Source organism: Nelusetta ayraudi, unplaced genomic scaffold (genome assembly GCF_046127955.1).
Source record: "Nelusetta ayraudi isolate G7.1 ecotype Tasmania unplaced genomic scaffold, CSIRO-AGI_Nayr_v1 ptg000135l, whole genome shotgun sequence".
Taxonomy (NCBI): Eukaryota; Metazoa; Chordata; class Actinopteri; order Tetraodontiformes; family Monacanthidae; genus Nelusetta; species Nelusetta ayraudi.
The window spans coordinates 9177150-9319710 of NW_027466185.1; the positions used below are offsets into that span (position 1 = coordinate 9177150).

Below are 142561 nucleotides of genomic sequence, written 5' to 3' on the forward strand. Positions count from 1 at the left end.
CCCATCCTGTAATAGGAATATCGTCATGTAAAAGCTGAATTCTCTTTAAGTGTATTTTCTGCAGACCTCAATGCCACATCCTTCCCGGGAAGCTGCTTTTTCCTTCACCCTCTTGCCTGAAATAACAATGGAACTTATATATTAGTCATTGTACCAAAGACTCTCTCAAAAAAAAGAAAAAAATGATTTATTTTTTTCTTCTCCTCAACCATGAAACATGACTTTGTAGTTGCTGTTAAGAAAAGTTCAACAAAGTCAGAATTTTGATCAAAATTCAACAGTAGTGAAGTGCAGTAAGGCCCTGTTTGCACTTGGTCATTTCATGCTTTTTTCGTATTCCGATCGGCAAAAATCACACCAAGTAACCAAGTGGAAACAGTCCAAATCCGTATTGTCATCTGATTACTCAAACCACCTCAGTGAGGTGGTTTCGACGCTTCGCTTCGCATCGCATAGCATTCGTCACGGATGTGTGTACAGAATGCGACTTCAGTCCACATTAAGGACCGCCTACTCCACTCACCTCTCCCGTGTACGTACTTGGTCAGCGCCCCACCTCCCGGCGTCGTCATTATAAAGTTACAAACAAGAAGCCAAAACAAATCATTTTTGTTCGACTCTTTTATTAGCATGCTAATAAATTTCATTCCGGATTAGCGTATTTTGTCAGTGGAGCAGCGGTCGCAGTTTCCCACATATGAGATTAAATGTGCGACGTTGCATCCGAAAATTTGCCAGCCACTGTTGATCCGAAAATAAAGTCATCACCACTCTGTCCCACCAGTCGTTGCTCCTCGTTCGGATCCATACGAGCTGCAGTAGAATTAAAACCAGTGACTTGATATAGTCCGCAAACTGGAAGTTGATTCTTATTCGTTTTCAGGTGAAACTAGCCGTGGTTTTGCGCTTTACTGCCCCTAGTGGTTAAAAATGCACTAATGCGATCACAAGTGGCACGCTCGAGACGCATGTTAATGCGATGTGCGAACAGATGCTTCAAGATGTGTACTTGTGATACGATCCCCCAAAACAGTTGCAAGTGACCAAGTGCAAACACACTTTTATGTAACTCTTCAGTACTTGTAAGGTGTTGAGGCAAATTCTTTCCCTCATCGTAAGTGATTTAATTTATTGATTGCAAAAAGACAGATACTTTATTGATCTTCAGTGTAAATTAGCGTTAAAAGGTGTTACTATTAGTAACCCGACATAATAGCCAGGACATTACTGAAGTCAGTTGAATTTGCATCTCGTAAAGAGCCCATGGAATGCTTTTATGGAGGGGAGGTCAAATGTGGACGTGCATTGGATGAACACATCTTTCTGTCACATCACATTCTATCACATATTTTTTTGACTGGGTGAGAGATCAGCTGCTAGTCACCAGCTAGTCACTGCACACTTCTGCGTTTAGCAAAACTTGTTTAACCACAGCTTGGCCAGGGTGAAGCATAACAAGCATAACAAACAACATCCTATTACCACCCTTGTGCCTCCCACCACCACCTCACGCACAGAGGAAGCCGTCTCGTTACGGAATCCTTGGAAAATCAAGAGTGATAAAAATGCCATTCACTGCCTGTTGGCAGAAGTTGTGAGATCCATCTGCCCCGCAAGGTTTCGCTGTCAGTTCCTGTATAACTGTCTTCTCGATGGGCATAAAGCCTGCTGGATGGCAGCACTTTGGTGTCTCTCTCTCTTCATCGTGATGGGTCTTTTTTGCTTTGTGACTCGCCCCTCATATGCACACCTCACAGAACAGTGGGAAGAGGAATGTTTCACATAAGAATAAACAAAAACAAAGAAAAAAGAGCCCAGGGCCAAAAATTAAAGTTTCAGTTTCTATAATAAAAAATGTTGCCAATTGAACAGCATTGACATTAATATTGAACATGAAAATCCATCTAAATATCAGCATGAAACAACATGCGCAACGATTTGTGATAAAACTTTTGTCTCAATATATATCAGGACTGAACGTGCTGCTGTTAAAGAATCCACTCGAGACTGGGATCTCTAAAGGAACTTTTAAACAGAATGACATTCTTTGTCTTTACGGCTAAACACGTGCTTTTATGGCCTAAATCGAAGACAGAATTGTCCACTCTCAAATTAGCTCTCTTGTTATCCCCCTTATGCAACCGCTGGTGGGGCTGAATCAGGACTGATTACAGTGAGTCAGAGAGTCTCATCAGAGCGTCCCTTTAATTCTGTCTTATTGTATATGCAATAGTGAAGACAAGGTCTAAAAAAAATGTTAGTTGTGCTTTTCCTGCATATACAGGCCAAAAACATGAGAATGGAGTTTGTGGATCTTCTAAACTCAAACAATCACACGCAGCCACCAGTTAAACCAAATAAATCGACCCTATTATTTCTTTAGGTACTGAACCCGGTTGTATCTGTAGTGACTCTTTCTTTTTTTATGGTACTTGTACAGTTTCATGTTTCATCAACAGTTTGTCCCCTTTAACAGACTCCAAAACTCACCAAATTTTGCAAGCTTAAACCCTTGAATGCTGCTTTAATTTTGCTTTGTTCTGTATCCACCGCACTGACCACTTTATAAACTTTAACTGCTTTTTAAGACAAATATGTAATCTGCCAGTTACGTGGCAGCAGCTCAACGCATACAGTTCAAATTGAGCATCGGAATGGGGGATGAATTTCAGTTTTTGACAAACTGTTGATCCACTGGCATTGTCGCAACATCACAACCATCTCTAGGGTTTACAGAGAACAGTCCCAAGGAGAGGAAACACATTTTTCTTCTTTCCTTCAACGTTCCAGCAGTTTGTCCGACTGCTGACTGCCAGCCTCAAGATTTCACCCCGCGCATTACACCTCCTGAGTCAACGCACCATCGCAGTGAGCCAGAATCCACATCTTCCTCATCCTGTGAATCCCCTTGAAAAAGTGTAAACTGATCATGCATGCATCCCTTCACCCTTTGACCCTGCATTTGGCTGTCTGCCACGGAATCACGCCATTCCAACCGATAAAATCCATCAGGCGGATTTGATTTCCCTCCCGCAACAGGGGGATCCCTGGGCTTTTCGCTCATAACGTGCACGGCAGCAACACGTTTGCATCGTCAATTAGCCGCAAACCCACCGACACATCCATCACCGGATCCGTCTATCCATACACCCATCAATCCCCTGTTTGCTGATACCCACTCATCCACCTCCGTTTCCTCCCCCCTGCACTCCCTACGCTCCCCCCCGCCCCCGCCCACTCTCCCTCCGGTGGGTGCCGGTGGGAGGGCCTCGCCCTTGATCTCCTCTTGGAACAAACAGCCTGGTAAACATCATGAAACATTTAAGGGAGGCAGTGCAGCCTCCTTCCCTCTAATTTGCGCTGGCAAGCCGGAGATGCACAAAAAAAAGAAAACAGCTGCCGATGCTCTCCGTTGAGGAGGGATTTCCCGCGTGTAGCCTATACGCTTTATGCATGTGGGGATTCAGACGTGTCGCGTTTAGTATCGTTACACACTTGAAGGGTTATGTAAAAAGTAGAACATAGCATGAGTGTTGTGATTCGAAATGTTCAGATCAAAACCTCGTAGTCCTTTAGGGAGATAGGAATGAGGAGAAAGGGGGAAAGGGGGGATTTTGTTATTCAAAAGGTTTGGTTCGTTTGATTAAGTACTGGGCGAAAGCAAACTGAATGTAGCAACCCCAAAGTCTATTCTGTATGAAAACAACATGTTAGCACCTCAAATGAGAAGACAGCCACTGTGCGAGCTAGCTGAGCTGACACCTTTGGCCACTTGTTGCCAGTGAGGTGTTAATGAGTTCTGGCTTCGTGATGGTTTTTTTTCAATGTAAAACCCTGAGCTTTGAACGTTGTGTTTTCTGCAGCGTGATGTTTCCATTCTGTGCTAAAATATTCGCACAGGCCTTTAGTTATGGCGGTTTCACGTTAAAAACAACAACAACAGCAACAACGGCAAAAATCCTGCATAGAGTTGGTAGCCGTCGGTAGATTAATGTATTTGGCAAGTGCACGTGGGAGGCGGGATCGAGAACAAACGAGTGGATTAGAATCACAACTCGTTCAGCAGGGGGTCTGAGTCGGTGCCACGCACCGAACACAAGAACGCTCGTTGCCGATCCCCTCTAAGTCTGGCACGGGAGGCATCCTTGCACACGCCTCGGAATGACTTGTAAAAATCTGGATTGGCTCGGTACTCGAACAAATGGAGCAAAGCCGCCTCGAGATTTCCGACTGAGAAAATCTCACGTTCGCCGCCTCCCTTAAGCCCAGAGGCATCCGTGTCATGTCAGAGTGTGATGTCCCAATAAAGTGATGTCTCGCCTTTCCAAACTTGTTATAATCGGTGGAGGGAAGAGGGGTTTGGGGGGAAGGGGAGGAAAAAAAAAGTCAGATTTGGTTTGTCTCTCTTTGCCGTGATTATCAGCCTGTACAGGTTTCCCTGCCTCCTCACCTCCCTGTCCTGCCTTTATTTCGCTGTTGAAATATCCATCGAATAACCCAAGTCGCTGAATAATGAATTAGGGCGTACAGCCTCTTAACATCCCTTTAATAAAATGTAGCAAGCGGAACGGCTTATTCAGTAGTGTCGCGCATAATTAGCCCCACTGCCTGGACCACCTTCATGCCCAAGTCTTTGGAGGCCTGACCTGCATTCTGTTTATCCCCCAACTTCCTGCCTTGGCCGTCTACTCTTCATCTCCGCTCACACGCCCCTCAAATCGCACCCTCCCCATTCCTTTTCCTTCACATATCCCCCTTCTGTTCAGCCAGTCTTCGTCTGAATCGCTGCAATGAGATCATAAACCGAGAAAATCCTTTCAAGTTAGCGACTCAGAGAAACAACAATCGGGCACGAGAGGGTGAGCGCTCGTGGTCGTAGTGGGCCCTTTCGACAGCGCTAATCGCTGAACCACCATGTTGCGTCTTCCGTGAGTATTAACTGGCTCATCCTTGAAGCCTCCTCGTTCTCGTAAAAACATTCAGAGGTTTGACAGGCCGTTGGGGCGAAAAGGAGCGAGTAATGAAACTTCTATTGTCTTGAACTGCTGCAGCTACTTAGGTCGGGATCGATGCGACGAGGCCCCGTTAGGAGGGAATCGATCAGCCTGGGCCTGATGTGGAACGGTCTCCTGCCATGTCTTCCTCTTTCTCATTCTATCCTTCTCTGCTTTGCCCACCGTCATTGATTCCGACCCGGCGACGGGCGGGGAAGCACGTGCTCACCTCAAGGGGTCAGGAAGTCGAAGAGAATCCCGTGCTCATCCCCCAATTCTAGGGTGGGTGGGCGATAGCGGGGTCCTTGCATCTGCCGTGGAAGCATCACATGCAGTCGAGCCCGCGGACGTCAACTCAACCCGCCAACCTTGCTGGCGGCAGGAGCTGCGAGGCCGATCCCGACTTGTCCTCCGTCAGGGTCTGCCTAATCTAAACTAATTGCAAGGACCGCCGATGCATACGAAAGAGGAGCCGCGCCGTGTGAGAGCGGCTGCACACTGACAGTTGCTAATGAAATGGACCATCTCCTGCTGCTGCTGCTTCTGGCTTCCACCACAGTTAAGAAAAAAAAAAAAAAAACTGAATAAAATTCAAGCCCGCCCCCCTACCTCCCTTCCCCCCCAACATCCCCAACAAGGGATGCTCAGCATGTTTAGCTCCCAAAAATATGTGATGTTTGCGCACTGCACCACTGCACCTGCAGTGAAGTCTCCAACCTTTCTTTTCCATTTGCTTGCACGTTTGTTTTTGTTTTTGTTTTTAACTGCACGCAAGATCTGGAAGTCTTTTTTTGCTTCTCTCTCATGATTTAATATGTCGAAATGCATTTGCGTTTGACGCAGCAACACATTTCATCTTTCTCGTTGCTTTGTGCATTGCAGTTCAGACGGAAAGCTAAACACACTGTGAGCTTCGCGCAAAGGAACAAAAAGAATAAAATCTCTTTCTTCTTGTGAGCGGATGGGAGGTGCGTTCCATTTCACTGCTGTTGTCTCGCACACGCCGTGCACCGAGTGACCCTCCGCTTTTGATCGCCTTGTACTGACACAGATGTGTTTACATTGAGCGTCGCTCCATCTTATCAAAGAACTAAAGGGTAACTTCTGCATGTGAATGAGAGGCGGAGGGATGTAGCGGCAGCATTTGTCAGAGCGGCAAGTGGTGCAGGAGGAGCAGCTCTCGAGGACAGCAGGGTAAGTGACAAATAAAAAATAAAAAAAAGAAGAACAAGAAGCTGCTTTGAATGGAATGAAACAATACTTTTTGAGATCCATGGCTTTTTTTAAGAGGAATTGTGTCATATTGTTTATTATTGGGGTAAAATTTCAGATGTTGATGTTGAGTCTAGAGATCCAGAGGGGCCGGGGTTTCCACTGTTTGTTTTTCCTACAAAATCAAAGGTCTTGAATTCGCAACAAAGTGACTCATTTCACTTCTGCCTTTCCTTACAGAGCTACTAAACGCCCGGGGCTTCCAGTCTGTTTTGCTCCAACTCACGTCAGTAACTCAATGCTGAACAGGGCTTTCAGCTTTCAGCCGGACCGCCACTGAGCGCAGAGAGGTGCTTTAAATTACCTTGAAAGTTGACCCTTAAGTGGAACCCTCTGGGGCCAAATTGCTGCGGACAAGCTGTGACAGTTTCTGCAAACTTATTTCTGACTTTCAAGGTCTAGGAATACAATACAATAAAATCTCCAATCATAAACTTCTTCTTTCTGTTCCCGCGGGACCTGATCTCCAGTTGTGCCCTTTCATCCAAAGCGGCGATAATTCCCAAGACCACGCTTTACGCTCATTGACGTGCTTTAGGCTGTTTTTTTTGTTTTTGTTTTTGTTATTTTCAAGTAGGTACCAGGATTCTGAAAGGTCGCATATACAATATAGAATGATATATAAAGTATTCATAAACTTTTTAGCCACAGGGGGCCTCACATTTGGGGAGGTTAACTGAATTCCTCAAGTCTTGCTGCAAAACATTTGACTAATTTGCCAAAAAACAAAATAAAATAAAATGAAGGATTTCAAAAAAGCCTGAGGCACAGATTGCCTCATGGCTTTCCTTCCCTGCAGTTACTCTACCTGCCAACCACTGCTGCTGTGGCTCTATTTTTTTTTCACTCTTACTTCTTTTCAGTCACCAATTTGAAGTCAAATTGCTTTTCAATTTGGCACCTGTTTACTCCCAAGGCGAAGGGAAAGTGGAGAGAATATCACACGTTCACCGGTGCAATACACTTTTAAATGCCGCCTGCTTTGCTCCGACGCGCACAAACGTCCCAACAAAAACAATGATGAAAGCATCGCCTTAACAAGATTTTCACAACAGCGGGCACCCAAACTTGATGCAAGTTAACCTATTGTGTTTCTTTCTTTTCCTTCAGAAATGTTTTTGTTTCTTTTTTGTTCCTGTTCTGAAAAGAGCCCAGCTCCACCACCTACTGTTTGTGTTCCCTTCACTTTCCAACTACAATCGTGTGCAACCTTGTTGCAAGATACATCATTAGGGTGGACAAAAGGGGGGTGAGCCTGTCTACATCTGACGTTTCAGGCTGGCAACTCCCCCAACGCCCCCAAAAAAATAAAAATTAAAAACAAACCTGCTCTAATGGTGTCTCAACATGTTGGTGGTTTTGTTGCGTCGTGAAGCCAATTAGCCGTGGATGTGTCGGAAGGTTTTTGAGATAACGAGCCTGTGAGGGACAGCGCGTGGCCGCCGTCTCAGCCCAGTGTTAATGAGCAAACCTCTCATTGAACCTGCTACCGCTGGCCATCAGAAGTAACCTCAAACTCCCAGCGGTCGTCGTTTACCTGGAGGACAGTTCGATTAGCCTAAAAAGCCACAGACCCAGGGCTAATTAACATTTGCGCTGCCTGTTTTTTTTGTTCTGTTTTGGTTGTTTTTTAATATATTGACCAGGGTTTTAGCCACTCAGGGAGATTTACAGAGGATAAATTAGCCTCTGCCTTGCCTGCCCGCCTGCCTCCGTTATTGGCATTCAAGATAAGTTTGAGGTCTATCCTTATGCATTAAATGTATGACAACATATGGCTCACCACTGAGATATACACAAGCCTGATACTACGTGTATTGATTTGAATTTGAGCGCACTGTGTGTGTGTGTGTGTGTGTGTGCGACCATCATGATGCATTCTTATATCGATTGGTTGAGGCTCTTGCTGCGTCATGCGATCCATATGGGTTTTATTGCGTGCCATCATTAGCTACGAGACCACTGCAGGACGCGCATCCCGCTTCATTTCCTGTTGTCCTGCTTTGCCCAGAAAAACTGCCTGACGCAGTCCTCGTTCTGTCGCTGCATTGCGCCGATGTCGTGCACAGCGCACACGATCTCGACTGGCATGTGCCGGTAGGAGCTATCGAAGCCGTTGCACCAAAGGATTGGTGACGCTAAATGCTCTGAAGGGTATTCCAGGAAGTGTCTCTGTAATCTCTTAAAGTGCAGTTTTACATTTGGGAAGTGGAGCGTTCGCCTTCCCTTGCACCCTCCTTCCGTCTCTCCCTCCCTCCCTCCCTCCCTACCCCAAAAGCCTCCTGGTAATTGCAAGGTGAGTGTCAACAGTCAGCCTTGGCTGAACCTGAATGCTCCTTTGGCTTCATGGAGCTCTTGAACTGTTGACATCACTTCCCGGCAACTCAGAGGAAGTGAAGTACAGGGGGGTTGTTTTTACCCCTCCACTTTTTTTCTTCTTCTTCACCAAACTGCTCATGCCGCCGTGGCGATAAATCGATAAACTTCAAGCGCGGGTGCATTGTGGTGTCTCCGAAAGGGCCGTTAACTTTGCCCCCTGACGGTGAATCATTTTTTTGGACGTACAGACTGAAATCAGCCCGGAAGCAGTGCTCAAAAAGTGCTGAAGGTTAGGGAAAACACCAGAATGTTTGATTAGACCAGAAATATTGCAGTTCTTCACATGAGCAGTAGTTTATGAACTGCTTTTCACGCAGGAGTGATCAGGTAAGTAACTATTTAATTTTGGCTTCATTAAACTGTGATTTGTTTTTTTAGCCTCTGCCCATATAACTGTAGAGATCAAATGGCACGTAAATCCTAACTGGCTTGCTCTAATTTCTGCAGAACATATAACTTTATGTTTGCTTAATTTATTGTATTGGTTTTGGGTAGCTTCTTCATGAAAAAACAACACGTTTCAATTTCCTAAAGACCTTAATGTCCAAAGGCTTTACCAAAGCTGTACGTTTTATTGTGAGACATGGCCTGGAGCTGATTAGATCTGTTTCTTCTTGATATTAAACTGGTGAAATGAAAGAGGTTATGAACTAAAAACAAGACATGTAGTTCCCCTCGCCAGCAGTGAGAACTTGCCAAGTTGAGAATGTGAAGAATAGAAACAGCAGGAATGGCTTTCAACTGAAATGACAGTTTTCAGTTTTCCTTCCAGCACAACTACTGCTGGCTACCCGTCATGCTGCCGTGTAATGTGAAAACCAGAAATATGTCATCAGCGTAAAACTGCCGTTCACATGAGTTACATGTTTGCAGTGTTGCATTCATTTCGTCAATAGTGTTTGTGCTCTAATTAACATAATTTCTCACATGTCAAAAACTCTGCTCGAGCAGGCGTGAAAACATTATTTCGAATTATGGCGTCTCCATCATCGTTTTTCAGTGTAATACAAAAAAAGAGAAAATTCTAGCTATTGGGAACATCATGTGAGATAATCTGGGAGGCAAGTGAGTGTGGCCGTGCAGGACGCAACAGATCCTTCACCAAAACCAATGTGTGTATATATTCATAACATCTTTTTTGTATTTCTTTTGTTTTGTTTTTTGGCTTTGGTGGTAATTATGGACCTGTGGAATCTAAATGAGATTAGCCCACTCACTCTCAGTGTTTGTGTGCTCCAAATTGCAAACTGTTGACACAGTGCTGTAGGTTCCCAGGTAGAGACTTTGCGGTGCCGTTTGGGTTAACAGTTGATCAACTGCATTACACACATCCAGCGCACTGAGAAAAAAGCGTGGAGGCAAGCGGAGCACTGCTTTTTCAGATCGAGGCAACAACGTGAAAAAGTGAACAAAGATCTCCGTGTTGCACTTTATGTGGAAAATACATTTGTCATGCAGTGGAACGTAATGCACGTCTCGCCTCAAAAGCCGGCAGGGTGGCGGGGGTAGGGGAGAAAATCCACGTCCTCCCACAAACCCCTGGAAGCAGCAGGCCTCCATAAACTTCTGTGAGAACGTGGCCTGGTGATCATGTGACCATTCAGCAGCCCAATCCTTTCCAGACTGCAGTGGAAAACTACTGCGGCAGCCAGCGAGTCTCCTCAGCGGCCCGACAGCGACTTCTTCTTGGCCTGTGGTCCAACCCTGCACACGTCTCTTTGTGTTTTCTCCTGAGTCTGTGTCAGCATATTCCACAGACCCATCCTTGCCATCCCCCCGAAAACCTCCTTCCCCTGGAAAGACTGAGCGTGAAGGAGTGCGGGCAAAAAATCAAAAGTGAGCTCTTGTCTGGATTTATGTCAGTCGGCCAACCGTGTACTTCAGGCCAGAACCAGTCAGCCATCCTTCAGCACTCCCTCCCCCCTGCCCCCACCTCCTTTCTCCAGGCCCTATCTCCCTTCATTCCCATCTATTCTCTTTAGAGCAAGGTATTTTTCGTCGACCCCTCCCCCCCTTTGACGCCACGACAGGCGAATTAGACCTCGGTGATGTACTACGGCACGCTCGCCGCCTGTGCCGAAGTTGTAACTTTAAGCTCGTTTTGCTGCAGCGGCGGCGTTGAACTCGATGCCCAGCCGTTTGACTTTATGCCACGGCTTATTGCTGCAATAATGCGGACCAGCAAGCTGAGAAGCCGTACGCACACACACACACACACACACACACACACACACACACACACACACACACATTCTGTTGTGTTCGCACTGAGCTGAAGCCTCTGCTACATTATCAGTGGGCCAGGGCCAGTGTCGGGTATTAAGCCAATTTATTGGTACACACCAGTGTACCGAGGCTTTTAATGACTATCAAAATAGGAGTCCCTTACGCTAATTCAGTCCTGTGTGCCGGACTGCGTTTCGTGCCACTGCCCCTGCTGCTCGCAAGCCTCCTTGGCTATCTCTCTCCTCGCTGATTGACTGATTTATATCGGCATTCAGGCTTGAAATAGAATTCGCGCCACAGAGATGCAGACTCACCCAAGTGCGGCAACTGCTACCCCACCTCACTGCTTCTTTTTTCGCACTGTGTGTACTTTTTTCATGTGTCGCATTTTGGCCCCCCCACCCAAACCCCCCTCCCCCTGCATGTGTGAAGGTTCACCGGTTTCCAGCTCAAAGGTGAATGCAAAAAACAAAACACGAAAGAGAGAGAGAGAGAGACGAATTACGTCGCTTACTCTCTCATTCGCTCGACTTCGACTCTCAGGCACCCATCCTCTTCACTCCCCTCCTTCAGCGCTGTGTTTCTCCCCCATCCCTCATCCTCTTAGGGGAGCGCGGGAGCATGCAGTGGAAAAAACTGAGCCAATAAAGACACTGCCAGAATCCATCCTGTCCGTGCTCCTCAAGCAGCCACTGAGGGGGAGAAAGGGAGCAGCAGCGTCGTTAGGAGAGTGGAATAAAGAAGTGGGGGTGTGTTTGGAGGTGGGGAGAGAAGTCCATTTCTTGAACCCCTGACTACGAAGCATGGTGGCGGATGATAAGATGCAAGCGTGGGCCTCGGCGCAGATGGATGGGTATGATTTGGAGAGGAGACACGGGGGGTAGACGGAGTGCAGAAGGAAAGAGAGTGTGAGGAAGGTATGGAAATCTGTGGACAAGTGAGTTGATCTCTCTTTCTTTACGCACTTGATTTGCCAAAGGCAGCGCCCTGACCCAAGTGCCTTCAGGAAGCATACACACCAACTGTGATGTGGCGTTCAAGGCCAGTGTAGGTATGAGATAGATCTGGGAGAGAGTCAGTCATTCCAGGGCTGATTATGTCATACGGTGGGTCTTCATCATGCTTATTGAGGGAGGCATTTGCATTAAACATTTTTATGGAGAGATGGTTCTGCTGGTTTTGTTTACCTCTTCTTCTCCAACACGTAGCACCATCCAAAGATGTCACTACACTTTTTGTTCCCTCCTTGATTTGCATCAAATTACTTCATGTGAACACACTCAACAGTTTCTTTAAAAACACTCAAAATTTCAAAGAAACACACTTATGGTGCATAAAAACTTGACCATAAATGAAACCAATTGCTCGTCCCTCTCACTCAGGGACTCAGTGACATAATGTTGCTGAGACTTACTGCCGCATTGTTGCTTGGTCTGCAGCAACCGAATAAAATATGAACCCGCCTCAATTTCTGGGTCTTAGAGGAGTCGACAGGTCTTTTTGCAGTTGGACCACATAGGGCCTGACGGAGAATAAATGGGAAATGCTGCGTTTACACCCTGAATTTGGTGTGATTTCTGCTGAGAAGGGCTTCAGAACAGGTGAGATCATTTTAGTCCCGTGGTGTTAGCAGGAGCCTCCGCATGGCGAACAGAAATCTGGAAGCTTAAATGAAGCTAAATTGGCTATCTGCTTTTTTCATTTTTATTAATTGGGGCAACACAAGTGAAACTAGTGCACCATGAGTAAATCGAGAAACAGGTGCACCTTCCAAAAAAAAAAAAAAGACACACAAAATATAGAAAAAAAACTTCCTGGCTGGCTTGTTGTAAATCACAGAATCTTTTCACATCACATCGCATAGCTGGTTGACGGGCTCATCGATCCTCCTTTCGCAGAGATTTGCCCCCTGCTGGGTGCAGGCGCTGAGCCAGAAAAACCCTCCCACCCACCCACCACAATGTCAGCGCCCGTGATAGCGACACTATCACGCAGTCAGCAGGCGTTCGGCTCAGCAGGCCCGTGAAAACGTACAACAGTCAAACTGGGACACGTTCAGAAGCCACGAGTTCCCCGTCAGTGTGTTTAACAACAGCTTGGCCTGATTTGAGAACGAGTCCAAATCTGTCTTGTACCCCCACCAAGTATCTGTTTCTTATTTCTATGAGGATATCCCAGTCAGCCATCTTTTAAGGTGGCCTTTTATTTTGTTATTGGCCATTGTTTCGGATTGGTTAGTTATTATTTATTTATTTATTTAATTCTCAGCTAGCATTTGTGATCATGCCTTGCCGGGGTGTCAACTCCGTTTAGTCCCAGCAGCCGAGCGCATGAATGGCTCATATGCATGTGAACTGGAGCATTTACATCAGTCCGTATTGAAAATGCTGCCAGTTGCTTGCCACGGGGTGGCCTGATTTTCGTTGTGCGTATAGAAGAGCTGAGAAGAATTGGAAGAGACGACAAATCTTTTACCCGTGTGCAGCGCTCAGGAGGCCTCTGAAACACTGTCTTTTCATGTATAATAGAGAGACCTTCAAAATAATTGGATTTTCCTTGTCAATCCTTTTTTTTCTTTTTCTTTTCCCTTCTTCACCCACACATACACACATACATGCACTCATCAGCCCCCTGAGGGAAAAGTCAAGTCATTATTATGCAATCTTTCCGCTGACCGGAGAGCCTTGAACCGTGCACTACAGAGCAGGGAAACTTTAGTGGAGTTTCATCTCCGCCTCTTAATCAATGCCGTTTATTGATGATTGCAGAGTGGATCATGGAAAACAGCTTCCGCAAAGGCTGTGAGTGAACTCGCAAAGGCATGATGGGGAAAATCAATGAAATTGTAGCTTTTAAGAACTTCACTTACACAGGACATGAAAGTGCCCTTCTTGTGGTCTATGGTGTATTGAAAGTGCTCTGCTGGGGGACAATAGATATTCTCTTCACTATATTCCATTTATTTTTTTCAATTGGATTTGTATTTTTTTTTTTACAAATATCCTTGCAAGGCAGCGGGATCTGAGACTTCAATCTTACATTCTCCCAGATCCATCTTAGAAAGGTCATATTTGAAATAATTTTTGCCAGTTAAAAATAGGAAATGACCAGAAAATATGAAGGCACAAGATTCACATGTCTTTAATGCAGGAGGCCAGTCTAAGCTTGTCCGCGATAGCAGCTGCAGGGGAAAACAGCACATCACTGAATGCAGTTGCTCTGTTTTTCCCATCAACACACATTCACCCATCCAGATGTGGTAACAGACGGTGGCCAAAAGACTTTTACTGAGGTTGTCAGTGCATCTGGGGTCACGTCCGGGTGAACTTGTAGGCCAAGCAGGGCTGCAACACAAGACAGCTGTAAAAGTAGTTGATGGCAGTGTGTGAGCTCTTTGGGGGTCCAGGAGGGTTTGCAAGCTGTTGTCAAGCCTTCTTTTTTCTGTATTTCAGCTGCTTTCACCTTTTCTAAGGTTTACGCTAATGAGAATCAGAGGTCAACAACATGTTGTAGAAAAGTCAGGCCGAGGACAGAAATTAATATCCTGGAGAGGGAAGCGTTTGCCCGACCACAGAAGTGTGGCGGAGGCGTATAAATCAAACTCGGAAGCGTTATTTATTCTCCTCTTGAAGTATTTACTTACTGACAATAAAGGTTGAATTTATGCTGCTATTAAGACAAGTGTTCCTGAATGGTATTGGGAAGCGACTGAGGACCACTTTATGGATTGGGTGCAATAAAAACCCTGTGATAGAACAATACGGATGCTGTGGCCTCAGTCGTCAATCACAGGTAAGTATGACGAGCAAGTTCATTAACCTTAATGGACTGAATTCCTCTCAATAAGACTGCGGCATCAATGCCATTGTTCACATTCCCTGTCCAGCCATATGCTTCTCTAACTAGAGCAGAATTATTTCCTCCCTCCTCCAGGACATGATGCGATGGGGGTAGTAAGAGTTTGGAGGTATGGTTGGTGGGAAATATAAGTTTGTCGTGCTCCTACATCTTGATAACCTAACCTAACTAAGTGCAACAATTTGGGTTTGTTGGTTTGTACAAGACCCAGACCTGAGTAACAAAAAAAACACTGGGGAATACCATAGAATGAGCCACCACTGCGTGATGCAAATAGTTACTAATGGTGAACTAACTCTTTAGAAGCTGGTATGTTGGAATTTTTTCCCAACAGAAAGAACAAATGACCGGCCGTGGACAGCCCAACTGGCTTTGACAAGAGTTTAGCAACACATCTGAGTTGCACTCAAGGAGTAAGCCATCTTTTTCCACATCTTCTTCCAGCTATACAAACAAGACATGTCACTTCATAATCTTATACTACATTTCACACTGTCCGTATGGAACTGAATTTGCGTTTTAAATTGGTTATATTTCAACAAGTGTAAATTTCATTAATGTTTGCCATAATCAAGCCACCCTACATTGAGATTCATCATTTTTATCACAAAGCCAAAGCATAATTGCCCGTTTGTTTTTATTTTTGTCTTTGTCAAAAGAGATTGACCAAGTGAGTATGCAGGCACACCCAGACAGATTTTAATTTGGGCCCAGGACATTTTTGCTACTTTCCTTGGCAGTGATGTCAGTTTCCACTCCAAATGTCATGACGCCGCTATTCTTGCACACTATTACAAATCTACCCCAAATCTAATGAGATGAAGATATATACTATTACTTATTTAATAGGGACTTTTGGGTGATGTAGAAAGTCACAAGCCTCTAGAAACTCAGCTTTAAGGTACACTGTAACACACAATTACACCTAGCTAAACTAGCTAATCCAATTTAATGCAGTAGACCGATTGTTTGCCTGATCACTTCCCAGGTTTTGCCTCCCTCTTCTCTTAAATCAATACAAATGAAGCCTTTTCGAAACCTATGGTGTGCGAGAAGTTGGTAACAGAAGGTGGGGGGAAGAATATTTTTGATTTGGCTTCCGGGACGACCGGGATGTCATTACACGTCTCACCGGGGGATCTCCTGCGGGAACAGAGGGGGGGAGGAGGAAGACATACAGGAAGCCGGAGAAGAAGAGGCAGACTATAGTGGGTGGGGGGAGTTCAAGAGCGGTGCTGGAACAGTTGGAGGCGCAGAGGGGAGGAGAAAAGTTGGACACGGGCTGTCTGTAGCACCAACTTTTTCCTCCTTTCCTCTTTTCCGGGGAAAGAGCCGCATCAAGAGCAGGAGGAAAACGGGACAACGGGGACAGACAACCCAACACCCACTGTGGATTACATTCGCATTGGAACTGTTTCCGGGACGCGTCAGTGTACGGATTAATGTGGTCGTGAATTTGTGGAAGCTTTCTCCAGGAGAAGGTACGCTTCTTTTTTGTTGTTGTTGTTGATTTTTTTTTTTTTAAACGAATTTTAACGTGAACGGCGCTTGACACGCGCGCAGAGCGTTTGATTTTCTTAGCGTCGAGTCAGAAAGTTTAATGTCTTCAAGTTTGTGCGATGAAACTTTCCCCCTCTCTTTTGCGGTCAAACTTTTGGAGTGTGTTTGCATAACAGACTCAGACTGCTGCATAATGTCCGCACGCCACTGGGGAGGGGGCTGGGGCTGGTGGGTATTTTATAGGTAAAGTTGCAGCGTACAGTCAAATAAATATGACCGACTGTGTTTAAGTTAAGTGCGTGACCTTGATGGCGCAAGGCCCCATGGGATAATCACAGTGATGCTCCAGGAAGGTTCAATTATATCAGTTGATAGAATGCCTTTAATATACAGGCATCATAAACTGTGAAACACCCGGTGAAGCACTTTAAAGTTCCATTCTTGAAGTAATCCTGGAACATTGTATTTTTTATTTTTTGTTCATGACTTATTTTTTATTATTTATTATTATCTATATATTTTTGCGGTCTCCTTCAACTTGAGACTGACTGTGTAGCTCCTTGCAAGTAGAGTGATGCTTCCCTCCATGCTCAGACTTGCATTCGGTCCTATGTGGCATGGGATGGAAAGGAAAAACAAAACAAAAACTTGCTTTTGCAAATGCAAATCTTTCCAGCAAATAAATGTGTCGGCTCATTGGGTTGAAGTCGGTGTGCACTCCAGAAACTCAAATTTTCTCTTCGCTGCCGTAACATGGAAACAGAGGGAAAGTGCTGAAGAGAGAGGAAGCATTAACAGACATCTGCTTTTCTCTTAAGTTCATAAGTCAGGCGTTTCGTGCTTGCTGGCTGCTGCACCCTGCTAAAAAAGCCGCTAGGGGTTGTTGCAAGCCTTTGTGTTTTATCCTTGCCCACCCCCCCAACTCAACTGTGGTGAAGCTCTGTGATGCATCTGCTTTGTCTATCAGTGCTAAAGCGTGGCATTCCAGTCCTGCACGTTGAAAACGTTTTACAAGTTAAGAAACAAGCTTCTAAATCTTCTGCAAACTCGGGACTAAATGCTAAAAAGTATCTACAAAGTGTTACCGACTTGAATCATTGCAGGATAAACACGCACTGTTTAGCTGCAGGGTCTTTTTTTTTTTTTTTTTTCAATCTACAGCTTTTGATTCCCATCCCGTGGTGTAAACCCTGCAGCTTAAATGCACCGTCCGTTTGACTCTTTGCTTTTTCCGGTCAGCAGAGACGTGAACGTTAAATCAGAAATGTAAAGTAAAAGCCAAAGGAAGGCCCCTGGTCAGCCGGCCGCCTAAGGCTGACTCAGCCGTGCAGATACTGGGCTCGTGGCCAACCAGGTCACATTGTCAGGGAAGGGATCAATTAAAGTCATAGTTTTTTTTTCCACGTGGAATAGAAGTCGCTCATGCTGAGGAGCTCTGGGATAGCTGACAAAGTGAGAGTGTGCAAGGCATTCGGGACTTTCAGCGCAATCTGCAACTGCGTCGGCCTGTTGCTTTGAGACAGATGTCCAAATAAAGGCCCTGAACACAAGCCAGGATAAAAAAAACTAGTAAGAACATGCCCCACTTTTTTGTCACAATAATGGATTGCATTTTTTGAATATTAGGAGTGTCTTATAGTAGCCTCGGGACATCTTAAGTTTGTTTCTGTCTTAACCCTCGACTCACTGCAGGAACAAGTCTGCGCTGTGTTCTTTGGAAAGGAATGGATGAGTTAAGCTCTAGCACGATCTTTCTTGGCTCATGGAAAAAAAAAACTTATTTCAGATCACGTTATTTATTGTATCATTTTTTTTTAAAGGCTGCTTTGCTTGGTTGATTTCACCCTTTGTTCCGTGCTTGTGCCTGGTATATCCTGAGAATTTTGCAGAGTGAGGCAGAAATTGCCTCATTAGTGTCGGCAGCGACAGACCAAAATTCGGAAAGGTTAGGTGCTTAGTGTGCGACACTGCTTAGTGTATGACAACAGCATCAGTAGCTGGGCAAATAAACAGATTATAGTCGTTCTCTTCCTAAAACCCAAATTGGAAAAGTTGTATGCTGATGACTTGGTCACTGTCCTGCTAGCAGTAGTTGGAACATTAATGTTTGTGGATGTCAGGGTTACCTGACAGTGTCTACAATCAGTTTCAGTGGCACATTTTTTTTTGTTGCTTGCTTTTATCTACAATCCACTACACCACGGACGCAATACGTCCTTGGAGGGGCGTTCCATTTTGAAGGTGTAACCCTCAACCATCACATTGGCCCATTTGACTCGGTGACAAGGATCAAGGGCTTGCAGGGGTTTTATTTCCTTTGTCTCAATTAATATATCAAGACTTGTTTATATTTTTGTCCAGTATTTTAGGCCTACATAACATTAGGACAAACCCACACATTCTTTACTAAGTTAGAATTTTCTCCTCCACCTTGCACAGTTTTTCTTTTTTTTTTTTTTTGTATCACAGATGGGTGGGGAGTCTGTTTTCACAGTCCAGCACAAAACTCACACTCATGTTGAGCTGGAACGACGCTGGTGATTAAAAGCAGATTCTCTCTGTGCTGCGACGTCCGCCGGCCCCCTCACCGCAGTATGCTGAGACAGCTGGAAACACAGTGATACTGCAAGCATCACACTAGCAACTCTTTTTTTTTTTAATTTAAATTTTTTTTTCAGCTTTGTCCCATCTAAAGAGATGCAAATCTGCCCAAACACGAGGCCTCTGGCGTGCCGTTACTCAACCAACCATGTCTGGCCAGCTAATAAGCACCAGTCTCGCCAAGCAACGGCAAGGACGTGCGTCATGTGACCCCGTCTGAGTCCTGGGGGTGAGGGCCGCAGCCTCTGTACGTGTACAGTGACAGTGATAGATTCCGTGACAAGAAAATTACCGCCCACTAAACGCATCCATTCTGACGTCCGACGGTGTTGGCGCCACCTTTTGCCCATTTACATTCGGCGTCAAAATGCAACTGGGACAGACAGTGGCGGTGGAAATATTGATATTGTTGTGGACCTTCCACAACAATAATTCCAAATGAGTGCATGAGAGAACTCGCACACAAAAATGTGCATGTCTGCGACGGTTGCTGTCGGTGGTTGCCAGTGTTGTTGCTGGACGATGTCCAGAAACCAAATTGTTTTCTGTCTTGTTTGAAATTTTGGACCCCGGTGACACCGACGCCTCGGATGTCGCTCACTGGGCTCGCAGACTGACCCCCGCGCTGCCTGGCGACAGAAGGCATCCATGACAACACGTGGGAGAAAAGGCCCATTAAAATATCCTGGATGGTGGCCATGCAGTAATTGCAACAGGCTGTGGCTCTCTCCCTGACTCCAATGCATTGTATGTCGCGAGCTGTGTGTAACCATGCTGCCGTTTTGGAGTCGGCAGCGTCATGTTTTTTCTTTGCACTGTTCTTTAAAACTGGTATGTGGGGCTCACAAACTTGTCGGCAAAATGGTGCAATCGATCACGCAGAAATCGAACGGCAACAACCGCCGCGGCATCTGAATGGTCTTCCGGCAGCTGGTCGGAGTCGAGCCCAGCTGGGTGGTGGTATTCTCCCCTCCCTCTGTCGCCCCCCCCCCGGGGGAACTGCGGGGGTCATTCCTCCCGGTCGATGGGACAGGTGTGTGTGTGCCCAGACTCAGCCTGCTTGCCTTCAGGGCCCTGCTGTACCTGTAAACACCGCCGAGTCATGGGGTCCTCGCTACATGCTGAGGGCAAGTCCAGGTCAGCTGGGTGTGTCTTTGCGCGAGTCGGTGTGAGGTCGTGTGTGTGTGTGTGTGTGCGCGTGTGTTCAGGCGTTTCAGTAGTAGGGGGGGGGACTGTGTATAACTGTCATTTTGACATGGAGTGGGTTTATTTATTTTGTTGCTGTTGTTTTTTAAGCGTGCGTGGGTGTGCAAGTACATGCTTGTGTTGTTGGGCCGTGCGTGGAAGCATCTGGTGCAGCGGATCGTCTCCAGATGTGTTTATGTGTTTTTTGGAAGCGCCGTCTTTCTAACTAACGGCACGTACATCATTTGCATGGTGCGTTTTGTGCTCTACGTGTTTTTGCTTGCAGAGGTGTGTGTGTGTGTGTGTGTGTGTGCACTTTATGTCAAGGCAAAACAAAAATAAAAGTTTCCTCGACGTCAGTGTGTGTAAAGCGGATTCTTATTTGTGTGTGCGTGCGCGTGCATGCAGCATCTGCCCAGTCAAAGGACAACCAGATGGACAGGATAATGACTATGATCAGACTTTATAGAGTTACACTCCTTAATGAGGCACACATTCTGCTTCATTCATATGCCAGTAACAAAGCCAGCGTCATGGCACATAATTAACACATCAACTGTGACTGGGCTCATAAATATACATCAACTCTTATTTAGGAGTCACGCATAATGTGCAGCTGTGTGTGTGTGTGTGTGTGTGTGTGTGTGTGTGTGTGTGTGTGTGTGTGTGTGTGTGTGTGTGTGTGTGTGTTTGCCATGCGCTGACATAAATGCTGGACAGCTTTGACTTTTTTTTGACTTTGTCCTTTTTCCGTGTTTGTCCGTTTCTGTTTGTTCGCCAGTTGGTGGTCGAGGTGAGGCGAGGAGGAGCAGGAGGCGGGGCTTTTCTCATTTTTCAGCGGAACCATGTGGCTCCTCCGCTCTTCCCTCGCTCTGCTGGCCCTCAGCGCAGGATTGTGCGTCGCGCTGACATCGGAGCAAGGTGAGTTTCCTCTCCCCGGCATTGACCTTTTCCTCCATGTCGAAAATGAGAAAACACTTGTTTGCTGTGATCGATGGAACTTTGGCTCAACAAACAAGTCACAAGTTTAATGTGTCATATTTAAAAGATGTTGAGTGTAAATGTGTTTCACCAGCTGCTGCTTTTTGACCTCGGATGAAACGGGACATCCTGTATGTTGCAGATTTACCCGGCGTCATGTGGATGCTCGTTCCGATTAGCGCAGGTGTCGCAATTTTTTTTTTTTTTTTATCTATTTGAGGTTATAATTCTGAAACTCGGAGCAGTTCTATTTATTTAAGCTGAACTAGTGTGGCCTTCTGAACAGTGTTTCCATGTGAGTGCAGGCAGGATGCAGCAAACACTGTCTTGTCTCTTAGGCCGCTGTTTCCTGTCAAACTTGGACTGCTGCGTCTTCCAGACACTTGACCTGTTAGCTAATCTGTTTGTGGCACATTATCCCTTAAAGTCTGCATGAGTAAGAGGAGGGATTGCGTAAATCTAGATTTTTGAGAACATGGCTGCTAACAAACCCTCAAAGCTGTCAATAAAAAAATTAGCCCGTATTCTAACTGCCAGCCAAAATCCGTTTTTCAGCCCAGATGGCTCTTTTGTATTCTGAACAGTCACAAATCACATTAAAATCAGATTTTTGCAAACGGATTGAAACCACCTTCGGGAGGTATTTTCAAATGGTATTTGGACAGATGCGTCTCAGTGTGAACAGCTCCAAACACAGCGATGGGTTTTGACTGTCTGGCGTCACTCTGCATGACGCAAGAGCCAATGCGCCAGACCAGAGAGCGCCGTTCCAGGTGCGGAGCTGTAACCTAATGGAGCAGACAGAACAAGTAGAAAACAGCAGTCCCTGGACAGAGGAGGAAACTCATTGGCGCCTCAGTCTGTGGGGAGAGAGCTCCATTCAAGCCGAGCTCCAGGACATGCATCACAACAAGTGCCGCTGTTGCAATTATATGACATCACACGCTACACGATACTATGGACGACGCCTCCACTTGGATGTCGTTGCTACAGCAACCTGTCAGATGGGTCAATGATGTGGCCCAGTCTGAACACACAGCCAGCCATCCCATTTGGACACTTGCTAAAAACAGTGTGGGCAGTCAGCCCTAAAAATCTGATTTGAGAAGGAACCTGATGTGAATCCGATTCGCCCGCAGTCTGAACGCAGCCTGATATAAATAAAGTTTTAAAGGAGCCCAGATGGTAAATAATTTGCTAAAGTCCCTTTCACAGCATTTCTACGTCTTCATTGATGTACTCGAAACCATCTGAGATCGATGGAATGATTGCTAGCGTCCGCACTTTTGTGTGTGTGTGTGTGTGTGTGTGTGTGTGTGTGTGTGTGTGTGTGTGTGTGTGTGTGTGTGTGGTTTTCTGGTGTGAATATGCATGTCCTTTTCGGCTACGTGCATTTGATACGAGTAGCTGGTGGTTACTCTATGGTTGTGGTTGTGGCGGGAGGGCGTGTGCGTGCACGTGTGTGTTTACCACGTGTGGTTAAGTTTCACTTCACGAAGGCATCAATTATTCTGGAGTTCTGCTTTGTTCTTTTTATGCCGCTTTTCTCAGTGAGTTTACGATGTTGTAAGTGCGTGTATTTGGTTGACGCTCAAGCTTGCGAAGGAAATCTACACTCAATGGACACTTTATTATGGACAATGTTGCTGCTTTGTTGTTGACATGAATAGCCCGTCAGCCAATCACATGACAGGAACTCAGTACATTCCTGCATGTGCGAGAAGCGAGCACCAGAGTACTGTCCCCCCCCCAAAAAAGAAAAAAAAAAACTCAGTTTACAGGTAATTTCTTTGGTGGATGTCAGAGGTCAGACTTTGCAGACCAGCCGGAAACCACAGCAAGGCAACGGGAACTCAAAAAAGTGTGACACGAGAGAGCAAGAAAAACTCTTTATTTGTTGCCTCGTCACCGACTCGGATGCCGCTGATGGCGCTGTCGGCACCGTCCCAAGGGAGTGGCGGCCGCGTGGTCCGACTCCGGGGGGCCGAAACAATCTCTGGCGACAATCTCTGGAGGAAGCTTTGAAGGCCAGTTGGGGAGGTGGTGGTGGCGGGTTCCCCGAGGGACCCCCGGGATAGCGCCTTCCAGATGAGACTGAGTCAGCTCGCTGCTCCCCCGAGTCCCGAGTCCTCCCTCGGCTGCAGGAAAGAGCTTCTTCTAGTGCAGCTCTAACATTTTTTTCCTTTTTTCTCAGCGACTCGCACACTATCACTGCTCCTCTGACTCATCCAAATCCACCACCTCCCGCGCTTATTGGCAATTTTCCGACATTCCGGCTGGAACGCAGGTGAAACGTGGCGTCTCGGAGTCAGACTGGATGATTTGCACCGCGACTCGTCTCCGCGCCTGAATTATATTGTTGAAATTCTTTCCTTCGGGAAAAGTGATGCTCATATCTTCTCGCGGGCGCTGTGGGACCCTTAATGCCTGTCCAGTGATTTAGATTTTTTTATTTATTTTTTGATCTCATTGATTTGTTTTGACTCAGTTTGCATCTGCCAGTCGCGTGTGTGTGTGTGTGTGTGTGTGTGTGTATTCACGCCAGTCAATTGTGGCAAGTAATAAGGCAAATCTGTTGGGGAAGCAAGACGAGAGATGAGACTTGCAGGGCGGCAGCAAGTAAACAGGAGCACGTCTCAATGCCGGGGGCGAGTGCAACACAGCGGCATCAGGTTTGGGAATTAAATAGAATAAGATGCTTATTTTGGCTGTAAATGCCTGAAAGGAAGCAGAAGAGTGAAGCTGCTGCTTAACCAAGCAAGCGGCCCTGAGAAGATTTGGAGAAGATCAGAAGAGGGAGAGCTGGCCAGAGGAGTGGCTGAGTTACCTTAAGAGCCGCTCGCTTGTCTTTTCCAGCACCTAGATTTGGACCATGAAGGGGAGCGTCTTAGCGAGCCCGCTGAAACCTGTTTTATTTGCGTCCCCTGGAATTTCCATTTATTTTTCGCACCAATTTTACCAGCGGGTGAGTGTGTGCGGCTTCGCGGCGTCTGTCTTTTGCTCGTGGTCTTTGCACGCATCCACGAATCTTTCTCTGACGCCCGTGTGTTACCGGACAGAAATTGTTCGGAAGCCGGCTCGGCTCTGTAACCTCAGGTGAGTAATCTTTTTTCACAGTTTCTTTGCCAGATTTTTTGCTGGCTCCTCACTTGTTGGCATCAACAACGCCCAGGTTGTTTGGGACTGGAGTGGCCCACAGGTTGTCCCGCGCATCATGAAAAAGACCTTGTGGGAATGTTCTGCCGAGATAAACATTCCTCTTTGTGCAGGAAAACTGAATTTCAGCCAAAAAAAAGTTATTAGAATGTGTTTTTATCAGCCAACTCTGCAGTTCCGTCCATGGCTCTGTGATTGTGGAAATGATCCTCGTTACAGACGTGGTCGGTGTGTGGTAACAAGTTGAGCTAATGAAAAGTGGGTGAGGCCAAGTCACCTCATAAAGACGTGAGCTTGGTGAATTCAACTCTGAGACTTTAGAGACGGGAAGGAGGAACTGGACCAATGTGACCTGTACAGTTCATACGGAGGAAGCACCCAGAGGAAGAACTGCTAAGCTACACATTTGGGAATGCTAACAGTCAACCACAGTTGAAAAGTTGAAATTCTCGTCCATCTTAACTTATTGGCTGTAATAAATATAGATCCTTGTTCTCTATTCCATGCCATTGGCTCCTTGTGCGTGGCTACCGCTCCTTGAGCAAGATGCTTTGCCCAAAGCGCCGACACACCAGCCAATCAGGAGACAGATAATAGCAGAAATGTCATATAACTGTAAGAGGGTGTAAAACAGCAAAGGTGGCGCAGACCAAGTCGTGTGTGGACATGACCGCCTTGGTTTCTAGTCATAATTGTCTGGTCTCATGCGAGAGGAGAGTGTGCGCATATAATCGGAACAGTTGTGTGCTGAAAACTGCTAATGCTTGCACGTCCCAGGAATGGAACGTTCCTGTGAGAAAACTATTAATGTGTTCAACACCTCTCGCCCTGCCGGTGTGTTAGCCAGTGTGTTAGCCTGTGCGTTGAACGTGTGCCGAGGGCCTGCAGGGGTAAATGAACGAGCTTAGCTGTCTGAGGTCGATCTGTAGTTTTATCCATGGAGGGCAACCAGTAATGTGTGGGTTTATTTTCTTTCTAGCGCCCCCTGTGTGTGTATGTGTGTGCGTGCATGGTGTTTTCCAGCCTCACGTTGTCTTGTCTTTACTTCCCTGGTATGTGAATTGCCTCTTCCGTTTTGCTTTTCAAACTACAGCGCCATCTTGTGCCCAACATAGTGTGCACAATGAGGACATGCAGGTCTGTGGAGGTGCTCATGCAATGCGACATCTAGTGGGAAATCACTCTTATGTAGAATTCCTGTATGTGTCTGTAGCATATAGCACAACTATTAACTGACCTTACGTCATGTTTATAGAATAGGCAATTTAAAAAACGTATGATGCAAATCATTGGTAGGGAGTTTGCACTATTTGTACTGTACGATTTGTATCTGCTGCCTCCGCAGTAGCAGGGATGTGCGGTCAATGCTGAAAAACATGAGTGAAAGTTGAAACAGTGAAATGTTAATAGGCATCTCGTTGGGCTCTGGGGGACCTATTTGCTATTCACTTACATTTATTTCCATGAAAGTGTAAGAAGTGTGTCTCTTACCTTTCCCGTTTGTGAGTCATGGTTTTTAAAGGGTGTAAGACCCCTCACCCCCTGAGTCTAACTTTCTACTCATCATGATTCTCATTATCTTGGTAATGCACATCCAGTAATTAGCCTGCGTGCTTACACCACATACTCCGATAGCATGCACGCACAGCCGACCTCTTCTCCCCGCTGAAGTTTCTTTGCTTGGCGCTGCAGGGGCAGGCGCTCGGTTTACTGAGGGGTTTTTAGATAGGTAAAAACAAAGGTCTATTTGCCAATTCCAGTTTGTAAATTCCTAATTCACCTTCACCGAGATTGTGGCGGTGAGCGTCTCGCCCCGGATCATGCTCAGTCTCGCTTCTCTAAAGGCCTGAAATTGGCGTAATGTTTCTTTTTTGGCAAGGTGCACATCAGCGGGGAGGCAGAGCAGCATCATTACCTGCTTTGGCAAGACACAAACATAACCCATCAAAGGGAAGGTGAACTCAGCCAAGACCGTCCAATCTCTTAAAGGCTACACGGCGCCGCTAGCAGGGGGTCCTGCTAGAGTGGCACTAGCGCCATGCGCTAATTGGCTTGTCAGCAAGCAAAAGCTTCCCTTTTAATCGCAGCATGAAAGTAAGTGGGGTTCAAGTTCTGCCACATGCCCTCTTGCAAAATTGCGCCCCTCCCTCGAAAGCATGGTGCCCATTTTTGGCTGTGTAGTGGCAGCTTTGTGGGGACGGACATGAGTCGAATCAAAATAACATGTTTAACCCGAGCAAGAGCTGAACAAGTGGCTTAATCTTTGTTAAAACGTAGGATTTCCCTCTATGTCCACCTTTTGTTGTTGTTTTTCTTTTTAAACTTTCTGCCAATAAACCAAGGTAGGCTTTTTTTAGTCAAATAAATAAAAGTGGTACCTTAACAGAGCTGTAAAAATGTCCGGAGCTCCTGCTGCAAGGTTCTTTTGGGAACTAGTCATGCTTCCTTCATTCTATGAACTGTTCATTGGAGCTGAATGATTCTTTTTTTGAGTGTGTTGTTCCTGGTCTATTAACTCCCTGTGCTTTTCCTGAGCAACCAGTGATTGAGTCTCTCTCTCGCTCTGTCCGTATAATTATAGATTCAATCTGGCAAATGCGTCTGCCCGTGTTGACTGGACCACCTGTGTCGATTACACAGTCGGATAGTCGTTGCAGATCCTCACACCGCCGCCTCGCTTCCTTCCACCCAAAAATCCGTTTTGCCTCCCGCTGCCAAAAATCAGCGAAATCGATGGAAGTTAAAAGTCATTTCGTGCAAACTGGAGTCTTTGCCACGCCAAGCCTGATACTTCCTGTAATTGCCAAAGATGCGAGACAATATAAAACCGCCTTCAATTTGGCTGCACAAAAGCCAGAATATTGCTTTTTTCCCACTTTAACTTGGTCGTTCAGCTTCATCTCAGGTTAGAAATCCCAGATTGAGCTGATCTTAATGCAGAGGTCAGAACAGAGAGAAATTGTTGCCTCGAGAGATGGAGCGTTAAGTTGCTCTTCATCCAACGACACTCTGCACTTTATTTCACTTGGTGCTCCTCCCTCCCACTCTTCCCTTCTCTCTGCAATCACCTGGCTCTGTTCTTCCGCCTCGTCCTCTGTCCTCTGTTTGTTGCACTTTTCTTTATCCCTCCTCCCCGCTCACTGGCCTAAGGGAAAACAAAAAAAAAACTGTTGTCAAGCTAAAAAATATATATAAACGGTGAGAAGATGGATCGCACCGCATCTTGATTTCAAAAAAATTGAAAATGACTGAAAATGGGGAAGATAAGGCCACAGTGTGTTTGTGTGCGTGTGAATACGTACGTCGACCTGCAAAGGCAGCGGACTTTTGGCGAGGCTGCAGATACGCTTTGTGCCGAGGAGGCTGATAAGGAAGGATCAGTGAAGCTGTAACATTTTGCGGGCCGTGAGCTTGTTTTGCGATATCTTCTTTACCCTTCATCACTTTCTTTCTCAGGAGTCACGTTCGCTTGAAGTTTCTCGACTACTCGCAAACTGCTGCTTGACATCTCTTTCCGAGGCAGCTTGATACCTTGATTTGTACTCGCAAGACAGCAATAACAAGTAAACACTGCGGGGCGGCGCAGCGGTCTAAAATTACCGTGTTTTTCTTCTTCTTCTTCTTCTTCTTCTTCTTCTAATTTTCAAAGCAGTCTTGGCGCCTCAGCCTGACCTGCGGGGTGTCGATGATGGATCTGATAATGGCCGATGAAGCGCTAAATGGAATTTAATTCTTTCGCGAGCCGACTGCCGTGAAATTAAATTCCCAACTTTTGAGTGAGAAAACGGTTGGATATTACTGTTTGAGTGATTATTGAAGGTTCTTTCCCCTCGTTTGATGTCACTTCCAGCTTGGGGCGATGCACGAGTCGGCCGCCCCTGCAGTTGCGCTCACTATTTCATCGTGGAGACGTCCTCGGCCTTTATCTCAATGAATTGTTGCAGAGTTTAAAAAAAAAGAAGAAAAAAATATGCATTTTGGTTAACGTGCAATGGGGAAGGGGAGGAATTATTTATACTGCATAGAAATGCAACGTTTTTCGAGACATCCGTTGTATATATTTTGCTGCAGAATTTCTGAATGACTCTTGCGAGCGTCCAGTAGATAAAATCCACTCGACCTTAGGTTCATTAGATGATGCTAAATGCTTTTAGAGCTAATTTACTATTTCTTTTTCACAGGCTAATTTTCATTTATGTAGCGTTTCAAAAAGAAATAGTAAATTAATTATCTATTGAAAGACTAAATTAACCTGTTCACGCTGCTTTTAGAGCTGTAATGAAAATAAAACATTGTCGCAGTGCAAGGATCTGTTAAGACCCGATTATCGAGATTAGTGGCATTTTTGGAACTTGCATCCACTGTCATTGGTTAATTGAGTGACAGATATTGATGATCCATATATTTATATGGATAGTGAATGATGAGTGTTGAAATGTATTTGTATTGACATCATCAATGATATCAGACTCAACCAGCTTTCAGTAAAAAATATAGTCCATGCATTTTCTAGTGTACATGTACAGTCTTACGTATTATTAAAAATCCTATCTGTGCTCTCAACACTGAACCATTCAGATTTTGTGAAGTAAGAGACAGATTTTACCTGCTGTTCCAAAAGAATTCTGTATTTGACTATAATATTGACGTCCAGAAACTAGCAATTACTCTCAAGAGGTTCTTGATAACAGCGACACAGATAAAGTGTTTATTAGCTTGCCCTGGATTCTGCTTTGTCTTGAGCCAAAGTTTCAAGCAACAACAACAACATTGGACTTTTCACACACAAAAAAAAAAAGAAGAACTGTTCCTTGTAGAACATCCGCCTCAGGGCTGCCGTCCCCGGCCCCAAAGAGATCAATTAACTGTGGATCATAGTGATTCGCCTGGCCCTCGTCTCTACCTGTGCCAGTCTATTCCGTCTACCCCCACACCCCGTCCGCACGTCTCACATCTCCCCACTGTACCGACAGGCAACACTTTTCTCTGTAACCTCCCTTGACAGGGCGAGAACGTATCCATCAAACGGAGGCTACCGTGACAGACAGGCCGGCCGCTAGACGAGCTGTCAGACTGGGCCGTGCCCCCCTCTGCTCAGCTTGTCCTCATTTCATTCCATTTTCCGCGCTGTTCATCCTTTTTTTCTGACTTTCTTTCACCTCGGCCGCCCTCCTCCCCCTCCTCCCCCACCTGCACCCACACCCCTCCCCGAATCCTTCCTTATCGATCGTTGCGGCTCCGCTCTCAAAAACCCTGCCAGTCCGAGGTTGTATGTTCTCCCTTGAGCAATCCTCTGTCTCTGCTTTGCCCTGCAGCGCTGCGAGGGTACATGGACATGGTTTCACTTGACCTGTGTACTTAAACGCATTACAAGAAACTGATTTTTTTTATTATTTTTTTTTAAACTTAATTTAACTTTAGTTGAGTTTCTCTAAGTAGCATCATCCAGACTATCTTTGTTTAAGAGTGGGATTGCTTCTTCAATTCACACCCTGGTCGCGCTCTGAGACTGGGTTGGCCATGTTCAACGGTTCATCACCGTTGACCAAAGAGGGGGACAGAAATAAAAAGCAGCAGCAGGTTAAGAAAAGGGACGGAGGCACTAATGCATGCTTGGATAGAAAAAGGACAGTGCTACCATTTTGCCGGTGGCTGAAAGCTCTGTCGCATGGTAAAAGGTCGAGAAGATGAAGATGGTCCACCACTCACCACCTGAAAGGAGGCACAGTGCCTCCTATCATAGCCAAGATGGACATCATTCAGTCAGTAATGGTTTTCCGTTCCCTGAAGAAAGTTTAACTGAATGACCTCGTTGAGTGATAATCTGCAACCTGAGGTCACACTAGTTTTTATATCCCTAAAATAGTAGCTGAAGCAATTTTATGAAGTCAATGATGGAGAGGAAAGCACCTATGTTGTTGACACAGCGCCCCCTGGCTGGCCTGGCACTGCAGCTAATTCTGATCTCTTTGGCTCCACTAAAATGCCACAAACACTACTGAGCTAGCTAATTAGCTGCAGCTGGGCAGGAGGCCATTGTTTTGGTGTGAGGTGTAAAGCTAACATGGTATAATGTTATCCTCAGGCCAGTTGGGGGCGCTGTGTCAATCGCAGGTCCTCCATTCAGCTCGCTGCCAGTCCATGAATGCTTAAAAATGATTCTGAAAGTGTAATTCTGAGGTGGAGAGTGTGCGTGTAATCTTTCCGCCCCCTCGAGACTCCGGTGTGTTCACAGTTGAGGGTTTTCATTTCACTTGACCTTCACCCCCCCCCATTGACTTCCTCTATTTATTCTCTGTATCTCTTCAGATGAACAGTGCCCGTCTTTACAAGTGGACGAGTGGAGGTTTCCTCAAGTGGCCAAACACAACATCACAGGTAAAAAAAAGAGCGACCAAACACACAAAACCCATTAAGTTGGACACATTAATAAAACAACAACCCCGCGAGTTCTGTTTATTCACGCGCCGACGTTGTGCTGCCCGCTGACAGGTTTCAATCTGGTGAGCCGTTTCTCCCTGCTCAAGAGCGCCGATGTCAAAAGGATCCGCACCCCGCGGGGACCTTCCATCCTCCGCCTGGGCAAGACGGCCCTCCTACGCCCCAGCGAGTGAGTACAGGTTGCAGCGCTGCTCAGTAAGTAAGCAGCAGCATCCAGGACGCTGTCTAACCTGCAGGATTTGGCAGGAAACCCATCTCGACAGGATCCTTGCGCTATTTCTTTTAATTTGACCTCGTGTGAACAGTAAGCCGCGCATCCACACTGCTCTGTCCTGTTGCCGGGCAAAAAAAAAAAAAGACACTTGAAGTCTTGAAATACATTTGCTTCTTTCGCACATTCATATTGCAGCTTTATGCGTTTCATTATTCTCTGTTTCCTTTTTCACTGTTGCCATTACACGGTGGTGCGGTGTGGATTGTGTCTGGACTTGCATGGCCTGTGCTTACTATGCTTCCACACCTTTCCAGTCCCACCTACACCCTCTCTCCAACCCGCTCTGTTTTCTTCAGACGTTCAAGCACTATTTTGGAACTCGGCAACTGGGTCAGACTGGAGTGTTTTTCATCACTTTTGTCCAGCAGCTTGAGCTCAACTCTCCTGAAGGGCCGATAAATCTGTCTGGCAAACGGCCCATTTTTTTTTATTTATTTATTTATTTTTTTTGTTGACATTTTGTTGTAAAAGTGTGCCGCGCACTCTTTGCCACAGCATGGAGAGCAACGGGGTTGAGAGGAACTCTGAGCAAATCTGAAACAACCTGTCATTGAAATTGGCATCTTTGGAAATAAAGAAGAAGAAGAAGAAGAAAAAAAAAAACAAGAATCTAAGTAGCTTTTGTTTTGGCCTCCAACCAAACCGAGAGTGGATGGGGAAACACACAACAGTCTGTCTGTTGTCGCCGCCGCCGGTTTGGGAATTTTTTTCATTTGAATTTTTCAATGGCGCCGAGCGCTCGGCTGTCGCTTCCCCCCCCCCCGTCAGCTGGGAGAATGCTACCTGGGCGACTTCTTTTTTAACTCCAACGCTGAATAAATCAATGTTTGTGCGTCGGCTTTGCCCGTCGGCTGACTTTCATTTAGCTCGCTCTCCGTGTGTCGCAGCTCGTTGTCGCTCACACGCGGCCCCTGCGCAATGAACAAACGCAACCGGAGGGGACACTTTTGTCACGATTCATCCCCCCTTAGATTTTTTCGTGCTCCCGCTCAACAAGAAAAAGCAGAAGCTAAGTCTGCGTCATTTGGACATAAAGCACCATCTCTTTTTATTTGGAGCCTTTTTGCCTTACGCGGTTGAGAATTTGCTGTTTATTTCCTCGCGAGAGTGGAGGCTGGAAAAAAACAACAACACGTTGACGATTATGGGATGTAGCGGGAAGAAACTACAGGGTTAAAGGTTTAAATCCAGGCAATAAGCGAATGCATCAGAACAAACCCTCAGGCTTCCTCTCGCTCCGGCAAACGGCGCCGTGTGCGTGATTGCGCGCTCGGCGTTTAAACGTGCACTCTGTGACTGTTTGCAGTACGTGTTTGCGGTGCGCGGGTCTCCCGGTTACAGGGCAGCAAAGTGCAGCTTCTAAATTGGCATAAAAAAAAAAAGAAAAAATGGCACCGGTCCAGCACGAGGCTGGCTGTCAATCAAGATGTTTGTCTTTTTTTCTTTTTTTTGTCGAACTCTTTGCGCCAGCGAGGCTGACTGAAGTGCGAGACGGGCGCGCGGTAATTGGAAAGTGGCTGTTTTTGCTTTGTATCAGACACTAATCCATCCCGCTAATCCGGGCCGCGCGCCACTGAGTGACAGCCGGATGAAGCCGCCGTCCTAGCGCCTTCCTCACTCGTTTAGCCGATAGTGAAATAAGCACCACTTTATTCCTGTTCCGGCTAGCGTTTGTTCAGAGCGCTGTGATAGTATAGCACCAGTACCAGCTCACGCTCACACGCATAAATATATATATGTACACAAGGCGGAAATGAGACTAAGTTATTGAATTTTACACTTCAATGATTTACACTTTGTTCGCTAATTAGGGATTTTGTTTCTCGTCTTCAGAGGCGCACGACTGCAGGGTTCATTTCCAAAGATGTGGGGGGGGGTTAATGAGGGCTTTGCCGCAGATATGTCAGAGGTGGGAAAAGAGTAGTGGGGGTTTTATTTTTAGAGATCAAAACCAGAAGACAGATGAAAGATAGCAGTCAAAAAAAAAGAGGAGCGGGTTGTGGAAAGGAGACGGGGGGGTGGGGGAGAAGCTTCTGGTCTGACTAATGCTGACATATTTTCATGCTGCTCGCCTGTCGTTCGCTCTGTGAAGAGGTTGTTCCGCTGCTCGCCGCGGCTTGTCCATGAAAGCTGACACACATTTGCTCTCCCTCCAGGGTGAGTCAGACTATAGCCTTGATTTGTGGCTGCTTATGTAAAAACTGGAGCTATTTTCCATGAGCCTAAACTGTTGCTAATCAACACATGTTCATTGTAAGGCTGCATTTACACCAAAGGGATCAAGTGTAGGTCCTTGTTAGCGCCGCTGCTGTGCAACAGTAGATTTCATTGAAAATTATGAAGGTAATGGGTGCGCTCTGGATGGCTAACCGGCAAAACTAAGTTAGTTAGCTTAGCTAGTTGTTTACAGTGTTTTTTTTACGCCATGCCTGCAAAATAGTACCTCATTTGTTAACGCGAATCATTTTTAATGAATCTAGCAGTTAGCTTTAAGCATGGGTCTGTCTTCTCGCCCCTGGCCTTGATTTACTGAGGAGTAAATAAGGTTATTTAAAAGGCACTTCAATTGTCCAAGATTAGGTAACTGTTAGCTAAGTCTACATTTGCTGTGACAATGTTAGTGAACAAGAAAAAAAAAATTATAATTATAACTATTTTAACTATTATTTTAATCATCTATCTGTAGCTGGATTTGCTGTTAAGCATCGTAGTTGCTCATTGAAGTTAAATGGGAAATGTTTTTAGTGCAGAAACGCACCTTATAGGCTAACGTAACCTTGTAACCTGGTTAGCATTGTTTCATTTTATACCTGCTCAGTGATTGTTCAGAAATTAGCAGTTAGCTTCCATGTCTTTAAACAGATGTAGACCAGTTGTTTTTTTACTTTACGTCTAAGTACTACGGGTTAACAAATCCTTCCTGAAGAGCCGAGGAAGAACGGACATCTGTATTGCACAATATTCATGTGTATTTCCCAGACTTTTGTGCAAAACCAAACCCCCGACACCATCCCAAAAAAAACAACCCAACTTGCACCAACTTTTTCAGCTGTTCAGAATTTCAATAATTCACGCGCGGATCTGGCATTCCGGGGTCGTAACCCTTCCTTCCACTGAAAGCAATTGATTCCAGAAAAGTTGCCAGTGGATGTAAGGCAGCCCTCCAGGTATAAATACTGCTCTGAAGACGAAGTCTCGCTTTTTCCACAGTTAGTTTTCCTCTTCTCCTGGAACTTTGTTTTTTTTTTACTTTTTTTTTTATGTAGAGTTTATAGTTTGCTTTACCAATGGAGTTTAAGGGGGGAAAACACCAGTAAGATACTTCGCCTGAGTTGGGGAAAGCTAGATCTGGATCTGTCTGGCCCTGTTGATTTATGTTTGCATGAACGGAGGCGTGTGGCTGCATGAACTTATGCGGCTCCTTTTCCTGAGGCTCTGCGACTAATAGGTCAAGGTGAGGATCGTGTAAAAAGTCAACATGTTGTTGGTGTTCGTATCTCTCGGTTTTATGTTTGTGCACCACATCACTTATTTAAAACTGTAAAAGAGCTCCGTCCATCAGACTGCCGTCTGTCCCTTTTTCATCTCGTCTCCTCCCTCATCCCGTACACTCTTTTCATCTTTTTTTTTTTTTTTTTTTTGCATTGTGCAAGTTGTTGCCAACATTTGATGTCATATGGACACTCTTAGGCACCTGCTTTCTGACCCTGCCTGCCTTATTTCTTTTCTCCCTCAGCTTTTCTTCCCCCCAATTCTCTTTGTTTTGACGTCCTGCGCTCGGCTGTTTTCCCCTGGATCTTCCCTCAGTCATAAATCACTGTCCCCCAACTTCTAGGAGCGGCAAACTAGTTGCTAGCGTCCGCACTTTTGTGTGTGTGTGTGTGTGTGTGTGTGTGTGTGTGTGTGTGTGTGTGTGTGTGTGTGTGTGTGTGTGTGTGTGTGTGTGTGTGTGTGTGTGTGTGTGTGTGTGTGTGTGAGAAAAACACCAAGGAAGAAAAAGAGCAACAGAGAATATTTAAGAGTGCTCCCCATCTCGGTGAGCCTGCATTTCACCGTGCTTCTTTGTGAATCCCTTCACCTCTCAGTGCATCCATACACTCTCTGTCCGTGCGTGTGTGTGTGTGTGTGTGTGTGTGTGTGTGTGTTTGCTTAGACACTCAACAGCAGGCTTGGCTGCACACGTGTCCATTCTCAAATCAAAGTGTTGAAAAGGGTGACGAGATGCATTTCATCCCAAACCTACTAAAAGTTATTCACTCTCATGTCCCAAGTGATGATTTCAGCAAGACACGACGTTGGGTGTGTTGCTCCAGCGAAGGTCAATTAGGTGCAATGTTTGAAATTGCATTTTAATCATCAAATCTGAATAATTCAGCGCAGTTCAGTAACTCCCACCAGAGCTTTGCCCCGTCTCCCTCCGCTGCTGACTCCCTGTAGCGCGGCAGGCAGCAGCTCGAGCTCGTTCATCTTCGCGTTGCGTCCCTGCATGCGTGAGCACCGCGGCTCCGAGTGGGAAAACTCTCCCGGTTCTTCCAAAAGTTGTACATCTTGCTCAGGGGAGCGACGTGAAACCTCACCGCTGTGATTCTCTGTCTCCCGCCCTCCTCCAGCGAGGTGTTTCCTCACGGCCTGCCGGCAGAGTTCACCCTGACCTTCACGCTGGCGCTGAAGAAGGCCGCCCTGAGGGACGCCTTCTACCTGCTGCAGATATCCGACCGCCACGGATACCCACAGGTGCATCGCATTCCACTCTCCTGACCATACCTTCTTTGCGCTTTTTTTCACTTTCTTTTTTCTTCTCTTCTTTGTCTTCCTGTCTCTCTGTTGCCCTTCTTTCTAGACGCTATTCCTTGCTATTTGCGCTCCTTCCGCCAGCCAGGTTATTTATCATTATTATTATTATTATTATTATTGTTATTATTATTATTGTTATTGTTATTATCGTTATTGCTATAATGACAAGCAGAAATGGCTCTGGTGTCTTTATGATGACGGACAGATTTATTCTCAGCGGTAGAGCTCGGGCCCTGAGAGTGTGAATCACACAGGTCGGTTCAGGAACCACCTGTTGAGCGTTCTTCATTATATAAATGTTATCCTGGCCAAGAGCGGACTGGGGCAGGGACAGGGAGTGAAAGGGAAGTTGGAAGGGGAACCTAAGTGAGGAGAGAGGGACAGAGAGCAACTGGCAACAAGATACAAGACTGTGGCATAAACCAAAATATAGATTTAAACAGCATCACGTGAGTAAGAAAAGTAATAATTAAGAAAAAGAGAGAAAATAGATAAATACATAAATAAATAAAAGATAACCAAAAATAACTAAATGAAGAATTGTGTACCGTCTGTGTGCGCACGCAGGCTTTAGGTTTAAATGCTCGGCTTGTATGATGGATGGAGCCCAGGTCTCCTCGTTAGGGCTGATTGATCGGCCGCAGCTTAATTAATACGTCTCCCTCTTTCCTCCGCCTGCGCTTCATGTGTTCTACAGCCTTGTTAGCGTTGCACGTCGCGCTTCTGCCTCGACGCGGACGGCTTCATTTCTCTCTCACTCGTTGCCCGGTGTGTTTTAATTAAGCGCGCGAGTGTTAACAAAAAGGTGCGGTTATTTTGTTCTCTGGCTCATCGAAAGAAAAGAGTGTCACCTCAGTTTTAAAGACGCCGTATTGGGGAAGAGGACAGAGAGAAAGAATATGGTGATAAAACATTGTGATTGTATCCCAATGTTTATGAAATTGTTCAATAAAAAGAAATTCAAAAAGCTGCCTTATAACCCTCTCGTCTTTGTTTCTCCAAAAAAACAAAACAAACAAACCCAAAAAACAACAGCTGTCTGTGGACTTCAGCGGGGCCGAGGGAACCCTGTCACTCCGCGCCAGGGCGGCGGCTGCCGCCGAGGAGGTGAGCTGCGTATTTGGCGGCGAGGCGGTGGAGGCGCTGCTGGACCTGCGCTGGCACAAGGTGGCGCTCAGCGTGCGGGCCGAGACCGCCTCCCTCCACGTGGACTGCAGCCCGGTGGAGACCAGACCGCTGGAGCCGCGGGCAGCCGTCACCGCCGACGGACACACCCTGCTAGCCGTGCGGGCCTCGGACGCCGGGCCCGTCCAGGTAAGGACCACCTGACCCCCGTGAGGCTGTGGGAGTTTTGTTTGCACTGAAACAATTGCAGTGTAACTTTTACCGTCGGTACCCTGGTTTGAACCTGATTCACACTACATCCCTGTTAATTTTAAATATCTTGAACTCCCTGGAGCCAACAACTCAACTCTGGAAAAAAAAAATAACTCCTCGGAGCATCTTTTGTATGTGTGTGAAAAAAAATAGTAGTCAGTAACAAAAATAAAAGAACAGATGAAAACACTTAAATCAGTCAAGAACAAATATAAAGAATTATTAAAAATGACCATAACATTTTTGAATAGAGGTAGAAAGAAGCATTTGCTTATTTAATCCCACCCCTTGTCCATGTGGTCACCAGACCTCTTTGTTGTTGAAAAGAAAATACTCAGGAAAAATGTCTATTTTCACGATTTCCAACCAAAGACTTTATCCCATGAAAGGTTATTTTTAAGCTCCTCATTCAGGCCTGAGTTAAAAAAATAATAATAAAGAAATCAATCAATTGATTTATTAAATCAAGAAATAAATAATTCAAGCGGTCCACTTTGGATGACCGGGCGCGCAGTGAGCCGAGGCTATTAGCGCTGAACGGATCCAGTAATCCGCTCACTTAGTTTGATGATCAATTAAAACGGCCGACTCAGGAAAGCAGCTCCAGGGTTTCAGACAAAGACACAGAGGGAGCGCTTACACAAACAGCTGAACCCCCGCACCCTCCAGCTGCTTTCCAAATATTTCTGTATGAATGGTGAACTAATTGGCTCTTCACCTTGTTTACTGCCCGGTTCTGGAGAGGGAGCCGAGCAAAGTGCACCGTATTAAATAAATCCTTCCGCCCTGTTGTGTGTCACAGATGGACATCCAGCAGGTGATGCTGTACTGCGACCCCGCCCTCGCCGCCCAGGAGGCCTGCTGCGACATTCCTGGGGCTCGGGTGAGAAAGGCCACACACCTCTGCAGTAATGATGATGAACTGCGGCCAATGAATCACGGAAGTCAGAGCTGACGTGTTGGAGAAACGGGATCCGCTTTTGTCATGACGCACCTCTGTCGCGGCTGCAAAGTGAAGGAAGTTAGTGAGATTTACATCCAAACTGCATTTGGTTATTTGATTGCAGAAAGCAATAACTCCAGTCCCGTTGCTCGACAGCTCGTCCATCACGTGCTCAAATCTCATTTTCTTTAATGATTCCTCGCTGAGTTTTATTCTAATTACCCCTGGATCAAGCAAATTAGACATCACCTTTTAATTGAGCAGCTTTGGAGAAAGATGTGTACTGGTATTCTTTTGTCAGTAAAACCAGTCGTATAATGTTTCAGCAGCGTTTGCTATAGTAAAATGATTGTATTCTTTGTTGTTTTCCTGCTTTCAGAAGGTAATTTATGATGTGCGGGCTTGTCAAGACATAAAAAGTATTTCTTTTTTTAATATAGCTTTGAAATGCGTCCTAGGTCTAGTCAATCAAACAGCCTGTTGTATTTTCACCAGTGTGTATTTAACAACAGCTGTATACAGGAAGACATTCTTCCTCGTGGCATCTGCGCTGATTTGTTTAAGATTTTTCCTCAATTATTAACAAAATCTCGTCTTACCAGCGGCAGTAGGTCGTCTCTGAAATGCACCTTTAGAAATAACTTTTTTTTATGTATGTTTTTCTTATCGACTTGTGTGAAGGCTATAGATAAAAGCCCTGTCACAACCCAGCTAAACACAGCCGTAAAGTGTGTTGCTGTGAGGTAGAAAGAGATCAAGTGATTGTAGCGGTTCTAGGAAGAGCTGTAAATAGCGATATATTTTTATTTTATTTTATTTATTTTATTTTTTATTTTTTGATTGTGGGGCAGAACGGGATTATCTTTAAGCCAAAGGTGTTTCTCCTCTGCCAGGTCTCGTCAGAACCCACCTTGATCTCACAACAGCTTTCTGTGTACGTGTTCGTTTTTGAGCAGGATATTTATGGAGGTTGATGTTTCCTCAGACAAGGAGTGAACGGTCAGAATTCCAGACATGTTTCCAAAGATAACCATTTTTTCCTTTTTTTTTTTTTTTGCTTCGGGCTCTTTGAGCGGATGATTCTTCAAAGCTGTATGCGCTCGCCTGCACTCTGCCACTTGCCACGCACACCTACGAAAGAGCCACGTTATTAAAATGCACATAAATACTGCACATCCCGACCTGAATTTTAAGTTAGGCTGCAACATGTATGTATGTATGTATGTTTTGCATGGTGCTGATATATATTTTAATGTAAATGAAATACAAAAAAAAAATCTACTCCTAGTTTACAGTTTAGGGATAAATAAAGACCCTCAATACCATGTATATACACCCCATTTTACCATCATTGCTCAACACTTTGCGCCTCATCTTTAAAGATGAGGTGCTCGGCTTTGGAGTGCAATGATGATTACCATTTCAATGAGAATTGCATGTGGTTACATAGTAAACTACAGCTGTGCACTTTAGCTAAACGTGCGTGATAGCAGTGTCATGGCTCGGGGAGTAAAGATCTCAGGCCACGTTCTGCTCTTTCCTGTTGCGAAAAAAACTCTTTTATTGTAAATACATTAAAATAACAACAACTGAATTTACTTTTGCGGTCAGGAACACTTTACTTGCACCGACTTATTTGTGCAGCAAAGTGTTATCACGGGTGGATGGATTTGCATACCCTGTTTTAGAACACAAGACAGGACAAGAAGATTGGATAAAAATAAAAATAAAAAATTCTTTTCTTTCTTTCTTTCCTTTTTTTTGTTTTTTAAAGAAAGATATTTCAACAACCTCTCCTACACCCTCACGTGTTCTTTCTCCCCCTCTGCCATATGTTCCCAGTGCCCGCCGGACGCCTCCAAGAGCCGCCGTGCCGCCGAAAACGACCTGTTGGAAAACACCTTTAACCAGGTAAATCAAAGCCTGTTGCATCAAAGCAAAGATTCAGAAGTCAGTGATGGAGCGACAGATGCATGCAGAGTTCTCAGATAGCTCCGTGGTGATGATGGCGGCAGTGGTGGTCCTAAAACTGACCTATTTCCCCCTCAGTCTGGAGGCTACGTGCGTCCCAACAGCGAGCCGAGGAGCACGCACAAGACGCCACGTGTTTATAGTCCATGTTGCATGGCTGCAGCCCGGGGGGGGGGGTTCTCGCAGACCAGCGGCGGTTGTCACTTTCACTTTTGCAACGCGAAAAGGAAACCGGTGCCGCTCGGGTCGGCGTTCCTGGCCGTAACGCTGCCGTTTGTTTGCACTGCGCTCATCCATTGAATCTGCTGCAACATCAGAAGAATGTTTAAGCCAGATTTTCTTTTTTATAGATTTTCTTTTCTTTTCTTTTTTTTGATCTTGAAATGAAAACGCAGAGGCAGGGCGTCCGGCTGGCCGCGTGCCTGTCAGTCACCGAGACGAGCAGTAACTGCGGGGGAAGCTTTCCCGGGTTCACCCGTAACGTTCCCGCTGCCGAATCGCGGCCATGAATTATTGAAGCGCTCGATGCAGCCTCTGTTTGCACCGGCCCTCGTGCGCTGTTTTTAACTAGCTAAATGGAGACGCACCTCAACACAAATGCAGCCGGAGCCTCAGACCGTGTGCACTTGCACATGCATGGCAATTTACGCCCTTGCATAATTTCACACGCAGCTGCTGATGTAGGTAGAAGTCGCCATCTGTTTTTGTTCCCCCTTAACGTGCTCACTTTAGTTCATCGGACTAGATCTTATTGCGCAAATGCATCGACGCTTGTGTTTATTAACGTCTCCCTGTTTTGAAATCCACCCCGGCGATCCGTTAACTTCTTAGCCCTGACTGCTAAGCAGCCGCTGGCTAAGCAGACACTGATCCGTGGGATTTAAAACCAGATTCTAAATCGTTTTTCTTTGTTCTTCTTTTTTTGTCGCAGTCCTTCCCGCTCCCCACCGCAAAGCAGGAAGCACTGCGATCGTTAAACTTGTGGGTGGCGGCCGCAAAATCCATGACAAGCAGTAGTTTGTTTTTGTCCTTCCCCCGCTAACTTTTTCCCGCCTTTCCCGCCCGCCTCGTCGTCATCCGCATTGATACATGAAGCCGATTCGGCTCAACCTAAAGCCAATTTTGCTTTTTGTTTTCACGCCGGCTTTGTTTCATCTTTCATTTTAATAGGCTCTGCATTCAATTATCTATTCATTAGAGCCTGGTGTTTGTCTTGTGCAGTTGGGGCTGTTAGCTTCGGGGGCTTTGGCCGACTTAACGACGCAGTAATCAATCCGGTGAATGGCCTCCTGCCACCTCATTCCTCCCCTTGACTGTTGGAACGTATCACTTTGTGTCTTTGTGTCTCTGCCACGCATGCAGATGCGCGCACATGCAGAAGCTTGTAGCAACACGCTACATACATACATACATACGTAGGTGAAAGAACATTACAAAGAGGACACATCAGAAGGAAGTGTCAGAGGTGTTGAGTCTGCTGTTAGTGGCTCTCAAGCTCTGCACATGAACAGTGCAGAGCGAGATTCCAATGTGCAGAGCAGATGTTACGGAGACCACCACCACATTTTCAAATGTGTCCACAAAATAAGAAAATAAATACAAAAGATAGACTGTGCTGGAATGAAAGGATTGTATACAATGTTATGATGTGGGCCAAGGAAAATTTTGGGTTCATTGCTAAACCAAATTTTTTTGTATATTCAGTGCTTCTTTTGTTCCATGGACTCGGATGGAAGCTCGGCAAAGTGTTCCTCGTTCCATTGTGCAGCGAAAACTACAAAATATAGTATTAAGGATTTGAATAAAGTGAGTTTACCAGACATCCAAGAACAGAGTGGATGTCTGGCTTTTCATCTTTTTCTTGTGAAGCTTCTCATGCAGCAACTTTAACAAAAGCAGGAGAGATGTGTGACGGTGCTGTTACATCGAACGCTTTCAAAGCCTCCACTGAGAATTAGAAAAAAGGAAGGTTTTTTTTTTATTTTATTTATTTATTTATTTTTTACCAGCACACCGATATTCCAGTTTCTTATTTTGAAAAAGCGGTAATGCCGGCCCATGGAAAGGAATATTCTGCTCTTTCGCCTGTGCACACACAGCTGTGTCCACATGCAGGCGACTGTAACCTGAAGCAGTCGGTACAGACACGTCTCTCTGCTCTCCCCTGAGGAACTGACGTCCAGTTGCTCTGTCGTGGACCCTCGTTGGAACTCCCTCCTGACTTCTGGATCAAAAAGTTTTGTTTTAATATATTGTTTTTGGAGCTTTGCAAGCCAACGGATCATGAAAGGGCTCAGCCACGAGGGAACGAAGAGGGAACTTTGCAACGTCCCCTCAAGTATTTTGAATGCCGGACTGTGTGCAACGGTGGAACCACTGTTATTCCAAATTTCACGTATATAAATAAACGCTCCCGGGACACGTCGGATATCGCCACCTCCCAAGTGGAAGAACCCCCCCCCCAACCCCCCGTTTCTGGAAATCCAAGCAGGATACGTTAACTTGATGCGTTTCGAATTAGGAATCTCGTCATTCAGCCTCACCGCCGTTTATCCTGCACTCAAGGGGGCGCTGCAGATTATCCCCGGCTACCTCGAGGTGAAACAACCGTCTCACGTTCAAAGCCGCTTCAATCCCCTTTCTTCCCAGTTCCGACGCTCGCTTTGAACTTCAGCGAGTCGTCTGCACAACGTCTACGTGCCTTAAAAGCATCAAGCGGCTGCCACGTGATTGGCCGACGAGCTGCTTGTGCGAACAACAACAAATCTTTTGCTGGGTGTAGATGTTGCAGTTTGCTCATTGTCCATGTCTTTGGGCTGTGCGAGCAGAGATGTAAACTGTGGACGGGGAGTCCCCCGGAGTCGAACGTGCAACCTTCTTCCTATGCGCTCACGGGCCTCCTGGGGGGGGCAGCGTTTCTTTAATTCTTTTTTATTACGTCCACTTAAAATTGGAAGATATCCTCGGAATTACGTGCAATACTCTCAGAGCTCACAAGGGAGCTCCAGCCAGATAATTAAATGTGAATGTGTTTCGTTACCTCTGACCAAAGCTCATGAAAATCGCCAGAGGGCTTCTCCAAAGAACCATTGCTGCTCGCAATAAAAGAAAAAAAGAAAAAAGAACTCAGCCGCAAGTCAAATCAGTTCAGTTGAACTTGTGAGTTACCTCGACTCTGCCTCTAATCTTCTATTAAACAGACCTGAATTAAAGTTTTATTGTTCCGCTCGAAAAAGAGATTCAAACCAAGAGAAAAAACAAATCAGACCAAACATTTCAAGGCCAGAGGTGAATGAGTTGAAGCTCGCAGCTAAACTTTCATTTCGATATGAGAAGACGCTTAAATCTTAAAGGTTAAACATCCAACATTCCCCCTTTTGACTTTAACGCGACCTCCCTCCTCTCCACAAACAAGCGCTCTCCCGTTTGCCAATATTTTTTCTCTCCAGCCCAGTCCTGCCTTCACGTGTCCTGTTGAGTCTTCGATCCGACTCGCAATGCGGCGCGCGGCGAGGTGCAATACTTTATCGCTCTCTGCTCTCAGTCTCTTTTATCTCCTTCTTCTCCCGCTCAGAATAAAAAGGGAAGGCCGTGTTTATGACCCCGCTCGCGAACGATCCCTGGATTGCCCTCTCATTGTTTATCTGACGCAACTGGCTGTAATTTGAGCCGCACGTTGCGGGATGAGGAACATGAAAACAGCTTGCAGAGGCTAAAAGGTTTCACGCCGCGTCTGTTACTGGACTCACCGCGCTCGTTCATGTTTGTGTTTTTATTGTTTCATTGATTTTTAACCAATTTTTCTGGGTGAGGAGATGGTCTCCAAGATTGAGGTTCTGATATTAATTATACTATATGGAAATTAAATGAACTAATTTGAAACAATTTCCTGTTGTTTGCATTAAAGTTGTTAGCGTGGGTTTAGTCTTTTTCGTTTTTAAATCAGCTCTTGGACAAAACGTTTCCTGGACATCGCAAACATTCAGCTCACGTAACTTGTGACCAGTTTCCAGGTTAGCATGGTTAGCATGAAGACGATAAGGACACCAGCTGCGTTTCCATTACAGTTTTTCGCAAAATAAAAGCGACGTTTCTAAAATTTCGACAAAGTGCCATTGCAATTTGCAGGTGTTTCTATTGATTGGTGTGAATCAATCTAAAATCTCATCTAGCAAGAATTACGAGAATTCTCGAGGGACCTAATTCTCGTAAAATCTTGTCTGGTGAGATTTACCATTACGTTTGCTTTTGATGTTTATGTTTGTTTACTATCAAGATTGGTTGTTATATATTTTTCTTTTTGATTATTAAAAAAAGTCTCCTAATGCGCCATTTTCACTTGAAGTGAAGTGGTCACGTGACCCCGTACGTCATATCCAGTGACGTGTAAATGCCAAAAAAGTGTTTCCATGACACTTGCGATATACTTCCATATCATTTTGTCTAAAAAAAAAACACCTCATGAGAGCGTAAAAACCTTTTAGCCATATTTGAGAGGTTTTTCAGAGTTTAGGCGTTTCCATTACAAGTTCTTTTTTGCGATATTTAGGTTTTACGCAATTCGAGGGGCCATGGAAATGAAGCTACTGATGTTTGTATTTACTGAAACCCTCTCTCAATCATCTGGTGTTGTTTTTTTCGTCTGCTTCTTCTGCTTAATCGTTTCTTTCGTGTCTTTTCACCCATTGTAAGTGTGCCGTGAGCGTTGGATATTTGACTTCGCTTATTTTCGAAATTTTGTTTTCCATCCTTTGTAGACATTGAGGAAACATACCGACTGTGCTTCTCAGCATTTTTCTCTCCTCTTTTTTTTTTTTTTTTTTTTTTTTGCTTTTAAGGCCTATTGTGACCAGGAAGCGTTTAAAAACCAAACTCCCACAGCCCAAAAGCCGCGGCGGTTACGTTGATGTGTGTGTCTGCTGTTAGTGCCATGACTGTGTGTGTGTGTAAAAAGAATCTAGTCTGTTTCCTTTATTTCTGCACTCCTTCGCTTCCTCTCTCAGTGAGTGAGGTGAGATTTACAGCTCATTATGCGCCCCGCGCTCTGCGGGGAGTTGGCGGCGCCTATTAATTTTGTCACTCACCTGCAGCGGGCGCCTTCCTCTCACAAGTGGAACTCCAGGTGCTTCGTTATGTTATGTCGTTCCTGCGTGCGCGTGTGCGCTAATGCAGACAGTCGCCTGGCTCTGACTTCATCCTGTGTAGGTTGTCACTACCTGGGCCGCAGCTCGCGGCTGCAGCCTGCCACAGGGACCACGCAGAGAATCAGCATCAGCATGAGTGTTAAGAATAGACTCGCTGCCCCCGAAGGGTAAAGGAAAAAGAGGAAAGCAGGCTAACAAATGATGCTTTGAGTAAATGTGATTGTGACTGCTGATGCCGCCGATTTTAATTCCGAGACAATGCAAAGTAAACATAAATAAATACTGACACTGATACTAACTGGTACTTTTTTTTGTTAATTAACAGAAGATTAATCTGTTAAGAGAAGAGGATTTGCGGAAAGAAATGCATTTCAAACTACAGCTACACAGTGACACTAAATCAGATTGTCTTTTATGTGTTCTGTTTTTTTTCCGTTGTCTTTGGCAATCGAACGTTGGAAAATATCGTCCCTGAAGTGCAAATTCAAACTGAAGGCTTGTCGGCGGTGACACCTTTGACCTTTCAGCAGCTTGAAAAGTAGACGCAGCCCACATCTGAGAACTAGCTTATTGAAGTGAAGTGAGAACATGCTACGAACTCTCGTGTTGCTCCAAGCTTGGTATAGCTTTAATTAGTGGGATTTTTTAGTTGGATCATTTATGAACGCGAACTCCAAACGTGACTGTGTCTGCTTGGACACCCTGCAGGGTAACATCGACAGGTTTGCTTCTTCGTGTCGCAGCAACAACTCGGCTGCACTTTGAGCGTTTTTTGGCTCCCATCTATTAAAACTGGGATATTTAGGGAAGGAATATGTCACTAAGATAACCAACTAGTGTGTCACTATTATTTCTCGCAACTTTCTTCAGTGACTTCAGACACCTTTGGTACTAGGCTTTACAGCGATCATATCGGCTATATCGGATCGGCCGATATTTGGCATTTTTGAAATGTTCATGATCGGGAGTCATGTCATAAATCACCGATCCGATCAATGACGTCATGGTCGTGGTGAAACATTTTTCATCCGTCTCATTTACTCCAATGTAGTTTCACAGCATCGACATGTTTATTTGTTTGTATCCGAGAGCTAATGAGTCATGATTCAAAAAACTTCATTTTTGTTTTGAGTACTGTCGCTATGGGACGGACAATAAAGTTTCTTTGAATCTTCACGGGCGACACAAACAAACATGTCGGAGGTGTGGAAGTTTTTCAAAGTGAGAGAAACAGACATAGCACAAGCCATCTGCAATACATGCAACGCTACAGAACCTCGCGGGGGAACGTTGGCAAAAAATTTCAACACGACAAATTTAATCAGGCACTTGGAAAAGATACACACGGAGGAGCATGTCGAGTTCAAGAAACACAGCGCGGAGAAAGAAAAGAAAAGCAAACTCCGAAACGAATGCTAAAGCAAACATCTCAGTCAGATTGGAGCATGGCCAGATTGACCAGGAAACAGCACATAAGTATATAAGTACATAAACAAGTAATTTAAATATTGCTCCTCACGTGATTGGATTGGTGACCGGTGATCGGCACAAAAATCGTGATCGTGTAAAGCCTATTTGGTACTATGCAAGCTCCCTTGGATTGTTTTTTTCCCCAGGAAATGGCAAATTTAGCCCTCTGTTTAGAGCCTGTCCCAAAAATGCTGTTTTTTTTTTTTAGCTTCCTGCTGAAGCTAATGCTGTGGAAGGAGATAGAAGCAAAGCACCACAAACACTCAGTTGAATGCGTTGCTCCTATTTTCAGATCAGTAAGGGAACATTAGTTCCCTTTGTGACATCAGCAAGGGCAGATTTTCTGGGCTTTTCTTATTTAAAGGGAGTCCATTGGCAGGCTGGAGACATATGCATTTGATAGGAAGCAACAGCCAAGAGAATTCAGCAAAACATGGGACCTTTTAATGTGACAGTGTGTATTTGCTTCTCTAACGTGGAATGAAATCAGCAGGGCTTACTTATCATTATAAATCATGGAGAAGGTGCACATCTGCGGTAACTTTAGCGTCCTACTAAACGGGTAGAGCCCGATTGGTATTTATGATGGGTATGTGGTGACCAGAACATTCAGATAGCAAACATCTGGACTGAGGTGTGGAGAGACTTGAAAGAGACATCCCAGGATGGCTCATACCCCAGCTGAGGAAAACTGGAGTTTGTTTTTTCCAAAGAAAGACATTGAAGTAGAGGCCTGGAAGCAGACACAGGGAGTGCAGACAGAAGAGGATTAGAGCCTGTGGAGCTGCCAACGTGCTGCGAGCTGACACCACATCTCAGACCTCCAGCCAGATAATCCATCAGAATTCATCACAACTGGACTGCTGGCAATTTGCGCAAATAAATCCACTTTAGAACGGGGCCCTGCTCGTGGCACTTTCATAAGACGAACCATCCTGGAGCAAAGCGCAGAGAGAACAAAGCCCCCCAAAACGTCCGTGAGGCGGGAGGCACGGAAACACTGAGACCTTCCCCCAGTCAGACGACGGTGGTGGTGGTGGTGGCGGCGGCAGAGGGGAGAGAAAAGGCAGAGTCGCACATTGTCCCCCGGCTGCTACCTGCCTCCTTTGTTCCGCCTAGGCCAACTTGAACAGTTGCTCATCAACCGGCTACGCTTCCCGATGTTTCCAGAGCACCGGGTGTCTGATCCCGCTTTAATGACTCCATTACACTAAACAATGCCACAGTTATTTAGAACGATTAGGCTTATTTGGTATCTGTGTGTGTGTGTCTGTGTGTGTGTGTGTGTGTTCACCCCCTCCTGTGGGGAGCAGCTGGTCTGCTGTGCTGTGGGAATCAGACATTCCTATTGATCTCCGTCTCCCACGGGAGTGTGTGTGTGTGTGTGTGTGTGTGTGTGTGTGTGTGTGTGTGTCGCTCCCCCCCCCCCCCCAAACCTCAACATCCCCCCTTTCTACTCTGCATCCGTTTTCAACTGCGTCGCTGTTGCAGTATACCTGTGGTATTTTGTGCAACAGTGCCACCACATGGCGGCGACCTGAACTGCACCTCAGTTACTCCACTCCCAGTTTCCCTTTTCTTCTTTTTTTCCTCCTTTTTTTCATGCGCACAACTCCGTGATTGAATTTAAAACTGCTGAAATTACTTCCTCCGTCTGTGCCTCTGCGGTGCGCAGGTTGTTTACTGCTGTTCGGGGAACCCGGCGTGCTGATCTCCTGATCTACGCCTCTCCCCCCTCCACCCCTCCCACCCCCAGCACTTCTAACCCATCACGGCGGCGGCTGAAAGTGTGACGGTGACTTTGTCTGTTGCAGGTCGTCTCCGGGCGGAAAGGAGAAAAAGGCGATCCGGTGAGTTGCAGCTTGCAGACTTGCAAGCCAGAGTGTGTTTTGTTGCATGTGAGTGTGTGTGTGGCTGTATATGTATGAATGTGCTCAACAACACAAGTACAGTCGCGCTTCCCGGTGAACAATCGGGATGATTGCGCTTGATGCATCTCTGATGGTGAATATGAACAAACTGCACAACCCAGTTTTTTGTCTGTGTCCTTCTTTTACCCACAATCCTTCACTCCTCTCTCTCCATCCCAGGGCGCTGGCTGCTCCGGTGCCAACTCGGGTCAGGTACATATCTCTACTCTGCCTTGAAACTCAGAGCTGAATTTTGGCTCCATCATAACTGGTGTTTTTCTTCCTTCAGTGCGCTGAGGGACCCAAGGGCCAGAAGGGAGAGCGGGGTGAGCCGGTAAGGTTGCCAGGTTTGGCGGCATCGCAGCCCTCGCTGAGCCTTCTGCTGTCAGAATCTCATTTTCTCAAACGCACGTCATCACGAGAGCCCTTTGTCTGTTATGCAAAGGTTTGGAAGAGTCTGGAATGAGGTGCAGGTTAATGTGGGTCACCTTTATGCATAGAAGCGCAAGTCCCGCTCATTATGCGTCATTATGCAAATTCATTTTTGTCATTTTTGGCAATAATTTCGGAGCGCGTGGTCTCCCACGCAGACGGCTAACGAGTCAGCAGGTGTAGTCGGAGTCGCAAAAGAAAGTTTTTTTTCTTTCGACAAAGTTTCTTGTGTAAGAAACTCTCGGAAGGAGTCGATGTCGTGATCAGTTCACCGTCTGAATCCCTTCTTCGTCCTCAGGGCTCGCCCATCAACTGGGGAGAAGCGGCTGTGTACAAGGTAAAGAGTTGATGATGGTCACATGACTGGACAATAAAGATGTGCCCCCCCCCCCCACCCTTCTGACTGTTTCTCTTGTGTTGTCTGAACAGGGAGATCAAGGTCAGAAAGGAGAGACGGGTCCGCAGGGTTTCACCGGCTCTCCGGGGAAGGACGTAGGTGTTGATGTTTTCTCTCTTTAGTTTGTTCGCAGGTTGGTGTTAAGATCAAACACTTAACAACACTTTACTGTTTGCAGATATGTATGAAGTGTTTGTTAATGCAACCATATCGGGGGATTAGATGCCACATGAATTTTTTTTGGAGGACCTTCTTCATGCACTCAAAAAAAAAAAAAAAATGCATCTGCTCTTCAAGCACTTTGCACTGAAGTGTCGCTGAGCCTTTTCCAGCTACGCTCTGGCTTTTCATCAGGCTGCTCCCGGTGAGCCGGCGTCTCCTCAGACATTTTATCATCCACATCTTTGGCGCGAGCGGGACACGGCCTGACAGCCCGTGTTTGCTTCGCCTCTGAGAGCAGACTTGAATACTTCAGAGCGCCATCAATAAGGGGGACGGTTATTCATTTAACCGAAAAATAAGAAGTCCGCACACGTGGCTCTCCAAAAACTTTTTTTCTTTATTATTGCGTCTTAAAGGCCAAAGTCGCCGAAAATGTCCCGCGCTCGCCAACGCTCACGTCCGTATTTTATTTTTATTTTCCAGGCTTGGATATTAACTAAACTCGCAGGGTGTTACTCTTTAAGCTCAGGCTTCAATTGATATCTTTTCTGCCTGCCTCTCCCGTGGCGTTAAGTCGGCTGCTAATGCCTGTTAGATTAGGCCGCAGCAACAAAGCCTCGCACAATCAATGCCGCCTCATTGACTGTTGCGTTCGTCTCTGCCGCGCGAGGCAGGGGGTCCATTCAGGAAGACTTAAAACCTCCATAATCTCCCCTGTTTAGAGCCGCGATCCCGCAAGTCTTCTTTTTTTTTTTTTCTGTTTTCAAACCAATCACCACGCTCACACCCACCGGCAGATATTCTCATCCAGTTTTTTAAACATTTTTTTTTCCTCACGTCGGCAGGTGATTTTTTTTTAACTGCCTGCTGAGCTAAAGTGCCCGTCATGGATGGATGGGCGGAGGACGGCTTTGCTTGAGAATCCCGTCTTATCTGACATTTCGAGAGCTAAATGGACCCCGCTGATGTAACTTAAGAGAGAAGCGGGCGGGGAAACACCGAGCACGAATCACCGGGTACGACTTAGCTTGGTGCCAATCTCCGCCCCGCTGGTCCAATTCGCCTAACGTCAGAAATTAAATAAATAAGTAAAGACGAACGAGTGCCGCTAATGGATGTTTTCTTAAGAGCTCGATTACACTGGGCTGATAGCGATGATGTCACTGACCGGCCAACTCTTCCCCCTCAATGATGCTGTTTTCCAGGGTCGAGCTGGCTCCGTCTGTGTGGTCGGCCCCAAGGGACAGAAGGTTTGTAGTTCTACCACTGACCTGTCTGTTGCATGTATTGATTCATTCATTGTGGCTTTAATTAAACCTATTTTTGTGTGTTTGTTTTTTAATTTGTTATTTAGGGTGTTTCCGGTATGGTGGGTCCTGAGGGCATGGCTGGAGAGCCTGGCAGGCCTGGACCTCCTGGCTTTCCAGGGTACGGGAAGCCGGGCCTACCGGTAGGTCTCTTCAGCCATGTTTGGACAAACTTTTTCACACTGTCCAGTCTCACCAAATAATCCGAAGAAAAACTCCTATTGATGTGTGTTAATCTGTTGTCAGGGACCTCCTGGCGAGGCAGGTGGTGCTAAAGGAGAAAAGGTAGGTTCATTATTCTATTTTGCCCAGTTTTATTATTTGACTTTATTATTCAGCACGTTCACAACTTTTTGACGAGCAGAAGAACAAAGCAATCAAAAGACAGTAGGGACTGGCGAGATGCCACTTGTTTCCTCGACCCGTTCCAAGTATTTAAAACTTATTGAGCAACTGCCGCAGGGCGATTAAGCAGCAACTTCAATGTCAGCTGCACTTTTTTTTTTTTTTGGCTTCCCAAGATCATAAACGCGAGATAATTGAGGTAAACGATTGCCGCAACGGCTCTGCTACGTGTCGGCGCCGCGCTCCGCTGACCGTCCACGCCCAGCGGCTGCTTTCAGGAGTGCGACAGCGCGAGGCTGCGAGGCTGACAGGGGTCCCGCAGTAATTAAAGGGATTCACGCTTCATCGAGCGAAATGCCGTGATATAGTTTACGTAAACAGATCCACAAAGCCGAAGGGAGGCGACTGTCCCTTCTGAAGGAGTTGGAGGAGGGCTGACCTGTTTTGGAAGTCTTTCAATCCTATCATGGAGGGTGGGGTGGTGCACTTTTGTCTTTCTGTCCACCCATGCATACATACATACATGCATGCATGCATACAGTGTCGATGTACTTCACACCTCCAGCCAATTTAGAGGAGTGAGCCTAATGTATACTCTACCAATCAAAGGTTTGGACACATACTTCTGATTTTCTATTGACATTGTAGATTGTCACTACATCATATCTATGAATGAACACATCTGGAATATGTATCAAAAGCAAAAAGTATTAAAGATAAAGAAGAAACAGGTGTGTCCAACCTTTTGACTGGTAGTGTAGCTGTTCAGACTATAATCTTAATATATCCATGAAAAAAAAATCCTAAATGGCTTTACCATATTATCCTAGTAAATCTGTGAACCTGGATTTTGTTGTGATCCAGGAATAAAAGCTCTTAAACTACCAAACTGTGAAGTCAATCACATCAATCAGCTGCTAAATCAAACAATTGGTGCGTTTTATCCAATAAGCCTTTTGCCTAATCCAGTGGCCTTTGTTGACAGGGAAATTCTGGACCCACGGGACAGGATGGATATCCAGGAGATCCAGTAAGAGACTCGACGCTCACTGATATACGTCTGCTACCATCAGCATGGTTTTTAACTTTTTTTTTTTCCTTCTTTCTTTCTTTTTTCACCGTGAATGTCTTGTTTCAACAGGGGCCGAGAGGAGCCCAGGGCACCAAAGGAGAAAAGGTGCCCATAAAAATAATCCCTTTGAGCCGCGTGTCTTGTGTGCTACCCCGTCCACCGTGACACTACGGAGAGGAGGGAGCGGGAGGTGGAGGCTAACCTGTGTTTTAATCCTTAGGGCGACTCGTGCGGAGTGTGTCCCTTGCTGAACCCGGACGCGGGGGACGCGGCGGCCCCGCGGGGGGAGCCGGGCATCAAAGGGGAGCCCGGACTACCGGGGACGGGCGAGCGAGGGCTGCCGGTGAGTGCCGCGCGCATTCCAAGGTGACGTCGGGGCCGTAATGCATCCTGTCAGCGTCGGGGGTTTTGCATTTTTCTTCTTTTACAGTCCCGCTGCATTTTTTATGAAGTCACGGGCGGCTGTGCCGAGCCGAGGGACTCAACCTTCAGCCTGTTTGATTTTGATCTCATCGGTCGGAGCAAGGTGTTCCGCCGATCCCTTTTTTTTCCCAGCTAAAAGAGAACCTGGCGTGCGTTTATCCTCCGTGGAAAAGGTCACTCTGTTAATCTGATTGGAGTCAGAACTCGACGCCGCGTGCAAAGTCTTTCCCTTTCTGCACCGTCTGCATCCTGCCACCTGCAGCCGCGGCAGCGGCTTAAACGGAGCGTGATTTGTTGGAGGGATGGGGGGAGGTGGGGGAGTACGAAGAAAATGAATTTGGAGCCTTATGAGAGTCTCTGCGCAACGATTTCCAATAATGTCAGCATCCATCCGTCATACTCGGTCGGGGAGATAAAAGGTAGATGAGTTGGGCATGACGTCACTCTTGCCAAGCGATGCACTCACCTCCGGCTCAATCCCTCTTTCTCTCTCTCTGTCTCTCCTCTCCTCTGTCCTTGTGTCTGCCAGGGTCCTCGAGGCACAGATGGCAAGGCAGGACTGAAGGTATTGAGCTCCCTCCGACTCAGTCAGAAGCCGCTGCTTCATTCATATTCCGCGGAGGCCTGACCTATACGCGCCCATCTGCATTCCCGCGCGTCCAACTATGCTAGCATCAGCAATGCAGCGAGGCTCCCTCCCAAAGTAGCTGCAGCAACAAACAAGTTGGCTGATGGGGGGGCGGGAGGGAGAGGCTGAAGAAAACTTCACGGAGCACGACAACACCAAAGGCTACCTGCTGACACAGCATTTACACCTCTGATCACACACCTGACGGTTCATCGATCACATGACACCTCATGTCAGAATTAACTTGAGTCATTTGGGCAAACCTGCTGGATGGAAACATTTTGGGCAAAATCGGCTTAATACAGCATGCTAGCTTTGCTTAGAATTTGAGTGATTTGCAATGCACTGTTTCTTGTTACTGTTCATTAACAGGCTTTATTGAAACACAGTGACACTATATTGCTTATTCTGCCATCTAGTGCAAACAACTCAACAATTTTTATTGTCCCAAGCATTGAAACACTAATCATTCACATTTGGTTTGTCTTTGTCATATTTTTTTATGTTGAAACTCTCACGAATCACTTGACATTAAGTCAGACACCAAATAACACGATGGAGATTCTCCACAGGTTTTTCTAAAGTTGAATGAATGATCATCATTGCAATGTTCATTTTTCCAGTTCTGGCCTATTAATAACTTCATCAGTTGCTTGTTAACTTTGAGTAGATTTTCATCACAGTTTGGTCGAACACCTTAATGTATTTTGCCAACCTGCTTCGCACAGATCGCCTGAGTGAAGTGCTTCGCCGCTGACACTGGAGATGGCGAGCGAGGTCATTTTGTGCGGGCTTAAATCTGTCTTTGATGTTTTCCAAATTATTATTCTGCAGGGAGAACGAGGATTCGATGGCACCAAAGGAGAAAAGGTCAGCCGTGTGTTTTAATTGCGCTTGAGGTCGAATCGCTTCATGCTGGAAGCAGTTTTGTCACGCTGGAAAACCGTTTCTTAATGCAACTCTGGACGGTCCGCACCGTGTTGCAGGGAGAGCAGTGTTCTGCCTGCCCTTCTCTCCCAGCCAACCTCATCCCCGGCATCCAGGCCCAAACCCCGCAGCAGAAGGGTGAGAAAGGAGAGCCTGGGATTGGACAGAGAGGAGAACAGGTAAGATTAGATAAAGCAATATGCAGCGCCGTACATTGTGTGGAAATTCTAAGCACTTTTTTTCTGCTCAGGGGGAGCCAGGGACGGCAGGATTTCCCGGGGTTGGTGGGCTAAAAGTGAGTTGCATGAAAAAGAAACGGGAACAAGTGTAGGCGGCCTCTGTGGCCGACCAGAGGACTTACTCAGTGGGATGCACAGTGGAGCCTGTAATACACTTTTGAGGAATGTAATCACAGCAGCGCGCTAATTTTAAAGCAGCCCCAAACTGTGCCGTAGGATTTTCACTCCGCAGGAGTCTCATCATTTGAAAGCGGGGCCTGAGGGACGCTACATGCTTTGAAAAGTCAATTAGCAAAAGGAGCTGCCCATCCATTTTGGTCATTTCTGACATTTTGATACCGAGGTCATTTCTGACATTTTGATACCGAGGTGATCTATTTTTATTTGTATGTATTTTTTAATTTCTCCACAGGGTGACACAGGAGACAGAGGGGCTGATGGGAAGCCGGTAAATTCAGATGAAGATCTTTGGTGCACAATAGCTAACCTCCCAATCTGGTATCTGGACGTATGGAACCTAATGTGTCTGTAATACAGGGGAAGCCTGGCGGAAGAGGACCCAGTGGTAAGGATGGACAGAAAGGTACCATGGTGAGTTAGAAAAAAACAAAAAAAAATCCTTCTTTCATGCCAAAATCAATTATCAACAACGTGACCTTAGGGGACCTGAACAAGCGATTCAGAGCCCTTAAAATTGGTTTTTTTAGTGAAAAACTCATTGTTTTTTGGGGGGTTGTTGTTTTTCCAGGCAGCCTGCAGTATAATGAGTGAAAGTAACATCTGTTTTCTCACTGGCTTCCACCCCAGCAGCCAATAAGAAATAGATTAAGAGCTTACTGCCCGCCTCGTCTCAGTTGTGTTATTCTGTTCTGCAACAGAGATGAGGAACACTCACCGAGTTTAGTTCCCGTTGGGTAATAGTTGTTGTAGAACAACTCTGACAACCCCACAAACTTGCCAATCTTATAATTTCATCAATCAGTTTCACTCAAAACTGAAAGAGATGAGGGGGAAAAGAAGACGCAGAAAAATGCATTGACTGCATGACTGTTAATCACACCAGTTGGCGCAAACCTACAGGTGTTCAAAGGGATTCCAGAAGGACCCCTTCTTTATCTGATAAATACTACATCTGTAAACTGAAGATGTCTCCCTGTTGTTCCTGGCCTTCCAACTGAAGAACCGGGCCAACGTTACAGAAGTGTGTTTACATGCTGTACATACCGCCTTACCCGAATTCCGTGCGCAGACATCCCTGTATTTTACCAGAGCACTGTCATATCTTTTATGCCTTTCCACCTAATGACAGGGTGAGCAGGGGATACCTGGTCTTGGAATTCCTGGTCTCAAGGGTGAAAAGGTGAGCCGTCTTTACGTTCTAGCTTGTTGTGGCTACCGTCCCCATTTCACCCAGCAAATCAGCGGCACCCCCGTCCATTCCTCCCCTTCTGCAGGGCGAATGCGGCCTGTGCCAGCCAGCCGAGGTCGGAAGCAGACCTGCGGGCTACAAAATTCCAGATGGATCAGTAAAAGGCAAGACTGGCGAACCGGGTCCTCCGGGTCCACCTGGACCTCCAGGACTCGGAGCTGACGGGAGACAGGTAGGACTGTTGTTGTGCTGTGAAGAAATCACATACACCCCTGCATGTTTATCGTCCAAAAAAAGTGTGTGGATTTTGAAATGAAGTGGTTGAAAATGTACTCCCACACCTTTGAAAGCTCAAAGACATATTGCATTGTTTAATGAAACAACATGACCAGTCTTACTGATCTGCTCCATTTCTATTTAAATCTAGAAAATTGAGTGAGAAAGCAGGTCCCCAGTTTTTATGTTCCCACAGATTTAGGAAACAGCCTCAAAAACAAACTTGGGATAGAATTATTGAAATGAGCCTTCTAAGTTTCCCCATGGCAATACTTGAACACAAGACAATTCAATTAAAATTCATGTGTATATCTTTATTAGTTGTACTACATAATTACATTTTCCTCTTAGTATAATGTAGAGACCTATATTGTGACATGTCCAGTCCAGTGTGACAAACAGTATGAGTCACGGTAGTCCAAACAATGCTAAGGCTTCCTTAAAAATGATAAAATTAGTGTTCTAAAACTAAAACTGTGTCTTGCCACCCTGCTGTACTTTGTACCAGGTAATTAAACCTTCTTGAATCTGAAACCCTACAAGAAGGAAAACTGAGAAAGCCATCATGAACGGTGGCCGTCACGAGTACAGTGGTAAAGCACGTTGGTTCTCATCTGCACCTTCTTGGCTTCCACCCGCTTTTGTGGATCTTTTAGCAAGCAACTTTTCCATATCGTCCTCTTGACCCTCTTTACCACCAGAATCTATGTGCACCATAGATTCCATATGGACCACACTACTCGGCTCACCCCTGAACGCAGCTCCAGTGTGTGGAAAGGCTGCAGCCTCAGTCTGAATGTTTCCCAGGACTGAATCACAGTCGGGACGAAAGCGCTGGCTGCTCCTACGCTCCTCCTCCTCCTCTTCCTCTTCGTCATCTTCCCTTGCTCTCTTCCTGGAGCCGCCGTCACGGTGCTGGTCCTGCTCTTCCTCAGCAGAGCGTTGCTTGTCGCCGCTTTCACTCCCACCGATCCCTGGATCGAACTCATCTTGGTCCGAATCTCCCGTGTCGTAATCCTCTGTGTCAGAGTACTCGGTGTCGTAATAATCATACAGCAGAAAATCCTCCGGCTCCTCCCAAGGTGCCAAAGGGACTGCCGGCTGCGCGGGTGGGAGCGACTCCTCGTTTGCAGCAATCTGTTGTAAGGGGGACATTGGCCTCTCCGGCTGGTTTGGCTCCTCACGCCGTTGATTATCCCAGAAGGTGAGCACCAGCCCTCCGGGCACAAAGTCACCTTCATGCTGCTCGTAGTACACCGAGAGGTACATGGGCCTGTTGAAAACGATGCGATCACCATCAATCACAATAGAGTGGCAGTGGTCACCATCAGCCATGTTTTTTTTTCTTTTTTTTTAAGATATATATTTTTTTAATTTCTCTCCTTCTCGTTACTCTGCAAGCAATGAGATGTGGCTCATGCTTGAGTTTCTTTGAGGGAGTTGCTTTTGTGTGCGGGGCAGGTTATGCATTTGGACGGTAATAGACAGCTGTTCCCACAGTGTCTTTAAAGATCAAAGACGCGAGACATCAGAGCCACTGCTGGAGGGGCGGCCTACGAGGGGGGGCCCCTGCTCGGGCGATGACCCTCTTCCGCTGCCCCGTTTAGGAGGGAGTGGAGGAGAGAAGAGGAGGTGAGCGGCGAGAAGTGGATGTGGACGACAGGTAAACGGAAGATGGATGTTACGCGTCGAAAAAAATCACTGGGTTTCGTTTAATCTCATGGAGGGAAACGAGCCTTGGCATGGCTCCTGCAATCAAAAGGAAAGAAAGAAATCGAGAGAAGACAAGAAGGGTGGTCAAATAAAAGTGAGGTTTGGACGAATTTCAAGGAAATGATTTGACGAGGAGGGAAATTGCTGACTGCCGAAGGCCAGCTGTCATTACTTTAGCTTGTGGAGGAAGATGACTTGGGTGTTTTTATTTGGTTTGAATGGTTGGGTTGTTCACCCACTGATGACCCTCGTGGCTGTCATCTCCTGGACTGACCTTCAAACGCATAGAAAAATATCCAAGACACACTGCGTCCACAAAAGCTCCTTTTTATTCATTTTTCAGTTTCCTCTTGGTGAAGATGAAGACTATAATTCACGAGTGCTGATGATTTTTTTTTTTTTTTTTTTTGCAATTCCAGGTCGTCTTATTCTCTCAGCCTGTTGTCTATTTGAAAAAATAAACGGATCCATCAACCTGTAAAATAACACAATTTTGTCTTAAGCCATCAGCGAAAAAAAACAAAAAACTTTATTTGTCATAAAAAATTAAATACTGTAAAATGACAAGGAAATTCTGCTTCTTTCCATCAAAAACCACATTGTAACAGTATTCCACGTCTCATTTGTTGCTTCTGTGAACCTGTGTGGAGTCTTCATTTGACACATTTTTAACCCTGATTTCGGTGAAGAACATTTTGTGGGCGATGAACCAAGAAAACAAGCAAACAAAAAATAACTTCTCAACAACATCATGTGGTGGACATGGCCTGTTTCAAAAGTAGCCCAACCAATTGCTAATGTTAATGTTTACATGAACCACTCATGTGGTTGAAAGATCGTATGGTTGACACCCCCCCCCCCCCCCCCCCCCCCCCCAAATGGGCCTTGGGATGTCAGCTTGGTTACATCAGTCGAACGGTCATTCACATGTTCAAAATAATTAGTATTACATCAGTGGATCGATGTATCCATTTTGGAAATGTAGTACAAACATAGTCCGGCTTGTGCATGAAGCGTTTTGCGCTTCTGTTTTCACATTTCTTCTTTTCCTCTTGGGTTCTTCTTATTATAGCAAAGTCTCAGTGTCTTCTTAGGCTTCGTAGGAGGTTTTATCACCCTTTGGTCCCCTATCTTCAACTAGTTTCACCCAGATTTTCCAGGATGCAATCATGATCGTTGCCATTGTACCTGCAGCCCCCCTCCTCCTCTTCGTCTTCCTCTTCCTTCTCCTCACAGTCTTCCCCAGTCCTCCTCTTGAGTGCTTGGGAGAGCAGGTTTTTTCTGAATGTCCTGTTCAGCACCAGAATTTCTTTTGACCTCATGCTCCCTGCACTCTGCCCATTTTTCTCCATCTTTAAAACTGTGTTCCACTAAATACGCACTAGCTCTAGGCTGGCTTTGAACGTCCTCCAGATTACCGTCATCGTCATGGCCGAAGGCCCCGTTGCTCCTTTCCCCCAACTGCCCATCTTTCTTACAATCCCTTTTTTGGGATATTCCAGGGATTGACTCGTCTCCTACCTCAGCAGAGTTCTGCTTGATCTCTCTTTCATCGCCAGCCTTCTCGTCTTCATCATTGTTGACCTCCAGATCAGAGTCATCAGATAGGTCGGACTCCTCGAAGTCAGAGCTCTTGTCATCAGAGTCGTCCGTGTCATCATAATCATACAACAGAAAATCCGGTGGCTCCTCCATGCTCTCAACCGAGAGCACCGGCCACACAGGTAGGAATGGCTCTTCATTCACATCAATTGGCTCCATCAGCCTTTCCTCTTGTTCTAGCCCTTCATTATGATTATCATCCTGAAAGAAAGGTACGAACGCATCTCCACGCTGCTCAAAATGTGTCGCGGGCACCATCCGGCGGTTATCGATGCCGGGATCCTGGTAAAACATGATAGAGCGGCAATGGTCACCGTCAGCCATTTTCAAAAAATGTTTTTTCTTTCTCTTGTTTCCAGTCCGCAAGCAAAATCTTCCATGTCTAATATTAGTTTTGCTTTTTTGTGTGCAGGACTAGCTGTGAATTTTGGGGTTATTACACAGGCAGTGGTGACAGTGCCTTTAAAGATCAAAGGAGTGAGAAATTAAAGGCACATCAGGAGTGGCCTCGTGAATGGGTTGCATCTCGCCGCCCAGTTAAACAGCTCATTTGGGAGTTGTGATCTTCTGACTGACCATTTGATGTATGACAGTCCTCTCATATATATATGTGTGTGTGTGTGTGTGTGTGTGTGTGTGTGTACGTACATACTAGTGGTTCTAGTGTGAACATAACGAACTGTTCTGTCAAAATGCCCATACCATACCTACCCTGCTCCCAAGCTCACTGTCTTTCCTTTCCCCGAACAGTCTACAAACGACTCGACACAGTAGTAGTTGTAATCCATTTATATCATTTTTCATTCAGCCTTTCCTTATTCCATACATTGTTGTTTTTTTTTAATATCAGAGGCAATTGTGTTTTTAGTTGCGACTTGTTTTGAAGCTGTCAGACCACACGCATAGAAGAAACATTTTGTAAAATGACTGTTCAGTGCCATTTTTTATCTTTTTAATTATAGTGTCGGTGTATAAAACAAAACCGGAACATCACCGTCAGAATAAATAACTGAAAAACTCAGGCAGTAAGAAAAATACAACCTCATCTAATTTAATTTTTGCTGCCCTCATGTGACACTTGAGCCACTTCATGTTACGGTGTTTTCTTTTCTCATCCATTATTTTCAAAACTTTCAAGATAAAAGCCACACAAGTCTTTTTTTCCTTTTCTTCAAACACAGAGGCCGGCATATTCCAGTGTGGAGGTAGCACTTCTTCTGAACTTTTTCCCCTCTTCAGAAATGTCTGTTTCGTAATATCATCGCTCACAACCTCTGGCTGTGTCTCAGAAGAGTTTTCCAGGACACAATGTCACAATGTCATCATAAAATGATCTGTTACTTTTTTAATCTTTATACTTCTTTTTAGTCCGTGTTTCAAATCCCCTGAGGTGTAATTCTTCCTACTCTCCCATAACAAAAATGTTATTGCCGCTCTTTTGATTGCTGCACTTTGTTTTTATCAGAGCTGGTGATCGGGTCAGATTCCACAATGTCAGAGTCTTCTACATCTGAATCGTCGATATCCGACTCCTCTGTGTCATAATCGTATAGCAAGAACTCTCCAGGCTCTTTTGAAGACTTGACGGGGGTTTCACTTCCTCTTGGCGTTCCTGACTGGTGAAGTTCTTCATTGCTGAAAATGTGTTCCAAGGGGGGCAGCAGCCCTTTAGGTAGATTCCCATGGTGGTCATCACCACCTTTTGCAAGCTTGATTTTCGAGCTTTGGGTAGGTGCATCACCACGTTGTGCAGCAGCTATGGAGGGAAACATTCTGGTGTCAAAAACCATATCATCACCATTAAATGTTAGAGTGCGGCAGTAGTCCCCATCACCCATAGTTCCTCTTTGTTCCTGTGTTCTTGCGGCTTGTGTGCAGTGAAAGCTGTAATTCCACTGGGAAATGTTTGGTGTCCTCATTGATGTTGCTTAGCAGCCCCATTCAAAGCGCCACATTATTATATTCTTAAGATTAAAGACACAATACATGAAAGGTATGGAATGTGTGTTGTTTCCAGAGGTCTACGCTGCCTTTCAGTGACTGAATGGAGAGAAATAAATTGGAAGAAGTTACCTTTGCCTTTTATGTTTCAGCAGTCTGATTAAGTCAGTTAAGAAAAAAAAATTGAATAAAATAAATCAATGAATTACATAGATTAATGCATTTGTATATTCGTTCCATAAAATTGTTCTGAATAAAGATCCACACCCACAGAACAAGTGTGGCCTCAGGTCATTAGGCCTTCTGCTCCATGTTCTGGTTGTATTGGTTGATAATAAAATGAGGACCAACCCAAAAATTAGTGTCTTGAAGATTTCTTCCGAGGACAAAGGATGACAAGAAAAGCTTGAGGTCTTTTAAAAAGAACAACATGGCCCTCAAGATGATGATGGAATGTAGCACGATGAATGGACCACGTTCATTTTGTTACTCACTTCAAACTGATTAGAATATTGGTGTTTAGTTTATAATGTTTAACATTCACGTGAGCCAATGCCTGACAAAGGAGGGCTTCTGTTACACATGAGCAGGTGCCTATAAAACATTTAATGTGTCTACCTGCATGGTAAACTCAATTTCTGTCTGACAATGCAGGGACCACCGGGACTCAATGGAGCGCCTGGAGAAAAGGTAGGTTTCATGTTCTAAAACTCAGTTCCGTATGCTCTGTACATCTCACAAGTCGACGTCCCCCACAGTGCCACAAAAACCTTGATGTCAGATTAAAAAAAAAAAAAAAAAAATAGACGTCTCTTGAGCATTTTGATTTAAAAAAAATATATATATTTTTTGCGCTTCTCCTTGTAAATCTTTTTTTTTTTTTTTGAGATTCTTTCTTTATTTGGAAAGGACAGAGAAATTGCACATTACAACAAGATAAAAGATTATACGGATTAAAGTCTTTCCATTTTTTGTTTAAGTCCTGGTATTTTATGAGATGAATAGTTCACAAGAACGGTGAACAACAACAAGAACCGGAGGGTCAACCCACAGCTGCTGCCGCAAAAAGTAGAAAAATAATAATAGTAATTAACCACACAAACAAAAACAAAAAAACAGTAAGATCACAAGAAATCTGCTCTCATTGGGGTAATAAACAAAATCCATTTATTCCAGATTTGGTAGAACTTGTCTTGCTGAATTCTCAATTGAAAGGTCAATTTTTCCATCCTAAAAACCTCCAGGATGGTTCCAAACCAGTCATCTAGAGTAGGTAGTGTCTGGGTTAGCCATCTCCTAGTAATGGTCTTTTTACTTGCCATCAAGAACAATTGCAATGACTTAATCTCTTGCCTGTATTTCAAAAAAGTAACATGACCTAGGTACAAGGCCTCAAAATTGAGAGGTATTTGGGTGAATTTTGATTATTTTTAAAATAATCAAAATAATTCAATGTCTCACATCAGTCCCAAACAGTCTCAACCCAAAGGAAATACACCACCAGAAGACCTTGATGTCATTTAGAGTCTGAGCTGACTGTAATTCGAGCCTTGTGTGCAACCAACCTCTTTCCAAACGGCACCATGAAAAAAAAGCTTTGAGTTCAGAAGGTGTTTTTGAACAAACGCAGCTCAGCAAGGGAGAAATAAATCCCCCATCAGCATAGGCAATATGTCCTCTTGCAAGCAAATTACACTGATTCTTCTTTTCCTTCAAGCTCAAATTAAGCCTAGGAAAGGTAAGAGGATATCCTGATGCCATTATCAGCCCTCGAGAGAAACCAGAAGCATATTAAAACATGAAAAGTTTTCCCTTGTCCTAGTTTTTTTTTTTTATATAACTAAAGAAAGCTGCTAAATTAGTAAGGACCTAATGTCTAAAAACATCAGGTCTTCTATCCACCCTAATCTATTTATGACAGAAATTTGTAAATTTACTCGCAAGGCTTGTTTTTGCTTTTCAGGGTGAGCAAGGAGAACAAGGAGAGAGGGGGACGGATGGAGCAACTGGAACTCCTGGTCTGTCTGGAGAGCCCGGTCGTGACGGCTTAAGGGGTTTAAAGGGAGAGAAAGTAAGTAGAGCCAAGACTTTGTTGATCCAGCTGATCTCATATTGGCATTATTGCATTTTCAAGTTAAGTTCATATTGTGTTTGTGTTAACTCTAAGAAACCATTTTCTTTTTATTGATTTCAACCGTCTCCATTTCCTGGTACACAATGCATTGCTCCAACAGATGATGTTTTATTAGTAGAAATCGTTATCGTCTTTTTGTCCCAAGGGTGACGGCTGCACGAGCTGTCAGCCCCTGGCTGCTGCGGTGGCCGACGGTGTCGCCGTGCCAGGACCCAAAGGCGAAAGAGGAGATCCGGGGCCTGCGGGCGAGGGGAAACCAGGAAAGAATGTGAGAGAGAGAGAGAAAACTGCACGTTTGCTCCTGTGTTTATTTGTGTTTCTGTACTACAGTTTAAAGGAACATCCAATCTTGTGTTGCAGGGAAAGCCAGGATTACCAGGTGTGCTGGGACCTGTTGGTCCCAAAGGAAGCAAGGTGGGGTTTTTATTTGTTTCGCGTCTCTGAACACCGCAGCGCTTTTTGTCGACTAATTTTAAACTCACTCTGGCGGATTCTCCTCTGCAGGGAGAAGCTGGAGCAGCGGGAATTGGCCTCCCAGGGCCACAAGTGAGTCTCATGTTCTCTGTAAAAAATTCACAAATGAAAACATGGATCATTAATACAATTTAATGTCCACATTGGACGCGGCCCGCTCAAACAAACAGGACATAGTGGGAGCTCTGGCAGCGCACCATCACCATTCCCTCATGATAACGAGAGCCTAAAATCATCCCCAGGCCCTTTGAATATTCCCTGTGCAGTCTCTGCTCTGAACAACATCTTTCCCAGATCTCTGTTCACTCTTGCTGCAGTCGGGCCACCAAAATATTCCTCTTTTTCACCCCCCTTTATTTATATCACAGGGCGAAGAGGGACCGAGGGGCCTAGCGGGACCCGTCGTAAGTTCCCCTGATTGACATTTAAAGTCCCGCCTCTCAAGCGCAGCACAGTAGATGAAGTTTCGATCTAATCTGTAAATGGTTGTTCAGGGGCCTCCTGGAGTGGCAGGACTGACTGGACCTGTGGGCCTCCAAGGACAGAAGGTACCTTTAGATTTAGAGCTTTTTTTTAAAAAAAAAAAAAAAAAAAAGAAGCAATATTTGAAATTGTGTTTGCTGAAATTGAAAATAATGATGATAAATTCACGTTCTAAGGGAGATGCTGGTCTCCAGGGTCCACAGGGGCCACCAGGCGTTGGTGTAGCGGGCCCCCCGGTATGACACTCATGCATGTTCATGCACTCTAACACACCCAGGGTGCGGTGGCGCTGGTACATTGGCATAATAATGTTTTATACATTCTCTCCCCCCCACCCCCCGACAGGGAAGAGACGGACCCCAGGGCTTGCTGGGACCTCCAGGAAATGAAGGGAGGCATGTGAGTCGTCTGCTCTCTCCATTATTGAAATTAAACGGCCCGCACGCGTGTGTCTCATTTTGTGTTTTTCTGCGCATGCATATGTAACACAAAAGGCAAAAAAAAGAAACAGGAAAGTCGTTAAAGAAATACCAGCCGCAGCCTTGAGTTGCTGTCTGTCGTCTGCTCGGGGTTTTAATTACCCCCGCAGCTTCTCGGGCAGTTTGTCCTTGATTTCAGTGTCATTTGTAAACGGGGCGGGTGGTGAGGGAGGGAGGTCTGTGTGTGTCGGGGGGGCGGGGGTCCGCCTCGATCCGTAGCAGAGGCAATGTCTGCTCCCATCTCGTCCTCTGTCCCCCTGATCTACACTCGGCTCTCTGCCCTGTCATACTTCTCCCGGAACAACGGAGCACGAGTAACTAAGTGTTTGTGTGTGTGTGTGTGTGTGCGTGTGCGTGTGCGTGTGCGTGTGCGTGTGTGCACGCGTGTCTCCTTGTCTTGCAGGGGCTTGACGGAGCTAAAGGCGACAAGGTAAGTCTACCGTTTTGTTGGGGATGAAGGGATCCGGAGGGAGCCTGGGAGGAGGAGGAGGAGGAGGAGGAGGAGGAGGAAGGGCGAGGGTGGGTGTAACAGATGGTTATAGCAAGAGATGGTTGGAGCCGCCACCCACACTCGGCACGCACGTGCGCTGGCAGACACCAGCCGCCAGGCTTGGAGAGACGCGGCGGAGGTGACAAGCGTCCTGTGTCTGCCAGACAAATTAAAAAGAAAGCAAAAAACGCCCGAAGCCTTTTTTTGGGGTGCGGGAGGGTTGTGAGACTATTAATTAGCACATTTATTAAAGCCGCCAGTGCAGGCTGTCACAGACGTGATAGAACAGGCAGGCCGGAACGCAGGGAAGAAACAAAGGAGCTGCTTTGCAAGAGATTAATTATCCCTCTTTAATGGATTCACGCAAGGGTTTTTTTTTCCTTTCAAAGATGCTCACTGTGTTAAAAAAACAAAACAAATGTGCAAATAGTCATGCAAGCAGGTGCTTAATCCGGGGCGGTCCATTACGCCGATGCGAGGAGAATCATTTCTGGCGTCCCGGCACCGAGCGGCGCCGCGCTACACTGTTGCTCGGGGGCAAATCCATGTAATGTGCTGATCAGAGGTAGCGCAACAAAGAAACTCCAAGCCGGTCGCAGCGGGGAGCACGGTGATGATGAGCACCTTCCTCGCCCAGGGGGAGGTTTCACTCATTTGAAAGAGCAGTCAGTGCCCGCTGTGACATCATAGAGGGCACTAACGGGTGTTTTTGGACTTTGCTCATTTTTCGAGAGGTTGCCGATAAGATTGGAGAGATTATTGTGTCTTGTGTGTCTATACTTTTTTTCTTAATCGTAACAAAGGAACCTTCCGTTTCCTTTCTCTCAAGGAAAAGTTGGAAAAGTTGAGCGATGACTTCAGGCCCCATATCTCCTCCCTGATCCCCTTGTACCTCCGTGCCGTGACTTTTAATGCACAGTGTTCTCTGATGTTTATTTCAGGGCCAGCCGGGCGAGTGCAACTGCATCATGCCCGTGCATGCGGGCGTGGGAGGACCGGTGAGTATCCGCACCAGCATCCGGCGGCATGCGAAAACAGCCCCTTTTGTCTCGAGTCTCTCTCCCCCCCCCCCAACCTGCAACTTTGGTTTATGTTAGTTCCCAGAGGACGCTGATTAAATCCCCTCCCCACCCCTCCTCCACTTGCCTGCATCCGTTTTTATTACCCTTAACTGCGCGGTGAGCAGCCGCGCGGCTCTGACTTTGATTACCTTTGCCTTCCAGGGAGCTCCAGGAACTCAAGCATACACGTGGCAGCCAGGGCCTCAGGTCTGTTCTACCCAGCCGGCCTCCCTTGCACGAGAACCTGGCCCTTTATTTGCAAGCTTAATGTGATACCGGTGAATTTAGCAAAAAAAACAAAATGACTCGAGGGAGGGAAGGGTGGACTGGAGGGAGAGAAAGCGCTGGGGTCTCTCTCTGTCGGAGTGCATGCCCCCTTGTCAGCGTTGATGTGTGTTGCAGGGCCCACCAGGACCTCCTGGACCTCCTGGGCCGCCTGGACCTCATGGTGTTACTGGAATTCAAGGACCACGGGTAGGGGAGAGTGGGAGCTGGGTGGTGGAGGCTGACAGTGCGCCGGATCATTTTTCAATGGTTTTATTTCGGTTTAGCTGCTACATTAACCGTGGTGAGAGTGCGGCGGCCTACCATTGACGCTTCCAGCTTGGGTGTGTTTGGTTTGGAGGTGGACTCAGGGGGGGGCATCTCAGGAAGCCAGTGCTTGGACTCTGCTCTGTGCCTTCACGGGCACCTAATGCTTCTGCAGGCATGCGAGTAACAAATGGAGTGCCAAGTGTGCCGGCAAGCGCTTTCAACTTTGACTCATGTCAACCCGAGTGAGCTTTGGGAACATGGACATTTATTTGAAGGTCCTGCTTTTTTTTCACGAAATCAAGGCACTCGGGAAGTCCGATCCAATGCTAATTTCTGGAGCGCGATCAGGGCGAGACCTTCCAATAAAGCGCAAACTGCAACCTTGACTGTTGGAGGTGCAAGAGAGGGATGTGAGGAGGTGACGGCGACCAGATGGGACGGGAGGGGCCGCATTTAATCCCCGCTGACCATCTAACACAGACGTGACGTCTCCTCCAATTCTCGACCTGAGTCAGATTTTAGTGTAACCTTTTCGAGGTCGCAGCAGGTGTGGGAAGAAGGTGCAGGCCCCCCCGAGGCCTTTTCACTCTGGCGGAGACGGGAGTGGTTGGCCCCTCGATTAGCGACAGACCAGTTTGTCAAACTCAGTTCCTTCTTTCAGGGGAACCCTGGAAATGACGGGCTACCGGGGAACCCGGGTTTGCCTGGATACATCGTAAGTAACAGAGAGAGCAGGAGGAGGTGGTGGCTTCGGTCCTCAACGTCTTGTCTTTTTTGTTTGGTTTCTTTTGTTTTTACAGATCAGTGTTACAAGGGTACAAAACCTTCACACTTGCAACAATGTTTTATCAAAAATCTGATAAAAAAAAAAAAAAAAGACATTCTCCTTGAAGCTGTTCAGCCCTTTCGGATGTGCCCACAGCCATCATCTGCCTCCATCTTACCCTGTCCTCACACATCCCACATCCTCTCCTCTCACCCGACTATTTTCATGTCCTCTTTCACAACATAAATCCATAAATCTTCTCTTTGTTCTTTCTCCAGGAAGATATGTATATATATATATATATATATATATATATATATATATATATATATATATATATATATATATATATATATATATACATATATATATATACATATATATACATACACATACAGGTATATATATACATACAGGTATGTTGTTTTCCGGTCGATCCCTGACAATTTCACGCGCTTTGCTTTTCAACAATCTGAATAACAATGAATAAGAACGTGTACGCCCACTGGCCACTTTATAAAGTGCTCTGTCCAATTGTTTAACACAAGTAGCTAATTAATGACTCGTTGCATTTAGAAATGCAGATATGGTGAAGACAACTTGCTGAGAGCCTGTTGTTCAAAACCAGTGTTGGATTTGAGGGAGGAGGAGGGTTTAAGTGACTGAACGTGGTGAACATGGTGGTTTGTGCTTGATGGGCACCTGGCCTGAGTGTTTTCACAAACTGCTCATCTACTGGGATTTTCGCCACATCACGACACACTCGAGGGTTTGCAGAGGATGGTCTCAAAAAAAATGTAAAATACCCAGTAAGGTTTGGAGCGAAATGCCTCGCTGATGTCAGGGGTCAAAGATCAGAAAGAGTGAAGACCACAGAAAAGCAACAGGAACTCTCAGCAACCACTGGTTGCCACCTGCTGGTTTCAAACTCTGCAGAATATGAACACCTGCGACCCTGAAGCTTCATGTATTTAGAAAGACGTACTTGCGTTGTGTTGATAAAATGGCCGGTGAGTGTACATTTTGATGACTGTAATAAATTGAGCCAGTTTCTTTTTGTTCTGCTTGTCCTGAGAAGGCTCTGGGTTTCTTGCAAAGTCCTTTTTCTGCTTCCTGCATTGAAAAGTTTGACTGCCTTGGGCTCCTGCTGCCCAGCATTCACTCACCTTCACACGCCCAGACTTACTTCAGCCTTCTTGTTGACTCATAAATCCATCACTTCCTCCTTTCTCCTTCACGCTGATGGTATTATTTTGCTCCCGGGACTCCTCGGGAACAGCAACACTTTTTGTTGTTTTTTTTTTTTTAACTCATCTCATTGCTGAACACTGTTACACCCGGAACAGAGGCAGATGTATTAACCTCGTAGTTACTTTTGCGCAATTATCCATCTTTTGAGCAAGGCTAACATTAGCGGATTGAGCGCCGCGTCGGATAGCTGCGCTGGCTAATGAGCCCAGTTTGAACATTGTTAAATTGGCCTGTAATGGCTCTGGAAGCAGGCCAGGTGCTGACAGGCGCTTGTGTTGGACAACACTGCCTTTGTAGCAGCAAGCAGAGCAGCTTTTAAAGGCCTTTTTATTTGACAACATGCAAGTTCTGTTCTTGCTCTGTGTGTACTCGCCGTGCATGGCGTGTCAACATGTGACTGCAGATGTTTGATTGTGACCTGTAAGAGCTACTTCCCGATTGTATTTAGTTGAAATTCATCATGCATTTTAAAATGTTATTTTCAATCTAGACTTTGTTGAAAAAAAATAAAATAAATAACGGTGAGTGGTGATGGTGAAGTGGTCCAAGTTAAGGTGAATCAAGCAAAACACACAAGGCGGTTGTGGCATAATTCTTTCTTTTTTATAGCCTAAAAAACAATACCAAGATGAATATATTTACCAGATAAATATTGATTCCACTTCATTTTTTTTTTTTTTTTTTTACACCACTTCTTATTTGTATTGCTGTGAACTTTTTGTTTCTGTGAACAAGTTTTTGCGACAAAGTCTGTTGTTTGATGGGGCAAAAATGCATTTTAGCATCGCGGCATTAAGAAACAACTGCAGCTTGGTCAACACAATTGTGGGACATTTTTCACAAGTTAAAAAAAAAAGGATCAATCTCTTTTGGAGGGTAATGATCTTTTTGATCCTTCAGGGCCAGAAGAAATCAGCCCAAGTGAAATACCGGGAAGCTTTTTTTTTTTAATCTCAGGGATGAGAGGGATTCTAACTTTAATTTAATGTCACTTGGTCTTCCTCAGTACACCACTGGAGAGCACCAGCTACCTCAAGACTCCACCGAAGGCACCGACGAAGTAAGTTCATCTGCCAAGAGTTGTATTTGGAATAATAGACAGGCCTTGAACTATCAGTGACTTCTGCATGTCGTTTTTGTTTTGTTTTTTTTGTGGGTTTTTTTGTACTTGTAAACTCAACGTGCGTCCTCCTCCAGGGCAACTGTGGCGGTGAGGGTTGCTCCCAAGGGCTGCCGGGGGTACCGGGCATGGCCGGTGGCAAGGAGGAGAAGGGAGACAGTGGCAAGCCTGGTGTAACGCCCATGGACAGCTGTGACAGGGTGCGATTTTACAGAGGGGCACTGGGGATTTTCAGAATGATGTGAAACGTGACTAATAGAGCAAAATGTTTGCTGTGGAGTCCCCGCGGGGGGACGGGAGGAGTTGGGGGTGGGAGGAAAAAAACAGTAAATCCCTCATTTTGCATTGCCCGGTTTTCAAGTTTGCACGGCTCAATGTGAGATGCTGCCAGTTGAAGCCGCTGCCCTGCAGGCAGACGAGGACGGGGATGGCTTGCTTCCCGCTAACGTCTCCTCTTGTATGCTTCCCAGTGCTTGGAGAGGCTGCAGAAACTGCAGGCCACACAGCCCATGGTCAGTTTACTGCGTTATCTTGTTTCTGAGGCTCACAGGCGCACTGGCGGACACGTTTTATACCAGTTTGTCGTTGCCTTGCAGGATGGTCGCGGCTACAGTGGAAGCCCTGGAATTCCCGGACACCCGGGGTCACCGGGAGTGAAGGGAGAGCAAGTGAGTGAGAGAGTCGGTCCTCCTCTGTGCTTAGTATTGTGTGCTGTACACACTATTTAAGAGAAAGCTGATCCCCAGACATGAGTGAAGTTCATCCTTTACTGCTTCTGCAGTCAGCAAAGTTCAAACAGGTTGGAAAATATGCCCTTTGTGATGTGACAAAGAGTGCCACCGACAAGCCTCAGCCACGTGTTCTCCCGCCCTCTGGTTTTCCCCTTCCAAAGGTGGAGGGTGCAAAAGAGACTCTACAAGAGTGTTTTTGTGGTGTGGCTGTAAACAAAGGGCTAATTCCATCACTTTCTGGAGATGAGTGGGAGTGTCCTAGGTTATTAATGATGTGAGGCTGCTCCACTACAAAAAAAAAATGCTTAAGCGGACCCTAGGACAGAGCTGAGATGAGGCTGCTTCTCACTCCAACATGTTGGTGGAATGACGAGAATTCCAATATTTTAATTTAATTTACACATTTAGAATACATTTTTAAGGCAAATGTGCAATTTTGTTTCGATCATGTGACTTTTGCCCCTCAACGTTTTCTTTCTCCTGTTCTCCACAGGGTGTACAAGGACAGCGGGGCCCTGCCGGAACACCAGGACTTTTGGTGAGTCACTCCTGGAGCACACAGTCTGTGCTGCTGTGTGAACTGTTGCGACACTCTGTTATCAGCACTGAGGATATTTGCTGTCTTATTGTCCTCAGGGGGCCCCAGGATATCCGGGTACCGATGGTCCACCTGGCCAAACTGTAAGTTCAGACTCAAACCCAAGTTGTCATAGACAAAATAACTAATATTAAGTCCTGACATTCCCATGTACATTGACTGAGTATCCTAAACGAAGAAGACCCTCTTCTCACTGCTGCAAGATTATTTGTTTTTGTGAATTTGGTTCTCACAGAGCTAATTATGTTTAATTTATATACATTGCAGCTCAGTGATTCAGTGCCTCGAGTCAGGCCAGAGGGTCTGACGGGCTCCACGATAAATCGGTTCTGAATCGCTCAACTGGGCGCAGAAGACCGAGAGGCTCCGTTCAAATATTTAGAATTTGTTTATCTGTCGTGTGTGCTTTTTCACTGCAAATAAACGTGCAATGTGATAAACTGGCCCTCATTTAGGAAGCAGTCGTCCGCAGAGGTTGGTAGAGCCACAGCAACTGCCGCTGATATAGAACATACTCTATATAAGATACAGACTGTGCATTATGTCATATTATTTTATTTATCTGAGTAAACTTTGCTTTTCTAATTAGTAAATGCTGTACGCTGAGCAGTCCCAAAGTTGATGTCAAATCCTGAATCTAAAACATGAATAACCCAACTAAGAGTTGAGAACTGGCTGATCACCACTTGGCTAATGCTGAGCCTCTGCTGCTTCCCTTCTCTGATTTCCTGTATTTTCCTAATGCCTTTATATCTTATGTTCTTGCTCTGTTTGGCTCAATACATCCCCCTTTTTAATCAAGCGCCCATTGATTATACTGTCTTTTCTCCTCCCCGCCCGTTTCCGGCCTCCCCCGCCCCGCCCCCCCCCCACCCTCCGCACCTCCATAATGAAGTTATTTCAGACGAGGAAGTGGTTCGGCTGTCTCCTTCTCCAGTAGTTCAATTATTCCTCCTGTCCGAGTGATGAAAAGTGGGGCTGTTGTGCTGACAGAGGGGCCTCCTTCTCTTCCTCCTCCTCTTCCTCCTCCTCCACCACCTCCGCCAGCCCCCTCGGCTCCGACTCCAGGAAGTTTAGCTTCACCTCAGCGCGGCTCCTTTTTTTTTTTTTTTTTGCGATTGCGCTCTCTGGAAAGCAGAGCCTTTAGTTAATAATAAATGCGAGCGCCAGACTCGGCTCGTCGAGAGCTGCGGCTTTATGGTTTGAATTTTGCTTTTTTTATTACCCCCCCCCCCACACACACACACACACACACACTGGCCGTCTGCATCTTGTCTTTTCGCTTCCAAGCGAGTGTTGCGAGGCAACCGGATTCTGCATGCATATTAATATGTACATCCACGACGTTCAATATTCAGATCACAGACCGTGACATATAGAATTTCAATACGCTGTTGAATGGCCCCGTAATAAGGACGCGGTTATTGGCTGCCCGTGACTTTTCCTCCCCCGTTTCTGTTTGATGAAAGAACTTTTTTTAACCCTGCGCTAACCCGTGGAACCGTGCTGGGCTCGGCCAATGAACGGCAACCAGGAAGAAGCCGCTCTGGTGGAAAGGTCGCAGGCGGCTGATCTGTCGACCCTCGTACTGGTTAGGAAGCCTCGAGCTGCATCTCGTAGAGACGTCTGCATCGATCCTCCAGTATCGATGCCTCCGATTCCAGGCGTGTCCGCTATTGGATCCATCCTCATAATAGACTATCAACACCTTTTATCAGCTCTACACATGCTCCGCTTAGCCGATGGGATAGAAAGGATCATCTGTGAGTCAGTGGGGTTGTGTGTAAAAATAATAACACATTAAGCTTTGCATCATTGACACAAAAACTCTGGCTTTTGCTTTGTAATACTTTGCTGTCGGTTCATTTGACTGTGGCGGTCAGAGGGTTTTTGCCCAATTAGCTTCCGTGATTTGCTTCCCTTTTGTAAACGACGGTCCTTCCCGGAAAGAGATACATCCTAAAAAAAAGAGAGGAAAAAAAATCTCCTTTACCTTAAAGGTCCACTCCTTCAATCAACAGCGGTTCTGAAGTACTGAAAAAGTAAAAGGAGGTCATGAAAATGACTGAAAAAAATTAAATGAAATAAACCAATAATTTAAAAACATATTGGCCCTCTTCAGTCAAACCTAAATCACCGCCTGATAGTCACCGCCTGATAGTCACCACCTGATAGTCAGACACAGACCAGTTGGACTCCCCCTCCACCCCCAACACCCTTCCACCCCTCCACCACCCACCACCACCACCACCAGATATCGACTCAGCTTGTCCTTGTCTCGTTTTTCCCGCCCGCCCCCTCTTCAGCCTTCCTCCCTGACACACGCGTCACATCCCACTCCTTCATTTTCTAATCATCCCTCACTCCCTCCCTCCCCTCCCCCCCTTCCTTCCATCTGCAGGGGCTGAAGGGTGAGCAAGGGTCGCCCGGCCTCGCGGGACTGAAGGGCGAGCAGGTAAGTGTCTGCCAATCACGCCGTCTGGGTGATAACAAAACACCTTCCTCCAGCGTCTGATTGATTGTGCGATCTTTTTTTTTTTTTTTTTTTTTTACCTCAGGGCCCGTCGGCAACGCCGGGGTATCCAGGAGCCATGGGGCCGCCGGGGATGCCTGTACGTTGAACTAGCCACCCACTGACAACTCCCCCCAACACTGCCTCATAATCAAGAAACTGCCAGCGTGACGGCAAGCTGACATCTTTATACGGACGCGGAGGCGGTCCCTCTCACTGTCCGTGTGTGTGTGTGTGTGTGTGTGTGTGTGTGTGTGTGTGTGTGTGTGTGTGTGTGTGTGTGTGTGTGTTTCGATTTTTTTTTTTTTTCCTGTCAGGGGTTGAAGGGTGAACGCGGGAGCCCAGGAAGCTCTGGTTCCAGCGGAGAGCCGGTGCGTCACTGCTGACACAGTTAGCACGCAGCATTGTCGTCGCCCCCCTGCAGAGGGCGCTGTCCTGTCTTGTATCACTGACGTTTGCTGCCACTCCTCCTTCTGCAGGGTCCTTCAGGCGTCCCCGGCTACCAAGGACAGGCCGGTGCACAGGTCAGTGTCCCATCATCGAGCGTCTTTACCACATCAGGAAAATTTAGAGGCTGCTCGTCGCTTTGCCCTGAGAATAACTTCTGCGTGTGTGTGTGTGTGCTTGTGCACGTGTACGTGTACGTGTGCAGGGTATCAAAGGAGACAGTGGGCCATCAGGAGCCGTCGGTGCCAAAGGAGAACCGGTACTTAGAATGCAAAAACCAATCCATAGTTTTTTTTCAATGTTAGACAACATTTGTTATTCACATGTAAACATTATTTCCAAGGGCTTCCAAGGATCGCCAGGCTTCCCGGGACCGCCGGTATGTATGGAACTGCCTCCTGGGCCTGTTTATTCCCACCTTTGAGCCCGTCGAAAAGACTCTTGCAGCAATCTTACTGTCTGGTCTCCACAGGGTCCCCCGGGTGTAGCTGGCAAAACTGGAAGAGACGGCGGCCCCGGGCTCAAAGGCGAAAAGGTTTGGCCCAAATCGCACAATTTGCATTTAAATGGGTCACTTCCCGTGTTGACTATCGGCTCATAAACAGGGCAACGACGGCGCTCAAGGTTCCCAGGGACCAACGGGACCGCCAGGATCACCGGGCTCCCCGGGACTGATGGTACGAACTTCAATTTTTTTTTGTCCTTCTTGCATGTTTTCCGCTGGTCTTTACACTCTGTGTTTTTCACCGTAGGGCCCACCTGGTATTGAAGGAATTGACGGAAAGGACGGCAAGCCAGGACTTCGGGTGAGTCGCGCCGTCACATTGGGCAGGTGGCGCTGCTGTTGGCTCCGGTTTAAAACTCCAACGCTGAAGATGACCTTTGACCTCTAACTGTGGCGTTGTCTTTTTTTTCTTGTTTTGTTTTTCTAGGGCGACGTGGGACCTCCAGGCCCACCAGGAGCTCGGGGAATCCCAGTGAGTATCACCTCTAGCATCTAAATGAGCTGATCTGCTTCCCTGAATTACATAGAATGTGACAAGCAGAATTTATTTATTTGATTTTGTTTTGGGTCTGTTTTTAATTTTCTTGGTGCATCCAAAAATATTCACTTAAAGGTTTAGCGTCACCTAAGATTTTGAAGAAGAAACAGTGACATCAAGTGGTTACATTTTAGATTGCAGCGTCTTTCACACCCCCTCCTGAGCTTGCCCGTGAGCTACGGTGGCCTGCACACCCAAACCGGGATACCCCATCCACATTCTTCGTTGGTATATTTGAAAACGCGAGCAGTCACCTGAACTGCGCTGTCAGGCAACCTGGATTGTCCACACCAGGCTTCCTTAAAAATATGGCAGTGCAAGATGGCAGCGAACCTGGAGCAAGACTCTTGATCTATACATAATCTCACAGATATGAAAACCATTTTAAGGGTAGGAAAACCAAATTAATTTTATTGTACTGCAATCATACACTTTTATTAATGTATGTCATGGGCAGGATATTAAACTTTTACCAACAACAATGGATCTTTGGAGAGATGCACAGCGTAACACCACAAATGCTTTGAAAGTTTGTCCGATCATCATGATCATCATGCGAGCGAGCGAGATGTTGCAGGCCTTCGCAAAGATGCGCATGCGTTGAGGCGTTTCACACTTTTCCCTAAACTCGGCCATTTAATCTCGCAGTCAAACGCGCACGTGCACGTGCATTGCACAAACTTGTACATTTGTATGAATCCATAACGGGTATTCACACCTGTTAGTGCAAAAGCCTGCATTCATATGTGCACACATTAACATACATGCATTCATGCAAAATCCGTTTATGCACGCACGCCTGTATGGATGCACACGGGCCTCAGCCAAACACACAATACACACCGACTGCGGTGCGTTCAAAGACAGCTGCACCCACTTGTTATATCTCTGTCTCTGGAGCAGGTGTCGGAGATTTCAAAGGCCTGTCTGCCTACCTGCCTGCCTGCCTGTTGTTTGGCTGCCTCCTCTTGAAATTTAATAGCCGACTAATCTCATTGTCTTTGATGTCTCTCCACAGGGATTCAAAGGGAAAACCGGTCATGTCGGCTTCCCTGGACAGAAGGTCAGCTGGCAGCCCGTTGCTTTGACCGTCCTGCCGCTGCCAACTTTTCACTTCTCCTCTTCCTCCCTTCTTCCTTTTCCTTCTTCCTCCAGGGTGATCTTGGTCCGTCAGGTCCACCTGGAGCACCAGGCAGACCGGGACATGATGTGAGCTTTTTTGTTTTTTACACATATATACATATATATATATTTGTTACAGCTGTTTTTTCTTTGTTTTTTTTAATAAGCAGAGCAAATCCATACATGTCTAAAAACCTGAAGTCTGTAACACAGTGAGTTGAAGGTCAATGTAAAGGTCGTGTTGTAACCTTCTCCAGGGTGACCCTGGTGCCCCTGGAGCTCTGGGACGACCTGGACCTCCGGGCCACCTTGTGAGTTCACTTGCCCGTGACAACTGTGATAACCTGTATTAGCATTTATTCAACTTGTCTTCACGTTTGCTCTCTCCATCAGGGCTCTTCAGGTCCAGCCGGACCACCAGGACCCGTTGGTCCTCCAGGACTGGTAAGACAAAAAGCCGCCGATCAAAGTTTTTGTCACACTTTCAATACGACGGTGTGATTAAAAACCCGAGGGCAGCTCTTTAACATTTCACCACAGTCAAACGGCCGGCGACGCTAACGATAATGAAGACAGAGCCGGTCGTGCGAAGCTATTTTCATTAAAATTTCACGGCGCCAGAATTGAACACAGGTTTGATTTGCTGCGCGTCGCCTCGGGTGAGAACGTTATCGGCCGGAATGAGGCGCAATTAAAATGTGTCACGCTGAGGGCATAAGTTGAAATCCTTCATCTTTTTGTCAGGGCATCAAAGGTGAGAAGGGACCCGCTGGTGAGAGAGGTCTTCATGGCATGAATGGACCACCAGGACCCCCCGGGCACCCAGGACTTGTGGTCGGTGCCGCCGTTCCTTTGTATCCTCCAAAGCTTTATTTCATTTCTTTAGCTTAATACCGACTGGCGTGTCCGTGCGAATGACTCACAACCTCTCTCATTTTTTTCCCCTCGCTTCCACTTTGCCTCTCAGGGAGAGCAGGGCAGCGACGGCGCGGCCGGAAAGGACGTGAGTGATGTCTTTTGTTCCCCCTCAACCCCTCTCCCCCCACCCATTAAACATAACAGGAGGTGATGTGCTATTCTTTCTCCCCCCCGCCTTTCTCTCTGACAGGGTGTTCCAGGACTCCCAGGCGACCGCGGAGCCCTGGGTCAAAAAGTAAGGAGTTCACGCCGGGTGATGCATCGTGCGCCCACTCCGTGCGTGCTTGTTTGTCCGGGCAGGTCATCCGTCATCGCTCGCGCTGACTGCTGCAGACGCACCCGCTTTTCTGCACCTTCAGGGAGACGTCGCCACAGCGCCAGCGGCGAGAGCGAGCACGCTCTCGCCGTTCCTGCCCTCTCAGCACAGTCGGCGCTTAACACAGTCATCAGTTCGCCGACTCTCCGACCCCAGCCGGCGAATTTTCGCTCTTTTTTTTTTTTTTTTTACCTCCCCTCCCTCCTGCTAGCTCTTAGCTGCCGTAGGAGAACCCCCCAGCCCCCCACCCCCACCCCCGTCTGACGCCTCCTCCGACGCAGGGCCTCGGAGCCCCGTAGGTGGGAGAAGAGTGATAAAATGATTGTAAGCCTCTGGGATAATGCTATTAAGCGAGGGCCGACGCCAGATGAGGCCATTTGTCACGCTGACAGGACGGCATTGTCGGGGTTCGGCCGCGCAGAGGAGAGAGAGAGAGAGAAGTGGGGGACACCTCCTTTTCTTCTCCCCACCCCCTTGTTCCAAGAGCTCCTCGTATGTTGCCGACGTCCAAACATTACGTTTCCATTATGAGCTTCTCTGTTGTCCATAAATCACTGTCGCTAATGCTGCGGTGTAGGGTTTTTTTTTGTTCCTCAAAAGTACTTTGACAACTTGGCTCAGTTGAATGGAAAGATGGTGATAACGATCTTAGCGTGCTCCTCCCATTGAGCAGCTCAAACAGGAATTAAAGGAGCATCACGCGACAGTTTACGGTAGAAGAGCAATATCTGCAATTGCAACTCCTCTAATTGCTCTAATGCTATTTGCCAGATGATGTGCGTCTGGATGTGCTAATTCTGCATAAGTGCACGCGTTGCATTGACACTCGGAAGCATTGCTTGAGTGGCACTCAAGTAGTTTGTGTCGGCAACAAAGGGCACTTCACACTTTCAACCATAGTCCTATTGGTTTGTGTTAGCTAGCATTAGCATGTTTGCTGCCGTGAGTACTGCTCTGGCTGACATGCACCTTGCTGAAGTCCTGGACAACACTGCTGCAAAATCGTTAGCTCAATATTAAGCACATCATTTTAGTTGTCCTACTTATGTAACTGATAGTTAGCACAAAAATACATACAAAATAATTAAAGAAAAATCCACTCATTAATTAGTCTGGCAGTCTCACTGCATGGACGTTAGCCTCCCGTGCAGCTAAGTGAAGAATCTTCTGTCTCAGTGTGTTCTTAAAGCTGCCCTGTCTCCCAGGGTGAACCGGGGGCCGAAGGCCAAAGGGGTGCTCCAGGAGAGCGAGGCAGACCGGGGCCCCCTGGTGGCGGTGGTTACCACTCCAAGGACGCGCAGCCAATGATGGGCCCAGCCGGACCCCGAGGGGAGAGAGGAAGCGCCGGTGCCGAGGGTCCACCAGGACTCCCTGGAGTCCCGGGATCCCCTGGAAATGACGTGAGTGTCCCACCATGGCTCTCATGTAATCAGGCGATATCCAGTTTGGCTGTGAGAGGTGGACATGAGCGCTTTTTACCTCCATCTGTCCTACTTACAAATGCACCGACACCACTGGCATTTTTACAGCGAGTAGAGTACGAGTACTTGCATTTCAGAACTCAAATACAATGTGGAAGGCCGTGACACATTATAGAATTTACTTTTTAATTCCATTTTTTACATCGATGTTCTGTTATTTAAACAACATTGCTAAACATGTTTTTTGTTGTGTCATACAACACAAATTTTACCAAATTGTCACATACATACACACCTCCATGCATACATACATATTCAACTGGTATCGTATCATGGTTTCAGCATGTATTTTAATGATGAGTAAAGTATTGGTACATTGGTACAGATACCCGATACTGGTATCGGTATCGTTGCATCCCTAATTAATATGAATATTTCTCTCTCTCTCGTCTCTGTTCCTAAACAGGCCGTTGTCAATTACGACAACATCAAGAATTTCATCCGCCAGCAGGTCATCAAAATGTTTGATGGTGAGGCCCACCGGTCAGTCAGTCCCTGCTGTCACATATGAATATTTCTCTCTCGGTTAGACTGAACTTGTTGTCTCCTCGCTTCAACCATGGTTCCTGGCCGCGCTGTGACCCGTCCGCAGAGAGAATGGCCTACTACATGTCCCGCATACAGATGCCAGTGGAGATGGTGGCCTCTCCGGGTCGTCCCGGGCCTCCGGGAAAAGACGGCTCGCAGGGGACCCCCGGCGCGTCGGGCGCACCGGGTATGCCGGGTCAAATGGGCAGACAAGGCCGACCGGGAGGCCAAGGACTCCCAGGTGAGCAGGGACGGTGATGCTGGTGATCTATTGATCTGTTGGTCTTCACCGTTAAATGTTATTTGCTTATTGGCGTTGCTTTGTGCTTCCAGGACCTCGAGGACCAGCCGGAGTAAAAGGGGATAAGGGTGTTGGGGAGATGGGAGATATTGGACCTCCGGGAGCACCAGGTACCGTCCAGCTGGGCTCTTCTCGGCTCAGTTTTATGCTATCATTCCAGTTTTCTCACTGAGCGATCGCAGCTCCAGGATTGTGTTTTCCATTCTTTTGTGTTGTGTTTGTTAAATTGCTCACACTCGCAGTTGTTGTCCACACTTTTTTTCTTTTATTCCATGTGAAACCCTTCTGGCAGAACTGGGTAACTCCATAAAAAGCGCATAGTAATTACTGAAATGTTTTCAGCAGTTGTTGCCCATTAAAAGGTCGTCTTTCATCTCAGACCGAGCAGATTGTCTGAGTATTTGTCATAAAACAAGAAAACCTCAGTAGAGCTGCAACGGCGCTGCGTATTCTGCAAAAACAAGGTGGCCGTGAGGCAGTATCGCTGGGGGAACCTGAGAGTTACCAGTGCCCTTTGTGACATCACAGAGGGCTTATTTCCCAAACTGAACACACATTAGTGTTTCTCTTTGGTCATCCACAGATGCGTATTTTTTGTCTTAAAACATTGCTAATGAGCCCTTTGAGAAGTAGAATAAATGTATCATTAGTTTTAGTATTATTAATACTTTTGCATTGTACATTAGAATTTAATCTCAAACTAGATTCATTTTGTTCTGTCCTGAAACCTTGTTCGCCGCTGTCGCCCCTCTCTCTCCCCCAGGTGTCCCAGGGCCCACTGGCTATGGTAAGATGGGACCCCCGGGCCCCGTCGGCCAGCAGGGTGTCCCCGGAATCCCGGGACCTCCGGGCCAGGCTGGCTCAAAGGGACGGGATGGCCGCTGTAACCCAGGAGACTGCATGAGCCATCAGGTGGAATACAACGTCAAGGGCCCGCCCGTCAAGGGCCCCTGGTAGATGGATGGAGACAAGGGACTGAAGCAGCGCCAACAACAGAAGACATGAGAACAAAGACTTTGACCTGGAGTTTGTTAAAACACAAGGATAAAATGACCAGAAGAATGCAACTACGGTTTTATCCTGTAGTTTTGAACCAGCAGTTTAATGTTTTTTTTTTTTGTTCCAGTGTTCTACTGGAATGAAGCTCCCAGAGATGCGGCAGATCCTTTTTTATCCGAATGCCATTTCATTGTTACGTCAAACCTTTTTATATATTTTTTTTTATCTTTCTCTCCTTTTGTACATTTTCAAACCACAGGAAGTCCCAACTCGTATTTCCTCCCCCCCTTAATTCTTCCCCAATTCAGTGCGTTTCACCTTTTATTTGGCCCAAACTCTCCAGGAAGAAAAGCCGACACGTTTTCCACGGCTCTCCACTCTCGTGTTTTTATTCCCCCCGTCTCACATTCAGGAGTGTGTGCCCGTGCATTTGTAATAAATATTCACAGCGTGTATGGTTTGAAACATGTCTGAAATTTGATTCTTGGAAAAATATCCAAAGAATGTTTTTTTGTTGTTGTTGTTGTCGTTTGCGTAGGAAAAGCATATTCAAAAGCCATGGTCACTATGATGGATTCACTTTCTTTGTCCATATTTATATTTATATATGTATGTTGGAGCTTTTTAGACTTTTTCAAAGGATTTGATAAACCACCATAGCCGGCCACTTTCTCACTCGAGCGCACAGAAAAAGGGGAACTTTAAGCAGGTGTGGAGGCTTGAAGATTGTCATCATAAGATTATTAGATTGTGTTTTACCGCAGAAAGCGTATTGGATTTTGTAACGCTAATGCCAAAGTGAGCTCTGTCTTTTATTCCGCCCTCCCCAAATCCTCTGCAAATGCAACCACGGAATCTAAGTACGTTTCCGTTCAGAGTTGTTGCAAAAAAAAAAAAAAAAAAAGGCCTCACTCGTCTGTTTATTAGCAAATATGAGCAAGTCTCCGCCTCTTCTCGCCGGAGGTCCTGTAGCGAAACACACTGAGCGCGGCGAGTCCGACACGAGCGCATCACAAGCAGGTTTTGTAATGGTTACGCGCTAATTGTCATTTTTTGGGGGGTTTGTAATTTTATTTTTTTATACCGTCTGTCACTGCCACCTCTCACTGTCTGCAGATTTTCTAGCCACTCTCGAGCGCTTCATCGACAACTCTTGAGGGAAAATGTCAAGCTTTGAATTGAATTAAATTGCTCTTCAAGAACAAGAAGGAGTTGTGCTATGTGATTATCATTTCGCATTGCTAACTCGCACACTGTCCAAGTGTGCTTAACGGACCAGGCGCAAGTGCCGCCCTTGTCCTCTGTCCAAGGCCTGTTGTTTTAATTCTCTATTGGTATTTAAACTGCTGTGTCTTGCCGCTCTGCTCTTGTTCGGTGTGCCTGCCATACTTCTGCTGTTGCTTGTGGTTCAGCGTCTCTCTAGCTGTACTTCTCTTCTGTTGCCTGTAGCTGTTTCAGCATCTGTTTGCAGTTGCTGGGCCTTTTGTTTGCGCTAGGTATTTGTCTTTCAAGAGGTTTTGGGTTTGCTTCTGGCATGTTGCGTCTCCTCGCTTGGTCTTCCGTCTCTTCATAAATGTTTTTTTTTATGTTGTTTTGTCTCTTCATAGATATTTCATCCGTCTTTGCAGCCTGCATGGTGATTTTTTTTTCACTCTTTAATCCTTTTATGTGTCTTTGACTCTGTAATCATTTAAAGTCAGGCTGTCATACCAAAATGCGTGCACACACACACACACACACACACACACACGCACACATACACAAACACAGGTTACTCCTCACCCATGCTTTTGAATCACACACTCCTTATCAACCTATGGTACCACAAGGGGGCGACAGTTTCCTCAAAGTTACACATAAAGTAGGTGAGGGACACACTGGTCTTGATTCTGTGGTCACGTGACCCTTCTTGCCTCTCAGAGTTGTAGACATGTGATTGTCTTGGTAGGAGGAACTAATTTTGTGACTTCTTACTGCAGCACCGTAGGAACCTTCGACCAGAACCGCCCAAGAACTCTGACAATAGCTGAATGTCTGCAGCATCGGAAGCACAAGGGTTTATTTACATGCATGGGTTTGACTGTAACTTCAAAAAAAAGAGACAAGGAGCAGAAAGAGTTGGAGCAAACTTAGAAAGTCTCAGTCCCCCACACGATACAGAAGAACATTTTATAAAAGGTTCCATTTTATTGGAATGGGTTGACCTGAACAGCCAGATAAAAAAAAAAACCCTCTTTACAAGTGATTATTTCTATATATTTCTATATATTTCTATATATGGAGAGAGAGGAACAATAAATAATTTTCTGGACGAGAGTAAATCAGTCATTAAGTCGCTGGCACCCTGTGGAAAGTCGACAGTGGCATAAGAGGCACATTCAGACCGACTCGCTGCGAGAAAAAGCCGTTTAATCAGTAGGAACTGTTTGTTTTATTATTATTATTATTATTATTATTACTCACTGCATTCATAAACACAGGATATGTTCTTTTCTCTTTCTTTTTTTTCTGGTGCATACTGTAACCCACCCCTCCCCTCGCCCCCCTCCCTCCCGTATATTATAATCAACACACATTTACAAAAGATTTACAGCACTGCATTGTGGGAGATGGGAGTGCCTGTCGGGATATGATGTTGCCAGGCAACAAGAGAAAGAGATAAAGCTGGTCGTTAGTTTCTAAAATGAGAGCTGTGGGGTTGCGAGGGCTTTCGGAGGGAAGCGAGGAGGAGGCGGCGGCTAATGTACATATGAGGTAATTTGGGGATTTCACTCGAGCTCACGGATGAAAGACTTTCACAATGCAGTACAGTACCGAGTGGGAATTGAGGCTTCAATCATTTATTTGGTCCTTTTTTCTTTCCTTTTTTTTTTTTTTTATCGTTGTACACTTTCAAGGCGTCGGCCTCGAGAGCGGCACGGCAACATCAGACAAAAAAAAAAAGAATGTTTTTTAAAACGCGTCTCAAACAAATTATTGCATATGCAGAGCTGTTAAAGTGACGTCCGCTCTCCTCGCTCCTCTCAGACAGGGGTGGGGGTCTTCGGGTGGGACCGACACTGGCGTCGTCCAAACAACATGAGAGAATTCTGGTGGGATGCTGGGTGATGATGTCATCGCGGCGGCGGCGCCAACGCTGCGTAGAAAACTCAGTTTGAGTCACCGCTGCCGGTCCCCCGACCCCTGGTTCACGATCTGGTCCCCAATGAGAGAAGCGGTCTCTCCGTCCCTGCTGGGGAGACGGCCCTCTAGGCACTGGGTCCTTTGATTGTTCCCGCCTCCTGTAGTCTGGGCGAGGTGTACGCTGAGGCAGCCAGGCACATGGCCGCCTCGCAGTAGCCCGGGAGACCCTGCGGTCCTGCCTTGCCGGGGTAGCCAGCCTCTCCGTGGGATCCCTGGGGTCCTCGCTCACCGTGCTTGCCGTCCCGAGCCACGCCGTCGATGCCGGGAGGACCTGTCAGGGAAGCCGGTTTAAAATCTATTGCATATTTATAAATAAATAACAGGATTTGTTTGTTGCAAATTCCTCTCAAAAGCCAAGACCCAGGAATGAGTGAATGAATGAAGTTGCAGAAGGTTTTTCTGCTGATACAGATTAGCAAAAATGCTACAGTAACCACGTTTATCATCTGAATATTATATAAAACATGACAGAGCACCAAAGGCTTTTCTCCGTAGACGTTTTCGCTTTACACCAAACTGCTTCAGCAACAGTTTGGTCGGCGCTAGGCTAATTATGCTACATCCCTTTAGTGGCCGAAGTTCCAAAAGGAACACAAAGGCCTAACTAAGTAAATAACCAACCAGGCTAAAGTTGCCACGGGCACCAATAAGAAGCCTGTAACATTTGTATCGGCAGTTAAAAAAACAATAATAACAATTTGGTCAACTTGAATGTGATGCAATTTATTTGTGATTTGTCTAATTACCTTTCAAGTCAATTGCTTGTCATGCTACATAAAATGTCCGTTTACTTTAATAGTGACAAAGTTTTAATTTGAAGGCAAATGCTTTAATCTTTTGGCACACTTTGCTTCCTGTAAGTAACACTTACTCACACACTAATAGTCTTTCACTCATGTTGGCATCTTCATACGAACTGGTGCTACACCTGCTACCTGCTGGTCCTCACCTGCCATCCCACTGCTGTGCTAAAAGCTCTCACCTGGTATTCCGGGAGGTCCTGGTTGTCCTGGATGAGGTCTACCAGGATCTCCTCTCTCCCCCTTCGCTCCTCTCTTTCCTACAGTAGGCAGAGGAGCACAATGTTCACATCCTCTCGGCCCATGTTCTCACTGTGCGTCGGCAGCTTCGGTTGTGCACATCTCTACCTTTAAGTCCTGTGTTTCCAATCTGTCCCGCCGCTCCAATGATGCCGGGGATTCCGCGAGATCCGAGCAGACCGTGTGGCCCCTGTGGACCAGGTGAACCCGGTGGTCCGGGAGGACCGGGAGGTCCCATGACGCCGGCCCCACCAAGCACGGCCCTCTGGGCGCTCACTGCCACCGCTGCAAGTCTTTCTGTGAGAGCAGAGAGCATCAGCATTTCAATGGGATTTGTCTCAGAAGATGAGCAACTGACTGCTCAGGAGCTGAAAGTAAAAAAAAAAAATAAAAAATGAGGGGGGCCTCCCACACAGAAAAGAAAAAATGCTCACCCTGCAACATCTTCAGCACCACTTCGATGATGTGCTGGTCAGATGCATCACGTCCCTGGAGGAAATCAATCAATCAATAGAAGATGAGCATGGAGGAAGGATGACAAACACGTTTTCTGCATCCTGGATGAGACCAAAAGCAAAGTCCTCACCAATGCTCCCTGGATACCCGGCATGCCCGGAACTCCCCGTTCTCCGTGGAGTCCCCGAGGTCCAGGCAACCCAGGTGGGCCCAGGTCTCCAGGTTTACCAGGATCCCCAGTAGGTCCATTGTGTCCTGGGTCACCCCTTATTCCTTGCTGTGACAACAGAAGACATTTTTATTTTTTTATTTTTTTAAAAGAACAAATAGACGTGCATTTGAAAAATTATGTTTTAGAGGAAGAGAAAGGGAACTCGTGACCTCACCTGCCCTTTAGGTCCTGGTTCTCCAGACAAACCCTGAACACAGAGACGTGGTTATTTTCAATATCACCCGTCAAGACGCTGGTTGAGCAATTACAGCAAAAATGTATGCAGTAATAAAGTAAGTAAAATGAATAAAGCCTGCTGTGTTTTTCTATATTTATATTCCCAGCTTTTCATTTAAGCAGCTCATTTGCCATTTACATTTTCAGCAGGGTTCATGGAAAACTTGTAAATGGATCTCTTTCTTCTTTATACTTACATCTTGGTGAGGATTTTTTTTTTATTATTTCTTCCTAGATTGATATGCAGGTTCACACAGCCTCTAAGTCTCTGCTTTCTTAACGCTATTATCTTAAGCCTGATTGTGAGGATTTTGTAAACTGCCAATGCAATCTTCTATTGGAACAAAAGTAAAAAGTTTTAAAACCACTGCAGCTTGTGCCGCCAAGACTCTTCACCTTTTCACCTTTCTCGCCTGCCAATCCCTCAACGCCTGGGTCGCCCTGTGAAAGACGCAAAATGTGGTTGAGGAAGGGATGAGAGAAATAACTCTTTTTCACGTGAAGACTTTTTCATATAAATGATGGAGATTAAAATACAAATGAATTGAACAACATTAATTGGGCATCTAATAATTTAGTTTTAAACAGCCAGAGCTGCAACTCACAAAGTCTCCCTTTGGCCCGACCTTTCCTTGGAAGCCCTGCAGAAGGAAAATGAGTTGTGTGCATATAAATGTCATTTAATAATATTACAGTATCATCCTTGGAAGGAACTTAAAAAAAATTAGCCCACAGTATTGATTCAGGCCTGGGATACAAATGATCAATGATCAAAGTTAGAAAGATTTTCTCCCTCTTTCTCTGAAATGTGGAAGATGAGCAGGCTCAGATTATCATGTTATTGTTTATTTATGTTGCCTTATCTTCTCTAGCCTGCACTGCGGACGGCTGAGTCTTATCCAAGAGTAAACACTGCCCCCATTGGATACTTCAGGGTACTGCTGTGAAGTGTGTTTGATTGCAACCAGCGACGGATGTGTTTTACATCTGTTGCATGTACTCACCTTGTCTCCCTTGGTTCCACTGAGACCCTGAGCACCTGGAACGCCAGGAGGTCCTCTCTCCCCTTTACCTCCCTGGTAGGAGATTTGTTTTTTTTTTTAAGGAACTCTAAAATGTATTCCCGATCAATGAGGAAATACAACATGGCAACTCACAGGCTTTCCAACTACTCCCTGTGGCCCGACTTCTCCACGCTGGCCTCGGTCACCCTGCAGGAAACCAGTGATGTGCGTATGTTTGGATCAAAGTTTGGAGTGTTTTCTTGATTAAAATTCAGTTTGTTTGTTTTTTGTCATTTACCTTAGGTCCAGGAACTCCTTGCATACCAGCCTCACCGGGGATACCAGGTTCACCCTAAGAGATGGTTAGTTAGTGTTGCAAACTCGAGAACATAATGTCATCTCTTCAATTAAAGTATTTTTTTCCAATTATTTTTGAGGCAAGTCTATGTTACCAAAGGTCCGGGGGCGCCAGATACGCCGGCATGGCCTCTGGGTCCAGATTCACCCTAAGGGTGGAGTAGAAATTATGAGAGATAAGAGATAAGCATGTGGAAAAAGTGATTATAATACATTTAAAAAAATAAAAATACAAAAAAACCTTACCTTATCTCCAGCTCCTCCCTTTGATCCAGGACTTCCAGGCAACCCCTTTGCAAATAAATAAATAAATAAATGAATAAGTCACCAGGTGACGCTATTGTGACTAGTGAAAAGAAAAGTGTGATGGTGTTTAAAGTACAGTTCACTAATGTTTCTGGTCTGAAACGTATTCATAATGGCCTCTATCATTATCACCACACATACATTTTTCACTGCTTTGGTTTCACCTTCTTCCATCGTACACTAATGACATGGGTCACATCTCTTATTATCTCAGTCGTTTGTGCCACCGTTAAACTTTAAGGTTGGATCTATACATGAGGTAGTTTGCCAGACTGAACCCATCCTAGCCAATCATGGTTGTGTGTTTAATGAGGGGGTGGGATTTAAATAGGCAACGAGTTATTGAGAAGTGCAAGCCATGCAAGCGAGTGTTGCAACCATGTAACATGCAACCAATCAGAGCGGATGAGTCAGTAAATTAGCCGGTGCAGGAGTTCGCAGCAGGCCAAGTGTCACGCAGCAAAGTGTGCTTGGCACGCTCCATTACCCCTTAGTTGGGGTGCGGGGGAGATCAACGTGCGCGCAAAACACCACCATACACACACAATGGGGCGGGGTAACCCGGGCGGTCTGATTGTGATAAATTACACACGGTGCGAGGGACAATGCTGTTTGAAGGTGGTTTAAATTGTAAAGCAGCGCGGGCCAATGGGTCACAGTTAACCTGGAACGCTGCCCGGAAAACAAAACACGCAGAGATTTACAGCCGCCGCTGCGTTACTTCCCCCCGTCGTCTGTGTTTGGAGCCGAACAAATTTCCCTACGTGGACTGAGTGCAAACAAGGGTTTTACAGACGGGCCTATTTGCATGTGTCACCCGCGGTACAGCAGAACAATAACATTTACTGGCGGGTGTCACTCACCGCCGTTCCCTGTGGACCTGGAGGACCAGGCATCCCGGCCTGGCCAGGAGCTCCCTGGAGGAGAGAAAACAGGAAGAAGCTGAATAAAACAATCCTCTAAGATCTGGTCGCACCGAGATAGAAAGAGAACATTTTTTGTTGATGCCTATTTTGGAGCTCCTGTTTGATCTCACATGTTTTTCTTAACCTTTATTTAATAGGAGATGCAATGGGAGTGTAAACCCTGAGCAGGACAACGTGCATTATGCTCACCTGCTGACCAGTGTACCTCCCTTTCATGTAAACATAAATATTTGTTTTATTCCCAAACAAAACTTCACTGATTACTTAATTTTATGGAATGGAAAAACTACTTCCTAGTTTCATCCACCTTATTTCATATCACCTTCGTAATGTGACACACTGGACCTTCAGCTTTACCCTCTCCACGGCTGGCCATTCTTACCTTTATTCCAGGAATCCCAGGTGTGCCATCTTTCCCGTCAATCCCAGGCAGACCCTGGAACAACAGGCAAACGGATCAGTGGACCTGATTTGGCGCCGCCTCCGAACACCACCTGTGTTCTCTTTTCCTTTTTTTTCCCTTTTCACTTACGTTATCTCCTTTTTTGCCAACAGCTCCTTGTGGGCCCCTGATTCCTCGGCTGCCCTGCGGAAGACAAATATCCTCATTGTATTCGGCTACGCACATCAGGATTCCCTGTTCAAATTCTGAGCAATATTTCTCTTTTTTGTTCCATTTATCAGTGTGTACAATTTGAAGGTAATAGTAGGTTTAAAAAAAATGAAAGAAAAAGATTCCATACTTTGTCTCCAATATCTCCTGCCTCTCCAGGTGGTCCCTGAGGCCCCTCCTCACCCTGTGATTGACGGGGAAAGGCTTAGAATAGTGTACAATGGGTACCTGATTACAAATGAGGGAAAAACTGTCTTTGTGTTTTCTTACAGGAGGACCAGGAATTCCTGCAGGTCCCTGGATTCCCTTGTAGCCGGTTGGCCCCTGCGGAGGGGGAAAAAAAGCGTTTGCAGTCACTCACTTCACTTTCAGGAAGGATCTGGAGTCATGCTGGCCTACCCTTCATTGAGATAAAGGGGTAATTAGTGCTTAACTCACTTCACTAATGGGTGCTCCGCCCAGAGCCAGACACTCTTGCCTTGGCACCAAGACTGGGGCGCTAACTTGGCTAACGCAGCTAATGTTAACAGTAAGACTGATGGCTACGGCGGATCATTAACTACAGATGGAGGCGCCGCGGACCCGGACACCCCCGATTCATTAGGGGAAGGGGAGAGATCTGTGTTAGCGTCATTTCCATATGTCCCCACAGCAAGTAATGGATGATGTTTGCATAGTGGGGGCAGCTCTGGCTGTGTCTCTTTGGTTGCTCTTCTGAGAATTAGAACAGCGAGTTAAAAAGAGAAACAAGAAGCGGTACTCACAGCTTCTCCTTTAGGACCCATCATTCCTGGGTAACCTCTCAGACCCATCGGACCCTTGAAGGGAAGTAAGGAAAAACAATGTCAGGGCACCATCAGACAAAATGAGCTTATAACCTTGCTAAGTTAATTGAGCAGCTGAATCCACAACGTACCGGAGGTCCTGGGATACCTTGTTCGCCCGAGATGCCTACATCTCCCTTGGAACCCTGGCGGGGGGGAAGGAAAAATGAGATGACAATTTTTTTTTATTTTTTTTTTTCTTGCTGCACATCAGCCTGCGACAAACCACACCCTTAAACACCTCTTTGATGCTATAGAAGATCCTGAATAAATAATTACGGGCCTGTCAGCCAGTTCTCGCCCATCTCTCCAAACGTGCCTTTTTTCTCACGCTAAGATTCCACTGTGTCTCCCCAGGATGTAAATAATTCCCGAAGAAGAACCACAGTGCGGTAGCAAAAAAAAACCTTGCGATGCTTTGATGTGCGCGTATGTGGCTGTGTTGTCCCCATTGTTTGTCAAGCCATTCCCTTTCTGTCATCAATTACCAGAAGAAGATGCCCGCAAAAGGGAAATGGTCGAAAAAAAAGAGTAGGGAGTCTGGATAAAACTGCTTTGAATGAATGCCCAGGAACACTGTACAACTGCTGGATAGCTCTGTCAAAATTAAATTCCAGCGGTTTCAACTTGAGGATTTCACACAAATGAGAACATTTTGAACATAACATGGATGCATGTTTAAGGAGATAAGCTGTGGCAGCTTTTTTTTTTGTTGGTTTGCTCTGTGTGGAAATGTCAAATGTTGAAATGGCATCTAGGCAATGTAAAAAATATTTCCCTTACCTCATCCGGAGGTAGGAGGGAAACCAAAGGAGGAGCACTTTGACATGTCAGGTCTAACCTAAGGGGGCTGCCTGATTGACTTATTTTTCAAAGCAAGGCAAGGCCTCTTGAATGGGAACATCATAGGCGAAATACTGGGGCCCGGCTTGGTGCTTCCTCAGAGCCCACCATGTGCTCGTTAACTCTACTGAGTACATCAAGGTGAGAGGCATGCACGGACCCGGACTTCCTCATGCTCTTCTTCATATACCTGGCTCTCCAGCATTGCTTTCATCTGGCTGACTGCATGCTGGCTGCGGGGCAAGGGCCAGGCCTGACTAATCGCACCCAGATTAGTGCCAGTCATCTGCCTCAGGGGTCTTCATTAGAGCTAATCCTTGCCTCAGCGGCTCCTCAATGGTGGGCGAGTGTGTGAGATGTTACTACATGTATATATCGGGGGTGTTTGATTCTGCCCTAGCTGGACGCGGGCAGCTCACCGTTCTTCCAATGCTGCCGGCGTCTCCGAGTATACCAGCACGTCCTTTGTGTCCCTAGGGGGAAGCAATCAGTCAGTAGGGTATCACAGAAATTCCAGTTCATTCTATATACTGGCTAAAGGCAACAAAAAAAATAAATTATGTTTGAACTGCTCTGTAAGCTCCACTTCCTTGCGTATACTTAGGCTAACATGCAATGGCTACCTCTAGCTACAGCTTGAAGCCTATCAAAGCATGATGGAAACTTTTAGAAAGGGCATTATAGCTGTAAAAAAAAAAAAAAAAAAAATCTATATTTCACCTTACATTAACCACTTTTATTTTACTCACCTTGACACCCTGCAGTCCCTGGGGGCCTTTGGGTCCTGCTGGACAGTTAAGAGGACACTGTTGTGGAGGAGGGGGAAAGGGTACAGGGATTACAAAAATAAAGTTAAAACAGATTAATTTGGGATAGTTTATGTATTAGAATGGCGCTGGATGTCACCTGGAATTCCGCACTGCCTTCCTCTCCACCAATAAACTTCCCCGGAGGACCCTAGGTGGACAGATGGAAGGACAAAAAAAAGGATGGCTTGACAGGAGAAGAAGAGCTGAGCCAGCACGAACCATGCTACCTCTATTTCCCCATCCATCTCTCCTCGCCACTTTATAGATTGAGTTAGAAAGTAAAGTATCTCTGCTGGGGATGATGTATCCCTGCAACAGTCGGATGAGACATCCCACTGGTCTAATGGGGGTTTATTTACCATTGGACAGCACTATAGCTAAACAAATACTCTCCCCCGGGCTTAAAGCATCGCTCTCAATGAGGAACACCCCCTGTTCTCCTCAAATCTTTCGGTGGAGCCCACTCAGAAAAGCATGCAGCAGACTGTTTGCACCATTGGTGGGGGGTGGGGGGGGGGAAGCTTTAATGTATTCCATTTAGGACCCGTTTGGGGTGTAACGTTGTTCAACCGCACCATTGTTCTGTTATTCTTTAAAACGCCATCAATTAATGTATTCAATAAATTTTTACTTGAACGCAGCACACATGAAAATAGGAATGGGTCCAGATGCAGAGTTTGTCTCTACCTTCACTCTGCAGTACTGCTGCATACATACATCCATACATTAAGTGAGATGAGATTGATGGAACTCTGCGCTTTATCGATTAGGCCCATTGAGCTTGTGGTAGACCATTTATTTCTCAATCTCTTCCCGCTATTCTCACCAATCAAGAAAGAAGTAATTTATTGTGACATCAATCATATTAATAAGGCTGATTAATTTCCTGGGCAGTATGTCACTGGGTATTGGCTAAGCATAGACGTATCGGATTCATTGTTGCAAAATGGGATCGTTTGGAAAGCAGAGGGCCATTCCGATGTTGTGCTTCATCCACCGGCAATATGTTTTAGTAAAGCACAAAAAATGAAAACTAAAAAACAACCTTTTTAAAGGTTCCAACACAACAAAATCTGAAAATATTCACTCATTAAACAGTTAACACTTAATAACAAGCTGGAAATAAAGGATTCAATGGAAGAGATGCTTCATAATCTGTAGGTTGCGTTATGCCTTGTCATGTATGGTAGATATTTGACAATGTAAAGCCATTTAACAGAGACCTCGTGGTTGTGCTGTTCAAACTGAGATGAGGCTTGTTGTCTTGCTTGTGGAAAGGGGTCTACTGTAATTCCATTTTTGGGTTATAATCAGTCACATTTAAGTTTGCTATGCATTGTGGATTCTTATTGATCAAAGGGCACCTGGCACCTAAAACCTGACCGTTGTTCGACCTGCTAATCCTGCACATGGATACTTACTGGCTTCCCAGGAGGTCCAGGGAGTCCTGGAGTTCCAGGTGAACCCCCAACACCCTTGGAAGGGAATACAAAGATGTGAATAAGAACGTTCAACATGTTGAAAAGACTTCTAAGAATTAGAAGGGCAGCAAGGTTGGTTTCCTACCTTGGATCCATTTGGTCCAATTTCACCTGGAAGCCCGATTGGCCCCGGTATGCCCTGCAAACAGGGACATACAAGGCAGAGTCATCTTCTGTCTCGGAGGAACAACGCCAACTCATTGACACAAAGTTAATTGCATTAGAGCAAACAAGCTACTTACAGCCAGCCCTGGAAGGCCGGAGCCCTGCGCACACAGGAAGAAGAGACGAGGGGGAGGGTCAGTTACAGCATGACACGTGAAACCAATCAGTCTGAGTATCAATTAACGCTGGCAAAAGCCAATTGAGAAGGGGCGGCAGTGATTCAGCGTACACAGTTGGATGGCCCAGGGCAGATTGACTCATGTTTGCTTTCTTTTGGAAATTAATTGCAAACAACGGTTAGAATGCACGAGCCTTGTTTGGAGGAGCGGCAGTACACAGGGCAGCGTCTTTTTGTTTGAAAAGTTGGAGGAGAGCCGGGCGGGACAAACAGCTCCCGAATCAGGCCGACTGCTCTGGACAAACAAAGGATTTAACTAATGGTGTGGCGTTCGAGCGTGACATTGGCTGACCGGGAACCTCTGACGTTCAAACAAACTGTAACAAATAGAAAGGGGTGTATGTTTGGTGGATACGCAGCACCATCTAGTGGCGATGGACGGAAACGCCGGGAATACTATTTTTTCAGCAGCCAAAGGAGCTCCTCGGTGAGATTGTATGATAGATTTTTCGACTATGACGATCACGGTTCTTCTACATCCGGGGTCTAACGATCGAAGCCGGCCGCGTGTTGTGCGTGCGGCACGTCATGTAGGCGCGCCACCGAGCTCTAAAGAGTTTGGGGGGCACAGCTGGTCAAGCGCTCAGGCGTGATGCAAAAGGGACTCGGGAGGTTGCCTCTTGAGAGCAGCTGCCATGCAATATGTTTGTTAGGGAGCGACGAGGCCGCAAACAACGCCTAATTCGCCTTGTCGTAACTCATTTCTTAACAAGTCTCAAGGCCGCACTAGCGTGCTTAGCTAATTAAGCAACGGGCGACCTTGTCCAGGAAGACAGCAAGGACCCCTTTTATCATGTAGTGTAATCAATGTTTTAATTTATTGTTACAATTTGGAGGTTAAGACAAGGGTTTAAGCGTTCCCTTTATCCCTTCATGCTGCGTGCAGCTGGTGCTATAGGTCCTAATTGTATTAATAAGCATGAAGATGCATTCAAGGATTAAATTAAAAGTGCATATCCACTCAGGTTAACAATTATAATTTGAAGATTTATTTTAAGTAGGTAGTGCATGTATGTAGTAATGTCTTCATCTTATGTTTGTCTGAAAACCAAAAGGGGCCCAAAACTTTAAGTTGGAAATACTATTAATATTATTATTATTTATTATTATTATTATTAATAGTATTATTATAATTTTATTTAGACATGATCCTCTTGTTTATTCCTGTATAAGTGCATAATATATTCACCTTTGAGCAGATGCAATGATTGCATTGTTATGTGTATTAATTAAGCTGGTAATTTGAATTCAGGAACATTTTGTTTGTTGTATTGAAAGACGGGTAAAAATGCTTTCCACCAACTCTATAGGCAACAATAACCGTCACTCTATATCCACAAAGTCTTGGCTACAACAGATGAATTAGTAAACTACCAAAGTAATTGAGCAATTCCGTGTCTTTGCTTAAATTTAGCCTTCACAGTGTTCTTGTGCAAAAACATTTGATGTTGTTGTTGATTGTGAGGACAGAGAAGATCTTGATATTGTAATCTAACTTTGGATTTTAATGGTTCTATTGTTCTTGACATGCCTGAAAACTGAAATGTAAGTAGTTGAATGTTAAACTGGGATGCACTTAGTTAACTCCATTTTAAATGGTAAAGAATCATTCGTTCTTCCTACTTTATGCTGATAAAAATGTAAAGCGGTAAATTGAAATGTTAATTTACTCACAGGAGGCCCAGGTTCACCAACTGGTCCAAGTTGACCCTGTGCCAAAAAATATACAATAAATTAGGATGCAGATGAACAATCGAATAACATAAAGTGTATAACATCTTCAAATTAGCTTCTAGCTGACAGAGAAAATATTTGTTTTACATGGCTGCAGCTCAAAGTGACAAAACAGTAGGAAGGAAATTAGGGAACTTTTCTAAACTGAGACTTGTGAGACCTCTAATCTGTTCTACTTTCTTTTCTTTCCGGTGCATGTTGTAAACACTCGCCTTGGGACCAGGGCTCCCGATGGGACCTCGGTCGCCTTTTGCTCCAATCAAACCCTGGAGTCGGTCAAAAAGGGGAGAGACACTGTCAGCGAGGTATGTCACACAATTACGTCGGCCAAGCAGAGTTTGATGTCCGAGATCGGCACAGTAACAATACCAGGTGAGAGGTTCAGTCACACAGTTAATTGAAACTGGCACTGATCTTGTTGGTAATTACAAGGAAAAACTGAGAGAGGAGATTCCAGGACGGATTACAGGCCAAATCTTTGAGGAATGTGTTTGTGTGTGTGTATGTGTGTGTGTGTGTGTGTGTGTGTGTGTCTTTATTAGCATGTGACCCACTGACAATTAGCTCTCAGAGTAATGCAGATCCTGAAATGTGTGCAGAGAACCCTTACCATAATTACTACGTAGTGAATCAATAAGACAGCGTGCACGCACACACACACACACACACACACACACACACACACACACACACACACACACACACACACGTATCCCTCACATACCCACACAAAATTAGTCTTAGGCCGCCTCTTGCTCCCTCTCACTGCAGGAGATTGAAATGGGAGTCATCAGGACGGGATAATAGGTTTACCTTAATGTGTACTTAGCTAATTTCTATTATAGCCGGGGTCAGTGAGGTTTAAATAAAATTGCTGGATCGACAATAAACCAGCGCAAGGTGTTTAAAGGCCTCTGCTGCAGTGCTGTTACAGGATTCCTGCCACTGGTAAATGAGGCCAAAGTCCACAGAGGGACATGTGCAATGCCAGTGGGAAAAGAGAATCAAAAAAGAGTGCAAAATAAAATAAGAGATAAGATGTAAAAAAAACTAGGAGTAAAAGAAGGCAATAAGAACGTTTTAATTATCACGAAGCACAAAAAAAAAAGCAAAGGATAAGCACGTCTTTGGAATAGCTTCAATATACACAGCCAATGTATAAGCAGTCGGCTCTCGGAAGCACTGCAGCCCTCCATGAGGCGCAATAAGTAAAACATTTTTCTCTCCAAAAAGAGCCGGGATATGGCTGCAATCTCCTGGGAAACAACAAACTCTTGTGTTGTTTTCTTCAATTTTGTTTTATATTGGAATGTGTGCTATGTGGGCGTGTTAAGTGTATGTTTATGAAAAAAAGAAGATTCTGTGCCTCCAAAGTTTTATACTGTATAAATTTAAAATAAGGTCCTTGTGGATGTTATTTGTGCTTTATTGTTGAGATTCTATCATGTTTTTTTTGGTGGGTAATTTTCTTGCTCTTTTCCTAATTAAGCTGTTTTTTTTAAAACATGAAGCCAGAGATTGTTTCATTAGAGAACCAAGATTGGATAAAGATTGTCTCTTGCTCTCTCACTCATCTTCCTTATCATAATGGCGTCCACATACGTCAATGCCGTTCTCCCCCGGTACTCCATCAGGACCGGGCTCTCCTGGCTCTCCCTTTTGGCCCTAAATTTAAAAAAAATAAAAACAAAGATAACATTTTCCATCCAAGGGAATCTTGGTTTAAATTTATTGTAATAACACTAAAGCAAACATGGCTGTACAAACTTACCGGTGCACCAGGGGGCCCTGGTGGTCCTTTATCTCCCTGCAGAGAGACACAGCTTTGATGTTAGCTGGTTTAACGGCTGATCGTATACGCAGATGCCGTAGTAATGAGCTCATGTCTGCGCTACAAGGCCACCTCAAGTCCTGTGTCACCTGGTAAAATCTGGTCACCTCGAGCCTTTCGTTTCACTACGTAAGATTAATTATCACAAAAATGTGACGAAAATGTGTTAGCATTGAAAGGGAGCAAAAATACATCACAGAACAAGTTTGAGATGGTGCTACTGATTACCAAAAGATTACCCAATTAGCAGTGATAAGAATAAATGCTACACTTCCTGTCAGAAGTGGGTAAACACATGATGACTTTCACTTTTTTTTCCATTGGAATGGAAAGGATGGCTGTAATGAAAATTTAACCACATATTGGCTTCATTGCACAAAGCAATTGCAGTGGACTGTGTGGTAGAGATTGGGCATTAGGATTATATGCTATATTTAAATAGAAAAAAGTTGTGATCACATTTTTATTTAAATAATAGATATTTTTATCTATCTAATTTAACTGTAGATTAACTTTAATTTAACTTTAATCTAGTCATGATAGTATGATAATATAATAAATAACATTCGTAGGCTTTGGTGGAAGTTGCTCCGTGTCTAACCAGTCCTGTGTTTGCAGCATATTTAAGCAACCTGTGTGTAGTTAACCCTGAAAATAACCCAAATGTATCACGTTACTGTGACACAGACCGTGGATTCAGGCGAGGGTCCCTCTCTCAAAGACCCCTCTCTCTGCCAGAAACAGAGCCCTTTTTGTGTCCGCCTGTTTTCGTTTGCGCTGCCCTCTGTCGGCAAGACTGCTGTACTGCAGCAGGCGCAGAGACTTGGGTATTTCTTCGGCACAATGTTTGCCTTTGTGATGAAATCTGCCGGTCCAACCTGCACGGATACTCACATCGATGCCGTCTGATCCGGGGGTGCCAGAGGGGCCGGGCAGGCCGGGCTGGCCCTGAGGTCCAGGTGGGCCTCTCTGAAACACGCACACATATTTACTGTCATATCAGGTCATTGCATGCTGTAATAACATGACAGATATTTTGGGGCTATACATTTTTTTTTGAAAAAATTTAGCAAGGGAAATTTAAACATATTAAATTTCTTTATTTTTATGCAATCATGGCAGAAAACAAAACAAAACATTTGTTTGCTGTCAATGCTCTCTGCTGTTAACCCCCCCTCCCCATCAACACTGGTAATAGCGAAAAAGCAAAACTACATTGTGATTGAAATTATGTCCATTAACATGTTTTTTTTAATGACCAGAACCAAAGAAATTGTTGATGATCTTTAAAACTGGCACGTTGAAAGAAGGCAAAACGGGGAACAGAGGAGGAATGTGGAAGGAGGGGTCACGGGACCGGCACTGTTTGCCCCCACTTCACCCACTCCCCCTCCCCCAGCATTCCCCCTGCCTGCATTGATTAGCAACTCAGTGGCACAGTCAGTCCCTCAGCTGATTGTGAAAAAAATGAATCCAACTGTGAAAAAAAAAAAAAAAAAATCAAAATTTGACTAAAAGAAACAAACAAATAATCCTCAGAGGTGAAGTTCTAGATGTCCAGTGGTATCTGTTGGTGCAGCTTCTCGCAGTTACTGGGCAAAGATTTTTTTTGGTTTGTTTGTTTTTTTTCTCCGTGTCTCTGTCAATTCCCGTCACCATTGCTGCTCTTGAGTTTGCCCGTGAAAAACTAAAGGGAGAAAATCCTCTGTTTCCATTCTTCTTTGAGTTGATAGAAATTCTTCAAGGGCCCAAAAAAACAGACAAATAAATCACAAGTATTGGCAAATCCACGCCTTCAAAGGGTGAAGAGATTCCAGGGTTTGTACTCAACAGGGATTAGAATCCACCAGATTGTCCGCTTTTAATTGCATTGCATCTCCGCGGCAGAAAAAACAAACAAACAAACAAACAAGCACATGATTTCACTCTCTGTGGATGTGCCCACCTGAAACAGGGCGGCTGGCTTGACCCCTCATATTTCAGTCAAAGGCCCCCACAATATTTTACATTTCCTAGAAACCTCTGTAGTAAACCCCCTATCCCCTCACCTCACCTGGGGGCCCTCATCCCCTCACATCGCCTGCAATAAAGCACATCTCATCCTCCACTGCGCACTCACCACTTGGGCCAGAGCCAGACACAGGGTCTGCAGTATCACCCAGGTCTTCAGCGCGACAGACGGAGCAGCCATGGTCCCTCTTTTCCCCGTCCGTCTCTCCTCTCTCTCCTCGCTTGGCTGAAATCCTCCTCGCTCTTGTTGCTCCTCTACTCCGCTCTCCCCTGGCCGGCACGTCGCGCAACTGGTGGAGCGCGGCAGTCCGAGAGGGAGGACTGGGGGGGTGCAGGTGGTGGTGGTGGTGGTGGTGACTGGGCTCTGTGCACTGCTCCGAAAAAAAAGCAAATCAACTCAGGAGGAAAGAGAGTGTAGGTGGGGGGAAGGGGTAGACAGAGGGAGGAGGGAAGGAGAGAGAGAGGTGGGGAGGAAGTAGCGAGCGATGGGTAGGTAGAGGTGGGGAAGGAAGGGGACACCAGTTAGAGGTGTGGTCCCATGGTCCCTGGGGGCCCTCCTGAAACCCTCAATGCACACACACATAGAAATGTAGCACGATTATTTCCCCACTGGTTTAAAATGTTTAAAATCTTCAGGGGAAAGGCAGCCCTGCCATTCACACATCGCCCCCGGTCTTGGGCTGCTACATACAACTTTGGTTGCCTGCCCGCCACCCTCTGGGGAAAACATGGCTTGCTCATGGGAATGCAACACCAACATGCTCATCTCTTGCCAGGCTGTGAGAAGTTAACTGACTGGAGAAGAGAAAAGATGAGCCAAGCGGGTGACTGGAGACGCTTTGTTCTTGCCAGAGGCTGCCAATAGGCAGGCAACCATGTCTTGCATTTCTTATACCAGGCCAGCAGGGAGGCGCTCTGTCAGTGACAGTGGTGCAACTAGAATTTCAGGATAAAGTTAACTTCATTTTGTTGTCTTTAATTCGTCGGGAATTATTGCATTTGGATTGAACTTGATGTATTTATTATGTTGTCATAATTATATTGGTGAATGATATATAATATAACCGGTGAATGAATGAGTTGAATGAATTAAGCCATCAGTGTCAAGCCCCAACACAGGCTCATGAGGCCCGAAGCCTCTCTTTATGAAAAACGCAGCTTTCAGTGACACCTGCTGCACAGGCCGTACATTACAACAACACCCAGCAATATCAAACATGTCCACAAGATGGCAGCAGTTAGGTGTGAGGGTTCCTGCAGCTTTGCCGTTGAGTTCACGACTGCTGTAGTTGATTATGCAGTTCTTGTCCTCAGGGATGACACAGGCAGGAGCGGGTCCTAATAGGTACCTTTTATTAGCAAGCTGTGATTTAATACATTCTGTAGGGAATCTCCAAAAGTGTGTAATACTTCATAATAATAACAATAATAGAGAAATGCTGGCACCGCACTATATTTGAGCTGCAAATCTGTACTTACTCAATTTATCACAGTACCTCAAAATGCTTTTTTTTTTTTTAATGTGAGCCAAAGAATTAAATATTAACGACTGGATACCTAAATTTTAATTTATAGACCTATTAAAATAACTAATAAAGGATTAAAGAGCAAAGTTTAAAATACAGTTTTGGAAGCAGCACCATGAAAGAACAGCTCTGGCCTCATGTGCATCAGCAATGCAGTTTTACTGTTTAGAAAAATTGAGCTTGATGGAAGCGTTGTTTGCTTTCCATATGCAGGGGAGACAAGATGGAGAGATTTTTTTTTTTTTTTTTTTAATCACATTTTGAAAGTGTCATATTCATTTTGCACCTGTTACAAAATGCATATATTTGACGATTTCCACAATGTTGTATCACGTTGTTTGGCTTCAACATACTGGCTTGTTCCTCTGTAGCAAAAAATCAGACTTGGTAAGCAAATGCAGTCTGCCACCAGATGTCACTCACTCCCATACAATACAACATTCAACAGTCCTGTCACACAACAAATTCTCATTCCACTGCAGCCTGTTTCTCACATAAGTTTTGACTTAACGGCATGCAGAAAATCCCTAAACCACCATGAGAGCACAGACGGCTTGTATTTCAAATGCATGGAAATGTGTCCAAATCCAAAAAAACCTGCTGTTCTGATCTTCTCACGGTTGAAACCCATACAAGAAGCGCCTTCCAGTTGTTGCCTTTCTCATTAGAAATGAATCCCAGGCCTTCTCAGACGGGGAAAACATCGGCCCTCTCGGAATCTCCAGCTCCCTGCTCATGTATAAATTCTCATCGAAACATGTCTGAGCTCTTTTATTTATCTGTGGCGGGACCAATATCATGCTGTTGCACAAGCCAACAGTGGAAATCCACCAAACACTGCATGCTTTCCTCAGTTATTGGCGCATAATAGAAATATTCTAAGCAATCGGGGGAAATCTCAACTTCTCCTTTTCAACTCGAGAAGATGGGCTGCTGTTTTTTTTTAGGGTGGGTTGTTTGTGCAAACGAAAGGCCCAAACGCTGCACAGCCACTGTCTGGTAATGACAGGCTTGCCAAATGTTATTCTTGAGTGCAGGTGTGAGGAGTAGTGGCAGGGCGATAACGGAGCGAGGTCATTAAAACCATCCGCTGGGTTTGACAGCGTCCCCAAAAGACTCATACTGTGCCATTCCTTCCGTTGCAAAGGCTCTGTTTTCATTGGCTGAAGATGTGCAGGCAGAAGTAATTAGTGTGTCTCATTTGAAAAATACTCATTGGGGCACTAATAATGTTTCCGTGGAAAAGAAAGTTTCCAGTCCATCTGTGGCTACAGCTGCTTTGACATTTGAAATTGTGGTGGTGGTTTTATTTATTTACTCATTTTGTTCTTGCACAGGGCTTCCGAGGGCTGTACAAGAAGATTTTTCAGAGTCCCGACACAAGAAAAATAGAAATAAATCTGAAGAATTTCTGGAAAAGAAAATATGTATTTTGGGAATTATGATGCTGTGGTCTGTCGCAGGGCTGAGTTGCGTCTTTGTTGTGTTGTTTTGCGAAAGAAACTGTTTGACCACAATGCAGAAACAGATGATAAACGTTAACACTGTCAGAATACGTCTTGCACACCAGGTTTGATGTTAGATTGCATGCAAAGCTAATAACACCCTGAACAAGTTCACACTTTTGGAATTTGCGTTTGTTTACCCTATGAAATACTGCCAATCTCATTGCGGACATGCTAACAAGGTGCTGACTGCTGCGCCCAAAAGAAAATATCCTGTTAGAGTGTTAAAGACTCCAGTCGGAGCCAGGAGAGGCGTCCACAAGGATCAGAATGTGGCAGATGTTAATATTTCTGCCAAGAGAAGGAACAGTAGATTGTTACTACTGCTTTAATTCATTTGTCTTGGCAAGTGTGTAGAATATTATATTATCCAACATAATTATGGTGACCAGACGGTGTAATCCAGCTGCATCCGCTGCACGTTTTCCCATCCTACTTTGAAAATGAGTAACACCTGTCCAGGTTGTGAAAAGTTTCACGAAATGCAGTTGTCGAAATACATTGGCCTCTAGAGTTCCCATGCCGTGACTATGTTAATATGAACAAACTGGGAGTGAGATTCTGAATCTACAAGCATCATCAATAGCTGAGAGTGAATCACAGAAGACTTGTTGTCGGTGTGAAGCAGGATCAGGTTTTGATGCACAGCACACGTTGAGTATGTGCACTTTTATGTTCTTTTTATCGATGTGAAGGAAGAGTGAGACATTTTGGGACATATACACATGTTGGCGTTTCAAAAGAGAAAGGCGTGGTGCGACCGATTGTTAGCGTAGCCTAGCCAAGAATCAAGAACAAGGCTGCCTTTCCAAATGGTTTTGTCGGCTTGCGTAGTTTGCTGTGTTTCATGAGCAGTCTCGACCAAGAATCCCAACCCCCCAACCCCAAAAAAACAGTCTTCAACTTCAGTTGCCAAATAGGTCTGCATTTGAGGGAGTTTCCATTTATAGGTAATTGGAAATGCACTTCAAGAATTATTATTATGGCTTTTTCATGTCAGTTCACGTCACAGGGATTTAATCATTTTTTTGTTGCAACAAAAATGTCACAATTCTTGTTCGTGGAGAATGTATCACTGCGCGTGTCTCTGGATTTATGAAATGTCTAATACTGACAAGTCCCGGGTCATTTCTGATTGTGCGACTTTACAGAAACACAACTCAGTTCCCCTGTAACTTCCCCTAACACCCTCTTGACATTTGCACTGTGTTCAACCCCAGACACAAACAGAACTGCAGGTGTGCTGTCAGGCTGCGAGCACCGTCAACCTGCACAAAGCCTCTTGCAAAATATTATATAGACTACTGGTTTGAAACCCGTGTAGCACCAAAACTGTCGGTGTGCATTTAGAAATGTGCGATTATTGAAAACCTAAAATAGATTCATTGTCTAGATTTTGCTAATGTCAAACTCCAATATTGAGCCAGAGCACTTTTACACTGACCGTCAACAGCAATGCAGTGTGCCCACTGGATGACCCCCCAAAATAGAATCAAATCTTAAAGCATGAAACAGATTTAATGCTGGGTTTACTTAAGTGTAACAGCTGATAGGGGTTCTAACAGAATCAAAGTGAGCTAGCAAACATGTGCGGGCCAGCGCTTCAGTTCACATGCCGATATGTTGCTGGGGAAGATCCTTCACCCCTAACTGCCATCCTCAGCTTTTCCAGCCGGGGTGTTAAGGATTGGTTTTCCTATCATGACCAGGTTTGGCACCCTGTGTAGGCGCCATCTCAATGGTCAGTGGTCAGTATTTCAATACAGTCTTCTGTTGAGCGGTCAGAAGAGTCCTGTCAAAGTGTAGATTACTGTTTTTACAATTTACAATTTAAAAACAGCATAAGCCTAAAAAATGGTTTTGGACTTATTACTAACCAGTAAATGCAGTTAGGTATAAATTAGAGAGAGTAGTTGTGGATTTAGTTGCCTGGATATCATGCAACCACATTGGTGTGTTAACAGTTTTTGGCACACAGAGTTGTCCACTCACGCATCAGTTCAAAAACGTATTCAATTTTAAACTGTGGTTACCGAAAATCCCACGCTGATATTGTTTTACAATTAATCCCTTTGCAAAATAGCATGAGAAGGGGCTAATAATCACCATTCCCCAAGTGGCTGACATTCTGGCCAATCTTGTTAAGCAATACCAGATGCTACACGGCCAGCTTTAGCTTCATCACACTTTCATTACTGATATTGCCAAAGTGTTGGGTAAAAGCATAGCACGGCTGGATTTCAGTACTTGTGTTTGTTAATTGTCCCATCCAATCACTCGAGGAGTTTGAAGTTGCCATTAGAAGATGACGCTACTGTTCTGAGAACTATGCAGTAATTGTTTGACAGTTAGAGTGTCTCCATCAAATCCTTAATTGTATATTTTGAAAAATATAAGATTTGAAATTTATGCAAAATCCAACATTTGAAAAGGCTTCACTACTGAATTCTAATAAAAAGGCTTGGGTTTTGTTTGTTTTTTCAAATATTTTAACGTCTTTGCTGAACTAATTGATTTGGTAAACAATCATCCTGGGCTACCAATGAACCATTTGCACTGTCAATAGTAAGAGCTCCGTTCTCCATAGCCCAAGAATCTTCTAAAGTCAGAAAAGTTTTTCTTCTTATTCTCTGAGAAAACCAAAGGGGCATGACTGTTGTCATTGTTGTTGTGTTTACTCCTCTTCCTGCCTGCTGCACTGTAGCATGAGCCCCACCCCACTCCCTGCTCTGATTGGATAATTGTTTCACAGCCACAAAGAAACAATTCGGGAGTGATCCAGACCTCTTGGGGAAAGTGGCAGAGTTTCAGGATCCAGAGTGGTTTCTGGTTTCTACGAGTAATGAATCTGATTGGTCTGTTTTGTATAAACAGAACACTGGACAAAATGACAAAATACCTCATGTATCTGGTAATGAGTGCTTAGATTAGGTTGAATATAGATTCATGTTTTATATTTCTGGAGAAAAGAGCCGCTCATAGGCAATAAGACCAACAACAGTTAGACTGATTTCTGTTCATTCACTTTAATTTCCTTCCCTCACCTCCTTCGTCTGTCCACTCGCCCTGGTGCTGGAGATTCTGCCCCCCCCCCCCACCCCCAGGATGATCTCAGACACCAAAACCTTCGAGATTCCAAGCTCCCAAACCTACCTGCGGCTTTGTGTCCTTAGCGCGAAAGCCAAATTCTTTCCATCTCTGAACCCCATGAACTCTCTCTTCATTCCCCCTCGTCTTCACTTGTCGTATCTCCCCCCCCCCCGACCCGCCCCCGCTTACTCTCCACCTCTATCAGTCTTTTCAATCTTCCACTCTCTCATCCTCCCCCGTCAGCCCTCCCTCTCCTCCACCCCCCCCCCCCCCCACAGCACACCAACCTTTGGAGAGCTTGCACTTCACATTCGTCACTGACATTTAGGTGGGAGTTGCTGCACCTTTTTCCCCACTGCACGGTTGATGGAGTCCCTCTGTAGCCAGCAAGCCACACGCTTGACATCATTTTGCTTTAGCGGCTCCATCCGACTTGATGTAAACAGCCGTGTCACGCGGTTTCTTGGTCAGTGAGCGATATATGTCACGTCCTCCTGATCTGTGCAAATGACGCTTTGCGTGTCTCTCCAAAGTTCAACGTTTATGGGGTGGGAGTGACGCGAATGCTGGGTCATAAGTTTGCTTACAGGAATGAATAATTCCATACAGTGCTTGCCTTAGAAGAGAAAATTGGTCACGGTACAGAAATATCTTCACATGATGGAGGCGGGGACTTGAAAGGATTCAATGTTCAGCCGGTGCTGATGAGTTTAGATTGCTAATTACACGTGCAATGATGTGCTGGGGGACGATTTAATGGTAGCGCTCCATGAAATCAGCTGCCCGTGTGTGTGCGTGCGTGTGCTGTGTGTTTTTGCATTGATGATTTTGATTGAGAACTGTAACCGGCTGTCAGGAGTGCAGTCACTAGTTTATGTGCAGCCTCTTCAAATAGGCAGAAATGCCAAAACACAAACAAGATGCTGACGGAGAAGGAGAGACGCCGAGAGAGGGACTTGGAAAAATGTTCTCGCGGGAGACAGCAGAGGGCGCCCTGTCAAAGGCAGGGCTCCACTTACAATATATTTTCTCACTGTTAAGAAAGTGCACTGCAAATAACAGTATTACCGGGTCAGTGTGGAAGATGCAGGAGCATTTAATGTCTGTTAATGGCCACTAAATCTTCCACACTGGCTCTTTTATATGAAACACCCAACACACACTCAACACCACGCCGCTCTCATGAATAGTTATCAGTGTTGGAGAGATCTCAAGCCCGTCCAATCACCATCAATCTCTTCAAATGACTCTTTTCTGGTCCCTCTTTCCTCACTGCCATTGTTTTTTTTTTTTTTACCACCTGGTGATGGTAACAGCTGTCCTGATTCCTGCATTTAATCCTTTGTCTAACAACTACTTATTTGCAAGTGTTTCCATGCTTTTCCATGATTACAGCTTCGTTCCACTGTCTCTTAACTCTTTGCCCACCCCCCTCTCCAGTGATGGTGAAACATGATGACAGAGAGAGTTCCATTGTACTGCACTCCCTCACGGGTAAGTAAGTGTTTCACATGTGCGCTAAGATCGTCTGCACCTGTACAATAAAACATGAAGGAAGCTGAGTTTGGAATGCATGAAAGATTAAACATGTTAGAGTCTCAGAATTCAACATTTAGAGTCAAAGTCATGAGGTAAAGTGAGGGCTGGACCAAACATCCCCACTCTGTTGCAAAACATTAATTCAGGTCCTTGCAATGATGTATTGGCACACACTCACACACCCACCCACACACACACACACACACACACACACACACACACAGACACACACACCCACACACACACACACACACACACACAGACACAGATGATACCCCCTGGGGCGAAAATGTGCAAAGTGGAAAACTGCACCCAGGTGCTCAGATCGGAAAGGGAAACTGAGGGCTGGATGTGTGAGAGGTCAGAGGCCACGTTGCAAGTGTTCCACATAGTGTCACCACGGAGTGGCAATAAGCTTATGCAGCTTTTGCAACTTCACAAACCTCTCTGGTTTGTTTAAAAAAAAAAACTGTGATGTCTTCATGCCTTAATTTCACGAATGACTGACATATTTGCAGCTGAAGCCTGTAACTGAAATTGCAAATCGCATTTCATAAAAGCAAACAGTTTCGGGGCTAGTTTGCTTTGAGCACATTCCACTCACTGGCCACTTTATTCGGCACATCTTGGTAGAACTGAGTACCTTAATAAGGCCAGGCCTGTGAGTGAGACTGTGACACTCAAACTAGTGAGCCCCCCTGCATTTTCCTCCAAAGCCACTTAATTCCACTTTATTTTCCTTTCTGGTTCTGCTGCCTTTGAACTTCAGCAAGGGGCCTTCACCTACATACCTGCGCTGCTGCCAGGCGACCGACTGCAGTGTTGTGCCCAAATGCGTTCAATGAACGATTGTTCATTAATTCATTCGTATTTTGGCTGAATGTGAACAGAGTCTTTATTTGTGTTTCTACACGCTCTTTCTGGCGTTTGGTGAGCATCGCTCTAAACTACGGAGTTTCGAACACCGCTCATCACATCTGGCACGAGTGCGCCTTCCAGGTGAAACCCCAGCTAAAAAACACCGTAAACAGGCTTTAATATTTACCGGAAAACCACCCAAACTCGCAACCGCAAGCTGCCTGTCTGTCGCTCCAACATATACGTCCCTATCAGTCGTGGCAACATGGACGAGGAAGGCAGCAGTTACTCAGAATGCTCAGACCCCTATGACCATTTAATAGAATTTTATGGAAACGTCAGCACCGACCCAGACGGTAATGCAACTGAATTGAAAAAGATAAATGTTTAAAAGTTTTGCAATTTCAATATTGTTCTTTGAGGTACAACCTTGGCTTCCTACCACAGCTTGGTTCCTACCTCAGATTGTGTTGTGTGTTATGTCGGCACATATTCTGGACTTGTTAACAGTAAAGCCTACTGCAATTTAGAACTGTGGGCTTTATATTTGTATACCTCTGGTATATTTTTCCAGTATTTGTTTAGGTTCATTTTTTAGTATGACTGAAATGGAATTTGATGTGAACTGTTTCCAGGTAGGTTTGGAAAAGAATAGAAATGAAAAACATTTGCACCTTGTTTTTGTATTCATAATAAAATAGTCTAAAGACTATTCAAGCAGCAAGTTTTTCCTCATGTTTATGAAAATTTACTCTAGAGATGAATGCTGCTTCTGCTACTAGTGTGGACTAAACAAAGCATTAGGGAGATGCCAGTATTCTGAGGGCTGTCCTCTCAATGCTATTGTAAACCTGGTTGGATTAGGATTCAAAAATGGATATGAAGATTAATCTGACATAGTTTCAGAGTTAAAATCGATAAAATAACTGCTGACTGTGATTCCGTAATGGCTCTTGACAATGGCTTGCAGCAAAGTAATGGAGGAAAAAAAACAACTAAATAAGTTCATTTTTGGGAACCATGAACTTTAGTTCAAAATGTGGAATCATGAACAATGAACTGAACTGGGTCATTTTAAAATTTGCGAACTTTGAACTAATTCAGGTACAAAGTGAACTTTCCCAACATTGATCGGCCGATTAGCCGTTTTCATTTACAAGCGATTGTACCTCCAATAAAGTGGTTGTTAACTGCATTCAAAGGCCACCGCAAGCAAATGAAAACCTGTATTTTTCCTTTCGCTTGAAAAAAAGCAACAGTTGGCTTTTGGGGGAAGGACTTCCTGATCCCTGACAAACAGCAGAGGCAACAAGTTGAAAGCAGCTGCTTCCAATATGCATCTCATCCATAAAAAGCTTTGTATTACCTAATGTCGCTGCAAAACAAGAGAGGTGCCTCCTGATCATGTGCATACACTAACCCTGAATCACCCCCACACCCACACATTGAGTTAAAAACCCACATGTGAAGCGCATTACAAGTCTTTATAGTCGAATCACATGTGGAATCGCTGGAACCCTGTTCTAACCGGAGGGGCTCTCGGTGTGGAAATTGTTGTTTCAAAGTGCCAAAGGTGCCTGGAAGTGTAATTGCACAGAGCAGATGGTCTTCCTGATAGCTTCCAGTTTTGCTTCTGTTGTGACATCATTGCTCGGGATATGTTGCCAAAATGAATTTATTGCCACCGTCACATTGCTTCCAAACATCACAACTGCTTCCTTCAGGATAAAAGCAATTTGACGGGAAGTAACTGGAGTGGGAAAAAAAATCAGAAAAACAAAAATGAAAACAGACAAACGCACCCGCAATAAACGCCACAGTGAGGTATTCATTTTCCCTCTTTCTCAAATTAATTGCATGCAGCCTCTAAACAGGTTCTTGTAGCGTTTTACAAGAGGCAGCTTGCTATGAATAATAGTCTTTGGGTGGCTGTGTAACAGGGAGTTCTCACATACCACAGACTACGTGTCTCACAGTTGGCCAGGAATAGGCATTACGATCGTGAAATCCATTAATGCAAAGCAAACTCCTGGACGTTTCTGTCTCAACAACGGGCAGATCATGAACGTCAATGACAGCCAGACCTGGCTTGATGGACACTCCAGTCTTATATTCTTTACATAAGCGGTTGGTACTGTGAAAAAACAAACAAACCGTAAAAGTACATTCAAAGCAACTATTCAGCTGAACCGTCCGATGAAAACTGGTTATGCACCAATTACCCGATTTGTCTGCAGTGATGTTTTGAAGGTCAGCTTTTAATGTCAAATAATAGAGCCGCCTTGCCAGAGGAAGCCGGGGATGCTTTTACAGGCGGGTCGGTAAAGCTGCACCGTATCAGGAATTAGCCACGTCAGCCCCTCTATTTGTTTAGTCTCCATGGAAATGAATGCGTATTATTGTGCACACAGTCAAAAAAAAAGGGGGTGGGGGTTCACGGGTGAGGAGAATCCAGCCTCCAGCGCCAACCGACTGCAACCTTAATTGTCCAGGACCTGTCGCCCGGCTTCAAAACGCACTGCGCCCAAGTGACTTGGCCCACAAGGTGGAGCGGATGCACTGGGGCTTTTGATTCAGTCGCCCTGCGTGCTTTTAATGAGCAGGTCTCCATCTCCGCTCTTTGGTTTTTATCAGCTGTGGTTCATTTAAGTTCATCTCGTTTCCAGAGAAGCTGAGCTCAGCTTTTTGTTGTTTTTTTTTCTTTTGCAGGCTTCTTCTGTTTTTCTTCATGCTCCCCTGGGCCTCCGTTGCCTGGGTGCCATGCTTGTTCATAAGCTAACCTGTCCGAATTGTCGTCGTCATTGTTATCGCAGCGTTTAGTGAGTGTTAAGGTGCCGTGGACGGACGTGAGGGCAGATTCAGCTAGATGCTGCTCGCTTCTTGGCCAGCAAAATGCATCGTAAACACAATGGCCATTTGTGAGGGATGACCCGGGCGGATGAGTGTTGATGAGGATCTTAAAAGATCCAGACAGGCCATTTCTCCACCCTAGCTAGGAGGAAGGTTGGGTTGCAGTGGTGTGATGGGATGGGATGGGTCGAGCATCAGCAAAAACCTTCGTCAGAGCTTCTCTCATAAAACCCTGCCCTACTGTTTTGGTTCTTTTTTTGTTCTTCTCCTCTGATGTTTCTCAAAATGGTCTTATTTCAGCCACCTTTACAGCGCTTCCCTCAGGCGACAGGATTGGATGATGAGTGGTGCAGGCCCCTCTAGAAGCAGATGGAAAAACTTGTGGCTAAAGTATCTGTTTCTTATTTCTTCAAAACAGTTGCTTAACTGATGCTTTCTTGCTTGAATTTGATGTATTTTCCCTGGAATTGTGCCTTTGAATAAAAAACATGTTGACGAGTTCAGTTTAATGAGTTTTGTGAGACACTGTTAACATTCAGTCGTGTTCATTCATTCATACTTTGAATCATCCTATCCATGATACACACTGCTTATTTGCTACTGAAGATTCTCTTACGCTGAGTTACACAAAATCAGATTTATGAGTTACAAGTCATAATATCCTCAAAGGATTTCAAACTCAATGAAAGTCAGACTCGACCTGCCATGACCAGCTGAGCACAATCAAAGCTCCTGAAGTTGGAACAGGATGCAGAAACTCCATTGTAAAACAGAATAATTCAAAACAGTTTGGTACACTTAGATTGTGCCTTTGATATTCCTTCTGCCTTTTCCAGCTTGGCTATCTGCATTCATGATAATTCTTACAAGGCAAAGACTGTTTCATGGTTGGGGAAGAATGATAGCAATCAAATGCACCCAGGGAACTGCGAGGCCCAGTGCAAACTCATCAATCCATGAACATATAAGTCGAGATTCTATATGGACTGTTTCAAGATGAAGAGAGAAGAGATGTTGGCCTGAAGTACGAACAGACCTTTGAAAGAAAACTGGACGGTGGTCAATCTACTCTCACTACACAGTCTCCATGCAGTATTTACTCCCAAGATATGACTGAACACCGGAAAAGGCTGTATGATCTAGAAGCTGTTATTCTCTCTTTTTTTTGTTGCTTCTCAGACCGTTTGATTCAGACCATCTCCGTAAATAATATTTGATATAGCCATCCCTTGAGATGACTTACCGAAACTGACACTTGGATTTAGTTTGTTTGCTCCATTCTTCTGCCAGAAAACAATAACCCAGTCTTCTTCTTCTTTTTAAAAAAAAAAAAAAAAAATCCAATAAAATGTCAACATGTATTTTTTTTCTATAGAAAAATGTTGTCAGGGAAAAACATCAAGTGATTTCCCTGGATATCATGATGTCAGTAGGTTTCCACAAGTTATGTCCCAAGGCTGGATCCACTCACTTGTATTTCTCTATCTTATTGTTTGTTCACCTCTTATTGAAAACGGTGGTTAATTAATTTTTAGACACGCACGTGTGTACCTGCATAAAACAAGGAAAAATGCATAACGTGTTGTTTGTTTTTCAAGTTTTCCAAGTTCAATTTGAGACCTGAGTGTTAAAGTTGTATACGTAAGTTAATTATCCAATGTAAAAAAGTAATTACATGCACTCTGTATCCTGTGTCATTAAAACAAATACAATACTTAAAACTCTGCTGTCAGATTATAAAGAGACGCCTGCTTCCTTTGTCATTTGACATTGTTGTTAATGTTTACATGATATTCTTGTTTGCTATCGTTCTGGTTGTTCAAGATGTGCAGGGGGCTGGTTTGTTTTGGTGCAAATGCTTTGCAAAGCTATGCTATCGAGGATCCAGCACCACAGTCCCCTTAAGTCAATATAGAAATCTCGATCTGACTCATTGCTGCGCTGAGTGACGTGGCCACACACTGGGTTTCAAAGCCACTAGGTAATTAAGTGTCCACACAACAGTGGCAGCATGGAATGCCGATCATACTTTAGGGTTGTGGTCTAACTAAGCCTTCTAGGAAAAGCAAACGGAGTTAGAGATCCTAATGTTGTTTAGTAAATGTTCAGAAGTGCAAAAGTGTGTAAGGCAGAAGACTTTCATTCAAAAGTCTAAAACAGTTTTTCTTCCTGTGGGTGTGTGGATCAGAGTTGTCAAGTCTGACAAGTCATTTTCTCTGCCACAATAAGTAATAATTCTACAGTCTGTGCACAGATTGGAATGTGCGGGTTCTCCATATTGTTTTCTGACAGTTTATCCTAAAAAATTGCACCTTCTGTCTTCTTTATGTTTAAGTTGCTGAAAATAGTGGAGTTAAAAGGAAATCCAGGTAACATGGTTTGAATTAAAATAAATTAGTAAATTGGTGCAGTGTCTTAATGGGAATAAAAAAACAAACAAACAAACAAAAAAAGGTTTAAAAACACCCAAGGTGTTCTGGACGAGATGTGAACACTCCCCAAAATATTAATTAATAACTTTAAAAAAAATCAGTCTCTTTATCTCTGTAAAACCAAGTTTTAACTATAGAAGTTTGAACAGAAAAAGCTTGAAAATGTTTGAATTCTTCCTTCCTTTCTTTCTTAGTCTAATCGTTTTACTTTTTGCTTTGACCTTCACACTAGTATCACACACACTGATGATAAGTACCTCTTGCTTGCTCGCCTACTTGCTTAGTTTGTTTCTTACCAGTTGAACACTTGCTTACCTTCTCATCTGTTTTTTCTTTTCTTAGTCCCGGACATGCTTACTTGCACACTCAACTTAAATACTTGCTTTTATATGTGATACTTTCTTTCTCACTTGTAGGTTGGTCTCCCCTCTCCTTTCTTTCCCACCTCTCTCTTCCCCTCCGTTACCCCTCCCCTCTCTCCTCTCCTCTCCTCTCCTCTCCTCTCCTCTCCTCTGTGTCAACAGCATGAACTCCAGCGGCTCTAGATGAAGGCAGTGTGGAAAGAAACTTTTGTCGAGGAGACTTTGGAGGGAAGGCTTGCCGTCGGTTTCCGGAGAACGGGCTGCATGCACCAGAGTGTTCGGGAGTTGCAACGGGGCACAATGCACACTTCCTGTGTGGGTTCCTGTCTGCCCTCATGAGAAGCGGTCAGCCCAGAAACACAGCTACGGGCGGACTTATAGTGGAAGAGGATAACGGTCCAAAGGAAGAAAATTAATCAGAGTGAAAGTCCTCAGGGACTCTTCACCCAGGAAAGGTAAAGAACCACGGCAGGAATTCACTTGATCCACTTGTCTGCTCTTCCAGGTGGAGAAGCATCTTCTCCGCAGTGATCCCCTTTCCTCTGCCATGGGCCGCTCGCTGGCCCTGACCTTCACCCACCTGGCCTGCCTGCTGTCCGTCGCTCTGGCCTCGGAGCGTCAGCAGCACCACGTGCAGCACGGCCCCTGCCGCTTCACCTTTGTCCTCCCCGAGGTGGAGCACTGTCGTTCCTCGGATGACTTCCAGGTCGCCGAAGCCTTCCAGCGGGACTCCGCATCCGAGACGAGCCAACCCGAGCCGGGTATGACCCGGAAGGACGAGTCCTCTTGGCAGGACAGGAAGCTGGAGAGTCTGGAGAGCGCCATGGAGAATAACACCCAGTGGCTGCAGAAGGTACCTAAAGTCTCCCTTCTCACTCTGGGGCTGCACTTGAGTGCTTCCACGTGACGTTTCAGCCCGCTGACCTTTAAACACGGTGATGCGCAAAAAGAAATCTGAACGTGATTGCAATCCAGCAAATTCTTTCAGTATTGATACATTCGGGGCTTAGCTGGGATTTCCTGGATGTTCTCCCTGTGCATTTCTGGCTTGGCGACAACGCTCGTTTCACAAATGTGCCTCCTTATTTAAGGCCGCTGGGGTGACTTGCATTCGAGTGGAGCAATCTAAAGAGGGGAAAAAGGGGGTTGCTCATCACAAACACTGCCAAATGTTTCTCCCTCCAAAAAGAGCCACTGATGTGTTACCCCACAGACTGCAGGCACATCAAGATTTCTCAGTTGTGCAATATTTGGAAGAGTAGGAATTGTTGTTTTTTTTCTGTTCCAGCTCTTTCAGATTATACAATGATGCGACTTAAATTATGTACACAATGGTGTTTTCACTGCTGAGGTCATCGGGGCAGTGTACGTGTCTGGCGCCATAGCTTGGATGAGGATGACTGACATGTCCCTCCCTCACTCCTCCAACCTTTTTTCCTCTGGGCCAATTAAACATTTGTGTCCACTTGGTTGAAGACAATGCAGGATATGATGAAATATTTCTGAGCAAGAATATCTGTTTTTTCTGCTTTGTCCTCAGCCGCTTGTTTTCCTTTGCCAATATTTCTCTCTCAATGTATCACCTTGCTTCTGTCAAGTCTTGGGTGCCAATATGAAAAGCACATCATCCTGGGCCTTAACTTGTCTGCTATTATATATCCGACTATGACTTCGTCCATCCCGCTCACAATCTCTGAAAGCATGCACACAGTTCCCATGTGCACACTCTATCTGATGCTCAGTCTATCAGCTACGTGCTTGGACACTATTTAATGGAAGTGTCTATGAGGGATGAAGCATGGGAGAGGTGCCTTCGACCTCGCAGTCCATTACTCTTCCAACTCTGGCTGAATGATCAAACTGTGGCACACATTTATCTCTCGTGTAGTGGAGTTCTGCTAAGAGAGGAACACCTTCACATCACGCCATCCCCAAAAAAGGTTGCGCCTACACGAAATTCATTCTGCTGCCAGACATGCTCTGCGGCAGAACATCTGGAATGAACTCAAAGATCGAGCTTCCCACCAGGGTCGTCCAATCACGACTTATTGATGCAAAAATGATCACACAGTAGCTGAGATTAGCTGAGAGCGGACGCCCAGAGGGAACTTTTACAGGGGTTATGTGAATGTTGGCCTCCAGTTTTAACACACGGTGGAGCTCGTCTAGCCAATTTGAATAAGTTGAGGAGAGAAACTGTCAAAATGCATCCACAAGTTAGCTTAGGGCCAACTTTGTACGATCCTACTCAGAGCTCTTCTGGGAGGGTATGACTCTAAAACTGTGGGCCTTCCACCAAAACTTCTGAAAGAAAAAAACACCCACACATAATCTTTTCGCAGCACACACAGACCAATGTACCACATGGGAACGAAAAGTCCTGTGCAACAGTTACTAGGTTTCTTGTGTTGGTCTCTCCAAGTATAAAAATAGCCTCGGTCTGTCTTGTTCCGTCCTCGATTGTGAGCTACGTTTCGTCATTTTTTGCCATCACTTCTCCAAGAATGTGGTGTCTGAAGCAGTGGTGTCTGAGCAGTGGGTCTGAATATGATGTCATAACAATCATTATTAAGGATCAGCCCACTAAAACAGGTCTTTTAAAATATATGCCAACATACCAGTCGATTTCATTTTGGACTTTAACTTTTATTTTAGTGCACAAAATCATGCTTGTCAAAGTCAGAACACAGCGCTCTGTGCCCAGTTCACAATTGCATGCAGAAATGATTGACAGAAATACAGACTGTAGATACTGTGTTGTGGCTACAAAGGACTCTTTGTAGCCTAGTTTTACTGCTAGCCTGTTTGTTGCTTCTTAACTTAATAACTCTTATTTTTTGTTAGCTTGTCAGCATTAGCAAAGCATTAAGTTGAACCGACTGCATGTGAGATTAAAACAGTTTGAAATTAACCCCAAATATAGAGCGAAAAAAGGGCAAAACTCTATGACACTACTTCTGTGGCTATGATTATCATTCCACAGAATATTCTTTTGACGCTTTTGACCCAAAATGTCGCGCCACCCATTGCGTACACAGTGAGGATTTGCTGCTACTACATCATTTTTGGGAGTATTATTTCTGTTTCCATAGTAACAATAATGTTGATCTACAGTGATGGTCACCAAACCAAACCAAACATTTAACTAAGACTCAATATCCTGGTTGTTCTTGATATTCCCCAGGATGGACTGTCTGTGCCACCACCTCCAACACTTCCCACTAGAATGTCTGAGACACATCGGCCCCTATTTAAACTGCATACATGAGATGTGTTTGTTGTACTAAGACATATTTTTTAAATTAATTGAATCTAAATAAGGTAGAGTAAGATTACACGTAGAGAGAGAGAGTAGAGAGAATCCCTGATGTTGCATGAATAAAAACAATTTAATAAAGAACATTCTGTAGGCATGATGTGCCTCTACACTATGTTCCACCTCCAACAAAGAAAAAAATATCTATTTTCTCAGTTATACCATCAGTCGGTGCAGCACCTATGACTTTTTCACAGGCCTGATCTCTACTTTGTCCCCCATGGACACAATAAAACAGAATTATGCCGCGTACCAACTGCAATTTATCTATCGCAGCATACGGCAGAGCTGGATTCAGACCTCTGGCTGGAGCTCCATCACCGAGGGCCTTTAATAGGAACCTTTCGGACAGGAGGGGAGGGCCATGACCAAATCCTCAGTGTTTGAGAGGGATTATAATGCAGGAATCTTTGGCCCTTTTAATCCCCTCAGTAACAGGCCTTGTTTTTCTATCCACATTTATCTCGATTGTCTTGAATTTTTCAGACGTAGACATTGAGGCAAATGGAACAAAATTGGGGTTTAAATGAGCGTTAGCAGGAAAGATGAAGAGAAAATAGCAGACAGAGGGTGAAAGATTACACACAAGCAAACAATCTAATTACCAATTCATCTCAATTTGCCCATGCGGTGGACGGTGGTATACCGTACAGGACAAGAGAAAAGCCCTTTCCTTTGGGAGCGTGTCATTATTATAGCATTCCTCACGAGATGTGCTGTTGCATTGGAAAGGAGATAGGAAGTGTGAGTGCAATTCTCGAATTTCTCGCGACTGGCCACTCATTAGCTCTGTTGTTTTGACCGCTCTCTCCTCCGAGACTTAATTTTTACAGTCTTGCGGTTTTAACAAGTCAGAGCTCATCTCTCTGGGGAAATGGCCTAAATATTATTCATCAGGACTCTAGTTTGCTTTATTACGAGGCTCAGGCCATTGCTCGGATATACTAGGCATAAAAAAAGAGGAAAAATCCCATTATTTGTGGCTCTTTTATCTCCGTTGCAGTGTTTACTCAAACAGAACTCGTTTATGAAAAAAAAAGGGAAATCTATTTATGTCTTCGTGATGGATGTCATATACTGTTTGTGTTATTTGGACTGCACGTGACAGTGTTTATGGCAGTTCTCGGGGAGCTTGTGGCCGACGGCCCGATGTATGGGGGACTTTTCTGGGACAGCCACACATCATTATTCAAATTGTATAGATCACAATCTTCTAAATACCTGTCCTGCGGTTGCCATGTGCCTAATGTAGGCTAGCAAATGGGTGAATGGATAGTGTCCAAGGGGATAAAAAAAACTGCACCTGAAAGCTAAAACCTTTTGCTGTAACAGACCTTGCTCCTCCTTTAACACACAACTTCTAAATGTGCAACTTTCTCCAGAGGAAATCTTCCAGAGGATTTTTCTTATCCTTTCTTTCAATCTTATGTCCATGTCAGTGTCAACTGAGTCCTCCGGTTTCCTTTGCAGCTGGAAAACATCGTCCAGGAGAACGTACGCTCTGGGTTGGAGGAAATGAAGAGAAGTGCGGTCCACACCCAGACGGCCGCCATGCTGGAGATGGGAACCAATCTCCTCAGCCAGTCGGCCGAGCAGACGCGTAAGCTGACCGACGTGGAAACTCAGGTGAGCCCGGCGGGAGACGTTGTCGAGGTCGAGATGTCCTCTGGTTGCCTGACGACAGCCAGCAAAAATGAAAAATGACGCAAAAACAAACAAGGTCCGTCTCCAAATGCTTGACGAATGGCCAATTAAATGTAAATCAGAAGTAACCCGCGCCGAGGAGTCCTTCCCTCCCAGAAGGTGGGCGGCCGCCGCCGCTCTCAGCAGAATGACTGACGCGCAGAGCTGAGCTGAGCTGAGCTCCCACGTTGGTGCCAAGGAAAACAGACGAGTTAGCAGCACAACACAGATGTGCCTTCAATCATGCTGCGTGTTTCATGTTTCTCTCCATGTGAAAAGCCAGCAGCCTTAGGTTTTAAGAACATCCAAACGTTTCTTAAGTGCCCGTAAGACAGATGGTTGAGATGGATTGATTACTAGTGATTGGTGAATGGAGGGTGGTCTCTTATATGGATGACGTGATCAGAAAGACACAATAGTTACGAATGACTCTTCGAAGAATTTTAAACAAAAACATACAGTTAATAATCCATAAACTGGAGCCATCGATAACCAAGATTCTCACAGTTGATTGACCAATCCTGCTCCCCTCGGTGTCCCTAAAATTCCTGATTGGAAATTCCCAACAAAGTGTTACGCCCGGTTCACACTGGACGCGGAAGCGCAGAGCGCTTCCATTCGGCGCCCATGTTAATCAATGTAGTGGTTCACACTAGACGCAAACAGGCGCGCGGCTGGTGTGAACTACTGCAAGGGAAGCGAAGCGCCGAGCGCTTCCATTCGGCGCCCACGTTAATCAATGTGATGGTTCACACTAGACGCGAACATGATGAAAAAAATAAATAATAATAAAAAAAAAAAGAAGCTCAAGTGGGAGTGTAAAAAAGACAGCAGCTGAGCAGAAACGCTTGTCGACCGTCGCGGAGCTGTTCGCATCTGGTGTGAACCAGTTGGAGACTCGCTTGCGAATTTCGTCGGCGCTCCGCTTCTATTGAAATGAATGGCACAAGCCGCACGCCCGTTGGCGTCTGGTGTGAACCATTACATTGATTAACATGGGCGCCGAATGGAAGCGCTCGGCACTTTGCGGCGCTTCCGCGTCCAGTGTGAACCGGGCGTTAAAGAGTCAACGTGTTTATCCCATATAATTCCTCTTGCCAAGCTAAAAGGAGTTATGGTTCTATAGGTTGTCAGTTGTCATGGTAATGGCCGTCTTCAATAGTTTCAGGCCTGTGGGATCAAGGGTGAAAGGACACCTGGGTTCAACCTATTAACAATATAAGTCACTTGTCCTGTCAGTCATGCCCACGTTCCTGAGTGCACGTACTGGGATTGAGTCATCTCCACTGCGTAGGTGCTGAACCAGACGAGTCGCATGGAGATCCAGCTGCTCGAGTACTCGCTCTTCACCAGCCAGTTGGAGAAACTCATTCTGCAGCAGACCCAGGAGATCTCGCGCCTCAGCGACAAAAACAGGTAAACCCTCCCGTCGCTCGTGCTGGAATATTCACGTTTGCAAATTATTATGTGGGGCTTTGGTTGTATCTCTTCCCCGCAGTTGCTTGCTAGTTTAGTTTGGATGATTTCAAAAATCATTTTAGAGGGAAAAGAAAGAAGGAAAGGAGTCAGTAATGAGGTTGTTGGTTCGATTCCCAGCTCAGCGGCCTTTGTGTGGAGTTCACTTGTTGTCCGTGACTCTCCTGTACTCTGCATGCTGTCTCACCCTGCCATCAGTCTGCAAACACATCAACTCTTTCAACCGTGAAAAAAAACAAAAAAAAACGCTGCTTTCAGATGAAATGAGCAACCAGCGCGGGTTTCTCTGGGAGACGCCCCTCTTCCTGTGCACACAAGAATGGGTTCTCAGGGAAAAGCCACTTGACGCAGCACAGCGAAACATAAAGGCATTCCGGAGAGGAATACACTGCGTAAGACACGCAAGGAATTGTCCTTTTTTTTCACAGAATGCAGGACAATTTGCAGAAATAATCGGATCAGATGTGGGACAAACAAAGCACTCAACAGCATGACAGTTTCTGTGCGTACGACTGAAAAAAAACAACCCATAAACTCAGGGCGGGGGAGGGGTGGGGACTTTCCCATTCTTCTCTCTAGGAACACTGGGGTCAAATTCAGGCCAGCGGGAGTCGACGACTGGCTGCGTGCTCTCTGTCTTTCTCTCCTGGCTATATTGTTTGATTGTTTATCTTTGAATCTATCTCTATCAAGCGAAACCAAGAGGGGGGGCACAACAACATCTGGCCCCAGTCTGCCCCCTCATCTTTCAAGTCCACGCAGTGACCCTGACCCAAAAATAAATGAATACGTGTTCGCGGGGAGCGCAGTGAACTTTACGAGAGGAACGCGTGAAATTAGAAAGGTCGTAGTGGATTCACTGCAGCCCAGCAGCTGTGAGGAAGTGTGTGTGTGTGTGGGATCGCTGGACCAGGCGTGGAGTTTGTATCTTTGACATCCAGCCAACTCCAAAGAGCCGAGAGACATGTTTGTTTTCACATCATTACATGTAAAATACTATTGGCAGGAAGCAGGACGTTTTTGGGCGGGGGGATTCGGAGGTGTGGGGGGAGTGGAGGTGGGGCAGGGGTGTGTGACTGCAAGAGGAATCTAGTGGACATTTATTGTTGTATGCTTCATGGACAGGCAGCGACATGATGTGAAAATCGGTGTTTGGCTTCCTCTGAACGCTGCTGTGGCTGGTAGCTGAATTCCAGTTACAAGTTACAAGTTACATGATTACAAGTTGAATTACATTTGACAGATTTTCACCAAAAAATCCTGAGCTTTATGTTTAATCATTTTATTTTTGCTGCTTTGCATTGTTTTATCGTGCACTTGGCATGATCGCCGTCCTTTTCTGTTTCCCTCCTGAAAGTTTGATACTATTCCGATGCTTCTGGTTGATTCTCCTATCCGATTTGGTTATTGCAGATAGTTGAATTGTTTCTCTTTGGAGCGAAGTCGGTGCAATTTTGTTGCAGCAACAACAATGTTATGGCTGTTCGTTTGTTGTTGTTTTGAGAACTGCTGGAAGCTGATGAGTGTCTTAACACAGTCTAAACAGGGTTTGGAACATTAATTCCAATTTTAGAAAAGTCCTGAAAATAGTTACACCACTAATTACATTTGCAAAGGAATCTTTCCCAACTCTGTCAGAGACAAACCCTGAATGAGTGGCCGCTTTACCTTGGCAGCTTCCTGGAGCAGAGGCTGCTGGCGCTGGAGGCTCGCTATGGCCGGCAGCTGCAGGGCCTGGAGAGCGAGAAGCGGCAGCTCCACGAGCTGGTGGAGCGGCAGAGTCGGCTGGTTGGCCGGCTCCAGGGCGAGCTGGGCAGCTCCACGCACAACAGCAGCGTCCTGCAGAGGCAGCAGGCCGTGCTCAGCGACACTGTTCAGCAGCTGCTGGCCATGGTTGGCCACTGCAACGGTAAGACAGCCCCTCACAAGACAAGTGTTTCTCTTACTGAAAACTCTCCCTTTTTACTGTAAAAAAAAAACTGAACACCCTAGAAATACGAAAGTTGTCAGTGTTCGTACTTGGTGGTTAACCAACCAAGTAGGTATGACAGCAATGAAAAAAGACAGGTCAAAGAGCAGGAAAGGGCAGTTTTTGAAAATAGGCCCTTATTTACATTCTGTGGCTATTTGAAAATAAGTAGTGTTATGGTAGTAATATTACTTTTGTTGTTGTTGTTTTTTACTTAGAAAAACAAAATTTCGATATAGCACATGTGTGGTGTAATCCAGTGGTTCTCAACTGGTGGATTCTCAGGACCCACATTTTTTCCTTATAATGAAGTTGCGACCCAAATTTAATCCACAAAAATAAAAATGCGAGCCCACTTTCTATCATGTCTAGCAAATAGATGATTAAAATTATTGAATTGAATTGTGCGTCCTGCCAAATAAATGCCCATTGTTTTCTTGATAAATATATATAGGTATAAATTAAAATCCCTTTTTAAAAAAAACAACACAAAACAGGGAAACTGCCAGCGAAGCTGCAACCCAATCAAAACAGCTCAACCAGTTGAGGAATGCTGGTGTAATCCATTGTGACGTTAGCTAACACTGCAGTTTGCAACAAAGTCCACTTTAGCTTCCTAACCAGGAGGGGTGTTAATGTGAGCTCAGGTAGCACACAAGCTAAAGCGCTATATAGACATGAAGCAACTCCCATGTAGCTGCTAGCTAGCTAGAGGCCACATCGTAAGACAGGCGTTAAAAAACTGGAAAGAAGAGATCTCACGTATGAATGCTGGGATTTGTGTGCAAAAACCACAAGGTTGTCATATGTAATGCATGTTTAGTTTTTAGTTTTTTTTTTAAATCTTTTTTTTTTTTTCAGATATCTCCAACCTGCCGAAGGGGAAGCTGCTTGCTTTTCGAGACTGTGCAGAGATCCAGCGATCTGGAGTGACAGAGAGTGGAATATATAGCATACGTCTCCCCAACTCCACCCAGACTGTGAAGGTATTAGCAATGCTTTCAAAGGTCACTGTTCACATGACACATGACAATGACATGAAGTGTGTTTGTTCTCCTTTAAATTCTCGACAAGGCTTTTAGCTGTTTTTCCATATGTATACACTCTTCTCCATTTTTTACATTTAGGGGATTTTTTGGACTATGAAAAATACTGGGGTAAGGAGTGGGGAGCACACAAGTCTGGTGTAATTGTAATTTGCAGGGGTCCCACTCTAAAAAGGTTGATAGAAGTGCCATGCTGCATTACTGAACGCTAGAATAACGCGCAACAGGAGGGTTCTTTTTATTTTTCCTTCTCCACCCGCAGGCAACACAGCCACTGCAAAGTTTAGAAAGAAAAAAAAAAAAAGCTCAAGAGGTACCTCTGTTGACCTGAAGTAGCAAGTCCCTGCTTAGTCAAGCACGGCTTCCACCAGCAGGCCAACCTTTGAATACCAGCTCACATTCTTGGCTGGGGGTCTTTGCTGCTGCAGCTTTCAACAGGAAACAAAAAAAGGCTACAACAGCGAGAGTGTTATTCATTACTTTCAGCCTAGTTTGCCGCCTGGCATCGTTTCCCATCACCTCGGCCTTTCTGCCGTTGTTCCCTTTCATCTCCTCCGGGTGAAGCAGCCAGGTGCTATGCAGAGGTGCCATGTGTTCTCTTGCCAACTTGGACCGCTGAGCGCTCGCAGTGATGGAAGTTAGTGCCTTCTAATGTAGCTGACAATTACAGCGGCTGTGGCAATAAATGACAAAGACGCAACAAACAGCATTTTGTTATTAGCAGCAGCAGCATATAAAAAAGTGGAACAGTGTTTTAAATCTTCTCACATTGAGCTGTGAAATATGGATTTTTTTGTTTTCTCCTAATCAAAAAGTCAGTCAATTCTCATGCACATGATTTCGAGGGATACGTACACACAGGGGTGTTAAAATCCATAACATCCACAGATCAAACAAATGCTCTCAAGCTTGCTTGATTGTTTTGGATTTTGTGATTTTTTTTAAAATTGCATTATTTTTTTTTTAAGATGAGAAAATTAAATATGACAGTTAGATAGTGAGTGATCATCACATTTGGCAACACGAGTCTGATGTGGAAATTCTGTTCCAACACTGAGATGTTTTCATGTGTTGCACCAGAGGATAATCGCCTTCAAAATCCTACCTGATGAGCTTTCTGTGCTTGTGATTTAGAAATCTGAGTCACTTTTTCCTGTTGGGGGAAAAGTGTCAAAGCGGATTAAGAAAAACAATATGGTTTGAAAACAAAATTTGATTTAGCATATTTAAGGGCTATGATGATGGAAATGAATGACAACATTGGCAACAACCTTGTATTTCATTTGCAATCATGCTGGCAATAAAGTTTCACTTTATATGATTATGCAAACTGACGAACCCAACTGTCGATTTTGAGGTGTGTCAGATGGAGAAGAAAAACCCAACCACCTATGTGACCCTCTTGCTTGCCGTACAATTGCACAACACGCTTCAATTCATTTGCAGGGTGTTCCCGAAAATGCAAATCTTTTGGCCTCGCATCGATGGCCACTCATTCCCCAATTCCATAAAGGAATTGGGGAATGAGTGGAGGAGGTTTGCTTCTCTTTCCCATGGTGCGAGGAAAACTTGTGGTTTCTATGGCAGATGTTTAATCATAGAGAGCCTGTCGTGTTTCATGTCTGAATGTCATTTCCTGAAAAATCCATTGCGGCTGGGGATGAAGATTGTTAGAATTGTGTATTTGATGGAGGAAGTCACTCCCACCTTCACTGTCACTGGGATAGGTCCCAACAGAAAAGAAAATGGATGGTTAGTTGATTGAATGTTCATCAAATCCAAGGGATTTCTTCCCCTTGAATGGAGTGAATGAGACAAAAGAGAAAGCAGCTTGAAAATAAATCCGTACAGAAATAGAACACAATGAGAACCAGTGAGAAAAACTGCTGACGTCGCCCCCAATGAAACTCCAAAAACTAAACTAAATCAGGGCCACATGATGTCAATTGGTCTGACGCCACCGAGACGGAGGGTCTTAAAAGTGTGTCTAAAAGTGTGTAATATTTGGAGATTTTAAGAAGAAACAGCAACATCAAGTGGTTCCATTTTAGAGTTTTAAGTCCCCTTAGGAACTCCATACCTTCACTCTCCTGAGCTTGCCAGTGAACTACGATGGCCTGCGAGCACAAACCTGGATACCTTGTTCACCTTCTTCTTTGTTGGTTTATTTAAGGACGTGAGTGTTCACCCTAAATATGAACCAGACTCTCTGGATTGTCAGGCTTCCTTAGAAATATGGTGGTGAATATTTCTAAGGAAATTTGTCAGTGAATATGGCTCTGTGTAAATTCTTATATACATATAAGAATAACCATTCTAAGGGCAGGAAACCCTGATAAACTTTAATCCGTTTATTTATGCGTTGCATCTTAAGCTTTTTAACAAAATACAAATCATAAACTAAGCCAAATTTTACACACTGGACCTTTAAGATGGATCTGAATTCACACGCAATATCTTGATGCGGCGCCATCAGCTGCTTGTGGTTTCATAATCAGCCATTTACAGCAGGCAACGCACAGGAGGTTGTTATCTGCTTTATCTTATTTTTTTATCCACAGGTATTTTGTGATATGAAGACCAGAGGCGGCGGCTGGACGGTGCTCCAGCGTCGCTGGAACGGCTCGGTGGACTTTCACCGAGGATGGAGGGACTACAAAATGGTGAGAGCGGCTCTCCATTTCCCAACTGGCCATCTTCCGTTCTCCGTATCTGCACTAGGCTCTGATAGTGAGTGGGAATAGCGGCTTGGCACGGACAGGCGTGGGATAGCGGATAGCCGGCGATCCCCAGTGGCCTGCCCTTGCGATTGGCCACTCACGTGTTCGGCCACAGCCACCCGTGTTGTTGCACCTGCTGTCTTTCTCCCTAACCTGAAGCACACAAAGGACACACATCGCCGACTCAGCTGCCTTAGACGATAAAAATGAAATTAATTTCTGTTCATTTTCATCCGTCAGTCACTGAAGACAAGACTGTTCTGGGCTGATCTGAGTCAGACGTTCTTTCACTCATTCTTGTGCTATGCTGTCATGTAACAGTCGTGCTATCATAGAACAGTGCTCCCCAATGAGTTCTCAACAGATCTACGTTTTTTTTATTGTGAGTTTTGACCAAAACATTGACCCCTCCCACACTATTCATACAATGCTATACATGCATATTGAAGTAGGTTGTTCTTTTCAATTTTCAAACATAAAGAGATTTTGCAACCTAATGCTCTGTCTCGAACTAAATTATCACAAGACAGTGATTTTGGTGACATTTTTAAGTATGTGTATATATATACTGTGGCGAATTCACGAATGAAACACTCAAGCGCCGATTTGCTTTTGGTGCTTCAAATTTACGTCACCTTTGTGCGATTTGACTCGTTGGAACACGCCCCAACATGGCGGCAGCCGGGGGCGAACTTAAACCGATTACACTTTCACTCATGGTTTAAACCCAGGCGACGAACAAAGCATGACGTGCAACTCCAACAGAACATTAACCATGCACAAACAAACACACTCACAAACACTCGCACACTTGCAGTTTAACCATAATCATTAACGCAACTCCCCAACATAATTCCCCCATAATGCTTTGTGGCTTGAGGGGAGCATCCCGCTCTCCACAGCCGCCACAAATATATATACACACACAGTATGTGTGTACTTTAAAAATATATACGAAATCACCGTCCTGTGATAATTTAGCTTGAGACAGAGCAAAAAGATCATACAATAGTATGTTTTTCTTTTACATTTCCAACATTCCACTTCCAACATTCTACTCACACAAAGTTGTGATTCCATACAATTTTTGCAACAATAATTGAAGCTCTTCTTTCCAGATTCATTGTGTATAGGTTTTGTTTTGTGTTTCAGCAAAACACCTACGATGACGTCATTTTTTGTACCACAGGAAACAAACAATAACTGAATGACACTTAAATTCCCATGAATGAGCCCTCACTCCGGGACAAGCCTTCCCCCTTTTCCTTCAATCTGCATAATGCATGCGACTCAACTGAGATCTGGTTTCCCTTCATGAAGTTTTGCAATTGGATTTCTTTCTTTTCTCTCTCACCTCTGTGTCTAATCCAGGGCTTTGGAGAGCCGTCCGGGGAGCACTGGCTGGGAAACGATGTCATCCACAAGCTGACCAGTTCCCAGGAATACAGTCTGCACGTCCAGCTCAAAGACAGGGAGGGACACGAGGCCTTCGCACACTACGACCACTTCTACATAGATGGGGAGGACAAAAGCTACAGGTTAGTGGAAACTGAGCAGAAAACCAAGGCTTGTACCAGTGGTTTGGAGTCGTATCAAAGTTGATCTAAAAATCTAAAAATGATCTATGGATCGATGGATCATGAGAGATGTTCCTACTTTCAGAAAGCTCTTTCTGCAGTAAATACAACTACATTAAACACATGAAGCACATAACTATTAGTGCTACTACTAATAGTTTTTTTAAATATACAAATCGCTGCACCCAATTAAAATTACTTACAATTTTTTAGCCCAATTTCAAGCTCCCAGTCCCCTGTAAATCCCCTCCTGCCAAAAAAGGAATGTGGTCAAATGATTCATTTGCATTCGTACCTCAGCATCTGGAAGTCATTTCTAATAAAAATGTTTTTGCAACAGGGAGGAACTGATGATGTATCAATACGGGATATTTTCTTTCCCCCAAAAAACGTCCCGACATGAAAAGTGAAAGTATAGTTGTCTGAAAAAAAGAAGAAATGCTGGCCTGACCTGTAAACTAACAAATTCACAAGGAGGGTTCTTCATTTAGTCATTGCTAGACAGCATCGGGGGGGTGAGGGTCACATAACTCAGAGGAAAATCTAACACTAATGAGACAGGATGACAGGCCAGAGTGGAGGCCAGACAGCAGGCCTGACCTCCGCATCCACCGCAGTGCACCAAACACAACTGAGAGACTCACACTGACCGCCAGACAAAAATGTAATAGTGCGCAGCAAACACACAAGCACACAAACTCCGCTTGGCTGCTGCATCAAAAAATAATTGTGCAAATCCATTTGAGGCAGCCAGAGGTTCATTCTCGCTGTTTGTGCTGTTTCACAAAGCTCAGCATGGTGGAGAAATAATGAGAAGTTCTCCCAAGTTTTTTTTTCATTTTTTTCTCCTAGGTCTGCCAATGTGTTGAAAAAAAAGAAGTGCTGGATCATTGCTAAGATCTTCTCCAAAGGGGTTAACGTGCTTATCATCCACTGAGCAAAAGTTTCACCTGGGAGTTCACCCACTGCACACAACTGGAAATGGCAAGAGAGGAAGAGCCGCTTTAGAGGAGAACATCGGTTCCTGCCCTACTTAGGATGCCGTCTGTTCCTGGTGTTGCTCCTGTCAGAGAGGCCCAGAGGCAGAGAGAAGAAGAAAAAAAAAAACTGTCTCTAAACAACAACCTCAAACTGAGTTTTTCTCACCGCAACAGAGCTTGGTTACTCACCACTAGTGTCGTAGTTTTGCAATCCGTGTGCGTATTTTATGGTTTCTGTTGTTACTATCATGGAGTGACGTGGATGGGCGGGTTGTCGAGCAGCAAACACAGAGGACGCTGTGACACCTTTTCCTACAGGAGACACCATGACAACGCTAGTTTTGTGCACAACAAAAATTACGTTTTTTGCCTGAATTCTAATGAGAAAAAATTTGGATAAAGTTCCTTTAGGGCAGTTTTTCTCAACTGTTGGGTCGGTGAGCTGTTTTGATTGAGTCGCAACATTATGGACAGTTTACCTATTTTTAAAGAAAAAAAAAAAAAGAAAGGATGTAAAAAATATATTTTAGAAGAGAAAAGTTTGGGTATTTATTTTGCACGACAGAGAATTCACTTCAATAATTATTATATATTATATTATGATAAATGATATAATACTTATCTATCTGTTGATACTGTATGTACATAAAATTACATTTATAAAATTACTATTAATGTATTAACTAGACATGAAAGAAAGTGGGCTAGCGTTAGCGAGCTGTGACTTCATCATAAGGAAAAAAAATGTGTGTCCTGAGACTGAGAACCAATTTAGAGGTTCTCAGCCAAGACTGCCCTACTTACTGGTTTTGCTTGTTCCATTGTTCATCTACTGTATTATTCTTAGGGTGCTAGAATGCAGTCCTGGAAATCGGCACTTTATAACATCATTTAAAAAAAGTATGGGGGAGGAAACAATAACCTCCCCCATACTGTGATATCATGTTACCACAATGTAAGAAATCTCAAACTGGCTGTTTTTTTTTTGTAGGCACCAGCACCCCACAATATGTGCATTGCCAACGAGCAAAATTCCTCAGACAAAATTAAAATGTTGACTAAAAAAAATTTTTTTGGAAGAAAAAAAGGCCTATGGTTAATGTTCTACCTCTGCACTCCCACGGCGCAGCATTCACGCAGAGCGGTTTAGCGGCACGGCGGGACGGACGAGCAGCCTCTCCCACACCGGCACCCCGTTCAGCACCAAGGACAGAGACAACGACCGCTGCACCTGCAAGTGCGCCCAGCTCGCCTCCGGAGGTGCCGCCACTCTCCCCCTTCCTCCCCCCGCCTCCGTTGCTTCTCCTCACCCCCTACCGTCTCAATCTGTCTCTCCTCATAACGGATCTTTTTAAACACCACCCCCCCACCCCCTTCCCCTCCACTGTAAACGTCCCAAGGTCTGATTCATGCTCCCCCTGTGCCAATATAAAGTTACTGCTGACCTACAGCTGCGCATTTGGGTGTTGCATTTCATGAGCTCAAATTCAATTAATTCCAACTTCTTTTTTTCTCTCCCTCCCTGCCTCCTTTACCTTGAACTCTCCGACTTGGGTCTCCCTCTGTGCAGGCTGGTGGTTTGAGGCGTGCGGTCCCTCCAACCTGAACGGCATCTACTACCCCAGCTCGTCCAGCACGGCACGCTACAACAGCATCAAGTGGTACTACTGGAAGGGGCCCAACCTGGTGGCCTCCAGAACGACCATGATGGTGCGACCGGCCAACTTCTGACGGCTCGGTGTCAGACTGTCACATGGGACAGGAGATGAAGGGACAAAATCCCTTGAAAAACTTTCACAGAGCTGCAGAAGAATGCAGCTCGTGAAACGAGCGAGCATGGACGTTTCAACGTTTGAGCATGTGCAGACTCTCAGAAATTGAAGGAGGGTTGGGGTGAATTTACCATCTGACCAGATCTTCTAATCAAGGCATCTAGACTTTTCTTGTGAGCTGGGATCTTTGAGCTAGGATGGAACAAAGGGACCATTAGCTTTCAGCTGGTAAAAGGCACTTACCAAATCAAGTTTAGCATGTTATTAAATATGTAATCCTGTTATCAAAAAAAACAAAACAATAACTACCGTTGCAGTGCTACATGCAACAGCTTTGTTTCATATTAATTTACGAAGGGACATTGTAAATTTCTCTGCAAATTACTCATATTTTTTTTAAGATGTACAGTTTTTCTCAGATTATTATTTGTTTATCCTGAACAGCATTAATTCCGAGAGGAAGTCTCGCCTGGATTAATTCTATTAGCATCACTGGGAAGGAACAGCTAATTCACATAATAAAATCTCTCATAGAATAACAATTATTAATGGCGAACAAAAGAAAACAAGAGTGCAACACTTGGAGGTCTCTTCTGCACCCTGGGAGAAGCTTCTTGGGATGAACCAGCGATTCTTTTCAGATGCGCCTCTCATAAAACTGTTTGTGAGGCTGCTTTCCCATTAACAAAAAAAAACAAAAAACTATTTAAACACGTTATATGCTTTTGTACATGCAATCCACTAAAATGGTTTTGTAACTTCGGTGATCAAAGTTTTACTTTATTAAAACAATAAAGTCCGGCCTTTTTTCTTCTTTGCTGTGTGCCAGATGCGAACAATATGCACATGTTGGATAAAAGTCTGGATTTTAACTGGTCCCAGTGGTCACTATTAGGGGAAGAACTGTAGCAGGGTAAAACAGCCAGAGTGTGTAATATACTATTATAAATATGTTTCCAAGAACAAGAACACTGTTTTTTTTTTTTTTTAAATAAAGGGATAGGTCACTTAAGAGTGAAATTTTACCCTTTAGATAGACACCAAAATATGTTATGAATAGAGATGGTTGAAAAAGGACACTCTCAAGTACACTCAGATGACACTCATTGAACATTGAAAAATGGTTGAAAATGGTTGAAAAATGGTTGAAAGGACACTCCGAAGGACACTTAGAAGGACACTCATCAGAAGGGGCCATCCTACGTAGGACCCGGTGTTAGGGCCAATTCCAATTCCTCACTTAACTCCTTAATCTCAACCGTCGCCCTTAACCCTCAATCTTTGGCCCTCAATCTTGGCCCTCAAAAATAAGTGTAAGGGCTTAGAAATGGGACACCCCTTAAGTGCAGTTACGTCTTCAGACTGTGGGGGGCGGCCTTACGCCAAAGCTACGTCCAGTCTGTCAAGAAGACGACGACGAAGAAGAAGAAGAAAAAGAAGAAGACAACGAAAAAGGAAGAAGTCCTCCGTCGCTACACAACGAGGTACACAAGAAACGTGAAGCCAGGACCGCCAGTCCGGCTGACAAACATTGTAAAGTAAAAAAAAAATAAATGTTACGCAACAACGATGTCAATAATCTATATAAAAAAAAAAGTCTTAAACTAAGACAATAAAATGGTTTCGTAATATTTATATCTTTATTAACTAAGAAAATACTTCCATTTGTAGCTCGCTTTTACATCGCCATTTTTCGAAGATGTCTTGGCGAAAATACGCAATGCCTTCTGGGTAGCCCTGACTCCCAAGGGTGGTGCCGGAGAATCTCAATATTGAGGATGATACAGCCTTTAAACTCGTCCCTCAACTTGACGTTCTGAGAATCGGGACAGCACTTGCACCTCGCGGGAGCGTGCATTTTTGAGATTGAGGGTTGAGATTGAGGGTTAAGGGAGGAATTGGAATTCACCCTAACTCCCGTTCTGTCATTGACGACCCAAGACGTTCTCGTTCACAGGCATTTATTCAGCGTGAGGACGTTTCATTTGGAATGCCGTAAGAACTACATAAAACACAAACAGACCAACGTATACAGTGTAATCTACATAGCACAACAACAAAACATACACATACCTCATTGCCCCTACAGACAGAACGGAGTTAAGGACCCATTTCCAGCTACTTCTGGTATTCTTGAAGTCAAATAGCTGCTCTGCCTCAAGCATGATACAGAGCAAGCGCATCGAAAATAAACGGCCCGACACCGCTAACCCCAGTGAACAAAGGTTCCGCTATGCAAACACAAAAATAACAAAAAAATATATTCACTTATTTAAACATATTGTTTCTGTTTTAATTCAAAACAAATAAATAAACAATTAAATGAACTTAAATTGCATAACTGACACTGATGGCAGCTACACTCCCACCAAATCACTGGTGATTTCTCTAATGAACTTAAGATAAGGACTCAAATAATAATTCAAACAATGTTAAGTTTAGTGTGAGGAGGCACTGAAACAACAAATGCTGCATTACTCAGCTTCAAGCAAGGTTACTGTCTTGTGCATTGGTCTGACCAGGTTGACTGGCTTGGTAAGTCGCTTTCCTTGGTCACCTAGAGCTGAATCACTGATAAGTAATTGGAACTTCCTCACCCATCCATCTTTGCCAGGATACACTTCAGTGTGAAATTACAATCATGTTTCATATGAAATAGTCCTACCTATTGAGCCGAACGACACTCAGATAAAAGCGCGTGTACATTTCATAGAAACAGAAGTGAAGTTTATTCAAGCAAGCGGAAGCTGCTGGTGGCTTTTCAGACATTTCGGTGTCGTCCGCAGCCCGCTCTGGAACGCTGAGGTTGGGGGGGTGATGCGTCAGAAGCATCGTTGTCCTTGAGGGGGAGAAAGGTGGATCTGCAGGAGGGTGCGTGTTTGTGTCCCTGGTCAAGTGCTTCCCCCCCATTTCTGATGATCCACTGGTAGGGATGAAGGGTGAGGGGGTGGGCGGTAGGGTGACAATGGCTTTTGTCACAATGCCTGACTTGTTCCGTATCATGTCCACGACTGACGACAAACACAGCAATAGTGAGTAAACAAGTGCATTTAAGACTGAAGTATGACTCGTCCCTAGTTTGTCCCTAACTTGAATGACTCTCTAGCGACTAAACCTGGACCGCCGGGGGACTCCTTGACCACCTCCTAAGTGAGAGTCTGTCTACGTGTGTGTGTGTGTCGTCTTAAAATTTACAACTCAACCCCACCCCCCAACCGAACCCCCCGGAAAAAACAAACAAAAAGAAAATCATACAAGCACAGCACCGATTCATTTACTACCGTGCATCGCCCCCCCCCCCCACTCATTCCTTGGTGCAAGGTCATCTTGTACAATCACTACATGGTTTTACTCTTGTGTTCCGATGTGTTTTGTGCCATTTTTGTCTCTGTTGCAAGTTTAATAGGTACTCCTTCTTCCATCCAGACCAGAACTCATTGCCAAATATTGTACCTTCCGCCATCTTTTACGAAGATAAAGGTCTTCTTTCACAAACTCTCCTGGTGGTGGAAAGATTATGGAAGATTTCATCGTCAAGATGTGATTGGGTGTGAGAGGTTGAGGTCCAGTTGGATCATTTAGTAAATGTGCTGTTAAAGGTCTACTATTGATGACTGCCATGACTTCATACAGGTAAGTTCTCAAAGATGAACTGTCAAGACTCTTGGATGACTGATCCAGAACAGATGTCAACACATTTCGTACAGTTCTGATTTGCCTTTCCCAGGCTCCCCGCATATGACTGGCTGATGGCGGATTCATCACAAACTCACAGCCTAGTTGCTTCAAGTATTCTTGGTTCCTCTCCTTTACAGCTTCTAGGAACTCTCGTTTCTCGCCAACAAAATTAGTTCCTTGGTCTGATCGAAGTTGTCGCACGTTTGAAGGTTCGAAGTGCCTTAATAAAGGCGTCAGTTGTCATATCATCGAGTAGTTCAATGTGCACAGCACGAGAACACATACAAGTGAAAAGTAATCCGTAGCGCTTCAACTCTTTCCGTCCTTCCCTGACATAAAATGGACCAAAACAGTCAATTCCACAATAAGTGAAGGGTGGAGTGGTCTTCATGCGTTCACGTGGTAAATCAGACATTTTCTGATTTTCAGTGCAACGTCTGAATTTTCTACACTTGACACACTTATGAATATAGGATGACACAGCGTGATTACATCCAACTATCCAGATGCCGTTTGATCGCAGCTCATTCACGCCCTTGGTGTTGCACTTGCTCATGATAGTGCTTGACCAATAAGGTCGATATGTGGCTAGCCTTTGGCAGGATTGCTGGACGCTTAATCTGAGGATGTAAAGCAGCATGCTCAAGCCGGCCTCCAACCCTCAAGATGCCCCATTTGTCCAGGAAAGGATTCAATCTGTGCATCTTGCTCGTCTTATTTTTAGCTGTGATCTCCTTCTTACACTGAAGATTTTGGATCTCTGCTGGGAAGCTGTCTGTTGGGCAATGCCGATGATGGTAAGTTCTGCTTCCTTTCTCTCTTCAAGACTTGTAGGTTTATTGGTTCTGAATACTAACCCTTTGCGTTCCTTGACCCATCGCATAAGTCTGGCAATGACTTGGACCAATCTCGTCCAACTGGAAAAGTTCTGGAAGCGATCAAGCAGTGAATCCTTGATTGTTGAAGTCTTGCACACAAAGGCTTTACGAACTTCTGGATCTTCAACTGCTTTGTCTCCCACCTTAATATCTCCACTAGGAATCTCGTCACACCAGAGAAAGTCTGGACCTTTAAACCAGTTGGAAGCAATTAGCTCCTTCGCCCTAAGACCCCGCAATGCGTGGTCAGCAGGATTTTCCTCAGAGGCCACATATCTCCACTGGCTTGGGCTGGTACTTTCTTTGATCCTCTCAATACGATTTGCAACAAATACGTGAAATCTTCAGGCATCATTGTTGACGTATCCAAGGACAACCTTTGAGTCCGTCCAAAAGATTTCCTCAGCAACTTCAAGCTCCAGCTCCTTCCGAAGCATGTCACTGGTGCGCACAGCCACAACAGCTGCGGAGAGCTGCAGCCTCGGTATTGTAGTGACCTTCGTGGGGGCTACTCTGGCCTTACCCATGACTAGAACACAGTGGATTTGTCCCATGGCACTGACTGTTCTAAGGTAAGTGCATTCGCCATACCCGGTGACACTCGCGTCCGAGAAATTATGTTCTTGTCTTTGGATTTGACCAAACTTTGCTGGAAAGTAACATCTCTGAATTTTAACATCTGCTAGATTCTGGAGGTCCAAAAGCCAGGATTCCCATTGTGTCCGGAGATCATCGGGCAGTGCTTCATCCCAGTCGGTCTGCTCTTGGCACATTTGCTGGAGTATTTTCTTCCCCACTAAAATAAAAGGTGCGACAAATCCAAGTGGGTCGTATATTGATGCCACTGTTAACAAAACGCCTCTTCTTGAAAGTGAACGATCATTCACAACTACTCTGAAGAGAAACTGATCTGTAGTGAAGTGATACACCATTTAACACCTAGAGCTCTCTCAATCAGTGGCTCACTTAAAGCTAGATCTTGATCTCTTGCTGTTTCTGCACACTCCTCTCTGGGAAGTGATGCGAGCACTTTCTGCCAATTGGAAATGAACTTGTGGATGCGTAGCTTGCCGGCACTGCAAAACTGCCTGGCCTCGTCGATCAGCTGTATTGCTTCATCCTCTGATGACACGCTCGTCAGGCCATCATCCATGTAGAAATTCCTTTCAATGAAGCGGATGCTTGCTTCGCTGAAACAACCTTGTCCTTGAGCTGCAATGTGATTGAGACCATAGGGCGTTTACCCACTAGCCCTGTGCGGCTAGTGCCAGCCCTTCACGGTATGGGACAGCTCGGTTGAAATGTATTTCCATAAGCCTGACTAGTCCCCGAGCGTGGGCGGAGTCACGGTTGCAAGGTGAACCGAAGGTTTTAATGTGCCTCCCGTGTCCCCGAAACCATAGGATTCAGTTTTTGTGTTAACCGTGGTTTTGTTTGGTTTTGTGCGAGACATTTTCGTAGGGCTTAGAATGATTTTGTTTAATATTGTTGACTTGTATGAAAACACTGTCCTAGAAGAGAAAATGTAGACGCTGAAACGATCACCTGAGTCTCACAGTCGTTTATTATTAGACAAGAATATCCGCACAACTTAAGTCCACACAAAGCACAAAACAGCAACAACTCTATTAGACCGGTGTTAACAAGCGAGCAGCGTTTAAAAATCGCTTTAAGGAGTTAAACTTACGAAACTTGCGAGCCAGAATCGCCGCCTCTTAAGTTTCCCTGCCAGGGAACACAACACAAGCAGAGCACGGAGTTAGCGGTCGTGGCTAGTGGTTTATCAACACGATTCAGCGGCCGTACTTTGCAAATAGCCTTCAAACTAAAGTTGCTTGATGTTACAAAACACATTTACAGTCCTCAAGCATGTTTTCAAATAGTGTCGTGGCCGACTATTCTCTCGTCGTCCACCGGCCGAGTCGAGCCCGTCTCACTCCCGTTGGCCACCGCGTCGGTGTTCCATCGCATCCGAATTAGGCTGAACAAACCTCCAACATTGTCTCTATTCGTTCCACTCCGACCGTTGTAGTCCTTGGTGCTTCGGTAGTCGCTCAGCATTTTTCAATTTTACTTCTCTGGACACTGTTTCGCTGTACAGTGACGGCCACCAGGCTGTGAAACCAGGAAGGCTTTTCATTGCGTGTCGCTCCGTCCGTCCAGCTCTCTCTTTGAGCTTTTTCTTCGGCCACAGAGAACAGAAACGTCTGTAGTTCTACGTTAGCCCATGGTACAGTTTCATAAGCTTTTCAGTTTTTAATACGTGAAACTGTAAAAATCCACACGTGGGGCATTTTAAAAATGGCGGTTTTGGTCTTTCGTGAGAGACTGTCTTTGGCGTTCGTCAAAACTTTTACCCAATCAGTGCCCTGCATGTTGCTACGTCACCCATACTGTCTCAGCTCTGCTCGCTTCGAACCCCAAGGAGGCAGGTACCAAAATCGTAACCCCTGGGACCGTGCTGGGGCTCGTGGAAATGCCTGATTACTGACCCATACCGTACCGAGATGTTACCTAGGGCGCCTGTGTGTAAACGCCCATAAAAAGCTTTCAGCGCGGAAAATCATGTGTTGCTGCTCTGGAAGGGCCAGATATTCATTCATTCATTCATTTTCCATACCCGCTTAGTTCCGAGCTCAGGGTCACAGGGGCTCTGCTGGAGCCTATCCCAGCTGTCTTAGGGCGAAGGCAGGGTACACCCTGGACAAGTCGCCAGTTCATCGCCGGGCCACATAGAGACAAACAACCATTCACACTCACATGCACACCTACGGACAATTTAGAGTATTCAATTGACCTCACATGCATGTTTTTGGACTGTGGGAGGAAGCCAGAGAACGCAGAGAGAACCCACACAGGGAGAACATGCAAACTCCACACAGAAAGGTCCCAGGCCCAGAATCTAACCCACCACCTTCTTGCTGTGAGGCGGCAGCGCTAACCACTGCGCCACCGTGACGCCCGGGGCCAGATATCAAATAAAAAAAGCCAGAAAATTAGTATAATAGGTGACCTTTAAGCTGTAAAAGCCAGCACACACACTGACACACACACCCCCACTCTGCTTGCATACGCTGATCCCATTGCTGAACAAGTTTATTACGACCTCGGAGGAGGCAGACAGGCGATAGATCACGGCGGGGAGGCCATTGGTGAATCCATCAAAGCGACTTTAATAAAGATGGCTTGATTTGCCCCGCTGGCTCAACAGATGAGGTGCGCAGCGTTCAGGTTCAGTGAAGCAGACCCGAGTCGGGTTCCGCGCACACCCTTCCTGCTTGTCCCGGTCCGTATTTATTAGGTGGGTCATTTGTAGGTGGAGAGTGAGACAGATAAGGGCAGGGCACGTTTGGGAGCGTAGCGTCACAGATGAGCCGCGTTATTTGTTGACTCCATGAAATGACAACGTAAATTAAGTTACCGTTTTATAGATTATAGCTTATTCTCATCTGCAGCCCCCTGACAGGTCAAGGCTACGACATGGAGTAATAACAGACTGAAATCTTCCACACAATGTACATTATCCTATCCATCCATCCATTCATTTTCTGTCTATCTTTTCTATCCGGCTCAAAGGGTTGCGCCACCATAATGTATACTCAGCAATCTTTCAGGTGCAGGCAGGTCCAGTTCATCACAGAGGAGAAAACAAAGAGACAATCAGCCTCATGTACATGTCTGGAGAAGAACCAAGGACCCTTGTTGGAATCAAATCTGCAACGGGCTACCCAACAGTATCCCTTGATCTGAAAAATAACACTTTTTTTTGCTGTATGTTTTGACCACATGGTCCCTGCATAGGCTAGGAACGGGACAGGAGGGGCAACATCAGCTTGTTGTGCACTATTCGTCAGCTGCTGTGCCTCTGGTGTTCGTCTTTATAGGGAGAGAAAAGATGAGGCAGTTGTTGCCATGTCAGGTTTGGACATGATGAATACTAGCTTGAACCACTTGGGGGCAGTAGTGACACAAAAGTACTTTTCTTACAAGGTGGGAAAAAAAATCATCAGAATCTGGAGGAGCACTCCTTATCTTTCTGACAGCCACAGGTTTGAGCTATATAACTTTTCATTCAATAACACATTTATTGGCTTATGTTGACTCCAGCAGCTACCTGAGCTGTATGGGAGATATCTGTGAGGAGGAACTGCAATATATATTGTTTCTTTTTTTTTTGTGGAAATAAAAATATGTAAGAGCGAGTATTATTTCAATTTGTTAAGTATAAAAGCCGAAAAGACAACAGGCAGAGCGAGAGGCAGCACAAAATAAAATGTTGAGCTTCTCTTTTTCAGTGACCAGGATGGTCAGCATCAGGAATGATGACATCAGAGGACCAGATGTTTTGGAAATAAAGCCAGAGAGGCCAGACTGAGGTGGTTTGGACACAAAAAAAAAAAATAGGTGAAAGAATCCTGATGTTGAACTGGCAAGCAGCTCTGAGAGGGAGACCAAAGAGGAGCTCTATGGACGTACGGGAAGGGGTCATGAAGTTAGTTGGTGTGAGAGGAAAGGAGGCAGATGATGAGATGGACACAAAAAGGAAAGATGGATTAAAGCAGAAAACCATCGAGCACTATTGCTGTCGTTTGTCACAATCTTCCTCCGGCTTAACGGGAATCAACATCAAAAGTCACTGCCGCACCGAAGCAGGAGGCCTTTTCATAACCGCGGTGTTATGACAAAAACTCAATTTAAAGTTGCAGTATATATATTGCAGTAACATTCACAGTGATATCCTGTTACTATAATGCCACACAGCAGTGTTTACCCAGTATGGAGCTTCAGATAAACTCCACTGAGCCCTCACACAGTTGCTGCGCTTGTTCTCTTGCAAAGATTTCGCCGATACTGAAACACTTTTTTTAATTTAAGGTTGTTGGGGACATACAAAGCAGATTTGTCCTTAAAGGTCCCAGGATATTCCAACTTTATTATTCTTATTTTATTTTTTTTTGCCAGTGGAGTGCACTGCATAATTAATAACTTTTAGCGAAGTTACTAAAAATGACATTTGGTGTTAATAAGCTGTCAAATTTACATAAAGAGAGTCCAATTCAAGAGGCAGCATACGTTGCCACCAAGTGCAGTTGCTTACAACATTGACCTGCTCAGAGCTTTGTGATTTTTACATTGAGATCTACTATCTACTATTTGCAATATCCTTTCCAACTGTAGGACGCAACTAAATTTCACACACTGTGCAAATGCAAATGTGCAACGCATCAAATACCAATTAACCTTTAATGTAATGTAATTAGTTATGGTTACGGTTCAGTGACGATTGACTAATTTCAGAGAGACCAGAAAATGGGTCAAGACAAAAGTGTCTGCACGTAATATGTGAAAGGATCTGGAATTTGTATGAATAAATAAAATACTTTGAACACTAAGACGTTTACGTGCCGGCAGTAATTAGACTAATTACTTTGCTCTTCAGAACAACTTACAGACAATTTTTGTTTTGCTTAAAAGTTTCCAAGGCAACATCAAACTGTTTTAAAAAATCTATATGTGCAAAGGCAGGATTCAGTGTTCGCTCACATATTTTTGCATTCACCTCAGACCTTCAGGTCTGTGGAAAATGGCAGCTTGTCTCCCGGGCAGAGAGTCTGGCCAGGATGTGGAAGATGTGGCCAGAAAACAGAGGAGCTGCTTCCTGAAGTCACAGACCAGGTAGAGAGACATGTGAGGAAGTAACAAAAAAAAGATTTAAAAAATAAATAAAAATCTTGTGCTAATTAGCTGAAAAATAATATTTTACACTGCTGTTTGAGAATGAGTATTTAGAAAAATAAATCTCTCTATTTCAGAACTCCCAATTCAAACAAACAATTCTGCATTCAAATTTGTATGAGCTGTCTCAAACCTTTCCACCAACATCCTACAAAAGTGTTACTCGTTTACTAATTCAGTTATGCCCAAACTTGGAACTGAAAACTTTGGCTGCTCATACATCATCAGCATCTAATAAACAGGAGGTGACGACAACTTTCAAACCAACACAAGTAAATAGAATGACAAGTGATGTTTAATCGTCATTTCTAGCCTAGCCAATGAAACTTAGGTAGTAGCAACATTCTTTCCCCAAAACTGAAATAGAAGTAATACTATTATAATATGTAATCACTGCATTGACAACAAAAAGTATGAGTTGATGGTGACAAAACAATCTCCCTTTTGTGAATGAAATAAACATGTTGGGCCCAGGACCATGAAAAAGTGGATCAAACCCATTCTGTTGGTAAACACAGGTGAGGTAGCGGCAATCCCATTGTAATTGCAATTACTGTATTCACTGCCCTATAGTTCTATAAAATGGTCAGGAATCAAAACGTAAACTTAAAGTAATACACATACAAGTCCATTATGTATCCTACTGCCATCCTTCAGGAACGTTAATCTCCGAAAGTCAGCGTCGGACATTGCGCTCCTCAAATGCCGCAGTGCAGTCATTACTAAATAAACTGATAGTTTGGAGTTGGTGAAAATAATAAAACAGCAATTGTCTTTCCAGGGAGGATTAAAACGACTGCTTCCATCGTTAAACCTTTGTTAAAAGACTGATAAAGACTACTTTGTGAGTTGGAGAATTGCTAGGATATCCATATATATCTGCGCAATATGGCCTTTGTTGTCTCAGGGTGTAGAAGGTTGAAGGCCATCACCACAATGCTGACAGGATGGAGGTAGTGCATCTTCATGTGGGTGTGTGGGGAGTGCGTATGGAGGAAGGTTAGTGTCCCTGGGTTGTCCTCCCCACAGCGCAACACTCTGCACAGGCTGGCACTCAAGAAGTCTATTTATCCGACCACGATGTAGTTTGTCCTAATACAGTTGCCGTTGGAGCCTGGACACTTTCCGTAGCCCCGGACTGTGTCTCAATTCAGGGTCTGCACCCTTCGAAACGAGCGTCCTCAATCTGAAGGAAGCGTTCTTCGAGGACCCGGCCTAGAAGGACGGACCAAACCCCACCTCCCCGGTAACCACAGGGGACGGTCTAGCCTTTGGCATATTTCCTCATTGCGTCACCGCCGTTCCCTCCTGCTGGCCAACCCTGGAAGTGACGTTTTTCTATAGCATCAAGCTAACCATTGGTTCGCCATCTAACGATGTCGTTCGATATTCAAATAAGTAAAAACCCTACATTAAAACTGGATATTTTAGGTGAAATTTCAATCCTTAAATTTATATGAAGTGTCTTTGCTAGTACGTGCCGCTAATTTCAGCTGACTTCCCAGGATTCACAATGCTTTGCAGCAGCACGCAAAGCATCATGGGATACACAAGTACGCGAAGGATAGTAGCGGTGTATCCTTGGAATCGGCTAAAACGAGGGCGCATTCCGAGTATGCATTTTGAGGGTCCTAAGGACTTTTGGGAATTGGGACAAGCCTTCGCGCAGTGCTATGACGCAAGGATGCAGACCTTGAATTGAGACACAGCACCTGAATTGAGACACAGCAATGGTGCACCTACACCGGCCGAACATGGCGTTTCTCCCAACGATGCTGGCCGACATCTTTGAATCTCCCCTCGCCACTTGTAGCCAAAGTCTACTACATTCCATATAATAAAAAATAATAATTAAAAGAAGAACCTCAACTCGCCGACTCATACCAGGACACTAACTAACAAACACACCAATACTGATTTTCTAACACATTGATGTCAGTGATTGTCTTTCCTACATATAGAAATATGTATTTTTTTTAACGATACCTGTGGATCGCAGTGACACACTAGACGTTAGCGTTTCACTCATGCTCGTGCTCAGTTTAATATGAGCTGCACATACACTGTGTCAGGTACGTCTGCGTCCACGGCCATATCACAGCACCGTGGTGCAGTGAGGTAAATGTGCATTTTTGGCATGTGTGTGAATGTATGTTTGTGTGAAATGTCAAAATGTTAAAATTATTCAATCCAAAAAGTCCCCATGATCCAATGTGGTGGCCCATTCATTTCAATATAGTGTAACGTTCACGTGTTTTCATGT

At 45.1% G+C, this 142561-nt stretch overlaps 3 protein-coding genes across 5 annotated transcripts; 2 read left to right on the forward strand and 1 right to left on the reverse strand.

Moving 5' to 3' along the window:
- Window positions 1-15926: 15926 nt before the first annotated feature.
- On the forward strand, window positions 15927-82305 carry col16a1 (collagen, type XVI, alpha 1). 3 transcript variants are annotated; one of them, XM_076051723.1, is made up of 69 exons: window positions 15927-16210; window positions 20797-20936; window positions 30462-30530; window positions 30645-30762; window positions 35478-35601; window positions 36697-36975; window positions 37841-37921; window positions 39824-39892; window positions 48381-48416; window positions 48657-48689; window positions 48766-48810; window positions 49207-49245; window positions 49338-49400; window positions 50673-50717; window positions 50822-50917; window positions 51021-51059; window positions 52105-52149; window positions 52261-52296; window positions 52412-52534; window positions 53144-53179; window positions 54077-54112; window positions 54229-54348; window positions 54420-54464; window positions 54821-54856; window positions 54946-54999; window positions 55718-55768; window positions 55863-56009; window positions 61964-61999; window positions 63273-63380; window positions 63589-63711; window positions 63804-63857; window positions 63948-63989; window positions 64286-64321; window positions 64412-64465; window positions 64577-64636; window positions 64746-64799; window positions 65283-65309; window positions 66311-66367; window positions 66593-66637; window positions 66833-66904; window positions 67626-67679; window positions 69988-70041; window positions 70179-70301; window positions 70572-70613; window positions 70698-70769; window positions 71326-71370; window positions 71469-71513; window positions 73832-73885; window positions 73989-74042; window positions 74260-74313; window positions 74422-74466; window positions 74595-74648; window positions 74733-74768; window positions 74862-74924; window positions 74995-75066; window positions 75142-75195; window positions 75322-75366; window positions 76451-76495; window positions 76588-76641; window positions 76812-76865; window positions 76948-76998; window positions 77299-77388; window positions 77522-77557; window positions 77663-77707; window positions 78994-79188; window positions 79676-79739; window positions 79862-80038; window positions 80131-80208; window positions 80862-82305. In XM_076051723.1, the coding sequence occupies exons 2-69, from the start codon at window positions 20861-20863 to the stop codon at window positions 81053-81055; spliced, it is 4758 nt and encodes a 1585-aa protein (XP_075907838.1). In that variant the 5' UTR covers window positions 15927-16210; window positions 20797-20860; the 3' UTR covers window positions 81056-82305. The 3 variants fall into 3 exon arrangements, with proteins under 3 accessions (XP_075907838.1, XP_075907839.1, XP_075907840.1); XM_076051724.1 differs by lacking the exon at window positions 67626-67679; XM_076051725.1 differs by lacking the exons at window positions 66833-66904; window positions 67626-67679.
- A 1232-nt stretch (window positions 82306-83537) lies between these two features.
- col9a2 (procollagen, type IX, alpha 2) lies at window positions 83538-99723 on the reverse strand. Its single transcript, XM_076011538.1, has 32 exons — window positions 99415-99723; window positions 98190-98264; window positions 97236-97271; window positions 97067-97129; window positions 95677-95730; window positions 95405-95440; window positions 93630-93653; window positions 93473-93526; window positions 93328-93381; window positions 92004-92054; window positions 91847-91903; window positions 91517-91570; window positions 90347-90400; window positions 90195-90248; window positions 89701-89754; window positions 89561-89614; window positions 89350-89403; window positions 89200-89253; window positions 88755-88808; window positions 87832-87876; window positions 87681-87734; window positions 87527-87580; window positions 87382-87435; window positions 87229-87300; window positions 86830-86865; window positions 86621-86665; window positions 86163-86195; window positions 85907-86053; window positions 85755-85809; window positions 85429-85617; window positions 85263-85340; window positions 83538-84551 (listed from the first exon to the last, which is right to left on the reverse strand). Exons 1-32 carry the CDS (start codon window positions 99484-99486, stop codon window positions 84346-84348), a joined length of 2076 nt encoding a protein of 691 aa, XP_075867653.1. The 5' UTR covers window positions 99487-99723; the 3' UTR covers window positions 83538-84345.
- Window positions 99724-113314: 13591 nt separating this feature from the next.
- Window positions 113315-130797, forward strand: angpt2b (angiopoietin 2b). Its single transcript, XM_076011746.1, has 9 exons — window positions 113315-114320; window positions 118254-118409; window positions 119761-119882; window positions 121619-121851; window positions 122773-122897; window positions 125519-125620; window positions 127049-127215; window positions 129364-129494; window positions 129805-130797. Exons 1-9 carry the CDS (start codon window positions 114015-114017, stop codon window positions 129963-129965), a joined length of 1503 nt encoding a protein of 500 aa, XP_075867861.1. The 5' UTR covers window positions 113315-114014; the 3' UTR covers window positions 129966-130797.
- Window positions 130798-142561: the final 11764 nt, after the last annotated feature.

What these genes read in the sequence shown, in the direction of transcription:
- angpt2b (XM_076011746.1), top strand. Translation starts at nt 114,015, where the DNA reads ATGGGCCGCTCGCTGGCCCTGACCTTCACCCACCTGGCCTGCCTGCTG. An exon ending in TGACCGACGTGGAAACTCAG is followed by an intron (nt 118,410 to 119,760) that starts GTGAGCCCGGCG and finishes TCCACTGCGTAG; the next exon opens with GTGCTGAACCAGACGAGTCG. An exon ending in CGCCCAGCTCGCCTCCGGAG is followed by an intron (nt 129,495 to 129,804) that starts GTGCCGCCACTC and finishes CCCTCTGTGCAG; the next exon opens with GCTGGTGGTTTGAGGCGTGC.
- col16a1 (XM_076051723.1), top strand. Translation starts at nt 20,861, where the DNA reads ATGTGGCTCCTCCGCTCTTCCCTCGCTCTGCTGGCCCTCAGCGCAGGA. An exon ending in GGCCAAACACAACATCACAG is followed by an intron (nt 30,531 to 30,644) that starts GTAAAAAAAAGA and finishes GCCCGCTGACAG; the next exon opens with GTTTCAATCTGGTGAGCCGT. An exon ending in GGGGCCTAGCGGGACCCGTC is followed by an intron (nt 64,322 to 64,411) that starts GTAAGTTCCCCT and finishes ATGGTTGTTCAG; the next exon opens with GGGCCTCCTGGAGTGGCAGG.
- col9a2 (XM_076011538.1), bottom strand. Translation starts at nt 99,486, where the DNA reads ATGGCTGCTCCGTCTGTCGCGCTGAAGACCTGGGTGATACTGCAGACC. An exon ending in TGGGTCCTAAAGGAGAAGCT is followed by an intron (nt 89,755 to 90,194) that starts GTGAGTACCGCT and finishes CCCCCTCCGCAG; the next exon opens with GGGCCAACCGGCTACAAGGG. An exon ending in TCGGGCCAAAGGGAGACTTT is followed by an intron (nt 86,666 to 86,829) that starts GTGAGTTGCAGC and finishes CGTCTTTCACAG; the next exon opens with GGCGACCCAGGCGTTGAGGG.